General features: G+C 45.5%; 1 pseudogene; it reads right to left on the reverse strand.

The window, feature by feature from the left end:
• Positions 1-2,464: 2,464 nt before the first annotated feature.
• Positions 2,465-62,222, reverse strand: LOC123441827 (annotated as a pseudogene).
• Positions 62,223-144,179: the final 81,957 nt, after the last annotated feature.

Consider the following 144,179-nt stretch of genomic DNA (forward strand, 5'->3'; position numbering starts at 1 on the left):
TTGGTCGCCACCTTCAAAAGGAATGATTAGAGGAATCACGACGTCTTGCATTGTGCGAGGGACTGAGGAGATTATGTGGCCCTAGTAGCTTCTTGGGAGTATTGTGCCTTCACACCGCTCCAAATGGAGATTAGCATCCGCAAGAGTGTGAACTTTGGGATACATCATCATCTCTGCATGCCTCAGTTATCTGTTACCCGGGCCCTTTACTTATGCACTTTACTTTGTGATAACCATATTGTCTCATATTATATATTGCAATCACTTAGTTATTTATCTTGCTTAGCATAAGTTGTTGGTGCACATATGTAAGCCTAGTTGTCTTAGGTTTTGTGCTTGACAAATTAAACGCTAGATGTATTACGCATTTGTTCAAGCCTAAACCGTAATTAGTTTAAAGCACCTATTCAACCCCTCTTTAGGAAACCTCCAAGCCCTTTCACTCGTGTTTTATATATTAAATAAAATGAGTTCATACTAGTTAGTTGACTTATTATATATAATCCAACAAACAAACATCCACCTAATCCCCGCGTCGCTCTAGTGGGTGGCACAGGGAACCCTAGCCACCATAGGATACGACACTTCATCCCCTCCATGGCCCCTTGACACCGTCGGAGGATACATGCAGCCTAAGTTTGCACTCTGGTCGTTGGCGGATGGGTGTGCTCTTGTGGCACCTTCACCTCCGCTTAGGTTAGTGATGGCCTAGGCGATGGGTTCGAAAATAATGCCGAATCCTCTGCCGGTATGACAACTATTTAGCATGTCAAGCACACATGGCTTCGATGATGGTCTTGCAACATCCAATGATGGTTCGAGGATGCACGACTATGACAACTCATTTTTTCTCGGGCGGTTTTGGCTTCTCGCGATGGGGATAAGCGAGGAGTGACTCGATTTTAGCCTCCCCTCGGTTGTTTTAGTTGTTATCTGGCCCTCCAAGGCAATGTTGAGTTTTTCACTACGGCTTTTGCCTCCACATATGTTGTGTGGGCTCTTACTCGTCAGGAATGTTCTACCTCATGTTGACGGTGAAGACGATGGCGTGGTGGTGGCCGACTGATCATGTGATTCAGCGTCATATCTATTGGGAAAGTCATGCTCTTGGTTTTGGACGGAGCAGTTGGTGGCGTTGCCCATGGGTGCATGTTACCCTGTGGGAGGCACTAGTGCTATAGTTTTGGCCTTCCCACTCGACATGTTCCAGGGGATACCCTAGTTTCGGGTCTCCTGGGTCTTATGATAGCGGTGATATGGCTGTTATTGCCGCCGCGTTTCCTCTTGGGGGCATCGTCGGAGGGAATCATAGTCCAATTTCGTGGTTCTCGGCAGCTCGTGGGGCAACATTGATGGTCATGAGTGAGGTCGTGGTTGCGAATTTTTGTTGGTACTTGACTATTTGATGTGTATGTGGTGTTGTCTTGATCTGTTTGTTGCCACTAGTAATCTGGCACGTGCAACGCACGTATAACCATAAAAAATATACTCATTCATTCTTATTAGTAGGTATTATTAAATAAAAACCAAAAGATAACATGATAATGTATTAATATAACAGAATCCATTACATTATTGTCTATGAATCATTTTTTACACAGCCTAACCTGTATATCAGGCATTTGTCAAACATAGCTCCCGTATGCTTCTCTACAAACGCTTTGTAGGATTTTCTATCCAGGTAGTGTTTCCAAAACAAAGACGGCTCTTCACTCAAAAGATAATAAAGTTTCAAGCATCCCAAATGTCATGAGAACCAGAAATATCATCCTGCTTGACCTGATAAAAACATGTAAATCCAAAAATTGAAAAAAATATGGGGGTACTAATTAGTTTAAGAAAACATTCAAAAAGAGAGCGTACATACTCCATGCTACTAAGGCATAGTATGAAACTGCATTTCAGAAAAAAGGCATAGTATGAAAGTGTGTTCATGCTGAGCATAGATAATTTTTGTTGTTTCCTTCAACTAAGAAACCTTCAGAAAATTTTTGGCTTCTTTATTACATTTCTCTTAACACAAAGTGACAAAACTAAAAAGTCTTGTTGTTTCGCTGGTCTGCACAAATATTATAAGCATGCTCCTAGGAAACTATTTTGAAACATGAACACGATTGGAGTCCTGCTAACGGATAGTAAGCATGCACGTGCAACGCACGTCTTTAAAAAATGGGTTCATATGGTATCATAGTAAAATAATTTCTGATTTTTTTCAGACGGTACAAAATGTTATTATGTCACTCAAATTATATTTTCAAAATTGTGACATATTTGTGATCCAAGATATGAACCATTGGATAGAAATAATGAATAATATATATGGATTCACGTACTCCAAAATAATATATGGATTTAATTACACATGATCATTCAAGCTAGTTTTCTAGAGATTGTTTTGAAAATCATTATACAAAGCAGTACAAAGAATTGTATAATTTTTAACAAAACACATGATGTGCGACATTCAATACCGGAGCTGCATCTCCCGCGCCGGCTGCCCGTAGAAGTTGGTCGCCATCCAGTCCATGTTCCCCCACGGCACGATCTGCAGCACCACCACCTGCGTCGGCAGGAAGATCTGGTTCGTCCGCCCGGAGGCGTGCACCGCCAGCAGCACGTCCGCCGCGTTCACCAGTGCTGCGAACGCCGGCATGTCCGCCCCCGCCTCTGCCACCGTCACGTTGAACCCGAGCTCCTCCGCGGCGGCCGCCACCTCCTCCAGGTTCAGCAGCTTCCGCGTGCCGCCGCGTGAGATGATCAGCACCTGGGGGCGCATCCCGGGGACCTCCCCGAGCACCGACGGCCGGTCGCGCCGGAGCGCGTACGCCGATCGGATGAACCGGTCGTCGTCCACCATGGTGTAGTTGCGCGGGTTCCGGGTCGGGTGCAGTGAGATGATGAGGTCCCGGTTCCGGTACAGGCCCAGGTACCCCGCCAAGAAGCAGTGCACGCCGGCGTCGGCGTCGAAGTTGATGGGGTCGTAGCTGGAGAGCTTGCGCAGCACCGGCGTGTACTTCTGCACCCACCACGGCTTGTAGTTGGTGATCAGCAGCAGCACCTTGCCCTTGAGGTGCGACGCCGTCAGGAACAGCGGGATCAGCGCGTCCGTGTTGTCGTGGAAGAAGTTGTCCGTGTACCCGGCCACGGAGAACACCACCGCCAGCACGCGGTGCTTCTTCGTGCACTGCGGCGCGGCCGCCTAGGACGGGACCGACTTCAAGGTCACCTCCACCATGGCGGGCAGGAGGAAGTCGTCCTTGCGGGCGTATGGCCGGAGCTGCTTCTCGCCGTTCTCGTCGAAGCCGCCGGCGCCCGACGGGTTCACGAGGTACATGGTCTTCTGCTTGGGGCGGATCCGGATGTCGCCGGAGAGCTCGCACACCGACGGCCGCGCGTAGGGGAACCCATCGTCCATGCCATTCTCGTCGCAGCTCAGCTTCGCCGCCCCCTCCCCGCGAGCGGCACCCTCCGCGGCTGAATTCATTCACCAAGAAATAAAGTTGCATTACAACGCGGGCACATCTCGGTCACTCACCACGGCTTGTAGTTGGTTGGTTGAATATGTTCACCCAATTGTAATTGCTAAGTCCACCCAGCAGACGATGGATTAACAAGGGCTGTCAGATTAAGATCTGTGGGATTAATCGTGGGGTGCTGATTGGTTTTTTTTGTGGGGCGTTTTATGGGGTGTCTGTAGTGTAATTCTTGTTTGATTGTTTAATAGTAGTATAGAAGAGGTCGGAGTTGTAGGAGTGAGCTCGGGGGGATGTTGATGGTGAATTGCAGCAGGTGGGATCTGGCTCGATGATCCTTCATGACGCCAACCTTGGATATTTGTCGATCATAGCTCACCTTCGGACTTGGAGCTACCTTGCCACCGACACGTGTAACCATTTGTTTGGCATAGACTAGCACGTCTCGCATGCTATTTATGGCAAGTAATCATTGTTGGATGAATCCACTAAAGCTTGAGTCATTTGCTTGGGAAGAAGTGATGATGATGACAGTTTCCGCACAACCATGGTGGTGTTCCTTTCTTCAGCGGCTTGTGTGGGTCTTGTGGGTAGCTTGGTCGACTGGTTGTGGCCATGTTGTACATGTTTTCCATAATTAACCGGAAAATTATTTTCCTCTTACTTAAATATATTGAGTATTTTGGAATCTAGTTTCGTAAAATAAAACAAATTAGTAAACCAGCTAGCTAGGGAACTAGCAGAAATATAGGTTTCACACCCGGTTCGTTTGGGCCATTAGCCCTGGCTCACGAACCGGGACCAGAAAAGCGGGACTAATGCTAGCCCCGGTTCGGCCGCGAACCGGGGCTAATGGTCCTCCACGTGGCGGGGCTGGGAACGAGGGGGAGGGGTATTAGTCCCGATTCTTATTATGAACCGGGGCTATTGCTTCGCTGCCTTTTTTAGTACTTTTTAGGGTTTATGGTTTTGCACTAAATTGGATGGGGGCTATTTTGCTGCCCTTTTTTGTTTGCTATTTTCCAATTTATTTGTTTTGGGCACTTTTTAATTTGTGTTTTGCACTAAATTGGATGGTACATACAGAGCAATAAAGGAACAACTATATTGCACATTATCATCACAAATATATTAAACTATCTCATCTGTTGTGCTTTGTCAAAGATATTACAAAATATAGACACGAGTTACATGCACATATGCGTCTCTTTTACACTTTAACATTTCACTTCAACCGGCGGGCAATAGTATTCTCTCTCCAGATCTAGGACATGTGCATCTAAGAATCTGGCAATTTTCTCTTGAATTACTCATACGCGTTCCTGTGGTAGAAGACCGTCCCGCAACCGTTCGATCTAATTTAAAGAACGGGTCAATATATATCAATGAATATGAACACAATTGATGATAATAAAAAAAGTTGTGAGTATTGTTTATCGTACTTCAATTTTTTTGAAGTCTTGTTTTGTGCCCGTCTCATGGGTCATCTCGCGAATGAATTCGCAAACATAGTATCCACATAAATTGTTCCCCTGTTCCTGCCTCAAGCATTTTACGAGAACAGAGTTCAATCAAAAACATAATCAAGCATGAATGGTATTGAAACTAGAATAAAGAGATGCGCGGATCTAGCTAGTAGCAGTAACATCCATTTGTGTAAATATAAGCTCTTGCTTCCAAACATCCCGACACTTGGCTGTGAACCGTTTCCAAGCCCTGCCAAGAAAAGGAAATGAATAAAGGAGTTCTATATTAATTACTTGCTATCAGGAAATGAACGAAAAGTTTCTGATATAGTGCCATAATGATTGAAATTACCTCTGGAGGCATTCCTACATGTTCTCCCAATCAGTGAGGGGTTTGCGTTTCGGGTCCATGACTTTTACTAGTCCATCGTCAGGTACAATGATTAACAGAATAAAGTGGAAGCTGCGCTCGCATAACGAGTCAATTGGACACTTAACATCGAGTAAGCGAAAATAGAATGTGTCTACAAGAGAGTAACACTCACTTGAGATTGAAAGGAAATAGTATTTCCCTTTTGGTAGCGGAAAACCTTAACCCTTGTACCAAGTTATTCTCTGTCTCGCGGGGATTCAGTTCGAGAATTTCTTCATGAATGAAATATGGGTCAATGAACCCAATGTCATAGATTCGTCCTCTTTTGCATTCAAGAATCTTCATTCTGCAAAATTAATACACGGATAAGTAAGATTATACATGCAATGAACGAGCTAAGTAAGACTTAATGACACAAATTAATAATACATACAAACAATAGGCACTGATGATAGATTTTTCGAGGGTGTCTTGTTTGTGTAACTGAAATAATTCGTCGAGTTCAATCATTACCACGCCTTCTCCATGCCTGTAATGCTCGTTTTTATATGCAAAGTAGATCCAGTTTCGCTATTCAGCAGATGCTCGCATGTACCAGTTATGCAATCTTCACATTTTTGTTGGTATCTCATTGACTAACTCGGGTTTGATGAGAGGAGAAATGTGCCGGTACCGGTAGACTACTTCAACGAAGTCCTGTATATGGCTTAAGTACTAAACGATAGACATGCCATGAGCCTTGGCTGCTTCTCCGTAAAGTGCAACAAAATTTGGATCGGTATCAAATGTTTCATCATACTTCTGCTCGACCGCACCTCCGCTCGAGCACACCTCTGTATCGAAATACACTTTGAGCGGGGGCACGATTGGTTTTTCTGTTGTGTGAGCTGGGCAACTGATTTTCCGCTGGACCTACTACTCTTCAACCGCTGCTTTTTTGCCTCAGCCGACTTGAGAATAGAGCGTTCATAGTATGCATGCAACGTTGGCGGGGGTTGTGCAAGGGTATTCAGCATTTTCACGCATGCGGCGTGATCTTCTGGGGTGACCGGGAACTCTCTCTCTCTTTCGGCTTCTTCTTGTTAGCCATGTCAGCCTTCCTCTATTTATACTGGGCATCTGCCCTCTTCTTATTTTCCTCTTCACTATAGTCCCAAGGTCTCATCTCCATATTCTTATGAGGTACATTTGGGAGGGGTGACGACTTACGTTTCGGTGATCAGAACCCCTTTCTGCCGCCACTATTAGCGGTGGTAGATTTCCGCTTTTGGCTCTGATCCTCAGTGGACGGAGACGGCTGACGGGGCGGTGGAGACGGCTGATGCAGCGGTGGAGACGGCTGCGCTGGAGACTGGTGAGGCGGCAAAGATGACGGTTGCGCTGGAGACTGGTGAGACGGCGAAGACGATGGTTGCGCTAGAGACTAGTGAGGTGGAGGCAAAGAAGGATTGCTGCTCTCAGGAGTCAATGGCCTTGGCGTCCAATTTGGAAGCAAGATGTGATCCTTTGGCCATACAACGGTCTGTTTCTTGACTTGTCCAAGTTCAGTCAAATCCCTATCTTCATCTGCACGGTAGTCCAGCTTCAGCTCCTCATAATATTTCATCACTTCAACCATCGTGACGACAACGTACCCTTTTGGAACCGAAGAGCATTGTTGTCGTGGTTTTGTCACGGCATATGTCCTCATGCAAGGACTTAGGTGTGAGGCCATCACAACCATGTGGCGGCTTGAGAGGGGTTGGTCGGAATCGAGAGACACGAGTTTCTCCAGGTTCGGTCCCTCCGATGGAGGTAAAAGCCTACGTCCTGCTTGTGTTTCATTGTTGAAGATGATGATCTCGATTACAAGGGTGCGGAATCGCTACCGCTAATCTCGAGGGTGTCTACTCTGTCTATCTCTAATTGCCTGAACTTGTCATGGCTAAATCTAACTTAACTTGTCCTTCTTGAGGCGCCTACCCCTCCTTATATAGGTGGAAGAGGTAGGTTTACATGTAGAGTCCTACTAGGAGTAAGAATAGGACTAGTCTCTCTTGAATCCTAATCCGGGTCTTGTTTCCTTCTTGGAGGAGTCTTTCCTCTTCTTGGGACTTCTATGTGAGTCGGCCCTCCTGGCCTCTCTATGAGTCGCCTTATGCCAGGGTGTATGCCGGGCCTTGGGCCTTCGTTGTTTGTCTGAGTCGCCTGTGGGGTCAAGTCCGAGTCACCCGCCAAGTCACTGCTAAGTCGCAGATGAATCACCAAGTCCTTGGCGGGTCATACCTCAAGTCGGGTTACACCATGGGGTATATCCCCAACATTAGCCCCCAGGTTACCTTGAATTTATTCAACGTAAGCTCCTAAAATAAGAATAATAAATGTCGTAAGGGACCTACTTGCTCCACTGGCCGGCCTGATTTACTGAAGTGGCTCCTTGAAAATCTGGGTTTCTTCAAGTCGCCTTCAATTATCTCGTAGGTATGTGTCCTTTGCAATAAAGTATATATGCCATTGAGTCGGCCTCCAATCCTTTGGCTTGATGTAAATTTGGGGAATAAGAAATCCACATAATGTTGAATCGAGTTTCTTGCTTCGGCGGATTATGGTTGATAATGGCGGGTCATGATTGCTGGTAATACTCCGTCAAACAAGTGAACTCCAATTGAATTGATTAAATTATCGGGGATAAAGAAATCCATGTCATGTTGAACCGGTCTTTCAATGCTTCAACTAGATAAAAATATGTTGAGCCGGTGTCGCTCACAATTGACATCTTGAAAGTGCTTCTTCAATTTTTTGATATATCCATATTAATTGTAGCCCCCAAGCTCCAAGTTTAGCAGTTCATGATGACTTGGAGATTTGCAATAATATCCTTGACCATGTAGCCCCCAAGTGCCGGGTTGTCTTGCATGCAGCAGCCTCGGACTTGTAATCTTCTTATACTTATAAAGCTTTAGCTGGTGTAGCCCCCAAGGGCCGGCTCATTAGTGTGTGATGGGTCGGGTCTTCAATTTGTACCTCATGATCTGTGAAACAACTGAGTGTTCTAGCCCCCAAGTACCGGGTTGTCTTGCCTGCAGCAACTTGGGACTTTATAAATTTAGATCTGAATAGTGTATCCCCCCAAGTGCCGGGTTGATTGCTTACGGCGACTCAGGACTTCCACGTTCTTCTCCTTTGAAACTAAAATATCATATGATTTAGCCCCCAAGGGCCGGGTCATTTTGTAATAATGAGCAGGGACTTCGTAAATCTGATGTTGTATCCTTGTGCAGCAATGTGTAGCCCCCAAGGGTCGGGTCATTATAAAAATGATGAGCTGGTTCTTCCTTGAATCTATACTTGAATAAAGAGCAACCTGTAGGCCTCCAGGGCCGGCTTATCTCCTTGAAAATTGTCGGGTCTGTTGATGATGTGATGATTTGAAAGAGCAATTTGCATTAGCCCCCAAGTGTCATGGTGCATGCTTGCAGTGACATGGGACTTTCACACTTTGATATAATCTTGATCTGAATAGTGTATCCCCCAAGTGTCGGGTTGCATGCCTGCAGCGACTTGGGACTATTCCTTCCATTATAGTACAAAATCATATCCACTCTCATGATGTCTTTGTTTCTCTTCAAGAGATTTTATCATAGCATCGACGATATGATCGGTAAAGGCCTTGTTTTGGCTATAAGCGTGTGGAGAGTTTAGCATGGAGTGCATCAAGGAAATACATCCAATGAAAGAGCAACTATCATAATTGAATTCCTTGAAATCCAAAGTAGTAGTTTCATTACTATTCAAAGTTTTGATATCTTCTACTCCACTTTCAATGCTTTTAGCATCAAGATAGATGGACTCCGAATCATTGGGGCGTTTTTCAACCAAAGTGGATTCATATCCAGCCCCATCATCATTAGGTTTGACACTAGAAAACAAGGATTCAATGGGAGTCACACCAAGCACTTTAAGATCTTCGTGATTCTCATCACAGATTTCAGATTTAGCAGCCATTTTATTGTCTAAGGTAGCCTGTTTATCAGAAATCTGGCCTACCAATTTTTCAAGACGAGCAAACTGAGAATTTAGCACAAGGAATTCTTTGGCCATATCATCAACTTCTTTATTCATAAAAGCCAAAAAATAAATTTGCTCCTTTAGTTCTCTACAGAAGTAACTGTTATAATCAAACTGTGTAGACATGAAGCCTTTAACAGTAGTTTCAATCTCTTCCAACCTCGCATAGTAAGCATCAAAATCCTTTCGTTGGGCCATACAGATCTTGGCAGGCAGACAAGCGCAAAAGCGAACAGAAAGCAAGCGAGAGAAAAGGGAGAACGAAAAAGGAAAATATTTTTGTAAATTTTTATTTTTCAGAAGTGGGGGAGAGGAAAACGAGAGGCAAAAAAGTAAATGCAAGAGATGAGTTTGCGACACTTTCTTGGATAAGCTTCACCTAGAATAATCCCCGGTGCCAGAAATTGACACGTTGACGGGAGACTATTCTTCACTTGATCCTCCCCGGCAACGGCGCCAGAAATCCTTCTTGCTACCTCTTGAGCTTGCGTTGGTTTTTCCCTTGAAGAGGAAAGGGTGATGCAGCACAGTAGCAGTAAGTATTAGCATATGAATGTGTCAGATTCATACACACCTGAAAGATTAGTGTGTGCAAGCAAAGTATCAGTAGCAAGGTAGTATGATAGCAACGGTGCCAGAAACAATCTGTTGACGGCAGACTATTCCTAACTATTGTATCAATGGCGCCAGCACATTGACGGGGGATTATTCTTGAGAAGAATGCTTCCCCAGCTACGCCTCCAACATAGTTTTGCAACAAGTAGCAACGGAGTAGCAAGGAACAGCAGTAGCAACAGCAGCAAAGTAACAGCAGTAACAGCAAAGTGACAGCAGTAGCAACAGTAGCAGCAAAGTGGCCCAATCCCTTTTGTAGCAAGGGACAAGCCTAGACAAAGTAACGTAGCGAGAACCAGTAGTAAAAGACTCGTAGCGAGTGGATTGGTGATGGATGAGTATGACGGATGTAATTCATCATGTAACAGCTATAACACGGAGAGATATATAACTAGCTCCCGTTCGTCAGTCTAATGTTAGCATGTATTCCGTATGTAGTCATACGTGCTTAGGGAAAAGAACATGCATGACATCTATTGTCCATCCCTCCCGTGGAAGCGGGGTCCTAATGAAAACTACAGGATATTAAGGTTCTCCTTTTAATAAAGAACCGGACCAACGCATTAACATGCGGTGAATACATAAACTCCTCATACTATGATCATCTCTGGGAGTGGTTCCGGCTATTGTCACTGCGGGGTTGCCGGGTCATAACACATAGTAGGTGACTACAACTTGCAAGATAGGATCTAAAACACACATATATTGGCGACAACATAATAGGTTCAGATCTGAAATCATGGCACTCGGGCCCTAGTGACAAGCATTAAGCATAGCCAAGTAGTAGCAACATCAATCTAGAACATAGTGGATACTAGGGATCAATCCCCGTCAAGAACTAACTCGATTACATGATAGATCTTGTCCAACTCATCACCGTCCAGCAAGCCTACAATGATATTACTCAAGAACGATGAAGAGCATCATGGAATTGTCGATGGAGGAAGGTTGATGATGACGATGGCGACGATTTCCCCTCTCCGGAGCCCGAAACGGACTCCTGATCTGCCCTCCACATGAAGAACAGGATGTGGCGGCGCCTCCGTATGGAAAAACGCGATGAAACCTTCTCTCTGATTTTTTTTCCAGGCGAAACGGAAGATATAGAGCTTAGTTTGGGGCGGTGGTGCCACGTGGGCCTCACAAGCCCTCACGGCGCGGCCATAGGGGGCGGCCACGGCCTGTGGGCTTGTGGCCCACTAGCACGCCCGCTCCGGTGGATCTTTGTGGAGGTATTTTTCTTTTATTCCAGAAAAAATCTCCATAAATTTTCAGGACATTCCGAGAACTTTCATTTCTGCACAAAAACAACACCATGGCAATTCTGCTGAAAACAGCGTTAGTCCGGGTTAGTTCCATTCAAATCATGCAAGTTAGAGTCCAAAACAAGGGCAAAAGAATTCGGAAAAGTTGATACGACGGAGACGTATCAACTCCCCCAAGCATAAAGCCTTGCTTGTCCTCAAGCAACTCAGTTGACAAACTGAGAGAGACAAAATAAAAACTTTGACGAACTCTGTTTGATCTTGTTGTTGCAACTATGTCTAACTCACAACCAAAATTTCAGCAAGATCACAATCATCTAGGTCTCACGGTAAACTCATATCAATGGCATAATCAGCTAGCGAGCAAATAATAATAAGCCTCAAATGTCAACACTTCAATCAAAACAACATGAAGCAGTACGGATAGATGGTATCTCGCTAGCCCTTTCTGATACCGGAAAACATAAATCCAGAGCACCTTCAAAGACCAAGGGCTGACTAAACATTGTAATTCAAGGCAATGAAGATCCAGTCATAGTCACACTCAACATAGTTAAAAGCAAAGCACAAAAATGACAGAGGTGCTCTCTAAGTGGTGCTTTTGTAAGAGGAGGATGACTCAACAGGAACATAAATAGACAGGCCCTTCGCAGAGGGAAGCATTGATTTGCATAGGTGCCAGAGCTCAAGCTTTGAAAACAGAGATAATAATTTTGGGTGGCATGCTTTCATTGTCAACGCAATGACTAAGAGTTCTCAACATCTTCCATGCTACACATGCTATAGGCGGTTCCCAAACATAAATTAAAGTTTTGACTCCCCCACCACCAATCAATCACACTCCACGGCTAGCCGAATCCTCGAGTACCGTCCATACCAACATCAATCTTGGGGGATTTCTGTTTGCAATTATCTTTTTGATTTGAGTATGGAACTCGGAATTCCAATTACCGGCCCCTTTCTCGTGAATGATAGTGAATAAACACATATCGAGGATAACACGCCTAGCATGGAAGATACCAATAGCCCCCTGTCACCACATGAGCGGTTCGGGCACGCAAAACAGATTATTTCTTGAAGGTTTAGAGAGTGGCACATGCAAATTTACTTGGAACGCTAGGTAGATACCACACATAGGTAGGTATGGTGGACTCATATGGCACAACTTTGGGCTTATGGAGGTGGATGCACAAGTAGTATTCCCACTTAGTACAAGTGAAGGCTAGCAAAAGACTGGGAAACGACCAACTAGAGAGCGACATCACTCATCAAAATGCATTGAGATTAACTAACATTGAGTGCAAGCATGAGTAGGACATAAATCACCATGAACATGAACATCATAGAGGCTATATTAATTTTGTTTCAACTACATGCGTGAACATGCGCCAAGTCAAGCCACTTGAATCATTCAAAGGAGGATACCATCCTATCATACTACATCATAGTCATCTCAACATTCATGTGGGCATCCAAGACAAACCATTATAAGCTCCTAGCTAAGTAAGCATGGCGTAAGCAACTATGATCTCTAAGTTGTCATTGCAAACATGTTTCTCTCACAACAAAGCTGAATCAGGCATGATGAGCTAGTCATATTTACAAAAACAAAATAGATCAAGTTCATACCATCTTTTCGAGGCTCAGTCACTTCATCATATATCATCATTATTGCCTTTCACTTACACGACCAAACAATGTGAACAATAATAAGTGTGCTCGTGCATTGGACTAAAGCTAGAATCTGCAGGCAAACAAAAGGAGAAGACAAAGTAATATGGCTCTTTGAAAGCTAAACAGGTATGCATGCAAGAGCCACTAAACATTGTAACCATGGTCTTCTACCTTGACCCAAAGAAAAAGAAAACTATTTACAAAGGAAAGCTCCCAACAAGCAAAAGAAGAAAAGAAAATATTTTTGGGTTTTCTCAAACTAAACAGACACACGAAAAGAAAACGAGAAAAAGAAAATAAACTAGCATGGATGATATAGTGGCAAAGTGTGAACACCGGCTAACAACGTGAAAGCATACGCAAGAATGTAAAGTCGGTGAGAACACGTACTCCCCCAAGCTAAGGCTTTTGGCCTAAGTTGGTCTACTCCCAAGGATGGTCCTAGCGAAACCAAAAATCATAATCGGGGTTATACGGGAGCGCTGCAGCCACTGCCTGAATAGCTGCCTCACGGAGACGAGCAGCCTTCGCCTCCCTCTCATACTCCTCTGCCTCTCGTCTGGTTATGTAATATCTCTGTTTTACCTGAAAGTCAAAGAAAGCACGAGCAGGAAGGGTAATATGGAAAACACGCTGCTGGTTAAATATCAATCAGTATAGAAGGGATTCATCATCCCTTTCAAGGAACTAGTAGCGCGTCATAGCGACGCAGCCAAGGAAAGTTGTATGGAGCGGGGGATCTCCTTCGCGGATGGGTACTCCAAGAAAATTTGCTATGCGAGTGGTATAGATCCCACCAAAGAAGTCCCCTTCTATTGCATTCTTATTCAGCCTCCTTGATATAATAGCTCCCATGTTGAAGCTTTTGTCACCTGTCACTGCGCTCTTAAGGATACTAAGGTCGGGTGCACAGAGATGACAATGCTCAATCTTGCCATTAAAGCATCTGCCTATGAAGAGGGCTAATTAATGCAAGGCAGGAAAATGAATACTCCCCATGGTAGCTTGTGTAATGTCTCTAGTTTCTCCAACTGTAATACCAGTGCAAAAATCTGTAACCGAAGATTTAGGAGGATCATTGAGGTTGCCCCAAATAGGTATTTTGCAAATTCTACTGAAATCCTCTAAATCCATGGTATACGATTTATCGTAGAGATCAAACAGTACCGACGGCTCACGGCCAGCTGAAAATTTGAATCTATGAACAAAAGAGGCAGTGAGAGCAACATACTGTTCACATTTATCGGAGATGGATTCTTTGAGTCCGACGTTGCAAACAAATGCATTAAACTCATCTTTGAAACCTGCCTCAATCATAAATTCATCAAAAGGCCATTCACATGGTTATACCTGCGTGTCCCTAGGTTGGTAAGGATCAGGCTCCCGAATCGCAAGACGGGGACCTCTCTTGCTTGAGGAACCACCATGATAGTTTCTCCTGAAGATCTTCCTTTTCTGAATTTTTCAGTGACCCAAAGGAGAAGTGAACAAGGCTCAATTAAACTAGTAGCAACTACTCCCACAAGTGCCTAGAGGCCATATTACACATCAAAACTACTTGGGACCAGCTAGAATAAGCATGCAAAGCTCAAGAACATGGTCACCAAGACAGCAAAAATACGCAGAGTATAAGGCACTAGAGCAAATACTAATTGGACCAATGGAGGAGTCACTTACCAAGGACTAATTTCCCCAAAACAGTTTGGAGAACAGTGATTTGAGCAAAGAGATCGAAAATCCTAGCAAGAGGAGCAAGAACACGGGTTTGAGCTGCGAAACGATTTTTTTCTGGAGGTAGGAGAAGCGGATGAGAGCAAGAATGAATGGAGGGGGTGCCTGTGGGCCCCACAAGCCTGGGTGGCGCGGCGAGGGGGGGTGCCCGCGCCCCTAGGGCTTGTGGCCCCGAGACAGACTATTTGTCCCAGTATTTTTCAAATATTCCAGAAAAAATCATACTAGATTTTCACAGCATTTGGAGAACTTTTATTTTCGGGGTAATTTTCTACTGGACGCTAAAGCAGAAAATAGGGAAAACTAAACTAAACCTATCATTTTTCTTCTAAGCAACCTAAAGTGAAAGCTTGGAACATTGGTTTGTGACTCCTCGATTCATCCATCTCATGGTCATCGAAAGAAATCCGTCAATGGGGTTGATCAAATCCCCTCGACAAAACTTTCTCGAATCGCAAAAGAGAACAGAGAATTTCCGAATAGTCACTAAGTCACCTCAATGGGGTTGTGTATCTCCCCAACAAGCAAATCATACATTATCTTGACACGAGGAATAGGGTTTTCAAAGCTCCCAATAAGAATCGATGAAGTTTTTTTGATAGCATTGATACAATGTACTCGATATTGTTTCTTCGGAAAGTGCACCGTATGATCATTGTCGTTGACATGGAAATTGACATTGCCTTTGTTGCAATCTAGAACAACCCCTGCAGTGTTTAAAAAGGGTCTTACGAGGATGACATCCATGGCATCGTCCTCGGGAATATCCAAGATAACAAAGTCTGTTAAGATAGTGGTGTTAGCAACCACAACAGGCACATCCTCGCAAATGCCGATAGGGAAAGCAGTTGATTTGTCGGCCATTTGCAGAGAGATTTCAGTGGGTGTCAACTTATCCAGTTCAAGTCTACGACAAAGAGAGAGAGGCATAACACTAACACCGGCTCCAAGGTCGCGTAACGCAGTTCTAACGTAGTTGCCTTTAATGGAGCAAGGTATAGTGGGCACACCGGGATCACCTAGTTTCTTAGGAGTTCCACCCTTGAAGGTATAATTGGCAAGCATGGCGGAGATCTCAAGATCAGGTATCCTCCTCTTATTAGTCACAATATCTTTCATGTACTTAGCATACAGAGACATTTTGAGCATATCTGTGAAACGCATCTGCAGAAAGACAGGTCTGATCATCTCAACGAAGCGATCAAAATCCTCATCATCCTTTTTCTTGGATGTTTTCGGAGGAAAGGGCATGGGTTTCTGAACCCATGGCTCCCTTTCTTTACCGTGCTTCCTAGCAGTGAAGTCATTCTTATCGTATCTTTTATTCTTAGGTTGTGGGTTATCAAGATCAACAGGTTCACTCTCCACATCCTTTTCATTGCTAGGTTGAGCATCAACATGAACATCCCCATTGATATCATCATTAGGCTCATGTTCATAACCAGATTGTGTTTTAGCATCAGAGACAGAGACATCGTTTGGACTCTCAGGTGTAGCAGCAATAGGGTTGCTAGCGTGCAGGTCCCTATCATCTTTCTTCTTCTTTCTAGGAAGACTAGGTGCATCAATGCTAACTCCTTGAGACTCTTGTTCAACTCTCTTCGGATGACCCTCAGGATACAGAGGTTCCTGGGTCATTCTACCGCCTCTAGTAACGACTCTGACAGAATTTTCATTCAACTCGTTGAGCAAGTCATTATGAGCTTTAAGTACTTGTTCTACCTGAGTAGTAAGCATAGAGGCATGTTTACTGAAGAGCTTAAGATCATTGACATTTCTGTCCACACAAGCACTTAAATGACTAAGCATACGAGCATTCTTTTCCAATTGTCTGCTAACATAATCGTTGAAACTCTGTTGTTTGGCAACAAAGTTATCAAATTCATCCATGCATAAGCTAGTAGGTTTATAAAAAGGAATATCACTCTCATCAAACCTACGCAGAGAATTTACTTCTACTACCTGTATCGGGTTATCGAGACCATGGATCTCTTTGATATGTGGTAGATTTTTGACATCTTCAGATTTAATGCCTTTCTCTCACATAGATTTCTTGGCTTCTTGCATATCTTCAGGACTGAGGAATAGAATACCTCTTTTCTTCGGGGTTGGCTTAGGAGGTGGTTCGGGAATAGTCCAAGCATTCTCATTGCACAAGATGTTATTCAGCAGAATCTCAGCTTGTTCTACAGTCCGTTCCCTAAAAACACAACCAGCACAACTATCTAGGTGGTCTATGGAAGCATCGGTAAGTCCATTATAGAAGATATCAAGTATTTCATTCTTCTCAAGAGGGTGATCAGGCAAAGCATTCAGTAGCTGAACGAGCCTCCCCCAAGATTGTGGGAGACTCTCTTCTTCCGCTTGAGAAAAGTTGTATATTTCCTGCAAGGCAGCTTGCTTCTTATGGGCAGGGAAATATTTTTCAGAGAAGTAGTAGACCATATCCTGGGGGCTACGCACACAACCAGGAGCACGAGAAGTGAACCAAGTCTTAGCATTATCCTTTAGTGAGAAAGGAAACAACTTGAGGAGATAGTAGTGGCGGATCTTTTGCCCACTAGTGAATAGGGTGGCTATATCGTGCAGTTTGGTAAGATGGGCTGCAACCGTTTCAGACTCATAACCGTGAAAAGGATCAGATTCGACAAGAGTGATTAACTCAGGGTCGACAGAGAATTCATAATCCTTATCGGTCACAAAGATAGGCGAAGTGGCAAACTTCGGGTCATATTTCATCCTAGCGTTCAGACAGTTTTCTTTCCACTTGCGCAGAAGTTTCTCAACATCATAGCTATCCTTACACGCAAGAAAGTCCTCAGCTATCTCTCCCTCCATAACATAGCGCGTATCAGGCATAACAGGCAATTCAGGCATAGTAGCAGGTTCTACTTCAATAGTATCAGCAGTTTTAGAAGTATCATCACATCTAGTAGTATCTCTAGCAATATGTGCACCAAGGAATGCACCAAGTGGCAAAGCAGTATCAGGCATAGCAGGCATAGTGTCAAGCATAGCATCATCAGGCATAGTATCAAGCATAGCATCATCAGGCATAGTATCAAGCATAGCATCATCAGGCATAGTATCAAGCATAGCATCATGGACAGCAGAAGTAGCATCATCAAGCACACGCGACATATCAAGATTTCTAGTAGGAGGTCATGTCGGAATATTACTCAAAACTGAAGGTGAATCAAGTGCAGAGCTAGATGGTAGTTCCTTACCTCTCCTCGTAGTGGAAGGCAAGATTTTAGTTCTTGGATCTTTCGGATTCCTCATAGTGACCAACAGACGTCAATCCCAAGTGACTCAGACAATATAGTTGTGCTTCCCCGGCAACGGTGCCAGAAAATGGCCTTGATGACCCACAAGCGTACGGGATAACAACAGTTTTCGAGGGTAGAGTATTCGACCCAAATTTGTTGATTCGCCAAGATGGGAAGCGAAAGAAGGTTCTCAAGTATTTGCAGCTGAATGTGTCGGATTCAACCACACCTGAAAGATTAGTGTCTACAAGCAAAGTATCAGTAGCAAGGTAGTATGATAGCAATGGTGCCAGAAACGATCTGCTGACGGCAGACTATTCCTAGCTGTTGTATCAATGGCGCCAGCACGTTGACGGGGGATTATTCTTGAGAAGAATGCTTCCCCGACTACGGCTCCAACAAAGTCTTGCCACAAGTAGCAGCGGAGTAGCAAGGAACAGTAGTAGCAACAGCAGCAAAGTAACAGCAGTAACAACAAAGTGACAGCAGTAGCAACAGTAGCAGCAAAGTGGCCCAATCCCTTTTGTAGCACGGGACAAGCCTAGACAAAGTAATGTAGCGAGAACCATTAGTAAAAGACTCGTAGGTAGTGGATCGGTGATGGATGAGTATGACGGATGTGATTCATCATGTAAGAGCTATAACGTGGAGAGATATGTAACTAGATCACGTTCGTCAATCTAATATAGGCATGTATTCTGTATGTAGTCATACGTGCTTAGGGAAAAGAACTTGCATGACATCTATTGTCCATCCCTCCCATGGCAGCGGGATCCTAATGGAAACTACGGGATACTAAGGTTCTCCTTTTAATAAAGGACCGGACCAACACATTAACACGCGGTGAATACATGAACTCCTCATACTATGGTCATCTCCGGGAGTGGTTCCGGCTATTGTCACTCCGGGGTTGCTGGGTCATAACACATAGTAGGTGACTACAACTTGGAAGACAGGATCTAAAACACACATATATTGGCGACAACATAATAGGTTCAGATCTGAAATCATGGCACTCGGGCCCTAGTGACAAGCATTAAGCATACCCAAGTAGTAGCAACATCAATCTAGAACATAGTGGATACTAGGGATCAATCCCCGTCAAGAACTAACTCGATTACATGATAGATCTCATCCAACTCATCACCGTCCAGCAAGCCTACGATGAGATTACTCACGAACGATGAAGAGCATCATGGAATTGTTGATGGAGGAAGGTTGATGATGACGATGGGACGATTTCGCCTCTCTGGAGCCCGAAACGGACTCCAGATCTGCCCTCCACATGAAGAACAGGATATGGCGGCGCCTCCGTATCGCAAAACGCGATGAAACTTTCTCTCTGATTTTTTTCCAGGCAAAACGGAAGAAATAGAGCTGAGTTTCAGGGCGGTGGTGGAACGTGGGCCCCACAAGCCCTCACGGCGCAGCCATAGGGGGTGGCCGCGGCCTGTGGGCTTGTGGCCCACTGGCACGCCCCCTCCCGTGGATCTTTGAGCATGTATTTTTCTTTTATTCCAGAAAAAATCTCTGTTAATTTTCAGGACATTCCGTGAACTTTCATTTCCACAAAAAAACAACAACATGGCAATTCTGTTGAAAACAGCGTCAGTCCGGGTTAGTTCCATTCAAATCATGCAAGTTAGAGTCCAAAACAAGGGCAAAAGAGTTCGGAAAGTAGATACGACACAGACGTATCAAGTAGCAGTAAGTATTTCCCTCATCTTTGAGACCCAAGGTATCAATCCGGTAGGAGAACCAAGCCAAGTGTCCAGAGTACCTGCGCAAACACAAACGAGCTTGCACCCAACGCTATGAAGGTATTGTCAATCCCTTCAAGATTGATTGCAAAGTGAGATATGAAGGCGGAAAGTGCAACGAAGTAAAAGTGTAAGGCTGGAAATATGATGTGAAGTAGACCCGAGGGCCATAGTGTTCACTAGAAGCTTCTCTCAAAATAGCAAATATTATGGTGGGTGAACAAATTACCCTCGAGCAATTGATAGAACTGCGCAAAGTCATGACGATATCTAAGGCAATGATCATACATATAAGCATCACGTCCGAAACAAGTAGACCGATACTTTCTACATCTACTACTATTATTCCACACATCGACGACTATCCAGCATGCATCTAGTGTATTGAGTTCATGACGAATAGAGTAACGCCTTAAGCAAGATGTCATGATGTAGAGGGATAAACTCAAACCAATGATGTAAACCCCATATTTTTACCCTTGATGGAAACAACATGATGTGTGCCTCGCTACCCCTTCTGTCACTGCGTGAGGTCACCGCACGGTATGAACCCAAAACCAAGCACTTCTCCCATTGCAAGAATCATAGATCAAGTTGTCCAAACAAAACACACAACTCGAAGAGAATTACAAGGATATGAAATCATGCATATAAGAGATCAGAAGAAACTCAAATAAGATTCATAGATAATCTGATCATAAATCCACAATTCATCGGATCTTGACAAACACACCGCAAAGAAGATTACATCGGATAGATCTCCATGAAGATCATGGAGAACTTTGTATTGAAGATCCAAGAGAGAGAAGAAGCCATCTAGCTACTAGCTATGGACCCAAAGGTCTATGGTGAACTACTCACGCATCATCGGGGAGGCAATGGTGTTGATGAAGAAGCCCTCCGTATTCGAATCCCCCCTCCGGCAGGGCACCAGAACGTGCCCCAGATGGGATCTTGCGGAGAGAGAAGCTTGCGGCGGCGGAAAAGTATTTTTGTGGCTCTCTCTCGCAGTTTCGGATTTTTCGGGAATTTATAGGCGGAAGAGGTAGGGCAGACGAGCCACATAGGGGCCCACAAGTCTTCTAGGCGCCCCCCTGGTCGCGCCTAGGGGGCTTGTGGCCTCCCCTGGTGTCCGCCTTGGTTCTCACGTCCCGTGCGTATATTATGTTCCGAAAAAAATCTTTTCGGAAGTTTTATTCCGTTTGGACTCCGTTTAATATTCTCCTCTGAAAAGGGTCAAAAACAAGGAAAAAACAGGAACTGGCACTTGGCACTGAGTTAATAAGTTAGTCCCAAAAAAGATATAAAAGGCATACAAAACATCCAAAGTTTGACAAGATAATAGCATGGAACCATCAAAAATTATAGATACGTTGGAGACGTATCAACCATCCCCAAGCTTAACTCCTGCTCATCCTCGGGTAGGGAAGTGATAAATACTGAACTTTTGATGTGGAATGCTACCTAGCATAGTTGTCCTTCGTAACTTCTTTCATGTGACATGAATGTTCACATCCGTAAGATTCAAAACAATAGTTTGCTATTGACATGAAAACTATAATACTTCAAGCAAACTAGCAAGGTAATCTTGAAATTTAGAAATAACAAGGCCAAAGAAAGTTATCCCTACACAATCATATAGTCTGGCTATGCCCCATCATCCCCACGCAACTAATTTAAATCATGCACAACCCCGGTATTGGCCAAGTAATTGTTTTCGCACTCTTACTTTCTCAAACCTTTTTCAACTCTCACACAATACATGAGCGTGAGCCATGGATATAGCACTATGGTGGAATAGAGTGTGGTGGAGGTTGTGAGACAAAAAGGAGGAGATGGTCACATTGACTCGGTGTATCAAAGGGCTATGGAGATGCCCATTAATAGATGTCAATGTGAATGAGTAGGGATTGCCATACAACGGATGCACTAGAGCTATAAGTATGTGAAAGCTCAAAGGGAGAACTAGTGGGTGTGTGATACGTCTCCAACGTATCTATAATTTTTGATAGCTCCATGCTATTATCTTGTGAAACTTTGGATGTTTTGTATGCCTTTTATATCTTTTTTGGGACTAACTTATTAACTCAGTGCCAAGTGCCAGTTCTTTTTTTTCCGTGTTTTTGACCCTTTTCAGAGGAGGATTTTAAACTATGTCCAAACGTAATAAAACTTCCGAAAAGATTTTTTCCGGAACAGAAGATACGCGCTAGACTTGAGAACCAAGGCAGGGGCCAACGGGGGACCCCAAAATCCCCCTAGGCGCGACCAGGGGGGTCGCGCATAGCACGCTTGTGGGCCCCCCTGTGGCACGTCTCCCCTACCTCTTCCGCCTACAAATTCAGAAAAAATCCAAAACTGCGCGAGAGATCAACGAAAATACTTTTCCGCCGCCGCAAGCTTCAGTCTCCGCAAGATCCCATCTAGGGCACGTTCTGGTGCCCTTCCGGAGGGGTATTCGGATACGGAGGGTTCTTCATCAACACCATGACCTCTCCGATGATGCGTGAGTAGTTCACCATAGACCTTCGGGTCCATAGCTAGTAGCTAGATGGCTTCTTCTCTCTCTTGGATCTTCAATACAAAGTTCTCCATGATCTTCATGGAGATCTATCCGATGTAATCTTCTTTTGCGGTGTGTTTTTCGAGATCCGATGAATTGTGGATTTATGATAAGATTATCTATGAATCTTATTTGAGGTTCTTCTGATCTCTTATATGCATGATTTCATATCCTTGTAATTCTCTTTGAGTTGTGGGTTTTGTTTGGCCAACTTGATCTATGATTCTTGCAATGGGAGAAGTGCTTGGTTTTGGGTTCATACCGTGCGGTGACCTCACCCAGTGACAGAAGGGGTAGCGAGGCACACATCGTGTTGTTGCCATCAAGGGTAAAAATATGGGGTTTTTATCATTGGTTTGAGTTTACCCCTCTACATCATGTCATCTTGCTTAAAGCGTTACTATGTTTGTCATGAACTCAATACACTAGATGCATGTTGGATAGCGGTCGATGTCAGGAGTAATAGTAGTAGATGCAGAAAGTATCGGTCTACTTGTCTCGGACGTGATGCCTATATGTATGATCATTGCCTTAGATATCGTCATGACTTTGCGCAGTTCTATCAATTGCTCGACAGTAATTTGTTCACCCACCGTAATATTTGCTATTTTGAGAGAAGCCTCTAGTGAACACTATGGCCCCCGGGTCTACTTCACACCATATTTTCAGCCTTACTCTCACTACTAGGAAAAGGGCTATAGATGATATAGATACTAATGGCGCACCACACAAGCAGTGCGCCACTACTATATAGTAGTGGCGCACCATGTGAGGTGTGCCATTAGTGTGATGGACACTAATGGCCCACCACACACTCGGTGCGCCACTACTGTATTTTTTTCATTTTTATTTTTTTTGCAAAACTACTAATGGCGCACCAGCAACTGGTGCGCCATTAGTAACCAGGGTTACTAATGGCGCATCTGTTAGTAGTGCGCCACTACTATAAAAAAAAATTGGTTTTTTTCTTGCAAACTACTAATTGCGCACCACAGCTAGTGCGCCATTAGTAACCAGTGGTACTAATGGCGCATCTATTGGTGGTGCGCCACTACTTTTTTTTTGCAGAACTACAAATGGCGCACCAGAGGAGGTGCGCCATTAGTAACCAGGGTTACTAATGGCGCATATGTAGGTGGTGCGCCATTAGTAACCTCGGACCAGCTAGATATTTTGGACAGCCACCTACCACACTCACTTTCCCCACTTTCATTTTCTCCACCTCCTCCTCCAAGCTTGTCTCGGGTGCCTCCTCCTCCTCACCTCATTTGCATCATAGATTCACCCAAATTAAGTGGTTAAATTACCTTTTTTTGATAGGTAAGTAAGGGGAAAGCTTTTATGTTGTAGATCTACTTTTTTCTCCCTCCAACAACGTGCACATGCACTTTTTATGGCCTAGCTAGATCTACGTATGTTTGTGGTGTTGCATATGTTTGTGGTGTTGCATATATGTTTGTGTTTGCAGGTACCGGTATTTGAAATGCGATAGTTGCCAATATTTTCCCGGAATGTTGATTCATTTCCGTTTCGGCGAGAATTTGGCACTATGCATTCTTTTTTGTCCTATTTTTAGGCAAAGTAATGCCAAATTTTTTGTTGGTTCTAAAATATCGTTTTGCTCTACCCCGCAGGCGACCATAGTCCGCACGATGACCGAAGGCATCATGAATAGGTTTTTGAGCTCCGCGAAGGCCGAGATGCTTCAAAAGAACGAGACGGAGATAAGATGTCCGTGTCGAAGATGCAAGCTGAAGAGCCTTATGGACCCGGATTCCGTAAAGGTGCGGGACCACCTGCTCTTGCGTGGTTTCATGGATGGCTATCGGTGGCAAGGTGATGAAGATGATTATGAAGTCGTCCATGGGGGCCGGGAAAGAAATGAGGAAGGGCATGAGCAAGACAACCGCGGCGAGGGCGAGCGAGAAGACAAAGAATCTCCAGGACACAATCATCATGTAGAAGATGCCGGACATGATGATGAGGAAGATGCCCGAGCAAACGAAGGGCATGATCATGAAGATGAAGATGCCGGAGCAGACGACGATGGACCATCGATGGCCTGGGTGCAGGACCCTCATATTAAAGAGCTGCTTCTCAAGCAGACGGATAACGCAAGAGCTGCCGCCCGAGAGAAAGCCAAGCTGGATCAACTGGAGATAGACGCGGTTACTCCATTGTATGAATGATGCAGGCCCGAGGATACCCGCCTGAAAGTAACGCTCATGGCTCTGGAGATGAAGTTAAAACACAAAATGACCGACGCATGCTTCGACGAGAACATGTCATTCTGGCACGAACGTCTTCCCAAGGGGAACAAGTGCCCGACCAGTTTCGAGGAGGCGAAGAAAATCGTGTGTCCTCTGGATTTACGGCACGTGAAATACCATGTGTGCACAAACAATTGCATCATTTATCGGGACGAGCACGCGGAGTCTACCATATGTCCGGTGTGCGGCGTCAGTCGATACAAGAAGAGGAAGAAAGCTCCTCGAAAAGTGGTGTGGTACTTTCCGATCACTCCTCGTCTGCAACGGTATTTCGCGGACCCTAAGGTAGCAAAGCTCCTGCGTTGGCACGCGGATAGGGAGGAGAAAAAGCAAGAAGATGACGAAAATGATCCGGAGATAAATAAAAAAGACAAGATGCTGAGTCACCTTAAGGATGCGAGCCAGTGGCAAGCGTTGAACTACGAATACCTAGAATTTGGGGACGATCCAAGGAACATCGTGCTCGGCGCGAGCACCGATGGAGTCAATCCGTTTGGCAGCCAGAGAAGCACACATAGCACCTGGCCTGTGTTTGTGTGGATGTACAACCTTCCCCCCTGGTTGTGCATGAAGAGGAAGTACATTCACATGAGTATGCTAATTGAAGGGCCGAAACAACCAGGGAACGACATCAATCTATATCTGGGGCTGCCGAAAGAGGAGCTAGACACACTGTCGAAAACACCAGCCAATACGTGGGACGCCGCAGAGAAAGAATATTTCCCTATGAGAGCCGCACTGCTCACGACGGTGCACGACTATCTCGGTTACGAATATGTCGCAGGGCAGGTGGTCCACGGATTTTCTGGATGCGTCAGGTGCATGGATGACACAATGTATCGCCAGCTAGATAGAGATCCCGGGTCTTCAAAAACCGTGTTCATGGGACATCGAAGGTGCCTTCGCGATGATGACTCATGGAGAAAACGCAAGGATCTGTTCGATGGTGAAACCGAACCCCGAAAACGCCCCCTTATGAGGAGCGGAGAGGAAATATACGAGCTGTTGAAAAATTGGAAAGAGTTCCCACCGCCGGGAAAGGCGCCAGAGCCAGGAAAGAAGTGAAAGGCGCCAGAGCCGCTGCTGAAGGTATGGAAAACGAGGTCTGTTTTCTGGGACTTGCCGTACTGGAAGATCCTCCGTGTGCCTCACAGCCTTGATGTCATGCATATCCTGAAGAACGTGTGTGGGAGTCTGCTCGGTACCCTGCTCAACATGCCAGAGAGGACCAAAGATGGACCGAAAGCAAGGGCAGACTTGAAATCAATGGGCATCAGGGAGGAGCTTCACGCTAATAATGATGATGATGATGAGGCGAAGCAGGACACGGAAAGTCGTCGCAAAGGCAAAAAGTCCAAGAAGACCGGAAATGACTTCCCTCCCGCGTGCTTCACTCTAAGTCAGGAGGAGATCGATCAGTTTTTCACTTGCCTCGTAGGAGTAGAACTTGCTTACGGCTACGCAGGGAAGATAAGCAGATACCTAGACTCAGCGAAGCAGAAGTTTAGCGGGATGAAGTCTCACGACTGTCACGTGCTGATGACGCAGATACTTCCAGTTGCAATCCGTGGGATCATGGACGCGCATGTCCGTGAAACGCTATTTGTCCTATGCAACTTTTTCGACGTCATCTCTCGGAAGTCGGTTGGCGTGAGGCAACTCAGAAGGCTACAGGAAGAGATCGTGGTGATACTATGCGAGCTTGAGATGTACTTCCCGCCCGCATTCTTCGACCTTATGGTGCATATGCCGGTCCATATCGTGGAGGATATCATCCAACTCGGGCCGACGTTCCTGCACAGCATGATGTCGTTCGAAAGGATGAATGGTGTCATCAAAGGATACGTTCGCAACATGTCACGTCCAGAGGGAAGCATAGCCAGGGGCTTTCTGACCGAAGAGTGCATCTCCTACTTCACGAATTATCTCGGCATCGAGAACCCCGTTGGTCTGCCCGTCAACAGGTACCTCGGCAGGCTCGCAGGATGGGGTCACCGTGAGGGTCGCCGCGAAATGCATGTCGACTTCGAGGGTCGACTTGCCGACTTTGAAAGAGAAAACCTAGTCGCGCTACAACACATAGACGTGGTCGATCCTTGGGTCGTAGAGCACAAAACCTTTATTGAAAAGACGTACAATGACCGAGGCCAACAGAGGACGGACGGAGATATAATCAAAGAGCACAACTCATGTTTCACGCGTTGGTTCAAGCAGAAGCTTCTGTCGTACCCATTACATGAGGATTCTTCCACGGAAGAACAACTCATATTCGCCTTGTCACAGGGCGCCGAGCACAACCTGATGATGTATGAGGCATACGATACCAACGGCTACACATTCTACACCGAGGGAAAGGACATGAAGAGCGATGGTTATCAGAACTCCGGGGTAACGATGGAATCCTACACCGGTAACGACAAGGACAGATACTACGGAAGGATCGAGGAGATCTGGGAGCTGAGCTACGCTGGAGAGAAGGTCCCGATGTTCCGTGTCAGATGGGCCAAGAGCGTCATAAAAGAAGACCGGTATTTCACTACCATGCTTATACCCGAAGCCAAATCCAAGACCGCGGGCGCAAACGACACAGCGAAAAATGAGCAATGGGTACTGGCTTCCCAAGTGGACCAATGCTTCTTCATTACCGACCCGCCAAAGCCCAGTCGTGTTGTCATGAGGAGAGGCAAAAGGAAGATCATCGGAATGGATGGAGTCGCCAATGAGCAAGACTTCGACAAGTACGGCGACCCGAAGATGGAACATGACGACGATGATGAAGTACCAGCATACACCACAAGAAGAAGTAGGACCACCCTACCTAAAGGACGTTCGTTCAAGAGAAGAACTCCATTTACGAAAAATAAGGGCAAGAAGATTGTGAACAAATAGCTAGATAAGATCGATTGTATTTAAATTGTAGCCTTCATTTCTCGATTGTATTTCGACATTTTCAAATTTGATGATATTTTTTCATATTCAATATGAAAAATATTGAATATTCATGAGGACACTCGATCTCGATCCCCTCCATCTCGATCGCTATCACCCCTCGCAAGATCCCCCTCGCCGCCGAGCACCCCCCGCACCCTCCCCCGCTCCACCGCTGCCGCCGTCGGCATACTTACCACTAGAACACCTATTCACAAGATTCAACTCCTATTCATAGGCATCTACTTGCAAACATAAAAAAATACTAGGCACTAGATGTTGTTGTGAGGCACTAGATATTCATAGGCATCTAATTGCAAACATCAAAAAAAATACTAGGCATCTATTTGCAAACATCAAAAAAAAACTAGGCACTTCTCAAACCAAGGTGCAACCAGCACAAGAAAACAATGCATAGAAAAAAAGGAAAAAAAGGAGGGGGAAGAGGATTCGAACCCGCCACCTCCTGCTAGGAGGCAAAACCCACGCACCACTGTGGTGCTACTTTGGAGGTTAACAACATAGAGAAGGCGCACCTCATATACATGCGCCATTACTATATAAAAAAACATTCTAATGGCGCACCGCTCGGGGTGCGCCATTCCTAAGCCGGCTGCCCTCGCGCCCTCCTATCTTCTCCCGCGGCCTCCCCCCTACCCTCTTTCCACCACCCAGCAGCGCCCGCCGTCTCCCCCGCTCGCCGACCGCCGCCGGACCTGCTTGCTATCTTTCTTGGTTCGTGGGATTCGGCCCGGGTTCCGGCGCCGCCCGGCTCGATCCAGAGGGACGCCGCCCAGCCCAGCCCAGCGGCTGCGCCAGAGGCGTGGGGGGTCGGTTCTTTCCCCAGCAATCCGGCTTGCGCCGGCGCCTCTGGTTCTAGGTAGGTGCGTGCGTAAGCTCCTTTCCCCCACCCCTTTTCGAGCAGGGAAAAATACGCTTTACCCTGTGTTCGCCTCGTTCCTCCTTTCGGACTGAATCTGCTAATTATTCGAGAGGTCCCAACCCGTTTTTCTTGAACAAATGAATCACAATCTTGTGCAGCACCTCAAGTTTCAGACTGAATAAATTATGTTTCCCACCTGTGTTTGGAAATTTTACCCTATGCAGGCAATAGCACGTACATTTACTTACCTGCAAGCTCGTTATGCTTGTCGTTGATCAGGAACTCAACTCACTCTGCAATTCTGCCGGTGGCAAGCTGTGAAATCATAAGTGTTGTGTGCATCTTTGTAACAGAATAGTATGTTATAAGATCAATATCAACACTAGAAGTTGGACTCTGTATGTGTATTGTATGCAAATTTAAGTGATATTGCGAATCTGCTGCTTTCCTTCGGTTGTGCCTCAGATTTCACAATCATTTTGTTTACACTTCCAAGTATATTTTAGAAACTGAAAAATGAAGAGAGACACTATGGGGGTGTGGTGCACACTAGTTGTTGCTTCCACTGTATGTTGACCCTAGTGCCTGCTGACGTCATGGAAGGTAGACCACTGCTCTGTTTGCATCTTCCCGGGCCGTCGCTGCTCTGACCCTAGTGCCTGCTGACTCCATGGAGGTTTCTCTCTGCTCTCTCTCCCTCTCTTCATGCTCTGCCCTGGGTGCCATCCAATTCGCTTACCACGCGACCACATTAACCGTGGTGTGGTCTGACAAGAAAACTAAAACTTTTTTTGCATATATCTGCTCATGTGCATGTCACGGTGACTCCTGCAAATCTATCTTGTTTGACAAATTAAGCTATCTGTTTTAACTTGTTAGTCTGCCTGCTCTTGTTGTTGCCTAACTGAAGAGTACAAATGTATGAACTTGTAGTCATCTTATTAAGAGAAAAGGGAAGGATACTGATGACTTGTTGAACTCTATTTGACTGACCATATACAATATTGCTTTCTTCCACTACACAATCAACATCTGTATTTATGATATGTATGGTCAAGAAGATGTTGATGTTTTGCTAACTTTTAAGATGGTGATTCTTTCATCTTCTAGACTGATTCAAATCTGGGAAGGTTGCATTCTCAGACCAACTAATAACTCTTGAAATGATTTTTCATGTCCTCTCAAGCTGATTTTTTTTCATAGTAATGTTGGTGTGAGACCAACATCAGCTAGTACTTTGATGCAGTTTTTTACCTGTATCAGCAGCTAATATATAAGTAACAAATAAAAATGTTTTCAAAAGGTCCATATTTAACATGTTGTATTTCACTAGCCTGCCAAGATTTCTTGCAGATTTCCAAGCTTTAACACTACCTTTACGTCAACGATATACTGTTGATAACTAGCTTTGATAAAATCACATTCAAATTCACTTTTTATGTCACTCACCAGTGACAACCCAAGTTTTGAAAAGGTCGTTAAGACACGAACAAATAAAAAGGTCAAATTTGTAGAAAAATGATAAATCAAAACCTCATGTGGATCTCACCTTTTTTTTCTTATCAGTTTCATCCTTATATGACTCTGCAACATAATAAAGGTGGTTGAAGAAAGTTGTGCACACGCAAGAAAGTTGGTAGTAGTATTAGTAGTTTGAGATATTCGTTTCTGACCCCGGGCTCACCCTTCTCCGAGCTCTCCGACCATCGTGTCGTGATGATTTTGCAGGTACCCCGAGAGGCCCTTGAGTATGCCGGAATGTCGATTAACTTCCTTTCCGGCAAATTCGGGTACTCCATATGTCCTATTTTCAGCAAAGGTCATGCTGAAATTTTCCGTGAATTTTAGCATGACTTTGCTAAAAATAGGACATATGGGGTACTTGCGACTAATGCATGGGCCGGGGTATCTTAGTACTTAATTAAGTAGGATCAACTGCCCCTTTATTCTTGCTGCATTAAACCATAGGTGGCAATAGAGCCAAGTGATTAGGCCCAACTTAGAATTCTCCTTCCCTTTTCTTGATAGGGTATATTATTAGATTATACCCATATATATCAGTCAACCTAGGGTGCCTCGGCATCAATAAATCCTAAATGATGAAAACTGAACTTAGCATTTAGGGTGCCTTAGCGTCGACAAACCCTAAATTATAAAACCTTGGTTTTTAGGGTGCCTCGGTGTCGATAAAAACCTAAATAATGAAAGCTTAGGCTTTTAGGGTGCCTCGGCGACGACAAACCCTAAATGATAAAAGCTTAGCTTTTTGGATGCCTCGGTGTCGACAAACCCTAAATGATGAGACCATGATCGTGTTCCTTGACAATAACCAACTTTTTGACCAAACTTTTTTCCTATTTAGAGGGAAACATGGCCCACAACGATGAGGCCGGCGGTTCGGGCAAGCCATTCTGGGAGCTGTCCCAGGAGATGGAGGAAGAACCTCACCGCTATGAGGACGCCGCGGAAGACACCGATCCCGAGTACACAACCCCTAGTGGCTTCGGGGATGACACCACTGATGGTGCCGCCGAGGATGCCACCACTGATGATGGCAGTGCACGCACAGATGGCAGCCAATCGAAGAGGCAACGGAAGGACGGCGCCCGAACGTGCTCAGCACCGTAAAGGAGGAATTTACTGAACTGAACTCCGACGGGTATCCAACGGCGCCCAAAGAAATAGTCAAGGGGTACGCGGTTCAGCTTGGGTACATTCTCCGGAGCACAGTCTCGATCAACACCGAGAACCTAAGGCATAAGGACCGAGGGAATTTGCGCAACCTCCTCTTCACGAAGCTGCACGAACGATACAAGTTCCCCGGTGACGTCGCAAACACACGCCTCTCAAGGAATAAAGTGAACAGTACCGCCCTCACGAAGATGAGCAAGGCCCTGTCTACTTGGAGACGCGTGGTGAAGAGAATGATTGACAAAGGTGATAGTTATGAGAAGATCAAGGCGAAAAATCCTTCGATCGGCGAAGATGACTACAAGGAGTTCAAGATCAAGTGCGAGAGCAAGGCAACCGCGGAATCAAGTCAATGGGGGAAATAAATGCGGGAGTTGAACTTAGGGGTCCACCAACTCGGTCCCGGCGGTTATAGAATGGCGGAACCTATATGGGACAAGGAGGACGCGGAGCGTGCCGAGCAAGGCCTACCACCCCGCTTCGAGAAATACGGTGACAAGCAGACCAGGAACTATGTCACGGCCCGATACAAGGTGGACCCAGTAACAAAGGAGCTTACCACGGATGCGAAGACCAGGGCGCTTGAGCGTGTTCTGGTAGGGAATACACCCCACGTAATTAGCTCCATATGGTTGCATTCTAATTAATGAAGCCAAATTTCTAAATGGTTCATTCCTTCCGCAGGACACTGAAAGCAGTAGCGCGGGGTCGTCTCAGAGCTCCCATTGGGACACCAATTTAAATAGGGTGTTTAACATAATGAAAAACAACGATAAGTCCAGTAAGCCGTCGTCAGCTGGTCGTGTGGCCGGCAAAGGCTTGTCCATGAAATGGTCGTCATACTATAACGCTGGTGGGTGAAAGGAGAGAAATACCAACTTGGAAAGCCAGTCGCACGAGGTTGTAGAACTCAAGGAAAAAGTGGTGCGGATTCCGGAGATGGTCCAAGAGCTAGTGCAACACCAAGTGGGAGGGGTGATCACCGCCATTGTGCCTACCTTGATTGAGGGGCTGCAGGCGTGGATTGCGGGCGGCCAACAGGGGCCGTCCCTGATTCCCAGCTTCGCGGCCAGCAACTCGCACAACGCGCAGGCGACGCCATTGGTGTCTCCGGCGACGGCCCCATTGGTGTCTCCGGCGCCGGCCGGCACCTCGGCAGCAAGGGGCCCCTCCGTCACATGCACGCCCACCGTTGGCGGTGCCTCGACATTAGCCAAGCTCGACGCCATCACGGTAACTAAGCCTCTCTCGGCCGATGACTTCATCTCCTTGCCTTTGACTGGGCATCCCCTGAAGCCCTACATGTTTTCGCAGGGCGCCGGCACTGACGTTCCATGCACTCTCCTGCACTTCATGGGCGGCGAGTTGATCGATGTCGCCAAGGGCAGAATCGTTCAATCGGGCAACCCCATGTTCCACGGTAAACCGATGCCACCCACCACGTATAGGGTTCAACTGGTTCGGGTGCTTGCAGGCTGCGACGACTTGTTACCTCCGTTCCACCCCGCTGGGGCCGACAAAGATGATGTGATGACCCTCAGCGCCTGCTTAAGCTGGCCCTTGCTTTGGCCGAAGAGACAGATTCGTTTGGGGGTGGGGACACCACCCCATAGACAACACCGCCAGTTGTGCCGGCACCAAGCCGTGGCAAGACCGCCGCAACGCTACCGGACATGCATATGGAACAGGATCCGGACATGCATATGGCACAGGATCCGGACGACGACGATGACGACGATGGTACATTTACCAAGGTCGATAAGTACTGTGCCGAACATGGGTACGGTGAGGAATTCTTGGGGCCTCCTTCTCAAGAACCCAACACTGCAAAAGACGACCGCGATCTAGCTGGTACCACGGAGAAACCCAATTGCAACAGGCGTTGTCTGGCGTTTAGTTTTGAGGAGACGCCTCTAGCTGCCACCTTCACCGAGCCTCAGATAGCCGAGGTGCGAAATATTATCAGCCCCAACACACTCAAGAAGGTGGTCTCTGAGCAGATGAACTCGATCACATTACATCAACAGAAGAAGGGACGAAAAAGAAAGACTAACAAGGGTGCGAGCCAGCCGGCACTGAGTACGATCCATGCTCTGGACGGGCCACCTTCACCTAAGGATATCTCGAGGAGGGTGCATGTGGCGGGTAGGCTGATGCTACCGACTAATCTGCTCAATGCTGCAACCGGTGCTATGTGGAGTCTGCATGATAGTGTTCTTTGTTTGGAGAAGCGGCGTCTCTCTGAGAATAATGTGGCATACCCGGTTTTCATGGCCAAGGTGACAGAGGGCAAGGGCTTTGTCGATAGCGCCATCGGGGGTATGATCGTGCTGCGGTTTGCTGACATCTTCGCTATGTTTAACCTTCATCCGCTGCACTACACCTTCGTTCGGCTATTTTCACTCAGTATGGAGATGCGGATCATCAGAGACAAGACCCCGGACCTAGTGATAGTCGACCCCTTCTATATGCGTGCTAAGATCTTGGGCAGCGCTGGGGACCGGCAAGTCGCGAGTTCATACCTCGAAGGCGTCATTCTGGCAAACTCAGAAAAGGATAACTTCCTCGTGCCTTACTTTCCCTGGTAAGTTATCCCCTCATCGCCCCATAACATATGATTTCTTAGATTTTGATCGTCCTTTTTTTTCTAACATTCCGTGTTTTGTGCAGTGACACACGTTGCACACTCATCCTCTTAAGCCTGAAATATTCCACGGCCTCGTATTTCGACTCGGACCGTCAGTCAAAAAAAGACTACACAAATATCAAGAAAGTTCTTGATGAAGCTCTTCCCGGCTACACCATATCTGGAGGCACCTTCAGCAGGACAAGTCTCAGGCACGGCAAGCACGTGTTCACCCTCAATACGATGTTCGCCTGCGTCAAGCAGCCGCCTAGTAGTCAGAAGGATGCCTACTACGCCCTCCATCACATGCGGGCGATCATACGGGACAGTAATCACCTTCGGCTACCAAATAATCTCAAAGATTGGGCCGCACGCTTGTCGGCAATCCAGGATGCGGACATCAGACAAGAATTCTTTCGCATCCAGTCGGAGTTTGCGGAAATCATCCATCAAGATGTCCTTCGTACCTCGGGGCAGTTCTACCTCAGATCTCCGCTGTCCAATAGTGAAATAGATACAATGCTACAAATGCAGGCAGACAACGACCGCAATTTCATGACCATCACGAAAGACGGCGGCTTCATCCACGTTCCCATGAATCGCTACTAATTCATGTTGCAATATTAAACTTTAATGAACTGGTCTGTCTCTTTGGTTTGGACAGTCGTTCAACTTATATATAATCGATGCTATTTATTAGTAGGACCATGAATCGTGTTGTTATAGTTGTAATATTAAACTTTACTGAACTTGTATGTCTTTGTGAATTGGTACTAACGTTTTGTTTGGCTAGTGCATAGAGATGCCGTCATATGTCGTGTACAAGGGTAAGGTTCCCGGAGTCTACGATGACTGGGAGGAGTGTGGGAGACAGTTTCACCGATTCAGCGGTAACAGTTACAAAGGGTACACCACAAGGGTGGAGGCGGAAGTTAGATACGCACTCTATCTAGCGGGAGAGAGGAGGGAGCGTTGGAGGAACCGGATGAAGACCAGTTTCATTGCGATTATGCTCATCGTGATGACCGCAGCTCTCTTCTATGTGATGGTAGTTTAGATGGTCGATATCGACTTGTAATGTGAAGACAAACTCGCTACTCGAGGTCTCGAGACTTGTAATGTTCTAACTTTGTTCGGTATTTTAAATTCGGAGACTAATATGATGAATTGTATTCGAAGACTAATCTTCTATTGTATTTGAGAAATCTGTTGTTTATATGTTGTGCTATCTATATTCTGTGCAATAATATATTTTGTAATCTGTGCAAATATCAGAAAAAATAAAATAAATACCTAATATTCATACTAGTGGCGCATCACTCAGCACACTAGTGGCGCACTTCAAAAGCACACTAGTGCGCCATTAGTAAGCTAGAGCATATGGGTAAATATGGCCCTGGGAGGCATACTAATGGCGCACCATAAGCTATACTAATGGCGCACCAGGATCTATACTAATGGCGCACTACTTGGAGCGCCATTAGTATACCAGATACTAATGGCGCACCGTGAGCAATACTAATGGCACACTGCCTGGTGTGCCATTAGTATACCAGATACAAATGGCGCACTTGTGGTGCGCCATTAGTAAAAAAATCTAATGGCGTGATGCTAGTGGCGCACCTACAGCGCGCCATTAGTAGAGAAAATAGGTGCGCCATTAGAAAGCCTTTTCCTAGTAGTGTCTTTTACTTTGTTGCACTTTCGGCCTTCAGATCTCACTTTGCAATCAATCTTGAAGGGATTGACAACCCCTTTATAGCGTTGGGTGCAAGCTCTTTTCTGTTTGCGCAGGTACTCTGGACTTGACGCGATTCTCGTACTGGATTGATACCTTGGTTCTCAAACTGAGGGAAATACTTACTGCTCCTGTGCTGCATCACGCTTTCCTCTTCAAGGGAAAAGCCAACGCAAGCTCAAGAGGCAGCAGTGTGCATCCAACTTGCTTGCCCACGAAGACCTAGGGCAATTTTGAGGAAGCCCATCATTGGAATATACAAGCCAAGTTATATAATGAAGATTCCCACTAGCATATGGTGGTGACAAAACGAGAGGCTCTCAATTATGAACAACATGGTGCTATTATGAAGCACAAGTGTGGAAAGAGATAGTAGCATTGTCCCTTATCTCTTTTTCTCTCTCTTTTTTTGTTTGGACTCTATGGCCTCTTTCCATATCTCTCCTTTTTTTGTGGGCAACTTTGGCCTCTTTTTTTTATTTCCTCGCATGGGAGAATGCTCTAATAATGATGATCATCACACTTTTATTTACTCACAGCTCAAAGCTTAGAACGATGATGACTCTATAGGAAATGCCTCCCGAAGTGTACCGGTATGTGCAACGATCTAGCTTGGCGTATGACATTGAAACATCTCGCTAGCTATCTTACGATCATGCAATGGCAATATGAGAGTGATGACACAAGTCATGAGACGGAAAGGTGGGAGTTGCATGGCAATATATCTCGGAATGGCTATGAAAATGCCATAGTAGGTAGGTATGGTGGATGTTTTGAGGAAGACATATGGTGGGTTTGTGCACCGGCGAAAATTGTGCGGCACTAGAGAGGCTAGCAATGGTGGAAGGTGAAAGTGCATCTATACCATGGACTCACATTAGTCATGAAGAACTCACATACTTATTGCGAAATTTTTTATTAGTAATCAAAACAAATTAAGTGCTAAACGCATCCTCCTAGGGGAAGGGTTGGTAGGTGTTAACCATCGCGCGATCCGGACCGCAACACAAAGGATGACAATCAACAGATCAATTATGCTCCGACTTCCTAACATAGCGGTTCACCATACGTGCATGTTACGGGAATCACTAACTTCAACACAAGTATTTCTAGATTCACAACACCCTACTAACATAATTCTTAATATTACCAAATCCACGTCTCAAAACTAATTGAGAGGAATCAAGCTTCTCTTTCTAATCAATGCACATGAAGATGGAAGTTTTATTGTATCCTCTTTGGGAACCTATCACCTTTGGGACTACTTTCATAGCACAGGACAACTATCATGTTACGCACCGCCGTGCTCTAAAAGATCTAAGTGAAGCACATAGAGCAAAATTATCTAGCTCAAAAGATATAAGTGAAGCACATGTGAGCTAAATTGCCTAACTCAAAAGATATAAGCGAAGCTCAACGAGTATTCTAGCAAATTCACGATGCATGCATGTCTCTCTCAAAAGGTGTGCAACAAGGATGACTGTGACACTACAAAAAGAAAACACTCCTACGATACAAGACGCTCCAAGCAAAACACATATCATGTGGTGAATAAAAATATAGCTCCAAGTAACTTTACCGATGGATTGAAGACGAAAGAGGGGATGCCTTCCCGGGGCATCCCCAAGCTTCGGCTTTTTGGTGTCCTTGAATTTGGCTTGGGATGCATTGGGCGTCCCCAAGCTTGAGTTGTTTCCACTCTTTATCCCTTGTCCATGAGAACATCACCCAAAACTTGAAAACTACACAACACAAAACTTAAAACAGAAACTCGTGATATCATTAGCACAAGAAAACAAACTACCACCTCTTGAGGTACTATAGCAAACTTGATTTATATTTATATTGGTGTTAGGTTATTGTATTCTCACTTTTCCATGGCTAGTACCCCTCGATACTATCCATAGTTTCATCAAAACAAGCAACCAACAGAACAAAAACAGAATTTGTCAAAAACACACCAGTCTGTAGCAATCTGTATACTTTGTATACTTCTGGTACCTAAAAAATTCTGGAAAATTATGACAGCCTGGGCAAATGGCATATCAACAAGCAGAAAAAGAATCAACTCAAAACCTCTTTTTGGATAAAAATGAAAAATAATTACGTGAGCAAAAAGTTTCTATCTTTTTCCAGCAGTATCAAACAACCACCACCAGAACTAGTCATAAAGGTTTTGCTTTGCTCAAACACAAAAAGAAACACAAAAGACACAATCATAACAGAATTATTATGGTGTGGACGCAACAAAACAGAAAGCAAAATATAAATTCATTGGGTTGCCTCCCAACAAACGCTATTGTTTAACGCCCTTAGCTAGGCATAAGGTGATGGAATCACGTATCGTCGTCTTTGGTACTCAAACCATAAGTAGCCCTCATCATGGATTCATAAGGCAATCTTATTTTATTTCTAATAAAATTCTCCATGCCCTTTTTTAAAGGAAATTGAAATCTAATATTCCCTTCCTTCATATCGATGATAGCACCAATAATCCTTAGGAAAGGTCTACCAAGAATGGTAGGGCATGTAGGATTGCAATCGATATCAAGCACAATGAAATCCATGGGTACATAATTCCTATCTGCAATAATAAGAACATCATTTATTCTTCCCATGGGTTTCTTGACAGTAGAATCCGCAAGATGAAAATTAAGAGAACACTCTTCAATCTCATGAAAACCAAGAATATCACATAAAGACATTGGAATCGCAGAAACACTAGCACCCAAATCACACAAAGCATTGCATTCATTGTTTTTTATTTTGATTTTGATAGTAGGTTCCCACTCATCATGAAGCTTTCTAGGAATAGAAACTTCCAACTCAAGTTTCTCTTCAAGATATTTTATCATAGCATCGACGATATGATCGGTAAAGGCCTTGTTTTGGCTATAAGCGTGTGGAGAGTTTAGCATGGATTGCATCAAGGAAATACATTCAATCAAAGATCAACTATCATAATTGAATTCCTTGAAATCCAAAGTAGTAGTTTCATTACTATTCAAAGTTTTGATATCTTCTACTCCACTTTCAATGCTTTTAGCATCAAGATAGATGGACTCCGAATCATTGGGGCGTTTTTCAACCAAAGTGGATTCATATCCAGCCCCATCATCATTAGGTTTGACACTATAAAACGACGATTCAATGGGAGTCACACCAAGCACTTTAAGATCTTCGTGATTCTCATCACAAATTTCAGGTTTAGCAGTCATTTTATTGCCTAAGGTAGCCTGTTTATCAGAAATCTGGCCTACCAATTTTTCAAGACGAGCAAACTGAGAATTTAGCGCAAGGAATTCTTTGGCCATATCATCAACTTCTTTATTCATAAAATCCAAAAAACGATTTTGCTCCTTTAGTTCTCTACGGAAGTAACTATTATAATCAAACTGTGAAGACATGAAGCCTTTAACACTAGTTTCAATCTCTTCCAACCTCGCATAGTAAGCATCAAAATCCTTTGGTTGGGCCATACAGGTCTTAGCAGGCAGACAAGCGCACAAGCGAACAAAGAGCAAGCGAGAGAAAAGGGTGATCGAAAAAGGCAAATATTTTTGTAAATTTTTATTTTTCAGAAGTGGGGGAGAGGAAAACGAGAGGCACAAAAGTAAATGCAAGATATGAGTTCGCGACACTTACTTGGATAAGCTTCACCTAGAATAATCCCTGGTGCCAGAAATTGACACATTGACGGGAGACTATTCTTGACTTGAACCTCCCTGGCAACGGCGCCAGAAATCCTTCTTGCTACCTCTTGAGCTTGCGTTGGTTTTTCCCTTGAAGAGGAAAGGGTGATGCAGCACAGTAGCAGTAAGTATTTTCCTCAGTTTTAAGAACCAAGGTATCAATCCAGTAGGAGAATCAAGCCAAGTGTCTAGAGTACCTGCGCAAACACAAACGAGCTTGCACAACGCTATAAAGGGGTTGTCAATCCCTTCAAGATTGATTGCAAAGTGAGATCTGAAGGCGGAAAGTGCAACGAAGTAAAAGTGTAAGGCTGAAAATATGATGTGAAGTAGACCCGGGGGCCATAGTGTTCACTAGAGGCTTCTCTCAAAATAGCAAATATTACGGTGGGTGAACAAATTACTGTCGAGAAATTGATAGAACCGCGCAAAGTCATGACGATATCTAAGGCAATGATCATACATATAGGCATCACGTCCGAAACAAGTAGACCGATACTTTCTGCATCTACTACTATTACTCCACACATTGACCGCTATCCAGCATGCATCTAGTGTATTGAGTTCATGACGAACAGAGTAACGCCTTAAGCAAGATGACATGATGTAGGGGGATAAAATCAAACCAATGATGTAAACCCCATCTTTCTACCCTTGATGGCAACAACACGATGTGTGCCTCGCTACCCCTTCTGTCATTGGGTGAGGTCACAGCACGGTATGAACCCAAAACCAAGCACTTCTCCCATTGCAAGAATCATAGATCAAGTTGGCCAAACAATACCCACAACTCAAAAAGAATTACAAGGATATGAAATCATGCATATAAGAGATCAGAAGAAACTCAAATAAGATTCATAGATAATCTGATCATAAATCCACAATTCATCGGATCTCGACAAACACACCGCAAAGAAGATTACATCGGATAGATCTCCATGAATATCATGGAGAACATTGTATTAAAGATCCAAGAGAGAGAAGAAGCCATCTAGCTACTAGCTATGGACCCGAAGGTCTATAGTGAACTACTCATGCATCATTGGAGAGGCAATGGTGTTGATGAAGAAGCCCTCTGTATCTGAATCCCCCCTCCGGCAGGGCACCAGAACATGCCCCAGATGGGATCTTGCTGAGACAGAAGCTTGCGGCGGCGGCAAAGTATTTTCGTGGCTCTCTCTCGTAGTTCTGGATTTTTTCAGGAATTTATAGGCGGAAGAGGTAGGGCAGACGAGCCACAGGGGGCCATAAGCCTGCTAGGCTCCCCCTGGCCGCGCCTAGGGGGCTTGTGGCCTCCCCTGGTGGCCTCTGCCTTGGTTCTCACATCCCCTGCGTATCTTCTGTTTCGGAAAATATCTTTTGGGAAGTTTTATTCCGTTTGGACTCCGTTTAATATTCTCCTCTGAAAAGGGTCAAAAACACGGAAAAAATAGGAACTGGCACTTGGCACTGAGTTAATAAGTTAGTCCCAAAAAAGGTATAAAAGGCATACAAAACATCCAAAGTTTGACAAGATAATAGCATGGAACCATCAAAAATTATAGATACATTGGAGACGTATCAAATACCGACATGATATAAATGTATGATGCATGATGCAATGCAATATGATGCTTGTATATGATAGAATAATGCTGGCAACACCATAGTATGGCATCAAGTTATTTTAAATAAGCCGACTTAGTGAGTCATGGTTGTCGGCTCAGTGTGTCACGGCGGGTAGGACGAGCTCTCAAGGCTCTAGTGGTACCCAAAAAGGTTAAGTTGGCTCAGTGAATCACGGCGGCTGGCTCAGTGAGTCACGGTAGGGTAGGACGAGCTTGCCAGGCTCTAGTGCTACCCTAAATAGGGTTTTGCAACAGCCTTTGTTGTTTAGACTGGTGGATCAGGCACAAGTGAGGCTTCAGTGAAGCAGGTTCAGTGAACCCATGGTATGTCTACTTTCCATATGTCGGCTCCCGCAAGCACCCTTCATATTTTAACGGTGGGGAGTTCAGGGTCCAAAATTGGATTGACACGCCAAGAGTACATGGGATCATAGGGCGAGTCGCCGAACATACAGTCCAGTATAACCATTGTAATGCGTTAATTTTTCGCTAGCCAAGATGGTATTCAGGTTGAATTTGGTGAGTAGAAGATCCCAAGTGACCTATGATCATGGAAAAGTCGAGCATAGGATTGGAGAAGCTTACGCTCTTACTGCAAAGCGACTTGGGGACTAGTAGCCCCCAAGTAAGACGGCTTAATTCTCAAGATCATAATAGGCGCCCATGTTTGAACCGTGCAACGTGGCAACTTTGGTCCTCTTTGGCTTACGAGTACCCATGTTTGAACAAGTGCATCGTGGCGACTTATCCTGTTAGATACTCATAGCGACCATGCTTGAACGGCTTTTAAATCATCCGCCAACAAGGTCGGGCACCCATGTTTGGGTGGTCACATCATGACGACTTGACTTCTTGGGCGACTTTTAAATCTTCTCGTCAATGAGGAAGAAGCCCTCGAGACCGGCTTAATTTTCCTGTAATGGCCAGGGGTTCTTTAATTATTCACCCCGGTTGAGTCTACCGAGTCTATGCCTGTGTAGCCCCCGAGTCTTAAATCGACTCAAGGTGGCGGCTTGAGAGTTTCCATAGTTGACTTTGGCATATGCAGGTATAAGGTTTGACAGTTGATGATGGATTTTTGACCCGTGCTTAATTCTCACATAGTCCGGCTCTCGTGGTTCCTCCAAGGCCACTTTCCTTTTCCTTTGTTGCTTACTTTGAATTGCCAGCTCAATGATGGCCGACTTAATTTGTAGCTTCACCGCGGATGTTTCCTTGACAAACTCTCCTGTTACTTTTAATATGCTGAAGTAGATAGTATTGGCCAATGTGCCTATCCATTGAGCAACCCGACGTGAATGGGAGCTGATCCGTGTTTTGATGATGTTGGTGTAAGACATGAATGTCATTTTTCCTTTGCTCTAATGTTGTTGGGAGAGACGGGCCGCGGGGGCGGTTTTCACGCGTTTGTTGGGCGGCTCGTATAAGCGAGCACTGCACCGATATGTTGATGGAGAACGGTCCATGGGGACAGCGACTCACGCGCGTCTGTTGGGCAGATCGTATAAGCGAGTACTGCACCGATATGTTGATGTTGTCCGGAACGAAAGGGGGAGTTTTGTGTCCATCTGTTGGGTGGCTCGTACAGGCAAGCACTGCACCGACGGGTTAATATAATCCAGACTATGAGGGCGGCGTCTTCTGTCCGTCTTTTGGGTGGCTCGTACAGGCGAGTGATGACGAGGTGATGTATATGCTTCTCGCCCCTCGTTGGACCCCAAGTGGAAGGTGGATATGTAGTCAGCAGCAAATTTCCCTCACACAGAGACTGTAAGGTTTATCGAACTAGTAGGACTCCTAGGCTCAACAAGTAGGTGTCTTCCACCCTGGTGCTAGCAGAAGACGTGGACCTGCACACACAACAAATGACTTTGCTCCCAACGAGTACAAAGAGGTTGTCAATCTCTCCGGCCATGTAGTTTGCAAAGGATCAAAACACAAGTGGGAAGGTAATAGTGATTGCAAGGGAAAAGTAAATGAAACGGTAAATGGTTGAGGTGTAAACAATGATGGTGATATGGATCGGAGTCACATGACGTTCACTAGTGATGTGTCTCTCCCAAAAGACGATAAACAACTATGCTAGGGTAAACAAATCGCACTTGGGAAATTGACAGAATTATGATCGCACCGCAATGCTAATTATACTCCTTGATAGTTAGAGGTTCAATAGTAATGGGCAATACGCCGACAAAAGTAGAATGTTTATTCATCAGCATCTACTTACTAATCATCCACCTTGAGATATCTATCTAGAACATCTCTCCGGTATTAAGTTGCGAGCCCCACCCAAAGTGTAAAATCAAAGCAACGGACAACTGCATGAAGTAACTATGTGTAAGGTAAACAATCCTTGCAACCTTGGTCACAAGCACCCTTCTTTTCTCCCTGGTGGCAACAAGCACATCCCCTAGAATCATGTTTCTGTCACTCAAGCTAGACATCGAGGGGCCCGAACGCACAATCATGCATAACGCTCCCTCTTGGAGTTACGATCTACTACTGGGCCAAAGCAATAAAAAGCAACGGAGAACATACATGAATCACTAAGGAACATAATATAAAAGGATAATCAAATATATAACTCATGACAATCTAAACATAATATCATAATCCATCGGATCCCAACAAACCGAGCATAGCAATAGCAAGACAATTACATAGATGCCTTGATCATGTAGGGCAGCTCACAAGGACTAACCATTGAAGCACAAGATTGGAGAGAATACATCACATAGATACTGGTCATGGACTCATGGTCCAAGGGGAACTACTCACGACACATCCGGGAGGCGTCCATGGTGGTGGAGAAGCTACTGGAGGTCAATCCTCCCTCCGGCAGGGTGCCGGGAAGAGGTCTCCTAATGCTCCCGATCTCGCAATCACTACGGCGGCAGAACGATGGAGAAATTCACGATTCTAGAAATTCTACGAGGGTTTCCTCACGGATCTCTAAGTATAGGCCAAAGGAGGGCACCGAAGGAGGTGGGACCCACCCAGGCAATCTCCTGGCGTGGCCTAGGGCCTGGTCACGCTAGCAGGCCGCCTGGGAGGCCCAGGCCCACCTCTCGCCCTCCTTTGGTGATCCAGAAGCTTCTGTTTCGCTGATTTTTTATATATATTTCTGGATTTTTTCGGGCTTCGGAAAATTTGGTAAATGCCCCTGCAAAATAGACATCAGCAGACAGAAACTGGCACTGGGTGCACTGAGTTAGTACGGTAGTCCAAATATGTGTAAAATGATATAGAAGTGTAGCAAAACATGTAACAATGTCAGTCAAAAGATCATGGAACAAGGAGAAATTATAGATACATTTTGGGACGTATCAACATCCTCAAGCTTAATTTATGCTCGTCCTCGAGTAGATAATTGATAACACAATAATTTTTGTGGTGACATGCTAACACACAGATAAGAACTTCAAAGTAAAGCAAGTGAGATATGCAATTCAAGTCAAGACAATAACAAGCAAGAGTCTATATTTAGTATTGAATCTAGCAAAGTAAGAGCATAAGGGTGCCAGAGCTCTCGCTGTCCGTGACTCGAATGTCTCCAAATGGTGTTTGCGTGCAAGAAGTGGGAGATGAGTTCAGAGATAAAATATTTTTTGTTTGAGAAATCAATCTACTAAACCTCACACTTAGTCTCCTTTGGAATCTTATTTTGACTCATCTCCAGGCCACTTGTCAGGCACAAGTCAAAATGATCCTCTCCCTTCCGATGTTGAGCACTCATGCAATGGATGAGTGTAAGCAAGATATGTTGGCACTTAGGATGACAAATAGAATAATGATGCGGAAGGAAGACAAAAATGTGTGAAAGGCTCACATCAATGAGGACAACCATAGGCTAGAGAAAGCCAAATGATAGATATGATGTGAGGAGTAGGGATTGCCATTTAACGGATGCACATATGAGCTAAGGTAAGCTCTCTAATGGAAATAGTGGGGGTGCATCCAATTTGTTTGCTCATGAAGACCTAGAGCTCATTTGAGGAGGCTCGTCATTGGAATATGCAAAGCAAGTTCTATAGTGTAAGGATCTCCACATAGTTATGCATGAATGATAATCTCTATGTAGTACCAATATAGTAATGGAGTACGAGTGTGGATCTTTCAAAAGGAATAGTAGTGTTGCCACTTCTCTCTTTTTTCCTCTTTTTTTTATTTTTTTTGGCCTCTTTGGCTCTTTCTTTTTACTAGCAAAAGGGCCCATGCGTTGCAACGGGAGAAAGAAATACCACACGCTCTTAATTTATAAAAAATGGTCTATAATCTGAGAATTTGTAGTTACGACACAAATAAAGATGGTCTTATCCTACAAAAATGCAGTTTAAAATTTCACAGGTCTTCTATTTTAACAGGGCTTGCATGTAGATTTAATACGTACAAAGAATTAGTCAAGTGACCTTCAGTTTCATCTCTAATCCTGATTTTGTTGACGTGTTCATCCCCAACCCGGATGAGTACCGGTATGAAAGAAAGACGAATAATGACTTATTTATTAAGATTGCACCCTAGATAGTATTTTTATTAAACGTTTAACAGATAAAATAATATCATATTTAAATTCTACATATTTTTCTAATCAAATTCCATATATAATATGTTAAATTTGGAGTTACGGTTTAAAAGATATGAGTATTTTAAAAAAACGTTTAATATATACTACGAGTTTAATGTCATAAATAGTAAGGGCTTTTTTGTAAGATCACCTCGGTGGGTTTTCCGACGGAAACGATAGCCTCTTTATTATTAGGTAAAGATCTCTTATTTTTCATCTTTGGGATCTTTTGTTTGTCCTCTTTGGGATCTTTTCGTCACTTAAGGGCAACACTCTATATTTTACATGAATAGAAAAAAAAAATCATCACACTTTATAAGAAGTACTCAACATAAAGACAAGTGAAAACTATCATGATGTATGAAAATGTATGCCTCTGCTAGTGTAGCAGGATATGCAATGATACTAGCGCGTCATGTAGCAGTAATGAGGGCAAGGCCCGACTAGCATGTGGGTCTATGATCAAGCAAAAGCATGTATGACATGAAGATCAAGTCATGAGATGATGGATGTTACATGGCAATGTATCTCGGAAAGGCTATGGAAATGCCTTAATAGGTAGGTATGGTGGCTGTTTTGAGGAAAGATATAATGAGGCTAATGTATTACAGAGCGTATCATGTCATGGGTTTAGATGCACCGGCGGAGTTTGTACCAACTATTAATGTGAGAAAGGGCAATGCACGGTACCGAAGAGGCTAGCAAAATATGGATGGTGGAAGTGCCAACAATCGAATACTCACATCAGTCCGAAAAACTCATACATTTATTATCGGTAACTCTCTATCTAGTTAGGAAATTCACAAAGAGACAAGTACCCCGAGGAGGAATTTTTGGGGGTTTGGTTATCCTCGCGCATCCTCGACTCATGGTAACGGGAGGGTACTCTATATATTCCAACCCCTCCAGAGCTTAGCAATCAATTTAGTAGCTAGAGTTCTCAACTAATTTTTTGTTTTTGAAAAACACACGGATTTCCCAAAATGCGACACCTATCACTGAGAGGCTCAAGCTCTTGGAACCAATAGTCCAAACATTACTCAAATCAATACCTCAAAACTATTGCAAGTTACTACTATACTTAAATAGCAACCTCATTTACCTACTTATGCAAGACACACAACTCAGTGCAACAAGCCAACTCTCTAAACAAGATAAGCATGATAACTCAAGAGAGTTCCAAAATCAACCTAAATAAAAGCTATTAATAAGATAAGCATGAAAGCTAAGAGCTAAGCACGACAGTAGCTACGAAAAGATGAAGAACACACAAAAAGTATAAGCATGCAAACCTTTGTTGTGTTCTAGAGTGGAATGGGGAGTGTCTCTCTCCTAAACAACGTAGGCTAAATTCCAACTTGTTATGAACAGCAAGCAAAACTAAAACAAACTAAAAAGCAAATAGTGGGATGCTCCAAGCATAGCACATATCATATGAAGTGATAAAAATATAGTATGGGGATGGACGACCTCATGATTGTTGATAGAGAAGGGTATGCATGGGGGCATCCCCAAGCTTAGACGCTTGAGTCTGCTTGAGTATTTCTTGGGGTGCATGGGGGCATCCCCAAGCTTGAGCGTTTGACGCTCCTTTATCTTCTTTCATCATCTCTCCCATCGCAATACTTGAAAACTCCCTTCATACAAAACTCATCATAAGCTGATTAGAGTAGTTAGTTCCCTTAATAAAATAATTCAATACCTGCTATAAATAAATATTATCATGCAAAGCTACTGCTTCTCATGAATGCCAAAAGATTTTTGCAAATAAAAACAAGCTTAGGATTCGCAAAACAATGAAAACACAAAACATGGCAGAATCTGTGAAAAACAGAACAACAGGTAGTAAATAATTTATTTGGGGCACTTATGCAACTCAAATCAAAAAACTCAGAACATATGCCAGAAATACAATTATATAGAGCATGATTTTAGAAGAATTCAGATCAATAAGATGATCGGGTGATTTTTGGCTATTTTTTCGTCAAGCACACAGAATCTGTTTCTCGAAAGGATGTCACAATTTTTGAACTTTCTTGCAATCGGAGGCTATAACTTGGCTCAAAGCTTAAAAATAAAGATACAATTATGTTGCTACAGTAGTAACACACATCAAAACCACTAAGACAGAAAGGAAAAACATATTGGGTTGCCTCCCAACAAGCACTTTCTTTTATGCCTTTGAGCTAGGCATAATGCAAGAAGATCAAGTGTTATCAACTCCAAAAGAATAGCATGCCTGTGTAACAGACTCATAAGGTAACTTAATCTTATTTCTAGGGAAGTGTTCCATTCCCTTTTTATAAGGAAATTGGAATTTAATAACTTCCTCTTTCATGTCAATGATAGCACCAACGGTGCGGAGAAAAGGACGTCCCAAAATAATTGGACATGAAGGATCACATTCAATGACCATAATAAGAAAATCAACGAGCACATAATTATCATTGAAAATAATAAGTACATCATCAATTCTCCCTGAAGGTTTCTTTATGGAAGAATCAACAAGACAAACACCAAAAGAACATGGATCATAAGGTTTCCAATCAAACATATCATACATTCTTTTGGGCATAATGGAGGCAATAGCTCCAACATCACACAAAGCAAAGCAAGAGATATTATTCAATTTAATTTTGACCATAGGATCCCAACCATCTTCTAGCTTCCTAGGAATAGAAGTCTCTAGCTTGAGTTTCTCCTCCCTAGCATTGATAAGAGCATTGGTAATATGCTCGGTGAAGGCAATATTGAGTGTACTAGTGTGGGGGTCTTTAGCCATTCTTTGCAAAAAGGTGATGACTTCAGAGCGACTACAATTGTCAAAATCAAGGTTACTACCATTAATTAAAGTGGTATTAATGTCATCTAGGCTCATTCTTTTGGTAGTCTCTAAATTCATAGGACCTTCTTGTCCTATAGTTGAGGTATTAACATCACCATTAATAGGTCCACTTGGACTAGGAGTGCGATGGGTGCTAAAAGTTGTGAGATCCTCAACAACTTGTATAGTAGCAATAGTAGTGTGTGTAGGAAGGCTCTTACTTCTTTCTTTCTCTCCTTGAGTTACAATCACTTCAGGTGTGAGACATATTGGAAACTTGGGTCTCCATGGTGGTAAGTACAGTTTGGAGGTTTGAAATCTCACTATTCCGGCTCTCAAGTTGTCTTCCAATGTTTTGCAAAATAGAAGTATGTTCATCTAATTGTCTAGAGAAGACTTTGTTTTGTTCATGTTGGGTGTGCATATAATTCTTTGTGGCCTTCCCTATCTCTAAAAGTTTCTCATAACTAGGTAATCTTCTATCATTAGGAGTGTTGCTATTCCCATAGTTGTTGGATGGGAACGGTCTAGGATTGCTACCAAAATTACTACTATATGCATTGTTATTGAATTCTTCCTAGAAATAAAATTAACATCTACTTGCTCTCTTTCTTGAGCAACCAAAGAATTTAAAGGAACATCATTAGGATCAATAGGAGCTTGCTTAGTAAGTAGAGTCATGATCATGTCAACCTTATCATTAAGGGAGGAAATCTCCTCAACAGAGTTTACCTTCCTACCCGTTGGAGCTTTCTCGGTCTACCATTGAGAATAATTTGTCATCATCTCATCCAATAGTTTTGTGGCAGCACCAAGTGTAGTTGACATAAAGGTTCCTCCCGCGGCTGAGTCTAACAGATTCCGTGAGGTAAAGTTGAATCCTGCATAGAAAGTTTGGATAACCATCCAAGTAGTCAAACCATGAGTAGGGAAATTTTTAACAAGAGATTTCATACGTTCCCAAGCTTGAGAAACATGTTCATTATCCAGTTGCCTAAAATTTATAATGTTATTCCTCAACTAGATAATCTTAGCACGCGGGTAATAACTCCTAATAAAAGCATCTTTGCACTTATCCGAAGAATCTATGCTATTCCTAGGCAAATATTGTAGCCACACTTTAGCTCCTCCTCTCAAGGAGAAAGGAAAAAAGCTTAAGTTTAACAATATAACCATCTACTTCTTTATATTTTTGCATATCACAGAGCTCAACAAAATTCTTCAAGTGTAATGCGGCATCATCTCCAGCACCGGAGAATTGATCTTTCATAACAAGGTTCAGCAAAGTAGGTTTAATCTCATAGGACGTGGCTCTAGTGGCGGGAGCAGAAATAGGAGTGCACGTAAAGTCATTGTTGTTGTGACTAGTGAAGTCACACAACTTGGTGTTCTTAGTGGAACCCATAGCAGCAGGAACAAGCAAGAGGAAAGCAACTAATTCTTTTGTGGTTTTTGGTATAGGACTCGAAAGCAAAAACTAGAAAGCAAACTAAAAAGAATAAAAAGAAAAGGTAAAAGATAGTGTGCAACTCCCCTATCTTGAAGAGTGGAGTCCCCAGCAATGGCGCCGGAAATTGGCTTGATGACGAGGTGATGTATATGCTTCTCGCCCTCGTTGGACCCCAAGTGGAAGGTGGAGATGTAGTCAGCAGCAAATTTCCCTCACACAGATACTATAAGGTTTATCGAACTAGTAGGACTCCTAGGCTTAACAAGTAGGTGTCTTCCACCCTGGCGCTAGCAGAAGATGTGGACCTGCACACACAACAAATAACTTTGCTCCCAACGAGTATAGAGAGGTTGTCAATCTCTCCGGCCTTCTAGTTTTCAAAGGATCAAAACACAAGCGGGAAGGTAATAGTGATTGCAACGGAAAAGTAAATAAAACGGTAAATGGTGGAGGTGTAAACAATGATGGTGATATGGACCGGAGTCACATGACGTTCACTAGTGATGTCTCTCTCCCAAAAGACGATAAACAACTATGCTAGGGTAAACAAATCACAGTTGGGCAATTGACAGAATTATGATCGCACCGCAATGCTAATTATGCTCCTTGATAGTTAGAGGTTCAATAGTAATGGGCAATACGCCGAGATAAGTAGACCATTTATTCATCAGCATCCACTTACTAATCATCCACCTTGAGATATCTATCTAGAACATCTCTCCGGTATTAAGTTGCGAGCCCCACCCAAAGTGTAAACTCAAAGCAACGGACAACTGCATTAACAAACTATGCGTAAGGTAAACAATCCTTGCAACCTTAGTCACTAGCACCTTTGTTTTCTCCCTCGTGGCAACAAGCACATCCCCTAGTCTCATGTTTCTGTCACTCAAGCTAGACATCGAGGGGCCCGAACCCACAATCATGCATAACGCTCCCTCTTGGAGTTACGATCTACTACTTCGCCAAACCAATAAAAAGCAATGGAGAACATCCATGAATCTCTAAGTAACATAATATAAAAGGATAATAAAATATATAACTCATAACAATCTGAACATAATCTCATAATCCATCGGATCCCAACAAACCAAGCATAGCAATAGCAAGACAATTACATAGATGCCTTGATCATGTAGGGCAGCTCACAAGGACTAACCATCGAAGCACAAGATTGGAAAGAAGACATCACATAGCTACTAGTCATGGACTCATGGTCCAAGGGAAACTACTCACGACACATCTGGGAGGAGTCCATGGTGGTGGAGAAGCTCCTCGAGGTCAATCCTCCCTCGGGCAGGGTGCCGGGAAGAGGTCTCCTCACACTCCCGATCTTGCAAGCGCTGTGGCGGTGGAACGATGGAGAAATTTGCGATTCCAGAAATTCTGTGAGGGTTTCCTCACGGATCTCTAAATATAGGCCAAAGGAGGGCATCGGAGGAGGTGGGACCCACCCAGGTGAGCTCCTGGCGCGGCCTAGAGCCTGGTCGCGTCAGCAGGCCACCTGGGAGGACCCTGGCCCCCCTCTGGCCCTCCTTGGGTGATCCCGAAGCTTCTGTTTCGCTGATTTTTTATATTTTTTTTATGGATTTTTTGAGGCTTTGGAAAATTGGGTAAAAGCCCTTGCAAAATAGATATCAGCGGACAGAAACTGGCACTGGGTGCACTGAGTTAGTAGGTTAGTCCAAATATGTGTAAAATGATATAAAAGTGTAGCAAAAAATGTAACAATGTCACCCAAAAGATCATGGAACAAGCAAAAATTATAGATACGTTCGGGACGTATCAGCGAGCACTGCACCAGCGGGTTGATATAATCTAGACTGTGAGGGCAGCGTCTTGCATCCGTCTTTTGGGCGGCTCGTACAGTCGAGCACTGCAACGGCAGGTTCATATAATCTGGACCGTGAGGGCGGCGTCTTGCGTCCGTCTATTGGTCTTGAATGCGAGAGTTGTGTGGCGATTTGGCATGGACTCGAGAATCGTCCGTGGCGTTGTAAACCGCCTTGGTTGCATGGGCGTGAGAGTTGGCTGCGTCATTGTAAACTGTCTTGATTTGCGCGGATGTGAGAGTTGATCACGTCATTGTAAGCCGCCGCGGATAGTGAGTCACCCGTGGCATTGATTTGACACAAGCTTTGTACTCGCAATATAGCGCCGCTTTTGTAATGAGTAATTGTCATGCGTATAAAAATACTGTAGGCCAAAGTAATTATTCTCAAAATAATTTAAAATATACTAACAAAATAAATAGACTGGATAGTACCTGATATTTTTCTATGGGTAAACGTCGAAAGGTTCTGTCATATTTGATATAATCCAAGCCACGGGGGCGGCGGCTCACGCGCAACCATCGGGCGGCTCGAGCGAGCACGCGCGATACCGGCGTGATGATGCAGACTGGACCACTGGGGCGGAAGTTTTCACACATCCGTTGGGCGGCTCGAGCGAGCAGACGCAGCACAGGCGTGTTGAAAACTGGTGCAGATGCGAGCTGGCCACGATGTTGCACGCTGGTTTGAATGCACGAACCAGTTGCGGTGTTGTTGATGTTAACGGGGCTCCATGCGCGCAATACAATGACACCTTACTAAATAATTATCTTGTATTAGATATGTTGCAATGCAGTGTAATTGCATTTCTATAAATAATGTGTACTGAAAAATAGATAAGAAGGATAGCACCTGATAATTTGCGATGGAAATAATTGTGATGCTTTACCATGAAGCTGAAAATAGTAGTGGCGGTAGCGTTCCCAAAGAAAACATCCATAGCGGCATAAACTGGCGGGTCTGATACATCAACCCCTTTAGCCATCACAAAATCCCTTCACTTCACGTATGTACATGTATTCCGGGAGGCGAAATATCCACCACAGGAACCACATCCTCAGATTCGGATGGCACAACGAGTTGCACCATAGGGATATACATGACAACCCATGAGATTTCACAATCCTTGTGTCGGAACAATAGAGATGAGTCGTTCCTGCAACGAGTGGTGACGGGAGCAGAGGAGCGTGCAGTAGCCGTCGACGCGGGGGTGCTCAGTGGGGCGGCGCTTTTGTGGGCGTGCGGGTGGAGCTGCGCCATGGTAGGTGAGGACGCGAGGTGAGGCGGCGGCTCGGCGGCGCTGGCCTACGGCGGAGGCGGAGCCCACAATGTTTTTATCTCCTCTAGAGTAGACGCGTTGGAACTCGTGTGGATCTCGGCGACCCGCGACAGCAGTAATGGAAACTGATCACTTTCATTTGACTTGGCATCGCACTTAACACAACCTTAATTTCTCTTGATCTCGTATATTTTGCTTCGACTTCTCGCCATGATGTTGTTGTAGATCCTTCTGTACTGCCTTTTCTTCATCTGGCTAATCACGAATTTCTTGATCCTTGAAAACCTTCCTCCAAGAACACAATACCACCGTGTGACTTTCCACACGATGGGCGCCAAATGTCGTGGTTTTGTCATGACATATGTCCTCGTACAACAACTTAGGTTTGAGGCCATCGCAACCATGTGGCGACTTGAGAGGGGTTGCTCGGAATCGACAGACGCGTGTTTACCCAGGTTCGGCCCCTCCGATGGAGGTAAAAGCCTATGTCCTGCGTGTGTTTCATTGCTGAAGATGATGATATCGATTAAAAGGGTGCGGAATCGCTAACTCTAATCTCGAGCGTGTCTAATATGTCTATCTCTAATTACCTGAACTTGTCATGGCGCAATCTAACTTAACTTGTCCTTCTCGGGGCACCTTACCCCTCCTTATATAGGTGTAAGGAGTGGGTTTACCTGTAGAGTCCTACTAGGAATAAGAATAGGACTAGTCTCTCTTGAATCCTAATCCGGGTCTTGTTTCCTTCTTGGCGGAGTCTTTCCTCTTCTTCGGCCTTCTGTGTGAGCCGACCCTCCTAGCCTCTGTATGAGTCGCCTTATGCCAGGGTGTACGCCAGGCCTTGGGCCTTTGTCGTTTGTGTGATTCGCCTGCGGGGTCAAGTCTGAGTCACCCGCCAAGTCACAGCTGAGTCGTCGGTGAATCGCCAAGTCCTCGGGGGGTCATACTTCAAGTCGGGTTTCACCATGGGGTATATCCCCAACAAATGCCAAGTTGGATTATGTCTAATTGGTACGGCTATGCCGACCGCCACCGTCAACCTTAAGTTAGCAACTTTCACCTTTAGGTCACAAGGTGTCCTCTCTGTGATATCATCCACTGGGTAGCGACGAGGAGGAGCCGTTGTCAGTGCGTCATCATCACCAGCATCCTAGAGCTGCGTGGAAGCGACACTGCTTTTCCGATTCGATGCAGCTTCTATCATGAGCCGCTCAGATTGGCCTCTACCTTGTTGGATAAGTCTGTCGATTTGATCCTGTTGCAGCCGCTTTACTACTTCTTCTACATTATGCAGCCGGTCTGCAGCAGCCGCTTTCTCAGCTACCTCCTTTTCCTTTCTCCTCTAATGGATTCTATGGGGAAATTTCTTCCTTTCCTCGAAAAACGCAAGCATCCACGATGGGGAGCCTGGTAAGCCTCGTACTCGTCCTTTGTGTTCATCATTCCTAAGGGCGCGGGAGAGCTCGACATTCTCTCTATCGGGAATGAACCGTCCCTCTTCAACATCCTTTACTGCACTTCTAATGTTCTCGATGGGTAGTAGGGGGTTATCTTTGTGCCTTTGGTTATATATTGCCTTCCCTTCTGCGTCCAACATGCCCCCATGCCCGTAAAACCAGTTTCTTGACCGTTCGGTCCATGTTAAGGGCTCTTGAGTGATATTGTTAGCCAGAAATGGTGCCTCAAGTGCGTCTCACTTAGCCATGTTACCGACGTAGCCAGCAGGCCCCATAATATGGTGGTACTTCTTCATACGTGCATTCCTCTTATTTGTTGTGGACTTTTTCATGGCGTCCTCTGATTTCTTGTACGCCACAAATTTGGTCCAGTAGTCTTTTATCTTCTCATAGCCGTTATCGAAATCTCGAGTCTTATCTTCCAAGATAAAATCCTGGTGCAATCTTTACTTCCAGCCCGTGAATAGATCGACCATCTTCTTAAGAGCCCACTCCTTGACTTTTTTATCTAGCGCCTCTTTTTGCCTCTTCATTTCCTCCTCATCTGGATCCACCTCTGGCGCCGGTAGGGTGAAACAAAGCATGAACTTTCTCCAAAGATTTTCTTTGGCTACTGTGCCGACATATGAGACTCCTTCCGCCCTTGACTTAAGCCATTCTCGAGTGGTGATAGGGATGTGATCCCTAACAACAACTCCGCATGCCTTCACAAATTTCTTCTTTGCCTTTTGAGACTCTTTCGATACTATACCTCTCGCCATCATCCATCTTCTTGGTTGGGCCTCGTTTCGTCTGTACTGAAGTTGCTAGATCCGGAGGGCTAAAAGAAGAAAGAGAGTGAATATATGTATATAGATAGCAGAGGATTAATTTATTAATATATATATGCACCTCGTCGGAGTCCTCGGCTTCTCCCTCGTCGGCTTCTCCCTCATCGAAGCCGCATAGTCCTCCCTAGCCCGAGGCGTGGGCGTCTACCTCACCGGAGCTTCTACCTCCTATGTTGAGAGACTCATCTCCCTCGCCGGACTCGTTCAGAAACTGATTGGTGACATCGCCAACAATAAAATCATCCCCGCGGATGACACCATGCATTATGTCTTCCTGATATTCGTCTCTGTTGTGTATTGGATCCATAGTATCTGCAAATTAAGAACAATGCGCAAAATTAAGAAAAATAAGAAAAGGGAAATGTTTTAATTAGCTTGGGGAGAGGGAAACATTTCAGTATTGTCATTTAATGGGGGGGCTCATGACGTCCCCCTGATGTCGAAGTTATCAGGGTTATACTTTCAGGAGAGTACACTCCTTCGACGACCGTCGGGGACTCCTGCGACGACCGTCGGGGACTCCTCATCGGCGATCATCGGGAACTCTTCACCGGTGATCGTCGGGGACTCCTTTAACGACCGTCAAGTACTCCTCTTATGACTGTCGGGGTCTCCTCATCGGCGATTGTCGTGGTTTTGTCACGGAAGATATCCTCGTGATAGGACTTACAGATGGAGCCATCGCACCTTGGTGGCGACTCAAAGGGGGTGAGCGAAAGCGAGACTCAGGTTTACCCAGGTTCGGCCCCTCGAGAAGAGGTAAAAGCCTACATCCTCCTTTGTGGGGATTAATGGTGGTTTCGATTACAAGGAGGGCGTAATTCACCTGACCTAGCTCTTGGTTCTCTCTAACTCGCCTGACCTTTCCCTGGGACTTGCCTTTATATATAGGTCGAGGCCCTAGGGTTTACAAAGTCATGCCATCCTACTCTTGGTAGCTTTCCTTATCTCTAAGTCGCCGTGTTCCCCACGATCAGGAGCTTCCTTGATGTTCCATAATCGGCACGATCCCTTTGAACCGCCCTACATCTCCTGGGCCATAGAACGCATAATTAATGGTGAGTCGCCCCTTTGGTGACCCGGCCCATTAAGGGCGGGTTACCTACAGGTAACATCCCCAACATTAGGCCCCAGATTGTCGTGAATTCATTCGTGTGAATAAACTCCCATCAACTTGGGGCGACTCTCCTCATTTCCGGCCTTCTGCGAACGTTGAGCCGCCATCCGTGGTACTTAACCTGAGTCGCCATATAGTATTAAATGGCATCATCTCACCCCCTTGGTTCCAGAGCTCCAAACACTATAACCGTCAGTGGATCTTTTGCCCATAATTGCTTATCCCGAAAATCTAGGCGCCATCATCGGGATCTCTGACTTGTTGCCTCGATATCCGCCTCGACAGCCTCGTTTTCCGTTCATGTCCTTTAAATAACAAGAGAAATGGGGAAAGAAACCCAGTCAGCAACCTCCATCTCGTCTTCGTCTTCCCTGTGCTCTTCGTCTCCGAGCGCCAACACCCCGGCGTCGTCCCCAAGCTCTAGCGCCCCGATGTCGTCTCCGGCTGCTGGAGTTTTCTCCATCGACCACGACTCTCCGGGCGCCAAGGAACACGAAGCTCCGAGCATTCGTCCCCGGCGGCGATCTCCTGTTTACAGGTACACATCTTCCCCCACTTAGGGTTAGGCCAAGGACGCCATGACCGTAGCCTCCTTGCGCGCTAGCTTCATAACGCTATGAACACCTTGAACTGCTTTAGATCCGTTCCCCACTCCAGTGATTGGCTTTAGGTGGTAACAGGCTTTGGCCATTTAATCATGTCCTCCTGCCAGTTTTAACCCATGTACTGCTGACCAAAACTGTAGTTGCGTTATATGCGTAGTTCATCACCATTACTCCAGGCGATATCTTTCTATTTTAGTCCATCCATAGATCCATAATTTATCGCATGTCTGTAGAAACATGTTTATGCACCTGATGAGAATATCTCTAAGGAAAAGAACACTTCTGAGAGTCCCCATTTAGCTTTAGTCTTCATAGCGACTTCGTTTCATTACTGTAGCCATGATGCCTTCTCTTACAGTCTGAAGGGCGGGTTAGAATACCTTTTGAAGATACACATGTAGATTGCCCAAATAGCGGGCCATGTCATACATCAATCTTTGGCGGGTTACCAATTCTTGTACGAACATCGTAAGCCCACACCGGCGGGTTAGAACATCTCCTAATCTGTTACTGAGTCGCCTCGTACTCCATTTTTTTGTAGTCATGGCCATTACGAGGTGTGATTGGTTGCCAACCAAGGTCGATGATGCCACGCTTGAAAAAATCGTAAAGGCGAGTCTCCTCGACAGTCACGAAACCATTGGTTGGAGAACCGCCCCTGGCGAGTTGACCCCCAACCCCGCTCTAGGAGAAGTAGTGATCTTCACCAATTACCTTGAGCATGGGTTTAAGCCGCATGGGTCAAAGTTCTTCCGGGACGTCCTGCATTTCCTCAACCTCCATCCTTAAGATCTGGGACTCAACTCCATCAGTAACTTATGCCAGTTCCAGGTCTTCTGTGAAGTATATTTGCAGAGAGAACCCATGATCCCCTTATTCTGGAATTTCTTCCATCTGAACCGCCTGACCGAGTTCCCCAACGGTCCCAACCACGAGCTTGGAGGAGTTAACATCCAGAGACGCCGCGAACATGGATTCCCGGATGTTCTTTTGCCCAGCCATCCAAAAGGCTGGGCCGAGTCATGGTTCTACTGCCGAGACACTTCTCCACCAGGCGAGAATCCTCTCCCGGGCTTCAGAGCAGACCGCCTGCCTATGGACTTCAAATTTCCTGACAAGCTCATAGAAGAAGAAGAGTCGGAGTTTATCCCACTCTTCTCAGATTTGAAATTCCTAAACAACAAAGGGCTCATCGGGATCGACTTGTTCCGCTGCTGGATAGAATGGAACATCCTTCCCTTGAGTCGCCGCAACGGGCTGATGTATGATTACGACGACACAGTAGACCATACACAGCGCGTCAGTCGCCGTCAGCTTTTAGAGAGCGAAATCATCGGAGTCATTAAGAAACTGACCGGCGAGTCTCTCGAAGAATGCCCCAAAATTGGTCTTAAAGCCTTCTGTCATGCCAACCCGATGCCACCAGTAAGAATCCAAGCCGCCCTTTGTCTTGTCTATGTTTAACAACTTTCGTGGCTTAAGATTTGCCTCCATCCATGAGAAAGCCGATGTATTTTGGCAGAGAGGCCCCAAAACTGTCGCCCCGAAGTCCACCAAGGTGCCAACCAAGAAGAAAAAGACGGTGAGAAAAAATAAAACCGCCACAAAGGATTCATCTTTTGTTGGCGACTCACACGCAGACGAGGCACATTCTGAGGTAAGGTTTTTCCCTTGCTCCTTACCTATGTGTTCCTACTTAAGTTTACACCATACATCCTTATTTGTAGAGCGACGATGATGAGAGCAAGAATGATGCAGTCGAGGTAATTTCCATTTCTTCCGACTCACCTTCTCCTTCCCCTAGACCAGCCAGGAGGATCTGCAGAAAAGTGCCCATGTCTCACCCTCATGCTTATATGGACCCTGATTTCCTTTTGAAGAAAGCAAGATTTACCCCCTCACGCAAGACCCGTAGTCGCTCTGGCGACTTGATCACTGGACTGCCCGAGAAGACAACCAGTCGGAAATGCACCAGCGAGGTATATTCTTGTTTTATTATATCCTTTGCCGTGCGAAATATGACTCGCCACTTTGTGAATTTCAAGTCTTTGTTCTTTCAGACTTCTCCTCCCACATCTGGCGACTCGGCCGTCTCTGCTCTCCCGCTGATGATTCGTGTGCCAGGGTAAGTCTTCTTTGTTAACCCAATTTTTCTAAACAATGACATGTGCTTTTAACCTCGGTGCTTTCATCGCAGGGCACAAGCGAAGAGAAGAAAAACCGGCAACTCTCCTTCTGCTCACCGAACATCTGATGCCTTAGGCACGGGCACCTCTGTTCCTGAGACTGAAGACGAGCAAACAGCGGCTATTGACATTCCTACGGGCAATATTCCCGATGCCCGGGATGACTCGCCCATCATTTTGAAGGACACCGCTGGTCAGAGTAACCCGCCAAGCCCTCTCAAGGCGACTAACAATCCAGACGTCGTGGTTACTGGCGTTGGCTACTCCACTCCCCCAACTGGCGTGCTTTCCAAACATACTTCGAAGGCGATGCGGAACCCCTCAAACTCCCCCAATACGAGAAGCTGGAATTCGACCAGCTTTGCTCCGGCTTCACAAGTCATCTGGAGAGGGATTTTGAACTGAACAAAAGCTTGCTCCGCCTTATGAGGACCAAACACGAAGTATGTTGATGTATTTTCCTGTAACCATTAGCCTTCCACGGACCGGCTCATCTTTTGGAAGATGAGCCGGGTCTTGTATTTAGAAAAACTTCAACCTGTAGCCCCCAAGGGTCGGGTCATCTTTTGGAAGATAAGCCGGGTCTAGTATGAGAAAAATTTCAACCTGTAGCCCCCAAGGGCCAGATCATCTTTTTGGAAGATGAGCGGGGTCTTGTATGAGAAAAACTTCAACCTGTAGCCCCAATGTGGGGACCTCGACTTACTAGTCGAGAATCGCCGTGCTCAGTGATCCCAGAGATCAATGCTCACCGAACACAGATACCGAATAAAAGAGTCTTACATCCATACATACCGTTTGATACAATAAATGACCACTTAGGTCGACTCTTACATATATAGGGCCTTAAAGGCCTACACTTGAACTAAACCAATAGCGGAATTATTGGTAGAAAGCGTGAACCCATGCCATCAGCTTTAACCTACGGGCATTCTGGCTGGTAAGCATCCTAGCTCGCAAGAACGTCACCGAGTTAATCTTCGCCATATCCTGTCTTTCACACCTGGTCAATGAAATAACCAGTGGCAAGCCAATGAGTACTTTGAATGTACTCGCAAACAGCCCATGATACGAACAATGAAAGTGAAGGAAAACAATATCATGCGTCTTTAGTGTAACTCATCTAGGTGGAATGATCATGAATATGCATCAAGTTAAAGAATTACTTTTCAAGAACAGGTTACAGATATCAACATATCTGCTAAGGGTTGGACCATCCGGGTTCACCCTATATGCCAAGTCATCGGACTTGTCATAACCTCAATGTATCAGCTGAGGGCTAAACCATCCGGGTTTACCCTATATGCCGTCACCGAACTTGGTCATATTATTATAATTGTAACAACACCTTTTTAACACCACACACACTTGGTTTATGCGGAAATATCAGGACGTAGTTTAAGTAGGATTACCCAACTGTCCTTGACCGTGGACACGGCTATTCGAATAATTTACACTCCGCAGAGGTAGTACACTGGACCCACGAGATCCGGGAAACTTCCGTGTCATCCACGACTCGCGGTATATCATATATACCCGAGGTAAGTACCCCCCGATCATCATCTTTCCCCCGACGATACTAGACAAAGAGGTCCACTCGATTGGTACCCAGCCCACATGTTGTACGTCTTACGAGCACCGACTCTAGGCAGTATCAACCATGCAGGGACCAACGGTGTGCCTGGAACTCATAATAATGGCATAGTCGTCCTACCTGGCACGACCCCATCACGAGAGTGACGACAATCACTCCCGCCACTAGTAATGTGGCTCTCTGCTAGCACCGACCAGAGTAATCAACAAAGCCCCATCCCATAAAGGGGTATCATGGTCGTACTGGTAAGGTTGGGACGGTCGACATATCATAAATCTAATCCCATTTCCGAAACCATACTCACACAAAACACCGGTGCATCACTTCACCAAAAGTGACAACCAACTCATCATCACCCTCGGGCATTAGTGGCACCCGACGGGGTTTTCATAAACTCTTTGATTTAACTCATCATCATGCTCATGATAATATACTTTTACTTGTCAACAAGGTATTAGCATGACCTTCAAGGGGTAGGGTCAAGCTCAATGCAATGGTCCTTTAATTCTACTAGTCAACATGACAGTAGCATGATCCTCATAGATGGTAGGGTCAAGCTCATCATGCTTGTGCTCCAAGGAGCCAAATGAATAACATCACCTTCATGCAAGTTCTTCGAAGAAGCCTTTGGTACCATCACACCAATGATGAACCGGCATTATGATCACATGCAACGGAAAAGTACTTGTTATTCTAGCATGCATCAATTCATATGCTCAAGTCATGGTCAAAGGGATGCTTGCCTTGCTCACGTAAGTCCTCGGGGTCTTCGAGGTCTTCCGCTCCGTCTCTGAATACTCCGTCTACCGTCAACTATCGTCGGAAACAACCATAGTAAGCCACGTAGCAAGAAGAATAAAAGTGCCACAAAAATAGAAGTTTTATTTTTCTTGGACCTCTCTGGTTATAAGAAAAATACCTGAAGCTTGATTTAGGATATTTGGGTCATCAAGGATTTTTGAATGGATGGAAAGAGAAATAGGTGATCATTGAAGAAGCCAACAGAAATCATTTTGTTAAAAATGAGTGGAGGCACCCATTTAACAGAGAATGATTTTAGAAATTTTTAGGAAGTGCTTTCAGTGGATTTGGAGATGGTATGAATATTCTAGATATTTTACAATGAGGAATAAATAGCAATAGGATCTATTTATTTATTGCAACAGAGGTAAGTCACACAAAAATGTTGACCAGGGTTCTAAAAATAGAGAAGGATTTTAGAAGGCTCTGGAAGTTTGAATCACTCCAATTGGAGTTGATTTGAGGCCTATGGGATTTTTGATAGATGGGGCTAATACTATTCAGAGTTGGATTTTTAATAAAACTCCACATAAACATGTCTTGGAAAAATATGCAAAGCACAGATCTTGATAGGCCTTGCTTTTAGAAACCTGTAGAATTTTGAATCAACATTTTTTGAGTTCCAATGAATTTATGGAAAATTTTAGAAGATTGCAGATAAATGAAAAAGACCAAATGGGCCCCCAGAGTTGGCTATCATGCGCACTGGGCGCTTGGTAGGCCTCCAGGCCGGCCCAGCTGCGCTAGCTGGCCAGCAAAGTGGCCACATCGATGGCGTAGTGGAGGAAGGGCGCCTTCGGCCTTGAGGAAGAGGAGTCCAGGGGTGCGCTTCCACTTAAAGGGGTGGCCTGGTGAGGAGAGGCTGACGGTGGGCCCCGCCCGTCAGCTTCATCCCTAACCTCTCGTCGGCACAGTAGAGCAGCACGGGCATGGTTGTCGCGGGGGCGCTGTGCCTCGGGCCACCCCCTGCCCAGGTGAGAGCGCCGGCGGGCTCAGGAGGCCGCGCCGCCTCCATTCCCACCCACGGCGCCCGCGGAGAGGGGCTGCAACAGGGGAGCCAACGTGCATCTGCGGGAAGTTGATGATGCCGTTGCCCTCGGTACCTGCTGCGAGGAGGAGGGCCCGGAGGGGCTCGAGGGAGGGCGGTGTCGCGGCCTCGGGATCTCCGGCAGGGATGAAGGAGGCGAAGGGAGGCCCTGCATGCCAACCCGCAGAGGCCGGAGCTCTACCCCTTCGGCCATGGCTATGATAGGAGGAGGGGGAGGCTTGGGGAGAGAGCAGGGAGAAGGAGAGATGCTCAAGAGGTGCCCAAGGGAACGGGAGAGAGAGAGACCAGAGCCACAGGGGCTCGGGGAAGAGGGAATAAGAGGGGAGAGAGAGAGGGAAATCTCGGGAGCTCTCTGGAGCTCCCTATGCATGGATGCCACGCACCACAGAAGGGCTTTGGAGGCTAGCTGGTGATTGGGAGTTCTTGGAACGGTCAACCTACTTCGCCAAGAAACGGTCGGGAGGAAAGAAACTAGGTGCAGAGCACACGGTTTGCAGGTCAGGGTGGTGGTCTCCACGGCCACCTGTGCCCACAGGATTCGAATGACTAGCCAAAGCTGTCTGGGAGGTGGGGCATGCTATCTGGAAGGGAACTCTGGAGTTTGGCAACTAGTGATGGTGGTTTGAACTAGTTTTGACTGCTGAAAAGTTCCTAACAGCAAACTTAGAGCTGACAACTGGGGGTCTTAGGTGGGGATCCTTGGGGAGAAATTACGTCTGGCAGTGTTAGGCATGGAAGGACTACAAGACTGCAAAGTTTCAGCTCAAACATAGGAGGGTAGCTACTACTTGCTGTTCAAAGCCATGATTCAGCCATAAAACCATTTGTGGAAGTGCTGCTCATTTTCTCCACATGAGCATGCCATCTATTGGTTCCAAATGATGCTTTGGCATGGGATAGATGCTCTAGAAAGAGTTGGGAGTGATAGCTTAAGCAGAAGTAAGAGAAGAGAGGTAAAATAGTGCTTACAAGGGTGAAAATGAGAGAAACTTACAAAGGAACCTTCTCCGGTAATTGACCAGTGGCCATGGGAAAGTTACTGGAGGTAAAATATGACTATGTGAGGCTCTGGTAGAAATTTGAGCTCAAGGGTAAAAGTGGAAGGGGCAAAATAAGCCAAATTAGTGAGTGCACACAAGGTGTTTGATCTGTGGTTGGGCTACCAGATGAATTCCAATGGCTATGAAACTTAACAGGGTCAATTAATAGATGACAATAGGCTTGCACACCAAATTTGGGATTTGCTGGAGGAGTTTTCCAATGTAGACTTGAAAAACCCTAGAAAGGGGCAGAAATGGGTTTCTTCTTAGAACCTTTATCAAATAAATTCCTACAAATCCAATATTTGGTGTAGGGGCATTATTTGAGCATTAAGGCATGCACAAAAAGTTTCAGGTCAATTGGACAAACTTTATAATGTAAAGTTTGTCAAACTCAGAAATCAACAGAGAGGGTTTTGAGGGCCTTAGGACACGTTCCTCTATTCTCCTTGATGCACCACTTGGTGTGGATGCCTTATTGGAGTATTGGAACATGTCCACCAAATCTGAGCACAATCGGAGACCTTTCACCATGTAGAGTTGCTCGATTTGATTCAGTGCAGATAGGGTTTTAGAGTGATTAGGGGAGCCAAATCAACTTGGATTGAGATGAGACTTGCCAAGATCATCAATAATATCATACATGACAAGCTAGAATTTTACAAGAATTTATTGAGAATATTTCTTATAAAAATATTCCAAAAGCTTGAAATAGGCAGGAATGGTTTTGGAGGGGTTTGCCCAATATTTTGAACATGACCATGTGTTGAAACTCATAAATATAGAATAAATATATCCACTGAGTTTCCCTAAATTTTCTTAAATATTTTGAAGGCAATAAAAATAAATTTCCTTCATAGGAGACCATTTCTGGCCTCACAGAAAGGCTTTTAAATAAAATAATGAAATAACTTTTAAAATAATAATATGGTGGTTTTTCGAAGTCATTTTGACAATGGTTGTAAATAAAACAATTGGTGCAAAAAGAAACTCCCTACTTTGAGGACTTGTAGTACAAACCTCATCTGAGGGGTTTGAAAGTTTAATCCAAAGAAATGCTTTTTGGTGAAAATAATATTTGGTGAAAATATATATTTTCTCTAAACACATGGCATGATCATTAGGCAGGAGATCATGGAATGAGGAGGTGATTAGGAGGTTGGCAAGAATTAATGGGGAGCAATCACATGCATTCAAGCAAACAACAAACAATAGTCACTCCAAGCATCACAAGCATTCACAAAAAAAAATTGGTCCTAATTTGAAATAAGTTTATTAATCAGGGAAGCCAAAAACAGGATGTGACACCCCAAGGGCCGGGTCATCTTTTGGAAGATGAGCCGGGTCTTTCATGTGGTATGCCTTTTGATAAAAAAAATCACACATTAGCCCCCAAGTGTCAGGAGTATTGCTTGGAAAAATTCTGAGACTTGTCTCCCCAAATATGATGTGCAGGAGTCTATGGCACAGACTGAGTCGGCGGTAGCCGATTTAAAGAAAAATCTGGCTGGACAACAGGATGCTTACTCCGAGTTGGAGACGAAATTCCGCTTGCTGCAGGCTGATTTAGAAAAAATGAAGGCCGACCAGAAAAAATTTGAGAAGAAAGCCAAGGCCGATCAAGCCGCCATCTTGATGCGTGTTGAGCACGCAGAGGAGAAATTAGAAGCTGCCCAACAAGAGCTGACTGGCTTGAAAAAGCATGTGTCCAATATGACAGTCTCCATGTTTGGTAAGCTTTATCTTTGAACTCGTTTGACTAACCAATCTGGGATAAAAAAAACTATCAAATACTGATTCCCCTTTGCAGGCGCACGAGCTGTCAACCTTCCGGACGACTGCCTGCTTAAGTTGAGAGCCATATACACCTTTGCTGAGCAGCTATACACCGGAGGCATGCTATCGATCAAGGCAATGATGGGCAACAAGGGACCAATAATGACCATCAAGCAGATGCTTGGCCTCTTATATACGCTGCCTCCTCAAATAGAGGAGTTAAAAAGATCAGCCACCCGAAAGGGAGTGTTGAATACCCTGAGTCGGTGCTTAGCTTATGCCCCGGAGCTCAAATCCGAAGACATAGTCGCCGGCTACCCCGACCTGAAAGATGACGGGTCAGAATTCACTGAGGTGGACTGTCACCGAACCATCGTAGAATCTCGCTACGCGGCGACTCAACTGGCAGCCAGTTTGGAACTGAGCAAGTACCAAGCCGCCTATGACGAGAACAAAAAGAAGGTGACGCCTCCTGCATATGAAACTGCTAGCCTGGTTCCTAGTCGTCCCAAGAATCCATTTGATCTTGACTTGGACCTATCTCTCTTCCTTGACGATGAAGACGGGTTCATTGCCTTGTTCAAGTGTAACTGGAAGTTGGGCGACTTACGGATTGAAGGCGGGGAGAGCTCAAGACAAGGCGACTCGGCGGCGTCCTGACTCGGCCATGGATCCTTCCTTTTCTGGGGGATGATACCCGTTCTGGCCATGCGAGCCATGTAATAGTCTTGCTAGTATGTGTGTAACATGTCGTATTGTTCTTGGATGGAACCACTTGTAGTCATTGAATCTTATGCATGACTCGCTTGCAACTTTTTGGTAAACCAAGGAATGTCTCCAATTCTTTCCTGGTATTTTAAGAACAATAGTAGCCGAGTCAGTAAAGGTATGGCCAGGAATAAACCAGCACCCTGGATCATGACAAAAGATACATTAGCCCCCGGGATATGGCGAGAAATAAATCAGCCCCCGAGTTATGGCGAGAAATATGAGCCGGGGCGAGTTATAATCAAAGCCGGCTCAGAATAAAAGATTTATCGACTCAAGGAGTTTCGATAGGATAAGACGAGTTTGCAAAACTCTAGTGTTACCCTTAGGAAGCTTTTACAAAAAAGCTTTGTTATTTTAGACTGGCTGATCAGGTGCGAGTCAAGCTTCTGTGAAGCAGGTTCAATGAACCAATGGTTTCTCTATTTTCAATGTGTGACTCTGGCCAGTACCTTTTATGTTTTAACCAAGGCGAGTTCAGGGTCCAAATAGCGGATTGACTCGCCTCGAGTACATAGGTCCATGTGGCGACTTGATCAAGACATAGTCCAGTATAACCATTTGTAATGCGGTAATTTTTCGCTAGCCAAGAGGGTATTCAGGCTGAACTCAATGAGTAGAAGTCCCCAAGTGACATATGTTTAGGAAGAAACCAGGCATAGGATTACAGAAGCGTATACGCTCTTACTGCAAAATGACTTGGGGACTAGTAGCCCCCAAGTAAGCCGGTTTAATTCTCAAAACCATATAAGGCACCTATGTTTGGACCGTGCAACTTGGCAACGTTGGTCCTCTTTGGCAGTTTATCAAAGCCCAGTTTTGAAGCAAGTGCGACATGGCGACTTACGCTCTTTGACTTTGATAGCGTCCATGTTTGGGCGGCTTATAGAACAATAAAGACTCATGCTTTCAAAAGCTGAAACGGCAAAGGACCCCGAAATTCGTGGGTGCTGGCTTTATTGCTTTTATAATTCGTAGATTACAATTTTGTTAAAACTGGTAAAGAAAAAGAGGGAGCTCACGGCTCTAAGTGTAGTAAGGCCGCAGATGGTCTATGTTCCAGGGGCGAGTTGTCTAAACCTCCGTAGTTGGATGATTTGGGCGAAGATCCACCAAATAATATGAGTCGTTCGGAAGATTCTTGCTGACGACAAACAGTCCCTCCCATGGCGGTGATAACTTGTGCATACCAGTATGATCTTGAATCAAACGAAGCACTAAGTCGCCTTCTTGGAAAGCTCGGCTCTTGACCCAGCGACCATGGTAGCGTCACAAGTCCTGTTGGTAAATCGCCGACCGTGACGCGGCCAAATCTCGTTCCTCCTCCAAAGCATCCAGCGAGTCTTGTCGTGCCAGCTCGTTATCCTGCTCCATGTACGCGCCGACTCGTGGGGAATCATGCTTGATGTCACTTGGTAACACCACTTCTGTCCCATAAACCAGAAAGAAAGGAGTAAAACCCGTGGAGCGGTTTGGGGTCGTCCTGATACTCCATAGTACTGATGGCAACTCCTCGACCCAACATCCCGGTGTGCATTCCAAAGGTACCATGAGCCGAGGCTTAATCCCCCGCAATATTTCCTGATTTGACCTCTCTGCCTGTCCATTGGACTGGGGATGTGCAACCGCGGAAACATCAAGCCGGATATGCTCTCGTGAACAAAAATCATAACATACCAGGAAATATCTATTTTCACCAAATAACATCAAGCCGGATATGCAACCGCGGAAACATCAAGCCGCCTTTGGATAGATTAGTACCATTGTCAGTAATGATACTATGTGGATATCCGAACCGGAAAATTAGCGTCTTCAAGAATTTGACGGTCGTATCAGCGTCACAACTGCTAACAGCTTCTGCTTCCACCCATTTGGTAAATTTGTCAACCGCCACCAATAGATGAGTCTTTTGTTGGAAGACATTTTGAAAGGACCGACCATATCGAGCCCCCAGACTGCAAACGGCCAAGTGATAGGTATCATCCGCAATTCCTGAGCCGGTACATGCATATGGCGTCCAAACTTTTGGCAGCCATCACATCGGCGAACGATCTCCTCCGCGTCTGCGTGAGCCGTCAACCAATAAAATCCATGTCTGAAGGCTTTAGAAACCAATGATCGGGATCCAGCATGATGACCATAGTCACGCGCATGAATCTCATTGAGAATCATACATCCTTCTTCAGAAGAAACGCATCTTTGAAATACCCCTGAGGTGCTTCGTTTGTGTAACTCGCCATTGTGTATGACCATGGATTTGCACCGGCGGATAACTTGTCGAGCTAGCAAATCGTCGGCAGGCAACTCGCCTCTGGTTAGATACGCCATGTAGGGAATCGCCCAGTCTGGAGTAGCAAGAAGAGCCGCCACGAGTTGAGATTCGGGGTCTGGTACCGCTAGATCTTCCTCCGAAGGCAGTTTTACGAAAGGGTTATGTAATATATCCAAAGAGACATTGGGAGGAACCGGCTTACGCTGCGAACCAAGGAGGGAAAGAGCGTCCGCTGCTTCTTTGAGCCTTCGGTCGATGTGATCCACTTGATAGCCATTTAAATGACCCGACACATCTCACACAGCTCGTCTGTAAGCCGCCATCAGAGGGTCTCGTGAATCCCAGGTGCCAGACACCTGCTGTACCACCAGATCTAAATCGCCCAAACATCTCACCCATGTGAGGTTCATCTCCTTGGAGATTCGCGGACCATGGAGGAAAGCTTCATATTCTGCTGCATTATTGGTACATGGGAACATGAGCCGGAGGACATAGCAAAACTTGTCCCCTTGAGGCGAAGTTATCACTACGCCAGCCCCCGAGCAATCAAACTGTTTGGACCCATCGAAACAGATGGTCCAATATGTAAGGTCTCGTCTTTCCTCAGGGATTTGTAACTCGGTCCAATCATTGATGAAGTCCACGAGTGCTTGAGATTTTATAGTTCTCCGAGGCGTATACCGACCTGATGGGGTCCAAGCTCGATGGCCCATTTGGCAATCCGTCCAGTAGCCTCTCAGTTCTGTATGATGTCACCGAGGGGGGCGGAGCTGACGACCATGATCGGGTGTAACTGGAAGTAATGTTTCAACTTTCGACTCGCCATGAATACTCCAAAAACCAACTTTTGCCAATGTGGGTAGCGTTGTTTGGAGAGGGTGAGGACCTCGCTGATGAAATACACCGGTCGCTAGATGTGGTATTCTTTTCTTCTTCCTTTCGCTCGACAACTACTGCCACGCTGACTGCTTTGGAATTGGCCGCATTGTACAGGAGCATAGGTTCCTTGTCTGCAGGAGCCGCCAGCACTAGCGGGTTAGCTAATTGCCGCTTCAAGGCTTCGAAGGCTTCGTTGGCCTCGTCCGTCCATATGAAGCGATCGGTTTTCTTGAGCAGCTGGTGGAGAGGGATGGCCTTCTCCCCGAGGGGACTTATGAAACGGCTCAAGGCCGCGATTCGACCCGCCATGCGTTGTACTTGGTTAATGTTGGTTGGTTTCCCAAGTGAAGTAATTGCCTCGATCTTCTCCCGGTTGGCCTCGATGCCACGTTCTGATACCAAGAAGCCCAATAACTTCCCCACAGGGACACCAAAAACACACTTGGTAGGGTTAAGCCTCATCTGGTAAACACGCAGGTTGTCGAAGGTTTCTTTGAGATCCTCCAAGAGCGACTCCTTGCGGTGAGATCTGACCATGATGTCGTCCACGTAAGCATGGACGTTACGGCCTATCTGGCTGTGTAAGCAGTTTTGGATGCAGCGCTGGTAAGTCGCCCCCACGCTCTTGAGCCCAAACGGCATAAACACGTAACAGAAAGCTCCGAACAGGGTTATGAAGGATGTCTTCTCCTGGTCCACCACCGCCATATTTATCTAGTGGTATCCCGAATAAGTGTCCACAAAACACACACGTTCGCAACCCACCGTCGAATCAATAATTTGATCAATGCAGGGAAGGGCAAACGGACCCTTCGAGCAGGCTGTGTTAAGGTCAGTGTAATCAATGCACATGCGGAAAGTTTCGTTCTTCTTGAGCACCAGGACCGGGTTAGCCAGCCATTCTGGGTGAAAAACCTCGATGATGAACCCACCGGCAAGGAGCCGGGCTACTTCTTCTCCAAGCGCCTTATGGCTCTCTTCATTAAACATGCGAAGGTACTGCCGTACTGGCTTAACTTTAGGGTCAGTATTAAAATGGTGCTCAGCGAATTCTCTCGGTACACCCGGTATGTCAGAAGGTTTCCATGCAAAGATGTCCCGATTCTCATGGATGAATTCGATGAGCGCGCTTTCCTATTTGGGGTCGAGACCCACCCCAATAGTGAACTGCTTGGTGGAGTCGCCCGGCGTAAAATAGATAACCTTGGTATTGTCCGCTGGTTTGAACTTGAGGGGCGGCTCAGAATCGATAGTTGGCCTTTTGAGCGGCGTCATGTCCGTCGGGTCGACATGGGATTGGTGAAACTTGAGCTCCTCGGCCACGCAAGTAGATTCGGCATAAGCCGCATCTCCTTCTTCACATTCTTGGGCTATCTTCCTGTCGCCATGGACAGTGATGGGACCCTTGGGTCTGGGCATCTTGAGCTTGAGATAAACATAGCATGGGCGGGCCATGAACTTGGCGTAAGCCGGCCGTCCAAACAGCGCATGATAAGGGCTCTTGATCTTGACTACCTCGAACAAGAGGGACTTGCTCCTGTAGTTCGATTCCGTGCCAAAAGCCACACTGAGCTTAACCCGTTGATACGTCTCCAACGTATCTATAATTTTTTATGGTTTCATGCTATTATCTTGTCAAACTTTGGATGTTTTGCATGCCTTTTATACATTTTTTGGGACTAACTTATTAACTCAGTGCCAAGTGCCAGTTCCTGTTTTTTCCATGTTTTTTACCCCTTTCAGAGGTGATTTTGAAACGAAGTCCAAACGGAAGAAAATCCCAGAAAATATTTTTTCTGGAACGGAAGAAGATCGGGGAGCTTGGGAGCCAAGGCAGGGGAGCCTCACAAGCCCCCACCCCGCGGCCAGGGGGAGGCCGCGCCATCCAGGCTTGTGGGCCCCCTAAGCGTCCCCTGACCTAGGGGTTGCTCCTATAAATTCCCTAAAAATCCAAAAAGAAATCAGGAGATCATCGCAATCACTTTTCCACCGCCGCAAGCTTCTGTCTCCGCAAGATCCCATCTGGGGCACGTTTTGGTGCCCTGTCGGAGGGGGGATTCGGACACGGAGGGCTTCTTCATCAACACCATGATCTCTCTGATGATGCGTGAGTAAGTTCACAATAGACCTACGGGTCCATAGCTAGTACCTAGATGGCTTCTTCTCTCTCTTGGATCTTCAATACAAAGTTCTCCATGATCTTCATGGAGATCTATCCAATGTAATCTTATTTTGCGGTGTGTTTGTCAAGATCCCATGAATTGTGGATTTATGATCAGATTATCTATGAATCTTATTTGATTTTCTTCTGATCTCTCTTATGCATGATTTCATATCCTTGTAATTCTCTTCGAGTTGTGGGTTTTGTTTGGCCAACTATATCTATGATTCTTGCAATAGGAGAAGTGCTTTGTTTTGGGTTCATACCATGCGGTGAACTCACCGAGTGACAGAAGGGGTAGCAAGGCAAGCATCGTGTTGTTGCCATCAAGGGTAAAAAGATGGGGTTTTCATCATTGGTTTCAAATTATCCCTCTACATCATGTCATCTTGCTTAAGGCGTTACTCTGTTCGTCATGAACTCAATACACTAGATGCATGCTGGATAGCGGTCGATGTGTGGAGTAATAGTAGTAGATGCAGAAAGTATCCGTCTACTTGTCTCGTACGTGATGCCTATATGTATGATCATTGCCTTAGATATCGTCATGACTTTGCGCGGTTCTATCAATTGCTCGACAGTAATTTGTTCACCCACCGTGATATTTGCTATTTTGAGAGAAGCCTCTAGTGAACACTATGGCCCCGAGGGTCGACTCCACACCATATTTTCAGCCTGACACTTTTTACTTCGTTGCACTTTCCGCCTTCAGAACTCACTTTGCAAACAATCTTGAAGGGATTGACAACCCCTTTGAAGCGTTGGGTGCAAGCTTGTTTGTGTTTGCGCAGGTACTCTGCACTTGACGAGGCCCTCCTTCTGGATCGATACCTTGGTTCTCAAACTGAGGGAAATACTTACTGCTCCTGTGCTGCATCACCCTTTCCTCTTCAAGGGAAAAACCGACGCAAACCATAGAAGTAACAAGAAGAATTCCTAAGCGCCAGGGAAGGACTTTTGTTGCCGCAGCAGAGGAATTTCTGGTGCCGTTGTCGGGGAGGAAGATCAAGTCAAGAACTCATCCAAGTAGGTGTCGCAAACTCATCACTTGCATTTACTTTGTTTGCCAGTTGCCTCTCATTTTCCTCTCCCCCACTTCACAATTTTCCTTTTTCGTTTGCCTTTTTCGTTTGCCTTTTCCGTTCGCCTTTTTGTTGCTTTGGTTGCTTGCGTTGCTATGTGCCTTCAATATGCTTGCATCTGCACTTGCTGAAAATCTAGTGATATGGATCCTCATCCACTTACTAATCTCTTTAAGAGATCCAATTATGTTGATCCAATTGCTAGTGAGTTGAGTGCACTTGACTATCTTTATGGATTTTTTCTTGAGATGCGTGAATCTGAAAATCGTGATGATGAAATTTATGAAGTGATTCGCGAGGGCTCCTTGAATGAAAAGCATGATTGCAATGGTTTCACTATAAATCCTATTAGTGACAATCATGCTAAAAACATGCAAAACCCTAAGCTTCGGGATGCTAGTTTTGCTATGTCCACTACTTGTTGCAATGATATTTGCAATAATATTGAAAGTGGGTTTGTAGAAGTCATGACTTTAGTTGATGATAATCCCACTATTTTTGAAGAGCGTCAACTTTGCATGCATGTGGATCATGAAAAGAATATCCTTTGTGATAGCTATTTTTGTTGAATTTGATTATGATCCCACATGTAATTTCTATGAGAGAGGAAAATAATGTGGTAGAAACTTTCATGTTACCAAATTACCTCTCGTTATGTGGAGATTGCTATTGTCTCTTTCTTCTTCCTTGCATATGGCAACTATTGGTTGTCTTGACAATCTGTTTTCCTATAAAATGCCTATGCATAGGAAGTATGTTAGACTTAGATGTGATTTTCACATGCTTTATGATGCTCTCGTTGTGTATCAATTCTTGTCTTTTGTGTGAGCATCATTAAAATCCTTATGCCTAGCTAAGGGCGATAAACAATAGCGCTTGTTGGGAGGCAACCCAATGAATTTATCTTTTTATTTCTGTTTTGTTGCGTCCACGCCATCATAATTCTGTTATGATTGTGTTTTTTGTGTTTCTTTTTGTGTTTGAGCCAAGTAAAACCTTTATGACTAGTCTTGGTAATGGTTGTTTGATCGTGCTGGAAAAAGACAGAAACTTTGCGCTCACGAGATGATTTTTCAATTTTATTCAGAAAGAGCTTTCGAGTTGATTCTTTTTGCTGCTGGTTGATATGCTTTTTGCCCAGGCCGTCGTAATGTTTCAGATTTGTTGAGGTACCAGAAGTATACGAAGTATACAGATTGCTACAGACTGGTCTATTTTTGACGGATTCTGTTTTTGTTGAGTTGGTTGCTTGTTTTGATGAAACTATGGTTAGTATCGGGGGTACTAGCCATGGAAAAGTGAGAATACAGTAGCCCAACACCAATATAGATATAATTCAAGTTTGCTACAGTACCAAAAGAAGTGGGAGTTTGTTTTCTTGTACTAATGTTATCACGAGTTTCTGTTTAAGTTTTGTGTTGTGAAGTTTTCAAGTTTTGGGTGATGTTCTTGTGGACAAAGAGATAAGGAGTGGAAAGAGCTCAAGCTTGGGTATGCCCAAGGCATACCAAGCCAAATTCAAGGACACCAAAAAGCCTAAGCTTGGGGATGCCCCAGGAAGGCATCCCCTCTTTCGTCTTCAATCCATCGGTAACATTACTTGGAGCTATATTTTTATTCACCACATGATATGTGTTTTGCTTGGAGCATCTTGTATCATAGGCGTCTTTTATTTTTGTTGTGTCACAATCATCCTTGCTGCACACCTTTTTGAGAGAGAGAGAGAGACATGCACTCATCGTGATTTTTGCTAGAATGCTCATGGTGCTTCACTTATATCTTTTGAGTTAGATACTTTTGCTCTATGTGCTTCACTTATATCTTTTAGAGCACGGCGGTGCGTGATTTGGTAGTTGGCTTATGCTATGAAAGTAGTACCAAAAGTGATAGATACCTAAAGAGGATGCAAAAACCTCCATCTTCATGTGCATTGAGTAGAAAGAGAAGTTTTGATTCCTCTCAAATAGTTTTGAGACATGGATTTGGTAATATTAAGAGTTATGTTAGTAGGGTGTTGTGAATCTAGAAATACTTGTGTGAAGTTAGTGATTCCCGTAGCATGAACGTATGGTGAACCGCTATGTTAGGAAGTCGGAGCATAATTGATCTATTGATTGTCATCCTTTATGTTGAGGTCGGATCGCGCGATGGTTAACACCTACCAACCCTTCCCCTCGGAGTATGCGTTTATCACTTTGTTTCGATTACTAATAAAAACTTTCGCAACAAGTATGTGAGTTCTTCATGACTAATGTGAGCCCATGGTTTAGATGCACTTTCACCTTCCACCATTGCTAGCCTCTCTAGTGCCGCGCAAATCTCGCCGGTGCACAAACCCACCAAATTCCTTCCTCAAAACAGCCACCATATCTACCTACTATGGCATTTTCATAGCCATTCCGAGATATATTGCCATGCAACTCCCAACGTTCCGTCTCATGACTTGTGTCGTCACTCTCATATTTCCATTGCATGATCGTAAGATAGCTAGCGAGATGTTTCAACGTCATACGCCATGCTAGATCATTGCACATCCCACTACACTATCGGAGCCATTTCCTATGGAGTCATCATCATTGTGATCTTTCAGTCGTGAGTAAATAAAAGTGTGATGATCATCATTATTAGAGCATTGTCCCATGTGAGGAAATTAAAAAAAAGAGGCCAAAGAGCCCAAAAAAGAGGCCTAAGAGCCCAAATGAAAAAAAGAGAGAGAAAAAGAGAAAAGGGACAATGCTACTATCTTTTTCCACACTTGGGCTTCATGATAGCACCATGTTCTTCATGATTGAGAGCTTCTTGCTTCGTCACCACCATATGCTAGTGGGAATCTTCATTATATAACTTGGCTTGTATATTCCAATGATGGGCTTCCTCAAAATTGCCCTAGGTCTTCGTGAGCAAGCAAGTTGGATGCACACCCACTAGTTTTCCTTTTGAGCTTTCACATACTTATATCTCTCGTGCATCCTTTGTATGGCAATCCCTACTCATTCACATTGATATATGATAATGGGCATCTCCATAGCCTATTGATATGCCGAGTCAATGTGACCATCTACTCTTTTTTGTCTCACAACCACCACCACACTCTATTCCACCTATAGTGCTATATCCATGGCTCGCGCTCATGTATTGCGTGGTAGTTATAAGAAGTTTGAGAAAGTAAGAGTGCGAAAACAATTACTTGGCCAATACCGGGGTTGTGCATGATTTACATTAGTTGTGTGAGGATGATGGAGCATAGCCAGACTATATGATTTTGTAGGGATAACTTTCTTTGGCCTTGTTATTTTGAAAGTTCATGATTACTTTGCTAGTAGCTTGAAGTATTACTGTTTTCATGTCAATAGCAAACTATTGTTTTGAATCTTACGGATCTGAACATTCATGTCACGTGAAAGAAGTTGCAAAGGACAACTATGCTAGGTAATATTCCACATCAAAAATTCATTCTTTATCACTTCCCTACTCGAGGACGAGCAGGAGTTATGCTTGGGGATGCTTGATACATCTCCGACGTATCTATAATTTTTTATGGTTTCATGCTATTATCTTGTCAAACTTTGGATGTTTTGCATGCCTTTTATATATTTTTTGGGACTAACTTATTAACTCAGTGCCAAGTGCCAGTTCCTGTTTTTTCCATGTTTTTGACCTCTTTCAGAGGAGATTTTGAAACGGAGTCCAAACAGAAGAAAATCCCCGAAAAGATTTTTCTGGAACGGAAGAAGATCAGGGAGCTTGGGAACCAAGGCAGGGGAGCCCGAGGGGCCCCACAAGCCCCCACCCCGCAGCCAGGGGGAGGCCGCGCCATCCAGGCTTGTGGGCCCCCTGAGCGTCCCCTGACCTAGGGGTTGCGCCTATAAATTCCCTAAAAATCCCAAAAAAATCAGGAGATCATCGCAATCACTTTTCCGCCGCCGCAAGCTTCTGTCACCGCAAGATCCCATCTGGGGCACGTTTTGGTGCCCTGCCGGAGGGGGGATTCAGACACGGAGGGCTTCTTCATCAACACCATGACCTCTCCGATGATGCGTGAGTAAGTTCACGATAGACCTAGGAGTCCATAGCTAGTAACTAGATGGCTTGTTCTCTCTCTTGGATCTTCAATACAAAGTTCTCCATGATCTTCATGGAGATCTATACGATGTAATCTTCTTTTGCGGTCTGTTTGTTGAGATCCGATAAATTGTGGATTTATGATCAGATTATCTATGAATCTTATTTGAGTTTCTTCTGATCTCTCTTATGCATGATTTCATATCCTTGTAATTCTCTTCGAGTTGTGGGTTTTGTTTGGCCAACTAGATCTATGATTCTTGCAATGGGAGAAGTGCTTGGTTTTGGGTTCATACCGTGCGGTGACCTCACCCAGTGACAGAAGGGGTAGCGTGGCACGCATCATGTTGTTGCAATCAAGGGTAAAAAGATGGGGTTTTCATCATTGGTTTGAGATTATCCCTCTACATCATGGCATCTTGCTTAAGGCGTTACTCTGTTCGTCATGAACTCAATACACTAGATGCATATTGGATAGTGGTCGATGTGTGGAGTAATAGTAGTAGATGCAGAAAGTATCGGTCTACTTGTCTCGGACGTGATGCCTATATGTATGATCATTGCCTTAGATATCATCATGACTTTGCACGGTTCTATCAATTGCTCGATGGTAATTTGTTCACCCACCGTGATATTTGCTATTTTGAGAGAAGCCTCTAGTGAACACTATGGCCCCCAGGGTCTACTCCACACCATATTTTCAGCCTTACACTTTTTACTTCGTTGCACATTCCGCCTTCAGATCTCACTTTGCAAACAATCTTGAAGGGATTGACAACCCCTTTGAAGCGTTGGGTGCAAGCTTCTTTGTGTTTTGAGCAGGTACTCTGGACTTGACGAGGCCCTCCTTCTGGATCGATACCTTGGTTCTCAAACTAAGGGAAATACTTACTGCTCCTGTGCCGCATCACCCTTTCCTCTTCAAGGGAAAAACCGACGCAAACCAGAGAAGTAACAAGAAGAATTCCTAAGTGCCAGGGAAGGACTTTTGTTGCTGCAGCACCCGCCCAATCGGGTACGCTCACTTACCAGGGACAATACCATGGAAGACCGTGGATGACGACATCAGGTCCTTCTCGAGGAGGTTCATCCGCCGGAAGGTGTCGAAATATAGGATGTTGATGCTGCTGCCCCCGTCCATGAGGACCTTGGAGAGGGTGTATCCCCCGACTTGGGGAGCCACGACCAGGGCTAAGTCGCTAGGGTTGTCGACTCGGGGTGGATGGTCTTACCGGCTCCAAGTTATGGGTTGCTCTGACCAGTGAAGGTACCGAGGGAGCGCTGGCTCAGCTACGAAAGTTTTATGCTTCACCTTGTGATCCCATTTATAGGTGTTGGTGGTGAAAACGTGGTACTGTCCGTTATTCAACTGTTTCGGGTTATTTGGGAACCCGCCCGATCCTCCTTCCACTAGGGGTCTCCTTGCGGGGGGGGGGGGTCGTTGGAACATTTCCGGTGGGCGGTACTGCTGGTTATGAACTTGGTATTGACCGGCATTGTGCTGCGACCCGCCCTGGGCCCCTTGGTTGGGGAAACCTCCAAATGTGACATGTCGTGACCCGGATGTGTCGGGTTGCTGCTTCCACTGGCCCTACTCGCCGCCTTGGCTTCTTTTGAGCGCTTTTGCCCGAAACTCTTGCATTACGTAGCAATCCTCCCATGAGTGAGTCGCCGGTCCTTCAGCCATGGCGTGCTGCGGGCACTGGCCTTTAAGCATTTCATGGTAGTTACGTGGTTTCTTCCCACTAAAGCCCCCCTTCTTCTGACGCGGGTTTGCGTTGCCAATATTAGTATTAGCAACGAATTCCGTAGGACACTCCTGTTGCCGCTTCTTGTCATGCCCGCCATGGTGGTTATTGCCCCGGTTCTGAAACTGGGATTGGCCCTTTTGTAACTCGCCCTTGCGGGTGGCTCCAATTTTATCATCGCCCTCTCCAGGATCCTTGGTGTCATCCGACTCAGCGTACCTGGTAAGGGCGTCCATTAGCTCGCCCATGTCCTGTACCTTTCGCGTAAGTCTCCCTAGCTTCAGTACCAGAGGCTCGTAATGGCAATTTTTCTCCAGGATCAACACCGCCTGAGCCGCCGAAATGCCTTTGGATGAATGGATAACTTCCGCAACCAGCCGGGTCCAATGGTGGGCGAATTCATCCGGTCGCTGGATGCAGTGCTGTAAGTCGACGATAGTCATTGAGCGCTTGCAGGTCCCTCTGAAGTTCTTGATGAAGCGCTCCTTCAGCTCTGCCCAAGTGTTGATGGAGTTGGGCGGCAGGTTCTTCAGCCAAGTGTGCGCCGTCCCTTCGAGCATCATAGTGAAGTATTTAGCGCAGACCGCCTTGCTTACGTCAAGCATATCCATTGCGAGTTCATAGCTCTCGATCCATGACCCGGGCTCGAGGTCCGGCGAGTAGTTGGGAACCTTCCTGGGCCCTTTGATGTTCTTTGGCATGCGCTCGTTGCGCAAAGCAGGTGCGAGGCATGATACTCCAATGTGTTTGCCCCCGCCGTCCAGGGGTGCGAGTGGCGATGGTATGTAAGCTGGGTAGGCCTGACCCGCCATGGTCGTTGGCTCCATGTGCCGCGCGGCTCGTGCTTCATCCACAATATCCTCGGCTCTTGTGTCGGGCATCCTGAGCGGATCGTGTTGTGGGAGCCGCCTTCGCTCGCTGGTTACTGCGGGGAAGTCCTCGTGGCGACTTCTGGTGTGACTCGCCTGAGGCGTGGAGTGGAGCCGATCAAGGCTATGGGAATACTGCGCATGCTGAACCACGACAGTCTTCAGCATCTCGATGGCGTTTATAGCTTCTATCTCAGCCGGGGTGTTTCCGTAAATCGTAAGGGACTCCAGGTGGCGGGTCGCTGTCAGCACATTGTCGACGGGATTTGAGAAGTGACCCCGTGGCGTCTGGAATCGAGTCGCATGGGCATCCATTGACTGAGCCAGTGGCAGATTGGGCGGTGGAACCGTTCCTCCCCTCGGGGCGGTTTGTAAAGGCCGATCAGGACCCGCCCCGGGGGTGCGCGGAGTGTCAAAAAGGCGAGTTGGGTGTAAGTCGGCCGGGACGCGCCCATTGTGCCTCCTTTGATGGACAGCGTCGGACGCGCGCTGTTGTATCTCGAGCCGCCATCCTTCGGTGTTTAGCCGCTCCGTCTCTGCAGCGACCGCAGCTCGCTGTGTCTCGATCCTGGCGGCTTCTGCTTCCATGTCAGGTTGTGCCTTGGCCATCGCCTCCTTATTTTCAGATGTAATCGTGGTTGCCATGAGGCTAGTTATCTCCGCCGCCCGTTCCGTCATGGTTTGCGTTGGTGGCTTGGATGTTCCCCCGGTCTCCTTGTTGACAGTTGGATTCTGATGAGGCTGGGCCGACCCTTCCATGTAGATGGCGATTTGCCGGCGAGACCTCTCGAGGACTTCGGGATCCATTGCCAACGACAGCCCCCAGAGCTGTCCTTCCTCAAAAGGGAGGATCGACTCTGTCTCGCCCATGGATGACTCCCATCGGAATTGACGGGGGTGATCTCCTGGCCCGCCACGTCGTCTTGCGCGTTGCCTCCCTGCGTAAAACCGACGAAAACCTGGCGACTCTTGTTCTGCCGTGTAACAGGGAGGACGTACCTGGCCGGCTCGACGATGTCGGTGGAGGTGTCCGGCTCAGGAACGGGCGTCCCGATCATGCCGATGAAGATGTTGATTTTGCCGAAGGGGACTCGATAGCCAGATTGGACGGAACCGGCCTCCGATTCCCATAGCGAGTTGTCGATGTAGTACTTCCCACGGTGGCTCTTATTCATGATGCCGACCGCGTAGCTTTCTAACCCTGATAGGGCTCCCTTCGAGAACTCAACTCCACCATGCGCTAGCCCCACGGTTGCCGCCAACTGTCGTGGTTTTGTCACGGCAGATGTCCTCGTGAAAGGACTTAGAGATGGATCCATCGCACCTTGGTGGCGACTCAAAGGGGGTGAGCGAAAGCGAGACTCAGGTTTACCCAGGTTCGGCCCCTCGAGAAGAGGTAAAAGCCTACGTCCTACTTTGTGTGGATTAATGGTGGTTTCGATTACAAGGACGGCGTAACTCGCCTGACCTAGCTCTCGATTCTCTCTAACTCGCCTGACCTTACCCTTGGACTCACCTTTATATACAGGTCGAGGCCCTAGGGTTTGCAAAGTCCTGCCATCCTACTCTTGGTAGCTTTCCTTATCTCTAAGTCACCGTGTTCCCCACGATCAGAAGCTTCCTTGGGGTTCCATCATCCGCAAGATCCCTTTGAACCGCCCTACAGCTCCTAGGGCCATAGAACGCATAATTAATGGTGAGTCGCCCCTTTGGTAACCCGACCCATTAAGGGCGGGTTACCTACAGGTAACATCCCCAACAGCGATCGTTGGCGACTCCTTTGACGACCGTTGGGGACTCCGCACCGGCGATCGTCGGGGAATCTTCACGGGCGATCGTCTGGGACTCCTCTAACGACCGTCGAGGACTCCTTCGACAATCATGAGGGACTCCTCACCGGCGATTGTTGGGGACTCCTCGGACGATCGTCAGGGACTCCTCACCGGCGATCGTCGAGGAGTCCTCCAACGATCGTCGGGGACTCATCTCATCTAATCTCATTATGCAACAAAAAAGCGAGAGCACATGCAAATTTTAACATTTTTTCACTATCTAAAAAACCTAAAAGAAATTCTCTCATCTCATCTCATCTCTCTCACATTTCCACAAAACATCTCATCTCATCTTCACAAAACATCCAAGGGGGGCCTTTAGTCCCGGTTAGGGGTCCACCTATATAAACCGGGATTAAATGTCCACCTATTAAAGGTCTACCTATATAAACTGGGATTAAAGGTCCACCTATTAAAGCTCCACCTATATAAACCGGCTCTAAAGGGGGGTGATGCCGCGGCCAAATGTTTAGTCCCACCTTGCTAGTTGAGAGGATGTGAGAGTGGTTTATAAGCCCTGCTGCGCCAACCCTCTCGAGCTCCTCTTGAACGCAGGCATACGGGCCTAAACGCACTCTCTCTGCCCTGGGGTCCTACTGGGCCTTCTGCGGGCCTCATCCTGGCCCATCTAGCTTCTAGGGTTTGTACACTACTGAAATTCAGAAATTTGCCGTCCGCTTTGGCTTTGCCGTCGGTCAGCAGACGGCAAAGTAGACGGTAAAAAAATCCGGTGAAGAGGTTCTTTGCCGTCAGCTTTCCCAAAGCGGACGGCAAAGAATCTTTGCCATGAGGGGGAAGACGGCAAATTAACTGGGACGACAAAGGGTGCAACGTCCCCGTTAAATGTTAACGGCAGGCCTCCTCCCTTTGTCGTCTGCCTCCCCTCCTTTGCCATGTGGGGGCAGACGGCAAAGAGGGGAGAGCGAGGGGGCAGATTCCCGCCTTTGCCGTCTGCCTCCCCCCCTTTGCCATGTGGGGGCAGACGGCAAAGAGGGGAGAGAGAGGGGGCAGATTCCCCCCTTTGTCGTGTGCCTACCCCTCTTTGCCATGCGGGGGCAGACGGCAAAGAGGGGAACCAGCCCCTTTTTTATTTATTTTTTGTTATATCCAGCATTTTTAACAATAATCAGGATATATATATATATATATATATATATATATATATATATATTTGACATAAATCAATTTCTTTCCGTACTCATAACCATATTAAAATAACCTCTTATGTCCAGCTTTCAAGTTGCATCCACGTGCATACAAAGTTTCATATATTACACCAGTTTCATCCACGTGCATACAAAGTTTCATATATTCATATACTACAATAGTTTCAATACAACCCATGGTACAAGAAATCATCTTCAAGCATTCCATCAATATTTTCCAAGCTTCCCGTGAAGTGAAGGTAATCCACAAAATGACAAATAAGAAAGTTAGAAGAATAATACTAGATGAAGTAGTGTATATATAGGTTATTTCGGAGAGAAATTAGCTAAGTATAGACCATTTAGGAGCTAACTAAGCTAATTATGTCATTTAGGTGGAACCCTAGCTAACTGTAGGTCGTTTCGGAGCTAACTTGGGTAAAATAGGTCATTCCGGAGCAAACTATGCTTATTAAGCCATTTTTGATTTAGCTAGGCTAATTATAGGCCATTTAATACCTAAGTTAGGGGGAATAGGTCATGTTGCAGCTATGTAAGCCTTATTATGTCATTTACGAGAGAACTTAGCTAACTACAGGTCATGTTTTAGTAAATAGACCATTTAGGAGCTAACTAAGCTAATTATGTCATTTAGATGGATAATTAGCCAATTTAGGCTTTGTTGGATGAGTCTAAGCTACGTAGAATAAGAGAAAGAGAAGAAGAAGTAAAAGAAGGAGGAGGAGGAGGAGGAGGAGAAGGAGAAGGAAGAGGAGAACAAGAAGAAAAGAAGAAGGAGAAGGAGAAGGAGGAAGAAGAAGGAGAAGGAGGAGCTCCTTCTCCTTCTTCTCCTCCTTCTCCTCCTTCTTATTATCCTCCTCCCTCTCCTTCTTCTTCTTCTCCTCTTCTTCTTCTTCCTTCCTTTCATTTTTGCTCTTTATTCTCCTCTCGTCCCCTTCTTCGGGCTAAATTGGCTAAGAATGCCTTTTTGGAGCTAATTATGTCATTTAGGAGAGAACTTAGCTAAGTATAGGTCATGTTTTATTAAATAGACCATTTAGGAGCTAACTAAGCTAATTATGTCACTTAGATGGATAATTAGCCAATTTAGGCTTTGTTGGATGAGTCTAAGCTACATAGAATAAGAGAAAGATAAGAAGAAGTAAAAGAAGGAGGAGGAGGAGGAGAAGGAGAAGGAAGAGGGGAAGAAGAAGAAAAGAAGAAGGAGAAGGAGAAGGAGGAAGAAGGAGGAAGAAGAAGGAGAAGGAGGAGCTCCTTCTCCTTCTTCTCCTCCTTCTCCTCCTTCTTCTTATCCTCCTCCTTCTCATTCTTCTTCTTCTCCTCTTCTTCTTCTTCCTTCCTTTCATTTTTCCTCTTTCTTCTCCTCTCGTCCCCTTCTTCGGGCTAAATTGGCTAAGAATGCCTTTTTGGAGCTAATTATGTCATTTAGGAGAGAACTTAGCTAAGTATAGGTCATTTTTTTATTAAAAAGACCATTTAGGAGCTAACTAAGCTAATTATGTCATTTAGATGGATAATTAGCCAATTTAGGCTTTGTTGGATGAGTCTAAGCTACGTAGAATAAGAGAAAGAGAAGAAGTAAAAGAAGGAGGAGGAGGAGGAGGAGGAGGAGGAGAAGGAGAAGGAAGAGGAGAAGAACAAGAAAAGGAGAAGGAGAAGGAGGAGGAGGAAGAAGGAGGAAGAAGAAGGAGAAGGAGTCCTTCTCCTCCTTCTCCTCCTTCTTCTTATCATCCTCCCTCTCCTTCTTCTTATTCCTTCCTTTCATTTTTCCTCTTTCTTCTCCTCTCGTCCCCTTCTTCGGGCTAAATTGGCTAAGAATGCCTTTTTAGAGCTAATTATGTCATTTAGGAGAGAACTTAGCTAAGTATAGGTCATTTTTTATTAAATAGACCATTTAGGAGCTAACTAAGCTAATTATGTCATTTAGATGTATAATTAGCCAATTTAGGCTTTGTTGGATGAGTCTAAGCTACATAGAATAAGAGAAATAAAAGAAGTAAAACAAGGAGGAGGAGGAGGAGGAGGTGAAGGAGAAGGAAGAGGAGAAGAAGAAGAAAAGTAGAAGGAGAAGGAGAAGGAGGAAGAAGGAGGAAGAAGAAGGAGAAGGAGGAGCTCCTTCTCCTTCTTCTCCTCCTTCTCCTCCTTATTCTTATCCTCCTCCCTCTCCTTCTTCTTCTTCTCCTCTTCTTCTTCTTCCTTCCTTTCATTTTTCCTCTTTCTTCTCCTCTCGTCCCCTTCTTCGGGCTAAATTGGCTAAGAATGCCTTTTTGGAGCTAATTATGTCATTTAGGAGAGAACTTAGCTAAGTATAGGTCATTTTTTATTAAATAGACCATTTAGGAGCTAACTAAGCTAATTATGTCATTTAGATGTATAATTGGCCAATTTAGGCTTTGTTGGATGAGTCTAAGCTACGTAGAATAAGAGAAAGAGAAGAAGAAGTAAAAGAAGGAGTAGGAGGAGGAGGAGGAGGAGGAGGAGAAGGAGAAGGAAGAGGAGAAGAAGAAGAAAAGTAGAAGGAGAAGGAGAAGGAGGAAGAAGGAGGAAGAAGAAGGAGAAGGAGGAGCTCCTTCTCCTTCTTCTCCTCCTTCTCCTCCTTCTTCTTATCCTCCTCCCTCTCCTTCTTCTTCTTCTCCTCTTCTTCTTCTTCCTTCCTTTCATTTTTCCTCTTTGTTCTCCTCTCGTCCCCTTCTTCGGTCTAAATTGGCTAAGAATGCCTTTTTGGAGCTAATTATGTCATTTAGGAGAGAACTTAGCTAAGTATAGGTCATTTTTTATTAAATAGACCATTTAGGAGCTAACTAAGCTAATTATGTCATTTAGATGGATAATTAACCAATTTAGGCTTTGTTGGATGAGTCTAAGCTACGTAGAATAAGAGAAAGAGAAGAAGAAGTAAAAGAAGGAGGAGGAGGAGGAGGAGAAGGAGAAGGAAGAGGAGAAGAAGAAGAAAAGGAGAAGGAGAAGGAGGAGGAGGAAGAAGGAGGAAGAAGAAGGAGAAGGAGGAGCTCCTTCTCCTTCTTCTCCTCCTTCTCCTCCTTCTTCTTATCATCCTCCCTCTCCTTCTTCTTCTTCTCCTCTTCTTCTTCTTCCTTCCTTTCATTTTTCCTCTTTCTTCTCCTCTCGTCCCCTTCTTCAGGCTAAATTGGCTAAGAATGCCTTTTTGGAGCTAATTATGTCATTTAGGAGAGAACTTAGCTAAGTATAGGTCATTTTTTATTAAATAGACCATTTAGGAGCTAACTAAGCTAATTATGTCATTTAGATGGAGAATTATCCAATTTCGGCTTTGTTGGATGAGTCTAAGCTACGTAGAATAAGAGAAACAGAAGAAGAAGTAAAAGAAGGAGGAGGAGGAGGAGAAGGAGAAGGAAGAGGAGAAGAAGAAGAAAAGGAGAAGGAGAAGGAGAAGGAGAAAGAAGGAGGAAGAAGAAGGAGAAGGAGGAGCTCCTTCTCCTTCTTCTCCTCCTTCTCCTCCTTCTTCTTATCCTCCTCCCTCTCCTTCTTCTTCTTCTCCTCTTCTTCTTCTTCCTTCCTTTCATTTTTCCTCTTTCTTCTCCTCTCGTCCCCTTCTTTTGGCTAAATTGGCTAAGAATGCCTTTTTGGAGCTAATTATTTCATTTAGGAGAGAACTTAGCTAAGTATAGGTCATTTTTTATTAAATAGACCATTTAGGAGCTAACTAAGCTAATTATGTCATCTAGCTATCTTTTATTAAAACACTAGAAATAACATACCTAAGTTAGGGTCAACCACGGTGGCTCTGGCTTGTTTCACCTGGAGAAGGCTCGATTGTAGAAGGGTCGTGCGATGCGTTTCGGGACATATTCTGCACCAAACATCGTTTGCAATGTGTAGTTAGCATGAGGACACACTTAAGATCACTCCACTTAAATGAAACTCACCGTCCACGCCACCTTAACGACTAGCATCGGCGGAGGGACTTGGCCGTTCTTCTCGCACATAGACTGTACATTTGGTTTCGACAAGTCAAAGTTTTTATTTATTAATGAAACAGACATTCAAATGCAAGATTTGAAATAACATGAAGAAGAAACTTACCATGAAGAGCTCGTATATGGCCCTGGTAGACGCATCATTCCGTGCCCTCTCCGCCTCCACCAATGCAGTCGTCCTCTCCTCCGGCTCCCTAATTTCCTTATCCTTCTCCGCCATAGCCGCATGCATTGCCTCTCTCTCTTTCTGAATAGCAGCCTACAACACAACTCATTGTTAGCATATTGGTTCCAACGCACAACATAATGCGGAAAGATATTTGAGTCCATTAAACTAACCTCGATGGCGAGCTCGACTGGCCGTGCGCGACGTGTTATCTCTGGACGAGAGCTCATTTGGCGTGCCTTTATCTGCCGAAGAGAGCTAGGACAATGTATAAGGCCGTCTCCAATGGTGATCGAGCCATGGGGCCTCCCGTTGCCAGCTATCATCACCAGTTCTGGATCAATAGGCCCCTCGCTCGGGTTAAAGTCCTCCCCTTTCCTCGCCTTCCCGTGATCTCTGTACTTCACGAGCTTGTCGTGGGAGGAGATGTTGGTGAAGTTTTCTGGATGCTCGAGGTCAGACTCAGAGAATGCCTTGATCTTCTTGTACGAGGCAGTATGGGCCATCGCATACAGGTCATACATCTGTGGCGCCTCCGTCTTATTGTGACGCGCCTAAAAGAGAGAGAGAGAGGAAAGTTGTATTGGTAAAGGGCTCAAGATAACATTAAGAATGAATTGCATGAGGCATGAAGCAAACCACATACCCAATTCTCGCCAAATTGGATTAAGTTGACGCTCCCTTGATGGTGTGGCACGCCAACCATTTTGCCACGCCTCTCCTTGGCGTTGTTGTGGCTGGCCTCCCACGTTTCGGAGCACCACTGATCCACCAAGGCCTCCCAACAATCTATCTTATCCACACACCATCTCGGGGGCACCTCAGTTAATAAAGAGAAATTTGAGCGCGTCAGAACCAAATCAAGGAAACTAACTACAAAGCATTAATAATATGTAATTACCTTCATGTAATGCTCCTTCTCCATCTTAGCATCACGGCACTTTGCCTTGTCAAGCCTAATACGCCGCGTGGCATAGTAGTCTCGAACAGCCTGCACCCGAGCCTCGTGCCGAAAGTTTTGAAGTAGGCGGATACATTCGGTTTCGATAACCTTTGCCGCGTCCTCCTCGTATCCCTCCTCACACATGTAGTAGGTCTGCAAACGAGACAACACTGATTAGTACAATAAATAGCTATGGTTGATTTATAATTGTGTGAAAGAGAAATTACCCAGAACTTTCGGATCACCATGTCCGCCCTCGTGTCACACAAAACACCGTCGATCTCCACCTCCGGCGGGGCCGGGGCACCCAAGTAGTGCTCCCAGGTCATTCCTACCTCTCGCTCCCGACCGGGCAACGTAACAAACCCTGGAAAGTTTTGACGGCAAAGAACACCAAGGACGTTGTTGGGCTTGCGGACACCCTTGGCAACAATCCAACCCCTACAGTATGACAAATTAAAGCCAAAACATTAGATATTTGAGAAAACGCGAAGGCAAAAGCTTAAATAAGAGTAAATTAACTTACTTGTCCCCATTTGGCCTAATCGACCACCTCTGCTCGGCGGTCGCTGGCACGAGCAGGAGCCCCGAACTACCATGCTGGTAGACGGTAGCCCCCTCACCCAGCTCCTCGTCGCTACCAGCATGGCCACTTGCCTCAGGCCAGGTATCCCACTGGGTCTCTTGGGACGTACCCTCATCCCTGCTTTGCTCCGGAGTCGCCTGGAAGGAAGCCTCTGGGACAGGAGTCTCGTGGGTCGAAGGCTCGTCCACCTGAGGCTCGTCGACCCGAGGCTCGTGAACCGGAGACCGTGTAGCCTCCACCTCAGACGAATCCACCCTAGAAGTCCTGTGCTCAGGTGAATCAGCTTGGGGTGGTGGCGGAGACCGTGTAGCCCTACCTCTCCCGCGGCCACGTGTACCTTTAGTACAACATAAATACCAACATGAGTAATAAAATGTATATAAATACCAATATGCATACAACATGAGTACAACATAAATACCAACATGAATACAACGTGTACCTTTAGTGCCTCTCAGCTTCGCGGGGGGTCGACCTCCTCTCACGGGGGGCGCTCCTTGCAAAGTAGAGAGAAACACTCTCCGAAGAGGCGAGGCAGGAATGGAAGTACCCATCCCATCACCCGCCGACGAAGAAGCAGCCGCGGGGTGCTTTCGACCCTTTCCCACCATCTTTCAACACCTGTCATGACAAAGAGTAAATGAAATTAGTACAACATAAATACAAACAGGAGTAATAAAATGTATATAATTTAAGTGTATCATCGACATAAATACCAACATGACTAACAAAAATCGAATACCTAACATAAAACCTCAAAATTTATATATAGTACAATAGTTGAATACCTGACATGAACTGATAACAATCGTCCTCGTCTATATATGCTTCGAGGTCAATAAATGCATCATGATCATGACTATCATCAATAAATGCATCATCATCATCACTATCACGAAGAACATGTGGAAGGCCACCATTATGTAATCGGTCAAGAAGTGACAGGTCATCCGCAGCAGTAACCTCTTCTTCTTCCAGCTCTTCCTGTTCGGGCTCAGGGGTTAAGACAGATTCATTGTCGCTGTCTACTTCAAGGTTCTGGGGTGAAGTAGATCGGTTCTTGAAACGTTTCTTAGACATACGTGTTTCTTGGAAGAATTCTCCTTCATATGTGTCTGGGTTAATGTGAGGTTCGTAATACTCTTCATTGAGGGTAGGTGGTCTAAAATGTGGTGGCACTTCATAAACGACATCCCAACCTTCGAGATTTCGATCGGTTTGACAGGCCCACGGTAGATAGAAAACTTGTGTCACCTGTTGAGCCGTAATATAGACATCGGGAACATCTAAGTGGGTGTTTTGGTTGATTTCGACTAGTCCTATATGTTCATGAGTCCTTCTAGTCTCCCTCGGCTCAAACCAATAACATTTGAAGACTACGACGGTCGGTGGGTTTTCACCATAGAATAGAAGTTCATAAATTGCTTCAACTCTTCCATAATACTCGGTGTCTCCTTCGCCGATAGCAGAGACAGAACAATTTGTAGTCTTTAGGCCGGGCATAGATAGCTCTTTGCCAAAGGTACGAAAGTGATACCCGTTGATGTTGTATTTGTCAAATGAACGGACCTTATAGTAAAAACCATTAGCGACTTGTCTCAACTCGGCGTCCATAGACTCTGCATTAGCCTACAAGTTTAATACGAAAGAATGGATGCATTAGCCGCAAATTAGACCAATAAATCAAATGGGCCCTTAATGGTAATAAATTACCCTTTGTTTGAACCAAGAGATGAAACCGGGATAGTCGCCTCCATGCTTTGCGAGAAGCTCATACTCTTCGACGGAATCCTTTTCGATGACCGCTCCATCCGAGAATTCGGCGACGTATCGACTATATCAAATATCCGGGAATAAGAGTAGTTCAAAGCAATTAGAAGTTGCGGAACAATAAATTACCGAGAACTTACTCGATGTACGGCCGCACTTCTGTTAGGTTGGTGAAGATATACAATGAAATGGTCCGCCATTCTTCGACATCCAACGATTTCCCTTTCGAAGCACCGGATGGTCCGAGCTTACCTTTGAATAGGCTGAGGTTCGATCGAACTTTTTCTCGATCGCCATCACTGTACCGAGGCTTAGGGTTATGAAAATGATGATTTTTGGCTTCGTAGTGTGCTGTCACGAAGTTTGCCGCCTCCTCAGTAATGAATGCCTCGGCCATCGATGCTTCAATTCTACGTTTATTTTCACACTTAGCTCGAAGCGTCTTCTGCAACCTCTCAGTTGAGTAGCACCATCGATTTTGAACGGGCCCCCCCATTATTGCCTCGGTCGGGAGATGCAAAATCAAATGTTGCATTGGATTAAAGATGCCCGGTGGAAAGATCTTTTCTAATTTGCAAATCAACTCCAGCGCCAACTCTTCCATTTCATCTAGCACGCCAGGCGATAGTTCTTTCGCACAAAGAGAACGGAAGAAATAGCTCAGCTCTACCAGTACTAGCCATTCATCCTCAGGGATAAAGCCACGCAACATCACCGGCATTACCCGCTCAATCCATATGTGCCAATCATGACTCTTGAGCCCAAATATTTTCAATTTCTCAAGACTCGCTCCCCTCTTTAGATTCGCAGCATACCCATCGGGGAACATCAACCGCATTTTCACCCACAATAGCATTTCCCTCATAGCTGGCCTTTAAAGATTGAACCATGCCTTTGGCTTCGCTATGCTTTGCTTTCCTTTCTGTTGTCGCAAGTTTTGCAATGGTCTATCACATAGAGCCTCCGGGTCGATTCTAGCCTTAGGATTATCTTTTGACTTCCCCTCTATGCCGAACAACGTACCAAAAATGGCCTCCGCAATATTCTTTATAGTGTGCATCACGTCAATGTTGTGTGGGCAAAGGAGGTCTTCGAAGTAAGGGAGATCCCATAAGCATGACTCGTGAGTCCAGGCGTGTTCCGTATTATACCCTTTGAAGTATCCTGGACGCAAAGGATCAGGCTCGAGAGCGTTTAACTGATCAAGGGTCTGTTGGCCTGTCAACGCACCTGGTGCAGTGTTTTTGACAACTCTACCTTTGATGAAATTCTTCTTGTCTTTTCTGAACTTATGGTCAGGATCCAGGAATTGTCTATGCATGTCGAAGCAAGAATACTTGCAACCAGCCTGCAGCCAACGGAACTGAAGAGCTGCCTTGCATGTGGTGCACGGGAACCTTCCATGCACACATCAGCCAGCGAATAGCGCAAACGCCGGATAATCATGCGTCGAGTACATGTACCACACATGCATTTTGAAATTTGTTTCGGTAGCCGCGTCGTAGGTCTTGATCCCATTATCCCAGGCTTCTTGCAACTCATCCTTAAGCGGCTGCATGTACACATTCATATTTTTCCTCGGATAGTTGGGCCCTGGAATTATCAACGTCAGGAATATGTTCTTTCTTTTCATAATCTCTCCGGGTGGCAAATTTAGTGGAATGACAAATACAGGCCAATAACTGTATAGTGTTGCCGTCATACCATACACATTGAACCCATCCGTGCTGATGGAAACTCTAGGTTGCCTTGGATCTTCCGATTTATCCTTATGTAATGCATCGAAGTGCCTCCACGCAAAACCATCTGAAGTGTGTACCAGCATCTTGTTCCCATCCGCATCTAGTTCGGTTCTTTTGCCCAATTTGTGCCATGTCATCTGTCTGGCCGTCTCTTCGACCATGAAAAGACGTTGAAGTCTTGGTACGATTGGCAGATATCGAAGAACACTAATGGGGATTTTGGTCTGATTCTTCTCACCCATGCCGTTGTCTACCACAATATACTTGGAAGAATTGCAAATGGGGCAATAGTTCAAGGCCGCATACTCAAGCCTAAATAAGGCACATCCATTCTCACAGGCATGTATCTTCTCATAGGGCATCTTAAGTACACGGAGGATTTTCTCTGACTGGTACAGGTTTGCAAGCAGTACATGGCATTTGGGTAGAAAGGGTCCAAATATCGTCATCATCGCGTCGTAGCATTCTCTGACTAGGTTGAATTGAGCCTTCAGAGCCATTAATTGTGCGATGGCATCCAGCTGACAAAGCTCAGTCTGCTCATGGAGAGGACGTTTTGAAGACTCCAGCATTTCATAGAAGGCCTTTGCAGATTCCTCCATCTCATCGTCCGAATCACGAGCATCATCAAAGTCTTGCACCATGTCTTCAATCCCGGTACCATGCTCGTCGGTGCGACGACGAATCACCTCAGCTCTGGCACGTTGGTCATACTCACCATGAAAAGTCCACACCGAATAATTAGGCGTAAAACCCCACTTCTGCAGGTGTTTACCCATTTCAAACTGTGTCTGCTTTTTCCAGTTGTCGTAGTTGGGACAGGGGCACCATGTTTTATGCTGGCCATTTGCAAATGCGGCTCTCACAATCCCACTGGTTTTTGTTAACCATTCATGGGTCATGTCTTTCTGACTAGGGTGACCAGTGTACATCCAAGCACGATCACTCATGTTGCCTAGCTACCTATGGGGGCACAAGAAATAAATATATAATTCATCATCTATATTCATACACTAATCAAGTTTGTCAGTTTTATTACGCCCATGCAACCTACACGCTAATAGGTAAAGATAGGTCCTAATCCCACCCGAGTATGTGTAGACTGGGTTCGTTTTCCCATGCTCTGCTCCAGATGCGACGCAGAATTTCGGCAGCACCTCCCCGCTGTTCTCCAGATACACGTCTCGGCAATACACAGAGAGGATGTGTACCCGGAGAAAAACAGGGGAGGCACTGACGAAATTCCGCATCGGATCCGGAGCACAGTATACGGGAAAACAAACCCAATCTACACATACTCGGGCTGTCCATGGATAATGTTGGACAATTCGAAAGGATGGCGGTTATAAATATGCAAAGAAATGCATATTTACAGATGTCGCCCTTTCGAACGGGAGACGCATACTGGTCACGCATACTCATGATTGAAGAAACCTATAGCTAGCAAGTTTCATCGGCACGAAGACCGGGACAGAGCAAATTAAGGGGGTAGGAGGAGAAGTCATTTGTGCTCACCAACAAACGCAAGGGCGGAGCTCGTCCAATGCACGTGGAGGTCGTCGAACAACTGCACATTGAAATTCACCCGATCAACACAAATACGATGTTTTTATAACTAACATAATCGGAAAATATGTGACCTAACTCATAATTTAAAAAATTATGACCCCGTGGGCCTCTAGAAGGCCGAAAAGCACCTTCTCGTTCAACAGAAGGCAGAAGAGGTGTCGGGGTCGGGGCTTAGTGGCGTCGGGAGTCAGTGCCGTCGAGGGTCGGTGATGTCGGTGGTCGGGAGTCGGGTTAAATGCGTCGATGGTCGGGGGTCAGTGTCATCGGGGGTCGAGGGTCACTAGCGTCGGGGGTTGGGGTCTTTTTGATCAACAAGAGGCCAAAGAGGTGTCGGGGGCCCGGGGTTGGGGGTTAGTGGCGTCGGGGGTCGGGGGTAGGGGGTCGGGGGTCGAGGGTCAGTGGCGTCGGGGGTCGGGGTCGGGGGTCGGGAGTCGGGGGTTGGAGGTCGGGGGTCGGGGGTTAGTGGTGTCGGGCGTCAGGAGTTGGGGGTCGGGGGTCAGTGGTGTCAGGCGTCGGGGGTCGGGGGTCGGGAGTCGGGTGTCAGTGGCATCGAGGGTCGGGGGTCGAGGGTCGGGGGTTGGTGGCGTCGGGCGTCGAGGGTTGGTGGCATCGGGCGTCGGGGGTCGAGAGTCGGGGGTCAGTGGTGTTGGGTGTCGAGGGTCGGGAGTCGGGTGTCAATGGCGTCAGAGGTAGGGGGTCGAGGGTCGGGGGTTGGTGGCGTCGGGCGCCGGTGGTCGGGGGCCGCGGGTCGGGGGTCAGGGTCCTCTTCTTTCTTCTTCTCCTCTCTCCTCTTTTTCTTCTTCTTCTTCTTCTTCTTCTTCTTCTTGATCATCTTATTATTGTTATTATTATTCTTTTTTCTCCTCCTCCTCCTCCTCCTCTTCTTCTTCTTCTTCTTTCTTTTATCTTTCTCCTCCTCTCCTCTTTCTTCTTCTTCTTCTTCTTCTTCTTCTTCTTCTTCTTCTTCTTTCTTTTATCTTTCTCCTCCTCTCCTCTTTCTTCTTCTTCTTCTTCTTCTTCTTCTTCTTCTTCTTCTTCTTCTTTCTTTTATCTTTCTCCTCCTCTCCTCTTTCTTCTTCTTCTTCTTCTTCTTCTTCTTTCTTCTTCTAGTTGATTATTCTCTTATTTTCTTCTAAGTTTGACTAGATAAAGCATGTAGAGTAGGAGCATAACATACAATTCAGCGCAAACATACATGTTTATATCACAATAGAACCTCAAAAGGCTAAGATCTAAGAGGTGCAAAAAAAACTACATCAATGCTTCATGCATGAGGTTTATGTCAACACCTCCTATCTTCAGACCAAAAGCTTAACATGCAACTTCTGTCAAAAATGCACATTTACTTCAAATGCAAATCTATCATTTCTTTTTTGGGGCCCATACCCTTCTTCATCTATCATTTCTTTTTTCTATCTATTTTTTTTCTTTTCTATCTACTTTTTCTACTTAATAAACTAACTATCTAATTTAACATAAACACAGAAGAAGAAAAAACTAACTATCCAATTTAACAGAAAAAACACAAAATAAACTAACTATCTAAATTAACTATCTAATTTAAAAGAAAAAACAAGAAAAAAAGAAAAAAAGAAAAAAAAACTTACCTGCGTAGGGGCAGTGGGCGGCCGGGGCGGAGGGCAGTGGGAGGAGGGGAGGGCTAGCTCTGGCCCTGGGCGGCGGGGAGGAGGTGCGGGGGGAGGAGGGGAGGGCGACCTCCGGCCGCACGGTGGTGGTGGGCCGGAGCGGCTCCGGTGATGGCGGCGGCGGCACTCGGGTGGGCAGGGCACGGGAAGGAGGGGCGCGTGGAGGACGGGCGCGGGGAGGAGTTGCGCGGGGAGGAGGGGAGGGCGAGCTCCGGCGAGCTCCGATGGTGGTGGCGGCGGCGCTAGAGTGGGCAGTGCGTGGGGAGGAGTTGCGCTGGGGTGCGTGGGCAGTGCGCGAGTTGGCCGTTAGGGGAGCGGGGGGTGGGGGCTGGGCGCTGTTAGGGGGAGCTCCTTTGTTGTCTGCAAAGGCTGGGAGGCAGACGGCAAAGGGGTGGGTGGGGTGGGGCGCGAGTTGGCCGTTAGGGTGGCGCCCCTTTGCCGTCCGCTTTTATGGCCTTTGCCATGCGTCAGCAGACGACAAAGAGGTGGCAGACGGCAAATAAAACCTTTGCCATCAGCAACCTCTTTGCCGTCCGCTTTGTACCAACTGACGGCAAAGAGCATCTTTGCCATGCGTCAGCAAACGGCAAAGGCACGGCAGACGGTAAATTTATCAATTCTAGTAGTGGTAGTCGTATGCATCTCGTGATGGCCTAGTAGGTGCCATTTTCTATTTATTTTTACTTTAATAATTTTTATTCCCAGTTTATATTTTATTTTCTTTGTTATTAAAGATTTTTTTCTCTCTTTTATTTTAGTTTTCTATTAAATATTTTAACAAGAAAACTTTATGAAAATTCTTTTGAGTTGATATTTTTTTATTCTTTTTAGTTAATGTTTTACTTGATTATTTTCAACAAATAAACACTTCAATAATTTTAGTTGATTCTTTTTACTTCATGCTTCAGTTGATTCTTTTTACTTCATTATTTTTGCTATTAGTTTATTCTTTGAGCAAATGACCGTGAAATTGAAAAGCACTACAAATGGGCTTTGAAAACTTTATGAAAAATTCTTTCAAGTTGATATTTTTTGGATTCTTTTCATTTAATGTTTTACTTGATTCTTTTGAAAAAATAAACACTTTGATAATTTTAGTTGATTCTTTTTAGTTCATTCTTTTTAGTTAATGTTTTAGTTGATTCTTTTTACTTCATTCTTTTTTCTATTGGTTTATTCTTTGAGCTAATTGACCCTGAAATTGAAAAGCACTACAAATGGGCTCTGAAAACTATATGAAAATTCTTTTGAGTTGATATTGTTTTGATTCTTTTTAGTTAATGTTTTACTTGATTCGTTTTAACAAATAAACACTTTTATAATTTTAGTTCATTCTTTTTAGTTCACTCTTTTTAGTTAATGTTTTAGTTTATTCTTTTTAGTTGATTCTTTTTGCTATTAGTTTATTATTTGAGCTAATGGACCGTGAAATTGAAAAGCACTACAAATGGGCTCTGAAACGGTTGAAAGCTGGCGTAGTTGTTTAGGGTTTAGTTCTCATAGTTGTTTTAGTTCTCGTAGTTCTTTTAGTTCTCGTACTCATAGTTGTTTTAGTTCTCGTAGTTGGTACATCTTTCACAAAAAACGTCGTTTTTCCACTAATAAAAGGAAAAGTGTATTTTCTTTAGAACCAAGTGGTACCAAGTTTTATACATTAGTACACATCACATAAAGCTTAATACATTAGTACACATCACATAAAGTTTAATACATTACATAGATTTCTATTTCGATCCCTTGCCTCGATTCCCATGATGTTTCTTTTCCCTGAAAGAACTATGTGATGCTTTGGCTCATCGTCCGATGTATTCATTTGCTTTTTTTTCTTTTTTCGGTCTGGAGGACATGTCTTTCACGTAGAAAACCTGAGCCACATCATTGGCTAGGACGAATGGCTCGTCTCTGTAACCAACATTCTTTAGATCAACTGTTTTTATTCCGTACAACTGGTCTACCTTTACCCCTTGTCCATTCATGTTCACCCAACTACACCAGAACAAAGGGACCTTAAAAGTAGGTCCATAGTCAAGCTCCCATATCTCCTCTATGTAACCATACTATGTGTCCTTTTTCCCATTCTCGTCTGTTGCATCATACCGGACACCAGTGTTTTGGTTGGTGCTCTTTTTATCTTGGGCGGTTGTGTAAAATGTAGTCATGTTTATCTCATACCCTTGGAAATGTAATACAGTCGAAGAAGGTGACGCGGCCAACAAGTAGAGTTGATCTCCAGCAGTGTTATCATTCATGAGACATGCTCGCAACCAACTTCCCAAAGTATCCATGTGTTTTTCTTCAATCGAGGAGTCGGCCTTCCCCGGGAACTCGGAGCGTACAAAATTCTTGTGTTCCTCGATATACGAAGCCACGAAGGTGGAAATTTTTAGAACTGTCTAGTGTGCTTGAGTGAAAGAATGCATGTCCCTACATATCACTGCTTTCTTTCCTAGTGTGCCTATTCCACTCACTCTCCCCTCATGCCGCGATTCAGGAACACCAATCGTCTTAAGGTCAGGAAGAGAGTCTACACAGAACCCAATGACCTCCTCTGTTCCATAGCCCTTTGAGATGCTTCCTTCTGCCCTAGCATGGTTATGAACATATTTCTTTAAGACTCACATGAACCTCTCGAAGGGGAACATATTGTTTTAGAAATACAGGACCGAGAATGGAAATCTCGTCGACTAGGTGAACCAGGAGACGCGTCATAATATTGAAGAAGGATGGGGGGAACACCAACTCAAAACTGACAAGACATTGGACCACATCCCTCTGTAGCCTTTCCAGACGTTCTCGATCGATTACCTTCTGAGATATTGCATTGAGGAATGCACATAGCTTCACAATGGGTAATCGAATATTTTCTGGTAGAAGCCCCCTCAATGCAATCGGAAGAAACTGCGTCATAATCACATGGCAATCATGAGACTTCAGGTTCCGGAATTTTTTCTCTGCCATATTTATTATTCCCTTTATATTAGACGAGAAGCCAGCGGGGACCTTGATACTGTGCAGGCATTCAAGAAAGATTTCCTTCTGTGCTTTGGTAAGAGCGTAGCTGCTTAAGTATTGACGCCCTTTATCAGTCTTCTTGTCGTATGGGTATTTCATAAGTTGATGCTCCTCCCGTGCTTCTGGTGTATCTTTTGTCTTTCCATACACGCCCAGGAAGCCTAGCAGGTTCACGCAAAGATTCTTCGTCACATGCATCACATCGATTGAAGACCGGACCTCTAGGTATTCCCAATAGGGTAGCTCCCATAATAAAGATTTCTTTTTCCATATGGGCACGTGTCTGGTAACGACGTCTTTCGGAACAGATTGACCGCCAGGACCCTTTCCAAATATTACTATTTGATCCAAATCCTTGACCATAGCCAATACCTCGTCACCAGTAGGAAGGTTAGGCTTCTTCCGGTGATCCGCCTCACCGTTGAAATGCTTGCCTTTCTTTCTTACGGGATGATTGGTCGGAATAAATTGACGACACCCCAAGTAGACAACCTTCTTAGTTTTTTCCAAATATGTACTTTTAGTCTTATCTAAACAGTGTGTGCATGCATTGTATCCCTTGTTTGATTGTACTGAAATGTTACGAAGAGCAGGCCAATCATTGATGGTTACAAACAGCAATGCTCGTAGGTCAAATTCTCGATGTTTGTGCTCATCCCACACAAGTACACCTGGTTTGGCCCACAACTGCAAAAGTTCATCAACTAATGGCATTAGGTACACATCAATGTCATTATCGGGTTGCCTTGGTCCTTCGATGAGCATTGGCATCATAATGAACTTCCGCTTCACGCACAACCAAGGAGGAAGGTTGTAGATACATAGAGTCACGGGCCAGGTGTTGTGACTGCAGCTCTGCTCCCCAAAAGGATTCATGTCGTTTGTACTTAGACCAAGCCATAAGTTCCTCACGTCACATGCAAAGTCCGGGTACTTTCTCTTGATTTTTCTCCACTGCGACCCATTGGCGAGGTGTCTCAACTTCCCGTCTTTCTTACGCTCTTCTTTGTGCCATCGCAACAACCTGGCATGCTCATTGTTTCTAAATTGATGTTTCAACCGTGGTATTATAGGAGCCTACCACATAACCTTAGCAGGAACCTTCTTCATGGGGGGCTCGTCATCGCTCTCAACATCACTAGGGTCATCTTGTTTGATCTTGTACCGATATGCAGTGCATACTGGGCATTTATCCATATTCTCGTACTTCTCACCACGGTAGAGGATGCACTCATTAATGCATGCATGTATCTTTTGCACATCTAATCCAAGAGGGCATATAGCCTTCTTTGCTTCGTATGTACTCTCGGGCAATTCGTTATCCTTTGGAAGCTTCGGCTTCAATATTTTCAGTAACTTATCAAATCCCTTGTCACATAAACCAGTTTTTGCCTTCCATTTCAACAATTCCAGTGTGGTACCGAGCTTTGTGCTGCCATCTTCGCAATTTGGGTACAACAACTTTTTATGATCCTTTAGCATGGCCTCCAACTTCAGCTTCTCCTTGTTTGTATGGCATTCTTTATTTGCATCAGAAATGACCCGACCAAGACCATCAGCGGGCTCATCTGATACTGGTTGTTCTTCACCTCCTTCTTCTTCATTGTTTTCCATTGCAGTATCACCGTATTCTTCAGTGAACATAGGATAGTTGTCATCATCATCTTCTTATTCATTGTCTTCCATCCTAACCCCTCTTTCTCTGTACATGGTCCACCAATAATATCTGGGCATGAAACCTCTCCGAAGCATGTGGCCTTGAATGATTTTCGAGCTAGAGTACTCCGTGATGTTTCGACAGTCAACACATGGACAAGGCATAAAATTATCTACTTTGTTTGCCTCAGCCATATCGATAAATTTATGCAAGCCTGCAATAAATCCGGAACCGCGTCATTCACCGTACATCCATCGCTTCCGTGCATCGATCTGCATCATACATGAATAGTGCAATGCCCACCGTACATGGACACATGCAATATTTTTGTATCAATTACAGATGAAAAGGATAAGGTTGCTAACCTCGGTCGAGAGTACCATTTTGTGTGAACTTAAGTGTGACTCGGGCATTAGTCCCGGTTTGTAATGTACTCTGAAGTGCGTGAGTCACCGTACATCCATTGGTGGTTCATCTGTATTATGACACTAAGTATATCAAAAAACCTTTCCAGAACATCCACTACTGGAATTCAGTTATTTGCCATCAGCCTCTTCTTTGTCGTCTGCTGGCTTATGGCAAAGACCCTATTTGCCGTCAGTCACCAAAAAACGGACGACAAAGAGCAGACTGATGGCAAAGATACTCTTTGCCATCAGTCTTGTCTTTGTCGTCTGCTGGCGCACGGCAAAGAGCAGGAGGGCACACGGCAAAGAGCACGGGGCGGCCCACCACACACCCCTCCCACCCCATAAAGGCCGCCCTCTTTGTCGTCTGCCTTACACCTCTTTGTCGTCGGGGGCGGACGGCAAAGAGAGGGCCCCCCAAACGGTCGTCTCCCCCACCCCACGCCCCCCTCTCTCCGACAAATCCAGCCCTCGCCCCCTCTCTCTGTCTCTCTCACCCCTCTCTCTGCGAGCGCCGCCTCCCCTCTGCCCGCCCCAGCGCCGTCGCCACCACCACTTGAGCCGCTCCAGTCCACCACCCCCGCCCATGGCTGGAGCTCCCCGCGCCCCTCCTCCCCGCGCCGCCACCACCACCATCGGAGCTGCTCCGACCCACCACCGCTGCCCACGGTCGGAGCTCGACCTCCCCTCCTCCCCGCCCCCTCCTTCCCGCGCCCCTCCTCCCCGCGCCACCGGAGCTGCCCTCCCCTCCTCCCCGCATCGTGGAGCTCGCCCTCCACCACCACCGGCCCGGCCCCCCCCCCCCCCCCGCCCCGGCCACCCACCGCCCCGGCTACCCACTGCCCTCCTCTCCAGTTCAAGCTAATAGGTGAGTTTCTTTTTTGTTATTTGATTAGATTTAGTTATTGATTTAGTTATTCGATTTAGTGGTAGTTTAGTTAGTTGATTTAGTTAAATAGTAGATTTAGTCCTAGGTTTAGTTAAATAGTGCTAGGTTATTTGTTATTTGTTAATTTAGATGTAGTTTCTATTTTGTTAATTAGTGGTAGATTCTTTTTTAGTTAATGATTGGTAGATTCTGTTTTTGTTATTTTTTTGCTGTTTAGTGCTATATAGGTTTAGCGATAGGTTTAGTGAAAGGTTTAGTGCTAGGTTTAGTTACATAGTCATAATTGAAATAAGTAGAAAAAAGATGAAGAATAAAAGAAGAATAAGTAGATAAGGGAAGAAGAATAAGAAGAAGAGGAGGAGGAGGAGGAGGATAAGAAGAAGAAGAGCAAAGCGGAGAAGAATAAAGAAGACGAAAAAGGAAAAGAAGGAAGAAGAAGAAGAAGAAGAAGAAGAGGGAAATGGAAAAGAAGGAAGAAGAAGAAGAAGAAGAAGAAGAAGAAGAAAAGGAAGGAAGGAAGAAGAAGAAGAAGAAGAAGAAGAAGAAGAAGAAAAGGAAGAGGAGGAAAAAAAGAAGATGAAGAAGAAGAAAATGACACCCTGACACCCCGACATGATGCCCGAAACCCCGACACGACATCCTAATGACACCCTGGCAGAAAACTCCGCGCAGCTGTTAATACACCGCCCCCGACGCCACTGACCCCCAACCCCCGACCTCCGACACCTCTTCGACCTCTTATTGACCGAAAAGTCCCCCAACCATCGACCCCCGACGCCACTATCCCTGGACCCCCGACGACACTGACCCCCGACCACCGACGCCACTAACCCCCGAACCCCGATGCCACCGACACCCGACACCACCGACCCTCGACAGCACTGACTCCCGACGCCACTAACCCCCAACCCCCGACAACTCTTCTGCCTTCGGTTGAACGAGAAGGTGCTTTTCGGCCTTCCACAAGCCGACGGGGTCATAGTTTTGTAACTTGTGAGTTAGGTCACATATTTTCCAATTATGTTTTAAAAACATCATATTTGTGTTGATCTTGTGAATTTCAATGTGCGGTTGTTCGACGACCTCCACGTGCATTCGACGAGCTCCGCCCATGCGTCTGTTGGTGAGCACAAATGACTTCTCCTCCTACCCCCTTAATCTGCTCTGTTTCGGTCTTCGTGCCGATCAAACTTGCTAGCTATAGGTTTCTTCAATCATGAGTATGCGTGACCAGTATGCGTCTCCCATTCGAAAGGGTGACATCTATAAATATGCATGTCTTTGCATATTTATAACCGCCATCCTTTCGAATTGTCCAACGTTATCCATGGACAGCTCGAGTATGTGTAGATTGGGTTCGTTTTCCCGTATGCTGTGCTCCGGATCCGATGCGGAATTTCGTCAGTGCCTCCCTATTGTTCTTCGGGTACACATCCTCTCTGCCTATTGCCGAGACGTGTATCAGGAGAACAGCGGGGACGTGCTGCCGAAATTCTGCATCGCATCTGAAGCAGAGCATGGGAAAACGAACGTAATCTACACATACTCGGGTGGGATTAGGACCTATCTTTACCGATTAGCGTGTAGGTTGCATGGACGTAATAAAACTGACAAACTTGATTAGAGGATAAATATAGATGGTGAATTATGTATTCATTTCTTGTGCGCCCATAGGTAGCTAGTCAACATGAGTGATTGTGCTTGGATGTACACTGGTCACCCTAGTAAAAAAGACATGACCAATGAATGGTTAACAAAAACCAGGGGGTTTGTGAGAGCCGCATTTGCAAATGGCCAGCAAAAAACATGGTGCCCCTGTCCCAACTGCGACAACTGGAAAAAGCAGACAGAGTTTGAAATGGGTAAACACCTGCAAAAGTGGGTTTTTACGCCTAATTATACGGTGTGGACTTTTCATGGTGAGTTTGACCAACGTGCCAGAGCTGAGGTGATTCGTCATCGCACCGACGAGCATGGTACCGGAATCAAAGACATGGTGCAAGACTTTGATGATGCTCGGGATTCGGACGATGAGATGGAGGAATCTGGAAAGGCCTTCTATGAAATGTTGGAGTCTTCAAAACGTCCTCTCCACGAGCAGACTGAGCTTTGTCAGCTGGATGCCATCGCACAAGTAATGGCTTTGAAGGCTCAATTCAACCTAGGCAGAGAATGCTACGACGCGATGATGACAATATTTGCACGCTTTCTACCCAAAGGCCATGTACTGCTTGCAAACATGTACTAGTCAGAGAAATTCCTCTGTGTACTTAAGATACCCTATGAGATGATACATGCCTCTGAGAATGGATGTGCCTTATTTAGGATTGAGTATGCGGCCTTGAACTATTGCCCCATTTGCAATTCTTCCAGGTATATTGTGGTAGACAACGGTATGGGTGAGAAGAATCAGACCAAAATCCCCATTAGTGTTCTTCGGTATCTGCCAATCGTACCAAGACTTCAACGTCTTTTCATGGTCGAAGATACGGCCAGACAGATGACATGGCACAAATTGGGCAAAAGAACCAAACTAGATGCGGATGGGAACAAGATACTTGTACACACTTCCGACGGTTTTGCATGGAGGCACTTCAATGCATTACATAAGGATAAATCGGAAGATCCAAGGCATCCTAGGGTTGCCATCAGCACAGATGGGTTCAATGTGTATGGTATGACGGCAGCATAATACAGTTGTTGGCCTATATTTGTCATTCCACTCAATTTCCCACCTGGAGAGATTATGAAAAGAAAGAACATTTTCCTGACGTTGATAATTCCAGGGCCCAACTATCCGGGAAAGAATATGAATGTGTACATGCAGCCGCTTAAGGATGAGTTGCAAGAAGCCTGGGATAATGGGATCAAGACCTACGACGCCGCTACCAAAACAAATTTCAAAATGCATGTGTGGTACATGTACTCGACGCATGATTATCTGGCGTTTGCGCTATTCGCTGACTGGTGTGTGCATGGAAGGTTCCCGTGCATTACATGCAAGGCAGCTCTTCAGTTCCGTTGGCTGCAGGCTGGTCGCAAGTTTTCTTGCTTCGACATGCATAGACAATTCCTGGATCCTGACCATAAGTTCAAAAAAGACAAGAAGAACTTCATCAAAGGTAGAGTTGTCAAAAACACTGCACCAGCTGCATTGACAGGCCAACAGACCCTTGATCAGTTAAACGCTCTCGAGCCTGATCCTTCGTGTCCAGGATACTTCAAAGGGTATAATACGGAACAATCCTGGACTCACAAGTCATGCTTATGGGATATGCCTTACTTCAAAGACCTCCTTTGCCCACACAACATCGACGTGATGCACACTGAAAAGAATATTGCGGAGGCCATTTTTGGTACATTGTTCGGCATAGAGGGGAAGTCAAAAGATAATCCTAAGTCTAGAATCGACCTGGAGGCTCTATGTGATAGACCGTTACAAAACTTGCGACAACAGAAAGGAAAGCCAAGCATAGCGAAGCCAAAGGCATGGTTCAATCTTGAAAGGCCACCTATGAGGGAAATGCTATTGTTGGTGAAAATGCGGTTGATGTTCCCCGATGGGTATGCTGCGAATCTAAAGAGGGGTGCGAGTCTTGAGAAATTGAAAATATTTGGTCTCAAGAGTCATGATTGGCACATATGGATTGAGCGGGTAATGCCGGTGATGTTGCGTGGCTTTATCCCTGAGGAGGAATGGCTAGTACTGGCAGAGCTGAGCTATTTCTTTCGTTCTCTTTGTGCGAAAGAACTATCGCCTGGCGTGCTAGATTAAATGGAAGAGTTGGCGGCGGAGTTGATCTGCAAATTAGAAAAGATCTTTCCACCGGGCTTCTTTAATCCAGTGCAGCATTTGATTTTGCATCTCCCGACTGAGGCAAGATTGGGGGGCCGTTCAAAATCGATGGTGCTACTCAACTGAGAGGATGCAGAAGACGCTTCGAGCTAAGTGTAAAAATAAACATAGAATTGAAGCATCGATGGCCGAGGCATTCATTACTGAGGAGGCGGCAAACTTCGTGACAGCACACTACGAAGCCAACGATCATCATTTCCATAACCCGAAGCCTCGGTACAATGATGGCGATCCAAAAAAAGGTCGATCCAACCTCAGCCTATTCAAAGGCAAGCTCGCACCATCCGGTGCTTCGAAAGGGAAATAGTTGGTTGTCGAAGAATGGCGGACAATTTCATTGTATATCTTCACCTACCTAACAGAAGTGTGGCCGTACATCGAGTAAGTTCTCGGTAAATTATTGTTCCACAACTTCTAATTCCTTTCAACTACTCTTATTCCCGGATATTTGATATAGTCGATACGTCGCCAAATTCTCTGATGGAGAGGTCATCGAAAAGGATTCCATCAAAGAGTATGAGCTTCTTGCAAAGCATGGAGGCGACTATCCCGGTTTCATCTCTTGGTTCAAACAAAGGGTAATTAATTACCATTAATGGCCCATTTGATTTCTTGGTCTAATTTGCGGCTAATGCATCCATTCTTTCGTATTAAACTTGTTGGCTGATGCAGAGTCTATGGACGCCGAGTTGAGACAAGTCGCTAATGGTTTTGACTATAAGATCCGTTCATTTGACAAATACAAAATCAACGAGTATCACTTTCGTACCTTTGGCAAAGAGCTATATATGCCCGACCTAAATACTATAAATTGTTCTGTCTCTGCTATCGGCGAAGGAGGCACCGAGTATTATGGAAGAGTTGAAGCAATTTATGAACTTCTATTATATGTTGAAAACCCACCGACCGTCGTAGTCTTCAAATGAAATTGCTTTGAGCCAAGGGAGACTAGAAGGACTCATGAACATATAGGACTAGTTGAAATAAACCAAAACACCCACTTAGATGTTCCCGATGTCTATATTACGGCTCAACAGGCGACATAAGTTTTCTATCTACCGTGGGCCTGCCAAATTGAACCAAATCTCAAAGGTTGGGATGTCGTTTATGAAGTGCCACCACACTGTAGACCACCTACCCTCAATGAAGAGGATTAGGAACGTCACATTAACCCAGACACATATGAAGGAGAATTCTTCCAAGAAACACGTATGTCCAAGAAACGTTTCAAGAACCGCTCTACTTCACCCCAGAACATTGAAGTAGACAGCGATAGTGAATCCGTCTTAACCCCTGAGCCTGAACAGGAAGAGCCAGAAGAAGAAGAGGTTACTGCTGCAGATGACTTGTTGCTACGGCAACAAAAGTTCTTTCCCTGCAATGGTGCCAGAAATCCTTCTGTCGTCTCTTGAACTTGCGTTGGTTTTTCCCTTGAAGAGGAAAGGGCGATGTAGCACAGGAGCAGTAAGTATTTCCCTCAGTTTGAGAACCAAGGTATCAATCCAGTAGGATAATCTTGTCAAGTCCAGAGTACCTGCACAAGCACAAAGAGCTTGCACCCAACGCTATAAAGGGGTTGTCAATCCCTTCAAGATTGATTGCAAAGTGAGATCTGAAAGCGGAAAGTGCAACGAAGAAAAAAGTGTAAGGCTGAAAATATGGTGTGGAGTAGACCCGGGGGCCATAGTGTTCACTAGAGGCTTCTCTAAAAATAGCAAATATCATGGTGGGTGAACAAATTACTGTCGAGCAATTGATAGAACCGAGCAAAGTCATGACGATATCTAAGGCAATGATCATACATATAGGCATCACGTCTGAGACAAGTAGACCGATACTTTCTACATCTACTACTATTACTCCACACATCGACCGCTATCCAGCATGCATCTAGTGTATTGAGTTCATGACGAACAGAGTAACGCCTTAAGCAAGATGACATGATGTAGAGGGGTAATCTCAAACCAATGATGACAACCCCATCTTTTTACCCTTGATGGCAACAACATGATGCGTGCCTCGCTACCCCTTCTGTCACTGGGTGAGATCACCGCACAGTATGAACCCCAAACCAAGAACTTCTCCCATTGCAAGAATCATAGATCTAGTTGGCCAAACAAAACCCACAACTCGAAGAGAATTACAAGGATATGAAATCATGCATAAGAGAGATCAGAAGAAACTCAAATAAAATTCACAGATAATCTGATAATAAATCCACAATTCATCGGATCTCGACAAACACACCGCAAAAGAAGATTACATCGGATAGATCTCCATGAAAATCATGGAGAACTTTGTACTGAAGATCCAAGAGAGAGAAGAAGCCATCTAGCTACTAGCTATGGACCCGTAGGTCTATGGTGAACTACTCACGCATCATCGAAGAGGTCATGGTGTTGATGAAGAAGCCCTCCGTATCCAAATCCCCCTTCGGCAGGGCACGAGAACATGCCCCAGATGGGATCTTGCGGAGACAGAAGCTTGCGGCGGCGGAAAAGTACTTTCGATGATCTCTTGATTTTTCTGGGATTTTAGGGAATTTATAGGCGAAAGTACTAGGGCAGAGGTGGCCCATGGAGCGCAGAAGACAGGGAGGCGCGGGCCCCCCTGGCCGCGGCTAGGGGGCTTGTGGGGTCCCTGTAGGCCCCCTGCCCTGATTCTCAAGCTTCTCGATCTTTTTCTGTTTCGGAAAAATATTTTTGGCAGTTTCGTTCCGTTTGGACTCCGTTCAAAATCGTCCTCTGAAAGGGGTAAAAACATGAAAAAAAAACAGGAACTCGCACTTGGCACTTAGTTAATAAGTTAGTCCCAAAAAATATATAAAAGGCATACAAAACATCCAAAGTTTGACAAGATAATAGCATGAAACCATCAAAAATTATAGATACTTGGAGACGTATCAAGCATCCCCAAGCTTAACTCCCGCTCGTCCTCGAGTAGGGAAGTGATAAAGACTGAATTTTTGATGTGGAATGCTACCTAGCATAGTTGTCCTTTGCAACTTCTTTCATGTGACAAGAATGTTCAGATCCGTAAGATTCAAAACAATAGTTTGCTATTGACATGAAAACGATAATAATTCAAGCAAACTTGCAAGGTAATCATGAACTTTCAAAATAACAAGGCCAAGGAAAGTTATCCCTACAAAATCATATAGTCTGGCTATGCTCCATCATCCTCACACAACTAATATAAATCATGAACAACCCCGGTATTGGCCAAGTAATTGTTTTCGCGCTCTTACTTTCTCAAACCTTTTATAACTATCGCGCAATACATGAGCATGAGCCATGGATATAGCACTATAGGTGGAATAGAGTGTGGTGGTGGTTGTGAGACAAAAAGGTGGAGATGGTCACATTGACTCGGCGTATCAAAGGGCTATGGAGATGCTCATTAATAGATATCAATGTGAATGAGTAGGGATTGCCATACAAGGGATGCACGAGAGCTGTAAGTATGTGAAAGCTCAAAAGGAGAACTAGTGGGTGTGCATCCAACTTGCTTGCTCACGAAGACTTAGGGCAATTTGAGGAAGCCCATCATTGGAATATACAAGCCAAGTTATATAATGAAGATTCCCACTAGCATATGGTAGTGACAAATCAAGAAGCTCTCAATCATGAAGAACATGGTGCTATTATGAAGCACAAGTGTGGAAAAAGATAGTAGCATTGTCCCTTCTCTCTTTTTCTCTCTTTTTCTCTCTTTTTTTATTTTATTTTTTATTTGGGATCTTGGGCCTCTTTTTTCTCTTTTTTTTGTATGGGCTCTTTGGCCTTTTTTTTTATTTCCTCACATGGGACAATGCTCTAATAATGATGATCATCACACTTTTATTTACTCACAGCTCAAAGCTTAGATCGATGATGACTCTATAGGAAATGCCTCCGGCAGTATACCGGGATGTGCAACGATCTAGCTTGGCGTATGACGTTGAAACATCTCGCTAGCTATCTTACGATCATGCAATGGCAATATGAGAGTGACGGCACAAGTCATGAGACGGAATGGTGGGAGTTGCATGGCAATATATCTCGGAATGGCTATGAAAATGCCATAGTAGGTAGGTATGGTGTCTGTTTTGAGGAAGGCATATGGTGGGTTTGTGTACCGGCGAGAATTGCACGGCACTAGAGAGGCTAGCAATGGTGGAAGGTGAAAGTGCCTCTATACCATGGACTCACATTAGTCATGAAGAACTCACATACTTGTTGCGGAAGTTTTTATTAGTAATCGAAACAAAGTGCTAAACGCATACTCCTAGGGGAAGGGTTGGTAGGTGTTAACCATCGCGCGATCACGACCTCAACACAAGGGATGACAATCAATAGATCAATTATGCTCCGACTTCCTAACATAGCGGTTCACCATACGTGCATGCTACGGGAATCACTAACTTCAACAGAAGTATTTCTAGATTCACAACACCCTACTAGCATAACTCTTAATATTACCAAATCCATGTCTCAAAACTAATTGAGAGGAATCAAAACTTCTCTTTCTACTCAATGCACATGAAGATGCAGGTTTTTGTATCCTCTATGGGTACCTATCACCTTTGGGACGACTTTCATAGAATAAGTCAACTACCAAGTCATGCACCGCCGTGCTCTAAAAGATATAAGTGAAGCACATGGAGCAAAATTATCTAGCTCAAAAAGATTTAAGTGAAGCACTATGAGCATTCTAGCAAAATCACGATGAGTGCATGTCTCTCTCTAAAGGTGTGCAGCAAGTATGATTGTTACACAACATAGAGAAAAGAATCCTACGATACAAGATGCTCCAAGCAAAACACATATCATGTGGTGAATAAAAATATAACTCCAAGTAATGTTACCGATGGATTGAAGACGAAAGAGGGGATGCCTTCCCGGGGCATCCCCAAGCATAGGCTTTTTGGTGTCCTTGAATTTGGCTTGGGATGCCTTGGGCATCCCCAAGCTTGAGCTATTTCCACTCCTTATCTCTTTGTCCATGAGAACATCACCCAAAACTTGAAAACTTCACAACACAAAACTTAAACAGAAACTCGTGATAGCATTAGCACAAGAAAACAAACTACCATCTCTTTTCGTACTGTAGAAAACTTGAATTCTATCTATATTGGTGTTGGGGTACTGTATTCTCACTTTTCAATGGCTAGTAACCCCCTGATACTATCCATAGTTTCATCAAAACAAGCAACCAACTCAACAAAAACAGAATCTGTCAAAAACAGACCAGTGTGTAGCAATCTGTATACTTCGTATACTTCTGGTACCTCAAATTTTTGAAAAATTATGCCTGTCTAGGCAAAAGGCATATCAACCAGCAGCAAAAATAATCAACTCAAAAGCTCTTTCTGAATAAAAATGAAAAATCATCTCATGAGCGAAAAGTTTCTGTCTTTTTCCAGCAGGATTAAACAACCCTCACAAAGACTAGTCATAAAGGTTTTGCTTGGCTCAAACACAAAAAAAACACAGAAAACACAATCATAACAGAACTATGATGGTGTGGACGCATCAAAACAGAAAGAAAAAGATAAATTCATTGGGTTTCCTCCCAACAAGCGCTATTGTTTAACGCCCTTAGCTAGGCATAAGGCGATAGAATCACGTATCGTCGTCTTTGGTGCTCAAACCATAAGTGGCTCTCATCATGGATTCATAAGGCAATCTTATTTTCTTTCTAGGAAAGTGTTCCATGCCTTTCTTTAAAGGAAATTTAAATCTAATATTCCCTTCCTTCATATCGATGATAGCACCGATAGTCCTTAGGAAAGGTCTACCAAGAATAATAGGGCATGCAGGATTGCAATCAATGTCAAGCACAATGAAATCCACGGGTACATAGTTCCTATTTGCAATAATAAGAACATTATTTATCCCTCACATGGGTTTCTTGACAGTAGAATCCGCAAGATGCAAATTAAGAGAACACTCTTCAATCTCATTGATGGGGTTATAATCCCAGGGTAGGGTCATAGGCTTGCCCTATAGGTCCTACCCCAGGACTACCCTTCGTAAGGGACAAGGCCCTTAGTCAGTTCCGACTGAATTAAGGACTTCCCATCATCTAGTCGGTGACGATTCCTCCATCATCCAGTCGGAGATGAGCATTCGGAGCGTATCAAGCTTACCGACTGGATTCCACTTTGTACATCGTAACCCTCCTGGAGGGCAACGGTCATACGTTTTCATGTACCATTATTATCCTTTAAGGCATACGTTACTTGTAACGTAGGCATTTATTCGCCACTACACCACCACTGTGCACCGAACCGTTGTGAAGGGCAGCGTACTCTTTATAAGCCACCCTTTCCCACTGGTGTAGGGGTTAGCATTTCACTGTAATCCATATTCCACTCGACATCAAGCTCCCAAGAGCACTGAGACGTAGGGCTTTTACCTCCACCGTAGAGGGTCCTGAACTCATACAACCTCGCTGTAGCTAAGGCTCTTCCCATCCTTTCGTACCCTACACATCTACTGTCAGACTTATACCAACGACAGTTGGCGCCCACCTTGGGGCAGGCGTCTAAGCGACTTCCGGCGAGTTTGCGACTACATCCTTTCGTCATGTCGTTCGGTGGAGATTTGTGCATGGGTCGTGAGATCCTCTTTGGCGCACTCTCCTTCATTGTCGACGATTCGGCATGGCTTCGGGATGCGCCTCTCGACGTCGAGGCGCTCCCCAGTCGCGGGGCTACGCACTTCCGTGCCGGCGCCCGCGGCATCCTTCTTCTCCAGCAGTCGGCTCCGGTGTCGATCTTCGCCCCCGTCACGCGGTGCAACAAGCGGTCTCGCCGTCCGCGGCTCCAGCGTTTGGTGCAACACGCCCAGGTGCGCCAGAACGCGTCTTCTCAAGTGGCGGTCCTCGAGTCGGTTGTGGTTGCGCCGCCGTCCCAGCGCACGGACTCAGTTCCGACTGAGTTGCCTTCCGAGTACTTGGGTCGCGGGCCTGCAGCCGAAGTTCACATGGCCAATTCCCATGAAAGTCCCTGCCAAACCGGTCGGAACAAGCACGAGGTCGGCGAGACGTCCGGTGCTCGCCGTCAGCCCCGCCGTTCTGCCAGTCGACGCACTCGTCAGAGCAACGTGGAGGTGTTCCGCACACCCGTCCTCAACTTGGCTGCCGCCGCCAAGATAGCCGATTCCCTCCAGCCGACTGATTCAGAGGCTGGCAGAGGGATTGAGCAGATCCGTGCCCTGTTGCAGACGGTGCAACAGTAGAATTCGGCGGTCTCCCCGTCGCACAACAGGATCCACAACGGTTATGTTCATGTGAACACGCATCGGTCAGTTTTTAGCCCCAATTCTCATCAGCGACACAGAGGAGGCAACCGTTCCATTAATCCCGAAAGATCATCGCCGTTCACGCACCCCTCTGCGGGATGGGCCCTACGGGCCCCGGCATCATGATGATCGGCGTTCTGTCGGTGACACTTATGATCCAAGGCCCGACGCAAGAGGATACATCGCCCAGAGGAAGGTCGACAGGAGCCAAGCCCACCGTGATGGTCATGATAGAGACCGTCCGAGTGGAAGCAGGACCATCGTCTCTGGTCCCGAGTGTTTCAGTCGGGCCATCCGTTTGGCTGACATCCCTCCCAAGTTCCGATTCGCGACGGGGATCAGCAAGTTTACAGGAGAATCCAAGCCAGAAACGTGGCTGGACGACTACCGATTGGCAGTCCAGATCGGTGGCGAAGATGACCAGGTCGCCATGAAACATCTCCCCCTGATGCTCGACGGCTCGGCACGGGCGTGGCTGAACGAGTTAGCCCCTTCAAGCATCTACAGCTGGGCAGATCTGGCCCGAGTCTTCATCGGGACCTTCGAAGGGACGTGCAAACGCCCTGCTGGTCTCGTGGAGCTCCAGCACTGTGTCCAGAAGCAGAATGAGACCCTACGCGACTTTATCCAGCGTTGGACAACCCTCTACCACACGATGGAGAACGTCACAGAGAACCAAGCAGTCTGCGCTTTCAAGGCAAGCGTGCGGTACAGGGATCTGTACCTGAAGTTCGGTCGGACAGGTGACATCTCCATGAGCAAGATGATGGAGATAGCAGCACGCTATGCCAATGGCGAAGAAGAGGATCGCATTCGTAGCGGCAAGCACAAAGCAGTCACCGATGGGGATGGGAACAGCACTCGGAAGCAGAAGCAGAAAGCACCGTCCACTCCGCAGGCAGAGGCCGCAGCCGTTACCGATGCCAAGTTCAAGGGCAAGGGGAAGGCTCAGTTCACCCCTAAGAAGAAGCAGTTCGGAAACCACATCTTGGATCATCCATGTCCAATCCACACGAAGATGGATGAAGAAGGCAACGCCATATTTCCGAAGCATACCACTCGGCAATGTCGCCTCCTGATCCAAGGGTTCGGCGAAGGGCAGCCGAGTGAAAAGGACAATGAACAGGATGAGGAGGACAAGGAGGATCCGTTCCCCCAAGTCCATGCAACACTAATGATTTTTGCTGACGTGGAAAGCAAGAGTCGACTGAAGCTGGTGAACAGGGAGGTGAACATGGCCACCCCAACCAACCCCACGTTCCTCAAATGGTCTCAGACTGCGATCACCTTTGACCAGTCGGATCATCCAGCACACGTGCCCACCCCAGGGAGGCAGGCTCTGGTCGTCGACCCGGTGGTGGAAGAAGTCCGATTGCGCAAAGTCCTCATGGACGGTGGCAACGGCTTGAACATCATGTACGCTGACACTCTCAAGGGGATGGGCATTCCGATGTCCAAACTTAGCGAGAGCAGCATGCAGTTCCACGAAGTCGTCCCTGGAGGAAAGGCCAAGTCACTCGGCCAAATCGCGTTGGATGTCGTCTTAGGCTCCAACAAGAACTTCCGCAAGGAAAAGCTGACATTCGAGGTGGTGGACTTCCAGAGTGCATACCACGCGATTCTTGGCCGTCCGGCGTATGCGCGTTTCATGGCCCGCCCATGTTACATATACCTGAAGCTGAAGATGCCAGGTCCCAAAGGTGTGATCACAGTCACAGGCAATCGGCAGCGGGCCGAAGAGTGTCTGCAGCAGGGTTCGAGGATCGCGGATCAGCAGATGGCTGTCCTCGAGCTCGACGAGTACAATAAGACAGCCGACCCCGCTGCCTTGATGCGTTCGAAGAAGCCAGCTTCGGAGTCCGCATTCCAGTCGGCGGGAGAAACGAAGAAGGTCAGCATCCACCCGACGGACGACACCGCTGCCCCGACGAACATCTCCACCACCCTCGATCCAAAATAGGAAGCCGAGCTCATCCAATTCCTCCTTGAGAACTGGGACATTTTCGCATGGAAGCCCGCTGACATGCCAGGTGTACCCAGGGAGTTGGCTGAGCACCGACTGCATGTGGATCCTGCTGCTCAGCCTGTCCGAGAACGCCTGCGTCAGTCCGCCACGCACAAGAGGAAGGCAATCGGAGAAGAGGTGTCTAAGCTCTTGGCAGCCAACTTCATTCGCGAGGTACACCACTCCGAGTGGCTCGCCAATGTTGTCATGGTGCCCAAGAAGGACAAGTCTCTCCGAATGTGCATCGACTTCAAGCATCTCAATAAGGTCTGCCCGAAAGACCATTTCCCGCTCCCCCCGCATTGATCAAATTGTCGATTCGACTGCGGGTTGCGAGCGTTTGTCATTTCTTGATGCCTACTTGGTCTATCATCAGATCCGTCTGTATGGCCCCGATGAATTAAAAACAGCCTTCATCACCCCATTCGGGTGCTTCTGCTACATCACTATGCCATTCGGTTTGAAGAATGCAGGAGCAACTTTTATGCGCATGATCCAAAAATGCCTCCTTGACCAGATAGGTCGAAATGTGGAGGCGTATATGGATGATATCATAGTCAAGTCACGCAAAGGTTCTGACCTATTGACTGACTTGGCAGAAACATTCGCCAACCTTCGAAGGTACAATATCAAGCTCAACCCAGCCAAGTGTTCATTCGGTGTTCCCAGCGGAAAGTTACTCGGTTTCTTCATTTCCGAACGAGGGATCGATGTCAACCCCGAAAAGATCGGGACCATCGTCCGAATGGAGCGGCCGGTTAGAATACACGATGTTCAAAGGCTCACATGTTGCCTAGCGGCTTTGAGCAGGTTTATCAGTCGACTCGGTGAGAAGGCGCTACCCCTGTACCGAGTCATGAAGAAATCAGATACATTCGAGTGGACAGACGAAGCCCAAATCGCATTCGACGACCTCAAAGTCCTACTTTCCACCCAGCCGGTTCTTACTGCTCCGCTCAGTAAAGAACCCCTTCTTCTGTACATCGCGGCTACAAATCAAGTCGTCAGCACTGTTCTCACAGTCGAACGCGAAGAAGAAGGCAAAGCATACAAGGTTCAGCGGCCAGTGTATTATGTCTCCGAAGTCCTGACTCCTTCCAAGCAGAGGTATCCCCACTATCAAAAACTTATTTACGGGATTTACATGACTGCGAAGAAGGTGGCTCATTATTTCCAAGACCACTCGGTGTCTGTCGTTTCTGATGCTCCGTTGTCGGAAATCCTCCACAATCGGGACGCATCAGGCCGAGTGGCGAAGTGGGCAATGGAGATGTTATACTTCGACATCAAGTTCGAGGCCAAGAAGGCTATAAAGTCTCAAGCTCTGGCTGACTTCATAGCAGAATGGGTAGAACATCAGCAACCGACTCACATCTACTCGGCTCATTGGACAATGTTCTTCGATGGGTCCAAGATGTTGAATGGCTCCGGCGCTGGCGTTGTGATCATATCGCCAAAGGGTGAAAAGCTCAAATATGTGTTGCAGATACATTTTGATTTGTCCAACAACGAGGCAGAGTATGAAGCTCTCCTTTATGGATTGCACATGGCCATCGCACTCGGCTTCCGTCGCCTGATGGTCTATGGCGATTCAGATTTGGTGGTTAATCAAGTGATGAAGGAGTCGGACGTAAGGAACCCCACCATGACTACCTACTGCAACACGGTGAGGAAGCTCGAGAAAAAGTTTGAAGGTCTGGAACTCCACCATGTTCCGCGACTGAAAAACCAAGCAGCTGATGAATTGGCGAAACTTGGATCCACTTGGAGACCAGTCCCGAGTGATGTATGCCTCGAGCACCTACACCTTCCCTCAGTTAAAGAAGATCCCTTCACAGAGGAACCAGTACAAGCAAAGAGCTCGACAGATCCGACTGAAGTCGAGGTCCCCGCTGTGGTTGATCTGATCATGGAGATTCTTGCTATCATCCCCGATTGGACTGTGTCGTTCATTGCGTACATCCTGAGGCAAGAATTACCAGAAGACGAAGTCCAAGCCAGACAGATCGTCCGCAGGTCGAAGTCGTTCACCGTCATTGATGGCCAGTTGTACAAAGAAAGTGTTTCAGGCGTCCTTCAACGATGCATCTCCCCTGAGGAGGGACGGCTAATCCTGGAAGAAATTCACTCGGGAACCTGCGGTCATCATGCCTCCTCAAGGGCAATCGTCGCCAAAGCATTCAGAGATGGCTTCTTCTGGTTGCAAGAGAATGAAATGGCGAAGGATATGGTCGACCGATGTGAAGGCTGACAGTTCTACTCGAACAAGTCCCACAAGACAACATCTGCGTTGAAGACAATCCCTCTTGTTTGGCCGTTTGCAGTATGGGGATTAGATACAGTCGGTCCATTCAGAACTGGCCAAGGAGGATTCACTCATCTGTTGGTGGCAATCGACAAGTTCACCAAGTGGATTGAAGCCAAACCCATCAAGAAGCTCGACGCCCTTACGGCCATCAAGTTTGTCAGGGACATCATCTCCAGATTCGGGGTACCGCACAGCATAATCACTGACAATGGCACAAACTTTGACTCGGACAGATTCAAAGGTTTCTGTACAGGCCAAGGTATCCGAGTGGATTTTGCATCTGTGGCGCATCCACAAACAAACGGGCAAGCAGAGCGGGCGAATGGACTTATTCTACAAGGGTTGAAGCCTCGACTCCTGCGAGAAGTAGGACATGCTGCCGGCGCATGGGTCATCGAGCTGCCTTCGGTGCTGTGGGGTCTCCGCACAACCCCAAATAGATCTACAGGGCGATCCCCGTTCTTCCTCGTTTACGGAGCAGAGGCGGTCCTTCCGAGTGACTTGCTTCACAACGCTCCACGAGTCGAACTCTTCTCCGAAGCCGAAGCAGAGCAAGCCAGGCAAGATGGAGTGGATTTTCTAGAAGAAGAACGCGAGATGGCACTGACTCGCTCAACCATTTATCAACAAGATCTGCGGCGATTTCACGCGCGGCACGTCAGGAGTCGTACATTCCAAGCAGGCGACCTGGTGCTCCGAGTGGATCAGCAGAGACCTCACAAGTTGGCTCCCGCCTGGGAAAGACCCTTCATCATCTCCAAGGTGCTGAACAACGGTGCATATCGACTATACAACCTCGACAGGGAAACGGACGAGCCACGAGCATGGAACGGAGATCTCCTCAAGAGCTTCTACATGTGACCGTCGACTGAAGCAATGTAAAGAACAAGTATCGCTGAAGTAATACAAAGCAGATTGAGTTTTTGCAGATTCAAAATTCTTCCGCGTTGGCAGACTCCGGTCTTAAAAAAAACTTTCTTCGAGTGTGCACTGAACATCGCACTCGGGGACTTAGCTGCGATCCAGAATCGCCTAAGAACAAACCTTCTCCGAGTGTGCACTAAACGTCACACTCGGAGACTTAGCTGCGATCCAGAATCGCCTAAGTACAAACTTTCTCCGAGTGTGCACTAAACGTCGCACTCGGGGACTTAGCTGCGATCCAGAATCGCCTAAGTACAAACTTTCTCCGAGTATGCACTAAACGTCGCACTCGGGGACTTAGCTGCGATCCAGAATCGCCTAAGTACAAACTTTCTCCGAGTGTGCACTAAACGTCGCACTCGGGGACTTAGCTGCGATCCAGAATCGCCTAAGTACAAACTTTCTCCGAGTGTGCACTAAACATCGCACTCGGGTACTTAGCTGCGATCGAGAATCGCCTAAGTACAAACTTTCTCCAAGTGTGCACTAAACGTCACACTCGGGGACTTAGCTGTGATCTAGAATCGCCTAAGTACAAACTTTCTCCGAGTGTGCTCTAAACGTCACACTCGGGGACTTAGCTGCGATCCAAAATCGCCTAAGTACAAACTTTCTCCGAGTGTGCTCTAAACGTCACACTCGGGGACTTAGCTGCGATCCAGAATCACCTAAGTACAAACTCTCTCCGAGTGTGCACTACATGCCGCACTCGGGGACTTAGCTGTGATCTAGAATCGCCTAAGTAAAAAGCTTCCTTCGAGTGTATCCTCGATATCCACTCGGAGGCTTAGCAGACCCTCATCGAGGCTCATGTGGATGTCAAGACAACTAACAACTACATGAGTATCAACTCGCTCGGAGTGCGCACGAGATGCCGCACTCGGGGACTTAGCTGTGATCCAGAATCGCCTAAGTAAAAAGCTTCCTTCGAGTGTATCCTCGATATCCACTCGGAGGCTTAGCAAACCCTCATCGAGGCTCATGTGGATGTCAAGACAACTCACAACTACATGAGTACCAACTTGCTCCGAGTGTGCACAAGATGCCGCACTCGGGGACTTAGCTCCGATCCAGAATCGCCTAAGTAAAAAAGCTTCCTTCGAGTGTATCCTCGATATCCACTCGGAGGCTTAGCAAACCCTCATCGAGGCTCATGTGGATGTCAAGACAACTGACAACTACATGAGTACCAACTCGCTCCGAGTGCGCACGAGATGCCGCACTCAGGGACTTAGCTGCGATCCAAAATTGCCTAAGTAAAAAAGCTTCCTTCGAGTGTATCCTCGAGATCCACTCGGAGGTTTAGCAGAACCTCATCGAGACTCATGTGGATGTCAAGACAACTGACAACTACAGGAGCATCAACTCGCTACGAGTGCGCATGAGATGCCGCACTTGGAGACCTACCTGCGATCCAGAATCACCTAAGTAAAAAGATTCATTCGAGTGTATCCTCGCGATCCACTCGGAGGCTTAGCAGACCCTCATTGAGGCTCATGCAGATGTCAAGACAACTGACAACTACATGCTCCGCATGTTTGCCACTGGCTTCACCAAGAAACGCCAAACAGAAACCACGAGCCAAAATTGTGTCAAGAATTTTTTGGGGAAGGAAGAGCAAAATATTCGATTCGAATTCAAAGTTGGTTCAACGATAGTCGGTTCGGTGTAGATCAAGCTTATCCACACCGAACCACGAATGTGACGGCCAACAGCAGTGGCCAAAGTTTGATACAAATACCACTCGGCATACCGAGGTTAAGTTTTTTAAGCGTCGTCAGGACTAGCACTGGGACTGGCAGGCTCCACAAACGTGTCAAGGTCGATCCCGTCTGCGATGCGAGTGGCGGTCTCAAGGAAGGTCTCCATGAAATATTCGAATCGAAGCTTCTTGGTGTTGGTGACCTGCAACGCCTTCAGCTTCTCTTCGCGAGCTTCCTTGCAGTGCACTCGGACCAGCGAAAGCGCCACGTCCGCCCCACAGCGAGCAGCAGACTTCTTCCACGCCTGCACTTGGTTCGGGACGTCCTCCAGCCGAGTCATCAACCCTTCTATCTCCCGCCGGGACTCGTCTTCGGGCTACAGCTCCTTCTCGATTCGGCCGATGACTTCTCTCAGGCGGCTGATGAATGGTCCCACTCTGCCAAGGCGAATGTGCGCTCGGAGCATGTCTCGATTGGCGTCGTTGCCGAGTGGAACGTTCGGAATAACCGACCGCTCAATGTCAGCTGCTTCAGCCTCAGCGTCCATACAAAAATCTGCAAAGACAAGATGAGCAGAGAGTAAGCGCAGCATAAAATACAAAGTCAAGAAGCCCTCGAAAAAACAAAACTTACCACTGAGAAGCGCAATCATCTTCCTTGCCCAGTCACTGACATACTTCTCCTGTGATATGCACCGACTGTTCATCACCTTCATCTGTCCCATCAGCTCGGTTCTTTGTTTGCCCATTCTCTCAATTTCGGCCACCAATGCCTTATTTGTCTCACGGGACTCCTCCAAGGACTTCTCTCGTTCAGCAAGAGCACCCTTCACGCCAGCTAAGTCATGCACAGCTGCCTCTAGTTGCGCAGCAACCTGAGTCTTTTCAATCTTCAGAGCGTTGTACGCTGATCCCATCTCGCAAGTCTTCTGCAAATAAGCGCGAAGAGAAGATCAGACAAATTCAACAAGGAAAAGAATAAAACCTCAAAGTTCTTCAGACCCCTGCCGACGCAAGCAGTCGACAGCGGTCTCGGGGACTACACCCAGTGGGTTCACTAAGAGTGACCCCACTCGCATGAAGCTCAAACAAGTCTGCCCTATTGAGCTACATAACAAAAAACAAGCCTATGAGGCTACTACTACCCGACCTGAGTAAAATTACTCTCGGGGACTACTTCCAGTAGGTGCACTCGGAATGCACCCACCGGCACCATTCGGACAGATTAGTTTTCATCAGATCAAGTCAAAGACAATGTATATAAAGACAACTGCCGGTGCAAGCACTCGACAGAAGTCTCGGGGACTACACCCACTGGGTTCACTCAGAGTGAACCCACTGCAAAATAATCCTACTGTCTCTGAGTATATCGCTTAACCCCAGTGGGTTACAAGAGAAAAGCAAATACTTATTAGCGCACTTACTTGGATATCGTCCCGGAGCTCCAAGCTTCTCTTGTACAAAGATTCGATAGAGTCGTACGCCCCCTTCGCATCACCGGCCATCAACTCCACCTGCACCATAGCCTCCTTGGCGGCTCCCACTCGATCTTCCGGGAGATGTCGGGCGTCATACTGGACAGTCGACGGGCCCGGCACCACGGGAGACTCCTTGGGCATCCCAAGTCCTACTCCAGTCGGTTCAGCCGCGATGGGCACCGTATAAGTCGACGGCATCGTCTCGGTTGGCGGCGCGTCCATGGCGGGAGTGGTAGCAGATGGAACGACCTCAAGGACAGGCACCGAAGCTTGCCCGAACCCCTTCTGGTCGTCCTCCTCCAGATGAATCACCTTTGAAGGAAGCCCGACTGAGTGACGTGAGACCACAGAAAAAAGGGCAAGATCAAAGACAGAATTCGTGAAACAATAATTTAAGCTCTCGGAGTCGTCGCGACGTACCTTGCTGGGATGTGGCAACGTTGTCCGTATCCATGGGATCGTCTTCCTGGCGTGGCGGAGAAGTGGCGGAGGTAGCAGCTTGGTCGAGTAAAATCCACTCGACCAATAAACATGAGTTCAATCAAATACTGAAAGAAGATAGGAGAACAAGACACTTACGCTGAGGCAATGGGAACGGCGATCCTCATCAGAGGCAAAGCCTTTCGAGGCTTGGATCCACTCGGTTTGGCCACCTTGGAAGGTTGGACCGCGGGCTCAGCAGCAGCGTCCCTGGTCCTCTTTGTGCTCCGAGCACTCGGAACCATGGGAGTTGCTGCCAAGGCGCTCGGAACCACAGGAGGAGCTGGCGGGGCACTCGGGGCCGCTGGAGGAGCCGACGGAGTCACGGGAGCTGGCGGGGCACTCGGGGCCGCTGGAGGAGCCGACGGAGTCACGGGTTCGTGACGGCGCTTGGTTCGAGGCTCTGGTGGTGGGGGTGGCGAGCTCTGCTCCCCATCTTCCCCCTCCTCTTCTTCGGACTCCTCCTCCGTCTCCCCACTGTCGGAGACGTACTCGGCGCTCTCCACGTTGCCCTCCTGGCTGCCTTCCTCTTCCTCAGCCGGATTCCCATTCGAGACGGGAGAAAACCAGTTAGTCCACGCCTGCATGAGATACAGTCCACAACGTCAGACGTCAGACAGTGATGCAAGAAAAAGCGATAAATCTAAGAGAATTTTAAGCACTTGACAAGATATACACACCTCATTCGGAGGAGGGTTGTCAGCGCAGAAGGGCTTCACTCGCCGGGTTCCTCTGGGGTTATCACAGGCTCCTATGATGCTGCGGACCCACGCCGTCACGACCTCCCTGGTCACGCATTCGGGGTGAGTCCGAGTGGAGTCCGCAGGCCCCATGTAGTGCCACATGGCGTGGTGTCGAGCTTGCAAAGGTTGGATGCGCCGACCTAGAAAAATCTCCAGCAGATCCGTGCCGGTGACTCCCTTCCAGACGACATCTATCAGCGCGTCGACCAGAGGCTGAATCTGGATCTTCTCCATCTTTGTGAGCGCAAGCTGCCTGGGTGGAGCCGGTCGGTCTAGGCTAAAAGGTGGCAGTCCAGTCGCAGCATTCGGGGAAGCAACGTCCTGGCAGTAGAACCAAGTCGACTGCCAGTTCCTAACGGACTCGGACAACTGGAGAGCGGGATAGCTACTTTTGGTTTTCTTTTGGAAGCCTAAGCCTCCACAGAGCTGGAGGATATGAGTTTTGTCGTCCGACTGGCTAAGTCTTTTGACAGTTTGGGATCTAGTAGAGAAGATGTACTTAAAGAGCCCCCAATGGGGAGGACAACCGATAAAGCACTCGCAAAGCACGACGAAGGCAGAAAGATGAGCTATTGCGTTGGGAGGAAAATGGTGGAGCTGCGCCCCGAAGTGGTTCATGATACCTCTGAAGAAGGGATGAGGAGGCAGAGAGAAGCCTCGGTACACGTGACTGAGTAGCAAGACGCGCTCCCCCTCCTGGGGCGCTGGCTCCGTCTCGCCCTCCGTCGGCAGCCTCCACGACTTGTTCTCGATCATACCTTGCTCCACCAGCTCCAGCATGTCTTCCTTCGTCACCGTGGAGGGGAGGAAATCCCCCTGGATCTAACCCGCCGGCAGAGCACGCTGTCGCCGCTGAGCAGGAGCCGTCGCCTTCTTCTTCTTCTTCTGCGACTCGAGCTTGCTCGTCTGCCCCTTCGTCATGGTGGAGACTGCAGATCCGCAGGGGAGGAGAGGAAGGAGGAGGCGTGGAGTGCGCAGGGAGCTACGGGAGAAGCGGGGCGAGTGCGAGTAATCAGGAGAGCACAACGAGAAACCCTCGCCGGGGAGGTTTAAATAAGGTTCCGACTGGGTCACTAGCAGGTGGCCCCGAAATCTTATCCCCCGACCGGCTGATGCGATATTACTGGAGAAGATGAAGGCGCGGTAATCGAGGCGGCAGAAACTACTCGATGACGATGTCGTCACCCCCGTTGAGCGCACGGCAACCGAAATTTGAGGATCCCAGAAAATCCACCACTGTTAGTTGACCGGTCACGTCAAAAGATTCTGCAGAAGCACTCAGTCTCTGACGGTTCGTTTCACAGACAAATCCACTCGGATCACTGGCCAAGAGGATAAAATGGATCGAGGCAAGAAACGCCAAAGTCGCATCCATACCAGTCGGATCCGTACTCCAAGCATCGCCTCGCCGTTCCAACCCTGATCCATTCGAGGACTAATGATGGGGTTATAGTCCCAGGGTAGGGTCATAGGCCTGCCCTATAGGTCCTACCCCAGGACTACCCTTCGTAAGGGACAAGGCCCTTAGTCAGTTCCGACTGAATTAAGGACTTCTGATCATCCAGTCGGTGACGATTCCTCCATCATCCAGTCGGAGATGAGCATTCGGAGCGTATCAAGCTTACCGGCTGGATTCCACTCTGTACATCGTAACCCCCCTGGAGGGCAATGGTCATACGTTTTCATGTACCATTATTAGCCTTTAAGGCATACGTTACCTGTAACGTAGGCATTTATTCGCCACTACACCACCCCTGTGCACTGAACTATTGTGAAGGGTAGCGCACTCTTTATAAGCCGCCCTTTCCCATTGGTGTAGGGGTTAGCATTTCACTGTAATCCATATTCCACTCGACATCAAGCTCCTAAGAGCACTGAGACGTAGGGCTTTTACCTCCACCATAGAGGGGCCTGAACTCATACAACCTCGTTGTAGCTAAGGCTCTACCCATCCTTTCGTACCCTACACATCTACTGTCAGACTTATACCCACGACACTCATTAAAACCCAAAACATCACATAAAGACTTTGGAATCGTGGAAACACTAGCACCCAAATCACACAAAGCATTGAATTAATAGTTTTTGATTTTGATTTTGATAGTATGTTCCCACTCATCATGAAGCTTTCTAGGGATGGAGACTTCCAATTCAAGTTTCTCTTCAAGAGATTTTATCATAGCTTCGACGATATGATCGGTAAAGGCCTTGTTTTGGCTATAAGCGTGTGGAGAGTTTAGCATGGATTGCATCAAGGAAATGCATTCAATCAAGGAGCAACTATCATAATTGAATTCCTTGAAATCCAAAGTAGTAATTTCATTACTACTCAAAGTTTTAATATCTTCTACTCCACTTTCAATGCTTTTAGCATCAAGATAGATGGACTCCGAATCATTGGGGCGCTTTGCAACCAAAGTGGATTCATATCCAGCCCCATCATCATTAGGTTTGACACAAGAAAACAAAGATTCAATGGGAGTCACACCAAGCACTTTAAGATCTGCGTGATTCTTATCACGAGAACACACATTTTTAAGCCATTCATGTCTAACACGAATTTGGGCGGTTCTTTCTTTGCTCTCAATCATGGAAACACGCATAGCTTTCAAAGTTTCATCCATATTGATCTTGGGAGGAGCACATCTAACTTTCAAAGCATCAATATCACTAGACATTCCATCAACGCTCTTAGCCAAATCGTCAATTTTGAGTAGTTTTTCCTCTATGGACGCATTGAAAATCTTTTGCGAGTTGATAAACTTTTTGATATTACTCTCTAGATGAGAGGGTAATCTATTGTAATTTCCATGAGTATTGTTGTAGGAGTTGCCAAAGTTATTAGAGGAGTTACTAGGAAAAGGCCTAGGAACATGGTTTCCTCTAAAAGCATTGTTGTTGCCAAAATTATTCCTACCAACAAAATTAACGTCCAAGCTAGCGTTGCTACTCTCAATCAAGGAAGACAACGGCATATCATTAGGATCTAAAGGAGCACTTCTACTAGCAACCAAATTCATTAACTCATCCATCTTAGCAATCAACGCGTTAATTTCTTCTATAGCGTGTACCTTCTTACTAGTAGGTGACCTTTCAGTGTGCCAGTGAGAGTAGTTCGTCATGATATTGTCTAGAAGTTTTGTGGCTTCTCCTAACATGATTTCCATAAACGTTCCACCTGAGGCGGAGTCCAAGATATTTCTAGAAGCGAAATTCAAGCCAGCGTAGAAGATTTGTATAATCATCCAAAGACTCAAGCCATGAGCGGGACAATTTCTAATCATCAATTTCATTCTCTCCCAAGATTGTGCAACATGTTCATGCTCAAGTTTATTGAAATTCATGATATCATTACGGAGATAGATAATCTTAGCCGGTGGAAAATACTTGGATATATAAGCATCTTTGCACTTATCCCAAGAATCGATACTATTTTTAGGCAAAGACGAAAACCAAGTTTTTGCGCGATCTCGCAACGAGAAAGGAAAAAAGCTTCAATTTAATCACATCATTATCCACATATTTCTTCTTTTGCATATCGCAAAGCTCAATGAAAGTATTAAGATGGGATGCGGCATCTTCACTAGGAAGGCCGGAGAATTGCTCTTTCATAACAAGATTCAGCAAAGTGGCATTGATTTCGTATGACTCCGCACTAGTGGCGCGAGCAATCGGAGTACTAATAAAATCATTATTATTTGTATTCAAGAAGTCACAAAGTTTGGTGTTTTCATTCATGGTGACTTCGGCAGGCAAGCAAGCACACAAGCAAACAAAGAGCAGGCGAGACAAAAGGGCGAACGAAAAAGGCAAATTCTAAAGTGGGGTAGAGGAAAACGAGAGGCAACTGCAAAACAAAGTAAATGCAAGAGATGAGTTTGCGACACTTACTTGGATGAGTTATTGACTTGATCCTCCCCGGCAACGGCGCCAGAAATTCTTCTGTTGCGGCAACAAAAGTTCTTTCTCAGCAATGGTGCCAGAAATCCTTCTGTCATCTCTTGAGCTTGCGTTGGTTTTTCCCTTGAAGAGGAAAGGGCGATGCAGCACAGGAGCAGTAAGTATGTCCCTTAGTTTGAGAACCAAGGTATCAATCCAGTAGGAGAATCTCGTCAAGTCCAGAGTACCTGCACAAACACAAAGAGCTTGCACCCAACGCTATAAAGGGGTTGTCAATCCCTTCAAGATTGATTTCAAAGTGAGATCTGAAGGCGGAAAGTGCAACGAAGAAAAAAGTGTAAGGATGAAAATATGGTGTGGAGTAGACCCGGGGGCCATAGTATTCACTAGAGGCTTCTCTCAAAATAGCAAATATTACGGTGGGTGAACAAATTACTGTCGAGCAATTGATAGAACCGCGCAAAGTCATGATGATATTTAAGGCAATGATCATACATATAGGCATCACATCCGAGACAAGTAGACCGATACTTTCTGCATCTACTACTATTACTCCACACATCGACCGCTATCCAGCATGCATCTAGTGTATTGAGTTCATGAAGAACAGAGTGACGCCTTAATCAAGATGACATGATGTAGAGGGATAATCTTAAACCAATGATGAAAACCCCATCTTTTTACTCTTGATGGCAACAACACGATGCGTGCCTCGCTACCCCTTTTGTCACTGGGTGAGGTCACCGCACGGTATGAACACAAAACTAAGCACTTCTCCCATTGCAAGAATCATAGATCTAGTTGGCCAAACAAAACCCACAACTCGAAGAGAATTACAAGGATATGAAATCATGCATAAGAAAGATCAGAAGAAACTCAAATAAGATTCATAGATAATCTGATCATAAATCCACAATTCATCAGATCTTGACAAACACACCGCAAAAGAAGATTACATCGGATAGATGTCCATGAAGATCATGGAGAACTTTGTATTGAAGATCCAAGAGAGAGAAGACGCCATCTAGCTACTAGCTATGGACCCGTAGGTCTACGGTGAACTACTCACGCATCATCGGAGATGTCATGGTGTTGATGAAGAAGCCCTCCGTATCCGAATCCCCCCTCCCACACAGCACCAGAATGTGCCCCAGATGGGATCTTGCAGAGACACAAGCTTGCGGCGGCGGAAAAGTACTTTCGATGTTCTCTTGATTTTTTTCTAGGATTTTAGGGAATTTATAGTCGAAAGTCCTAGGGCAGAGGTGGCCCAGGGAGCCCACAAGCCAAGGAGGCGCGGGCGCCCCTGGCCACGGCTAGGGGGCTTGTGGGGTCCCTGCAGGCCCCCTGCCCTGATTCTCACGCTTCCCGATCTTTTTCTGTTTCGGAAAAAATCTTTTTTGCAGTTTCGTTCCATTTGGACTCCGTTCAAAATCCTCCTCTGAAAGGGGTCAAAAACATGGAAAAAACAGGAACTGGCACTTGGCACTGAGTTAATAAGTTAGTCCCAAAAAAAATATAAAAGGCATACAAAACATCCAAAGTTAGACAAGATAATAGCATGAAACCATTAAAAATTGTAGATACGTTGGAGACGTATCACCTGTCACTTCTTGACGATTACATAAGGGTGGCCTTCCACATGTTCTTCCTGATAGTGATGATGATGATGCATTTATTGATGATAGTGATGATCATGATGCATTTATTGACCCCGAAGCATATATAGACGAGCACGATTGTTATTAGTTCATGTCAGGTATTCAACTATTACTATATATAAATTTTGAGTTCATGTTAGGTATTCAATTTTTATTAGTCATGTTGGTATTTATGACGATGATACACTTGAATTATATACATTTCATTACTCATGTTGGTACTTATGTTGTACTAATTTCATTTACTCTTTTTCATGACAGGTGTTGAAAGATGGTGGGAAAGGGTCAAAGCACTCCGCGGTTCCTTCTTCATCGGCGGGTGTTGGGATGGGTACTTCCATTCATGCCTCGCCTCTTCGGAGAGCGTTTCTCTCTACTCTGCATGGAGTGGCCGCTTCTTCGACTCTCGCGGCCCCCGTGAGAGGAGGTCGACCCCCTGCAAAGCCGAGAGGTATTAATGGTATTACTCTGGTTGGTATTTATGTTGTACTCATGTTGGTATTTATGTTGTAGGCATGTTGGTATTTATATACATTTTATTACTCATGTTGGTATTTATGTTGTACTAAAGGTACACGTGGCCGCGGGAGAGGTAGGGCGGTGGCTACCACACCTTCCTCGCCGCCACCCTAAGTTGATTCACCTGAGCACAGGACTTCTAGGGTGGATTCGTCTAAGGTGGAGGCTACACGGTCTCCGGTTCACGAGCCTCAGGTCGACGAGCCTTCGACCCATGAGACTCGTGTCCCAGAGGCTTCATTCCAGGCGACTCCGGAGCAAAGCAGGGATGAGGGTACGTCCCCAGAGACCCAGTGGGATATATGGGCTGAGCCAAGTGGCCATGCTGATAGCGACGAGGAGCTGGGTGAGGGGGCTACCGTCTACCAGCGTGGTATTTCGGGGCCCCTGCTCGTGCCGGCGACCTGCGAGCAGAGGTGGTCGATTAAGCCAAATGGGGACAAGTAAGTTAATTAACTCTTATTTAACCTTTCGCCTTCATGTTTTCTCAAATATCTAATGTTTTGGCTTTAATTTGTCATACTGCAGGGGTTGGATTATTGCCAAGGGTGTCCGCAAGCCCAACAGCGTCATTGGTTTGCTTTGCCGTCAAAACTTACCGGGGTTTGTTACGTTGCCCGGTCGGGAGCGAGAGGTAGGAATGACCTGGGAGCACTACTTGGGTGCCCCGGCCCCGTCGGAGGTGGAGATCGACGGTGTTTTCTGCCACACGAGGGACGACATGGTGATCCGACAGTTCTGGGTAATTTCTCCTTTACACAATTATAAATCAACCATAGCTAGTTATTGTACTAATCGGTGTTGTCTCGTTTGCAGACCTACTACAGGTGTGAGGAGGGATACGAAGAGGACGCGGCAAAGGTTATCTAAACCGAATGTCGCCGCCTACTTCAAAACTTTTGGCACGAGGCTCGGGTGCAGGTTGTTCGAGACTACTATGCCTTGCGGAGTATTATGAAGGATAAGGCGAAGTGTCGCAATTCTAAGATGGAGAAGGAGCATTACATGAAGGTAATTACATATTATTAAGGCTTTGTAGTTAGTTTCCTTGATTTGGTTCTTACGCGCTCAAATTTATCTGTATTAACTTAGGTGCCCCCGAGATGGTGTGTGGATAAGATGGATTGTTGGGAGGCCTTGGTGGATCAGTGGTGCTCCGAAACGTGGGAGGCCAGCCACAACAACGCCAAGGAGAGGCGTGGCAAAATGGTTGGTGTGCCACACCATCAAGGGAGCGTCAACTTAATCCAATTTGGCGAGAACTGGGTATGTGGTTTGCTTCATGCCTCATGCAATTCATTCTTAATGCTATCTTGAGCCCTTTACTAATACAATTTTCCTCTCTCTCTCTCTTTTAGGCGCGTCACAATAAGACGGAGGTGCCATAGAAGTACGACCTGTATGCGATGGCCCATACTGCCTCGTACAAGAAGGTCAAGGCATTCTCTGAGTCTGACCTCGAGTATCCAGAAAACTTCACGAACATCTCCTCCCACCATAAGCTCGTGAAGTAGAGAGATCACGGGAAGGCGAGGAAAGGGGAGGACATTAACCCGAGTGAGGGGCCTATTGATCCAGAGATGGTGATGATAGCTGGCAACGGGAGGCCCCATGGCTCGATCACCATTGGAGACGGCCTTATACGTTGTCCTAGCACTCTGCGGCAGATAAAGGCACGCCAAACGAGCTCATGTCCTGAGATAAGACCTCATCCACGGCCAGTCGAGCTCGCCATCGAGGTTAGGTTAATGGACTCAACTATCTTTCCGCATTATGTTGTGCGTTGGAACCAATATGATTACAATGCTAACAATGAGTAGTGTTGGAGGCTGCTATTCTGAAAGAGAGAGAGGCAATGCAGGCAGTTTTGGCGGAGAAGGATAAGGAGATGAAGGAGGTGGAGGAGAGGACAACTGCATTGGTGGAGGCGGAGAGGGCACGGAATGATGCGTCTAACAGGGCCATATACGAGCTCTTTGTGGTAAGTTTCTTCTTCATATTATTTGAAATCTTGCATTTTAATGTCCGTTTCATTAATAACTAAAAAGTTTGACTTGTCGAAACAAAATGTATAGTCTATGTGCGAGAAGACTGGCCAAGTCCCTCCGGAGATGCCACTCATTAACATGGCGGGGACGGTGAGTTTCATTTCAATGCAGTGATCTTAAGAGTGTCATCATGCTAATGACACATTGCAAACGATGTTTGGTGCATAATATCTCCCGAAACGCATCGCACGACCCTTCTACAGTGGAGCCCTCTCCAGGGCAGCCTTCTCCAGGTGAAACAAGCCAGAGCCACCGTGCTTCACCACCGTGATGACGATAATGGTATGTTATCCTCCTTCTTCTTCTCTCCTCCTTCTTTTCCTTCTTCTTCTCCTTCTTTTCTTCTTCTTCTCCTCTTCCTTCTCCTCCTCCTTCTTCTTTTTCTTCTCCTTCTTCTTCTCTTCTTGCTTCTTCTCTTTCTTCTTCTACGTAGTTTATTTTCCCCAACATAGACATACTTAGCTAATTGTCCTCCAAAATGACATAATTAGCTTAGTTAGGTAAAAATATCATAAGAACCTTTGTTAGCTCATTAAAATGACTAATTTAGCTCCAAAATGACATAATAAGCTCATAATGCCTATTTAATAAAAATGACCTATACTTACCTAATTATCCTCCAAAATGACATAATTAGCTCCAAAAAGGCATAATTAGCTAATTTATCTCGAAGAACAGGGCAAGAGGAGAAGAAAGAGGAAAAATTAAAAGAAGCAAGAAGAAGAGAAGAAGAAGAGAAGAAGAAGGAGAAGCACAAGAAGGAGAAGGAGCTAGCCCTCCTTCTTCTTCTCTCCTCCTTCTTTTCCTTCTTCTTTTCTTCTTCTTCTCCTCTTCCTTCTCCTTCTCCTTCTCCTCCTCCTCCTCCTTCTTCTTCTTTTTCTTCTCCTTCTTGTTCTCTTCTTGCTTCTTCTCTTTCTTCTTGTACGTAGCTTATTTTCCCCAGCATAGACATACTTAGCTAATTGTCGTCCAAAATGACATAATTAGCTTAGTTAGGTAAAAACATCATAAGAACCTTGGTTAGCTCATTAAAATGATTAATTTAGCTCCAAAATGACATAATAAGCTCATAATGTCCTATTTAATAAAAAATGACCTATACTTACCTAATTATCCTCCAAAATGACATAATTAGCTCCAAAAAGGCATAATTAGCTAATATAGCTCGAAGAAGAGGACAAGAGGAGAAGAAAGAGGAAAAATGAAAAGAAGGAAGAAGAAGAAGAGAAGAAGAAGGAGAAGGAGAAGAAGGAGAAGGAGCTAGCCCTCCTTCTTCTTCTCTCCTTCTTCTTTTCCTTCTTCTTCTCCTTCTTCTTTTCTTCTTCTTCTCCTCTTCCTTATCCTTATCCTTCTCCTTCTCCTCCTCCTCCTCCTTCTTCTTTTACTTCTCCTTCTTCTTCTCTTCTTGCTTCTTCTCTTTCTCTTCTTCTACGTAGCTTAGACTCATCCAACAAAGACTAAATTGGCTAATTATCCTACAAAATGACATACTTAGCTTAGTTAGGTGAAAACATCATAAGAACCTCGGTTAGCTCATTAAAATGACTAATTTAGCTCCAAAATGAAATAATAAGCTCAAAATGGCATAAGAACCTTGGTTAGCTCATGAATATTATATACTTAGCTCGGCTTCCACCTAAATGACATAATTAGCCAATTTAGCTCCAAAATGCCTTAATAATCATAGTTGGCTCCAAAATGACATATTTTACCCAAGTTAGCTCTAGAGTGGCCTATACTTAGCTTGGCTTCCACCTAAATGACATAATTAGCTTAGTTAGCTCCAAAATGGCCTATTTAATAAAAAAATGACCTATACTTAGCTAATTATCCTCCAAAATGACATGATTAGCTCCAAAACGGCATAATTAGCTAATTTAGCCACATGAAGAGGACAAGAGGAGAAGAAAGAGGAAAAATGAAAACAAGGAAGAAGAATAAGAAGATAAGAAGAAGAGAAGGGAAGGAGAAGGAGGAAGAAGAAGGAGAAGGAGCTCTCCTCCTTCTCCTTCTTCTCCTCCTTCTTCTCCTTCTTCTTGTCCTTCTTCTTTTCTTCTTCTTCTCCTCTTCCTTCTCCATCTCCTCCTCCTTCTCCTCCTCCTCCTCCTTATTCCTTTTCTGCTCCTTCTTCTTCTCTTCTTGCTTCTTCTCTTTCTTCTCCTACGTAGCTTATTTTCCCCAACAAAGACATACTTAGCTAATTATCCTCCAAAATGACATAATTAGCTTAGTTAGGTAAAAACATCATAAGAACCTTGGTTAGCTCATTAAAATTACTAATTTAGCTCCAAAATGACATGATAAGGTCAAAATGGATTAATAATCATAGTTGGCTACAAAATGACATATTTTATCCAAGTTAGCTCTAGAATGACCTATACTTAGCTAAGTTCTCTCCTAAATGACATAATAATGCTATGTAGCTGCAATATGACCTATTCCACCTAACTTAGATATTAAATGGCCTATACTTAGCTAAGTTCTCTCCGAAATAACCTATACTTCTCGTCTTCATCTAGTATTCTTCTTCTACTTTCTTATTTGTCATTTTGCATATTACATTCACTTCACGGGAAGCTTGGATTATATTGATGGGATGCTTGAATATGATTTCTTGTACCATGGCTTCACGGAAGCTTGTATTGAAACTATTGTAGTATATGGATATATATGAAACTTTGTATGCATGGATGAAACTGGTGTAATATATTGTTTGGTACGGATGCAACTTGCATAATATGTATGTATTATGGATGAAAGTTCTTTTAATATGGTTATGAGTACGGAAACAAATTTATTTCTGTCAAATATATATATATATATCCTGATTATTGTGAAAATTGCTGGATATAATAGAAAATAAAATAAACAGGGGTTGTTTTGAGCCTTTGTCGTCCGCCCATCAACGGCAAAGGCCATAGGGCAGACGGTAAAGGGGGGAGGGATGACGGCAAAGGTGGGAGGGGCTGGGTGCAAAGGTGGAGGGAGAGAGGGACTGGTGCCCCCTTTGCCGCCGGCCTCAAACATGGCTGACGGCAAAGAGAGGAGGGCTGACGGCAAAGGGGGGAGGGCTGACGACAAAGGTGGGAGGGAGAGAGGGGCTAGGTTCCCCCCTTTGCCGTCGGCCTCAAACATGGCTGATGGCAAAGAGGGTAGGGAAGACGACAAAGAGGAGAAGCCTGCCGTTAGCACTTGACAGGAGCGTCTGTGGATCTGTCGTCCCATTTTATTTGTCGGCTGCCCCCTCATGGCAAAGATCCTTGGTCGTCCACCTTACAAAAGCGGACGAAAAATAACCTCTTCACCGGATATTTTTTGCCGTCTAGTTTGCCGTCAGCTAACGGACGGCAAAGCATTTCCCGTCGGGTGTTCCCCCCCCCCTTTGCCGTCAGCCATGGCAGACGGCAAATTCTCAGATTCCTGTAGTGATCACGAATAGAGAAATGACCAAATTAATATTAGTTCATCATCACATTAAAACCAAAGTACAGTATTGATCAAATGTTATTATTGCAAAAATAAATACATAAAGTTCTCTCATAAAATAACATACAACTATGTATAACATTTAAATGCAACAACAAATGCGATCAAAATCGCAATTAAGGTAACAATAGACCCAATAGCATAATGATACCAAGCCTCTTTATCAATGGCATATTTTCTAATATTCCTAATCTTCAAGCGCATTGCATCCATCTTCAACCGCATTGCATCCATCTTGACCTTGTGATCATAGACGACATCGGAACATGCAACTTCAGTTCCATATTCTTCACCTCAATTATTTTTAACTTTTTCTTCAAGTAATTGTTTTGTTTTTCAACTAAAATTAACCTCTCGACAAGAGGGTAGGTTGGGATTTTTGGTTCACATACATCCTAGATAAAAACATCCATGCCATGTTGGTTGTCATAAACACTAAATGAAACAAATAGTAATAAAAGAAAATATACCACGTCCGAATCATAGGCCGGGCGATGGCCGACGTGGACGGATACCAAAACCATCGCACTATATAATAACAAAAAATAATAAAAGTGAGTAATTTAGACAAGTATCTATCTAAATCATAAAAGTAAGAATTTTTTCTTTGAAAAAGAAGATAAGAACAAGAGGCTCACCACGGTGGTGCTGGCGACGAGATCGGCGCGGGCGATCGACTATGGGGAGGACGGGCATGGGACGGCACCCTACACATGTGCAGACTCTAAGAAGTTAATTTGAGCTCAAATTTTGCATCTAAATCAAAAGAACTCCCACATACACTCCTACACTAAAACCCACAAACCACTCTACTTCTAGAGCATTTGAAATGAGCTAAACTAGCACTAAGAGATGAAAGGATGAAGTAGCTAACCTTTTAGAACACTTGTGTAGTTGGTGCACCGCCAAACCTAGACAAATATTAAGGAAAATGAAGATTGGAGGTCGAGCTTGGAGAGGAGAAAGCTTAAGTGTGGCTCGGGCATTTCATCGAACACCTCATGTGCATGCATAGAAGGATAGCAACAAGAGCATGGCATGCACACCTCGGCCAAAAGACAGAGGAGAGGGTGGGCAGGGCGAGGGTATATATAGGCATCTCTTCGGTCCCGGTTGTTGGCCAGAATCGGGACAAAAGACTAACCATTAGTCCCGGTTTCAGCCCCCAACCGGGACTAATGCTCCGCGGCACGCCATGTGTCAGTCGCTGGATTTTTAGTCCCGGTTTTTGACACGAACCGTGACTAATGCATCGAACCGAACCGGAACTATTGCCCCGTGAGGCCCTGGTAGCTTGAACCGGGACCAATGTATGGCATTGGTCTCGGTTTTACTTGGACCCGAGGCTAATGGGATTTGGGGCTCCGACCAAAAGCCTCATTTTCTACTAGTGGGGCAACTATTCTGATTTACTCCAAAATGCAATTCCATATTATTTCTTCTGAAGACCTAGTGTGCATCAAATTTTCTGACAAGCTAGGTTGGATTGAAGCATAACAAGAATATTTACGGCAATAGTGACAGTGCCACCGAGATTGAACAATATTCTTCCACGTCAGCACAAATAGATAGGATTTGATCAGGACTCATGCTATCAAAGGATCTAATAAATTAATGCAACTCCAGCGAGGACATTATATAAAAACCTGTGAGGTCAAATAATGTGCAAGTAGATGATGTTAGAAAAGATTGTGTCTAGACTACCTGCACTATCTTTTGTAAGAATCATGCCAAGGAGTGGAGTACATCTTGTCACACAAAAAACACGAGATGGCTGCTAATTAATCAGCTAGCTAGCTTGAATTTGGTAGTAGTAAACATGAGAATCTTTTGAGTCGTGCTGGAGCGCCCGTCCCTCTCAAACTCCTTAAAGGAGACAACATCTACCCCGCATCGCCTCATCATGCCCATTGTGTTCCCCTTATCCAAGTTAATTTAGTAGGGGGAGTTAGTGAAGCATTAGATTATAAATAATGCATCCACGCCGTGCATGCCCCCTAGTATTTTATTCTCCATCTCCACGTCCCATTTCGGTGTCAATTGCGGCTAGCTGGTTGCGTTCATTAACCGCTTCTTGCATATTATCTAATAATAATAAAAGAACTAAAGCTGCTAAGCTAGCTCTCCTATCATGCCTTTCAAGTAGTATGGGTGAATGCATTCCATGTTGACACGTGTTCAATTTTTTTAGTTCACTATTATATTTTTTCCTTTTAAATTTATTTTTAATATTACTTAATAGACTACAATATTATATTTATTATATATATATATATATATATATATTTATCCCTATAAAAGCACGCACGTGCATCTTATTCAATAACTTTTGAGATATTAAGTGGACACAGTATCACAACACGCGTCCTAGTATTTAAAGAAAACGTCTCCTTTCACTAAACGAATATCACCAGAAAGTCTTAAATAAATTTGAAATAAAATGCAAACACAAGTAACAACACAGTACAATATAGATGCTCACATAATTCACTACTATGCACGCACGCACATGCACCCTACCTCTGTAACGTTATCTAGAGGGCCTAAAATAAATCTAAGAAAATGAAAGCACGAGTGCTAACATAATACAATACAAATTTACATTCATCCATATAAACGCACACACGCACACCCTATCCCTATAACATTGTGAGTAACGCCTAAACTAGCTCTCCTACCATGTCTTTCAAGTAGTTTGGGTAAATGCATTTCATGTTGACACGCGTTTAATTTTTTTTAGTTCACTATTATATGTTTCTTTTGTATTTGCTTTCGATATCATTTAATACAATACAACACATATTACGTATTCACACACATACTCATTCCTATAAAAGCATGCACGTGCACCCTATTTTAGAACTTTCGAGATATTGAGCCGACACAATGCCAGAGGAGTCGTCTTAGTAGTTGACGAGATCGTCTTCTTTCACTAAACGTATATCATCAAACGAGTGTGAAATAAATTCAGAAAAATGCAAGCGCGAGTGCCAACACGGTACAACATAGATGCTCGCATACACTCACCCCTATGCACACACGCTCACACCTCCTACCCCTATAACGCAATCTAGAGAGCTTGAAATAAGTCTACGAAAATGCAAGCACGAGTATTAACACAATACAATAGAAATGCTTAGTTACACTCATCCATATGAATACATACACCCATACCCTATCCCTATAACATTATGATGACTTGTGAGTACTAAAAAAGTGTAGCATTCATTTTATTATTCTACCTTTAATATAAAATTAAGTTAATTATTGTGTGATACCTAGCAACCTTTTTTTCAGCAGACCGTTTTCAAACTTTGACTATCTTCATAGGAACAACTTTGGTTGGAATATTGAAAATATATAGCTAAGTGTTTGTTTTTCAACAAAGGGTGTTTTATTTACTCAAAATGAAGCATCAATTGGATACAAACACAATGAACACACATCCGGATCTGCATAGGTAGGATGCACACACAGAAAAAAAAAAGGCCAGCAAATAGCAAAGTCATATAGGACCAAAGTTATGTCCAAGCGAGAGGAAAACACCGAAGTGATCAAATCTGCAATTGATAAAAATACAACAATGATCATATCCACATTAATCATCTTATAACACAACAAGGACATCGAAATTCTTCAACAACAACGTCTTCAGTAAAGGAGCATCATTCGAGCATTTCAGTCACCAGATCCAACCACCAAAGGCTAGAATCATGGTTTGGTATGAGCATATTTGGGCAATGCTATCAACAACGTAACGACAAAAAAACATCGCTAATGCCCGGTATAACGAGCTCAGGCCAAGTCTAGGCTTTCACCCCGGAGCTCGAGACTGGGTACTTGGGAAACACTACCATCGAAGTCAATCATGTGTTGTTGCCACCACTTTCCCGCGGTCCTAGCAGCTACATGTGCTAGAAAATCGATCGTTGTTGCTCCAACATCATATCCTCTGCTTCAAGTCGTCATCCATCTCACCGTCGAGGTAACCACCAGATCTGGATAGAGGAACCTTCGTAAAGACCTTTTGATGGCCCCACAATCTGCGGCAAGGCAGCCACCGCAAACTTGAGTGGTTAGTACATGGAACAACACCGACGATGAAGCACAACACCATCGACTACCATCTCATCGAAGATAGACCTGCCCAGAATCGTCGACCAAGGGGATGACATGAACGGATCATGAGCATGCACGGTAGATTATTCTGTGGCGTCACCGCCCACCGAGTTGCAACATCCACGTCGAATCCATCTGGGCTCCCCATGGCAGCGGCAAGTTCAATAAGCCACACGCCTACTAGAGAGGATATGGCAACTCCGGGACCATGGATGTAAGCAATGGGCTGGTGGCACCAAGGTGAGGCAGCATATGTACTCGCAACCACAATCTGACACGGGGCTTACCCCGGCGGCCTCCAACGACAACGGTGATGTGGGAGTAATGGAGGCGAAGGATATGAGCGGCAGCAGTTGTGGATTTCAGAATGGGGAAGTGTTCCTAACCATAGGTGAAATATTTTTTGATACCTTTCGATATATTACCTAAGTTATATTGCTGGTGGTGGGCACTGCTTCGGGGGAAACCCTAAGATCTGACTTTCCAGATCGGGCGATGGCGGTACTGCGGTGTAGTTTCTCTCTTGGGAGCATCGTTTGTGGAGCAGCGCTGGATGACAAAGGCAGGAGATGGAGAGGCTTCGTCTGGCCCGAAGATTTGGTGGAACTATCTATTGTAAATATGCCCTAGAGGCAATGATAAAATAGTTACTATTATATTTTATGTTTCAAGATAATCGTTTATTATCCATGCTATAATTGTATTGAATGAAAGCATAGATACATGTGTGGATATATAGACAAAACAATGTCCCTGGTAAGCCTCTAGTTGACTAGCTAGTTGATCAAGGATGGTTAAGGTTTTCTGACCATATGCAAGGTGTTGTCGCTTGATAACTGGATCACATCATTAGGAGAATGGTGTGATGGACAAGACCCAAATATAAACGTAGCATGTGATCGTGTCATTTTGTTGCTATTGTTTTCTACGTGTCAAGTGTTCATTCCTATGACCATGAGATCATGTAACTCACTGACACCGAAGGAATACCTTGTGTGTATCAAACGTCACAATATTACTGGGCGGCTATAAAGGTGATCTACAGGTATCTCCGAAGGTGTCCGTTGAGTTAGCATGGATCAAGACTGGGATTTGTCACTCCGTGTGACGGAGAGGTATCTCGTGGCCCACTCGGTAATACAACATCACATATAAGCCTTGCAAGCAATGTGACTCAAGTGTAAGTCACGGGATCTTGTATTACGGAACGAGTAAAGAGACTTGCCGGTAACGAGATTGAAATAGGTATAGAGATACCGACGTTCAAATCTCGGGCAAGTAACATACCGAAGGACAAAGGGAATGTTGTACGGGATTATATGAATCCTTGGCACAAAGGTTCAACCAATAAGATCTTCGTATGTAGGATCCAATATGGACATCCAGGTGCCGCTATTGGATATTGACCGAGGAGTGTCTCGGGTCATGTCTGCATAGTTCTCGAACCCGCAGGGTGTGCACACTTAAGGTTCGGTGACGTTTTAGTATAGTTGAGTTATAGGTGTTGGTGACCGAAGGTTGTTCGGAGTCCCGGATAAGAACAGGGACATTACGAGGGTTTCCGGAATGGTCCGGAAACAAAGATTGATATATAGGATGGTTTCATTTGGTCACCGGAAAGATTTCGGGCATTACCGGGAGTGTACCGGGAGTGACGAATGGATTCCGGATTTTCACCAAGAGGGGCCCACCCACCCGGGAGTGATCCCAATAGCACTAGGGTGGCGCACCAGCCCTTATTGGGCCGGTGAGGCCAGCCCAAGTGGGCTATGGCGCCACAAGGAGAAAAAACCAAAGGAAAGAAAAAAAGGAAAGAGGGAGGTGGGAAGGAAGGAGTGGACTCCTCCTTCCCCAAACCGAACTGGGGTGGGAGTCCACCTCCTCCTCTCGGTCGACGCCCTTGGGGCTCCCTTGAGCCCCAAGGCTAGCCCCTCCCCTCCTCCTATATATATTGGTGGTTGTAGGGCTTTTCAGACACAACTTTGTCACATGCAACTCAAACCTATACCACATAGTTCTTCCTCTAGATCGGATTTCTGCGGAGCTCGGGCGGAGCCCTACAGGAATAGATCATCACCATCACCGGTGCGTCGTCACGCTGCCGGAGAACTCATCTACTTCCCCGTCTCTCTTGCTGAATCAAGAAGGCGGAGATCGTCATCGAGCTGTATGTGTGTTGAACGCGGAGGTGCCGTCCGTTCGATGCTAGATCGGGACGGGTCGTGGGACGACGGCGATTTGAATCACAAAGTTGTACCACTACATCAACCGCGTTTCTTAACGCTTCCCTCTTAGCGATCTACAAGGGTATGTGGATCCGATCTCCCTCTCGTAGATGAACATCACCATGATAGGTCTTCGTGTGCCTAGGAAATTTTTTGTTTCCCATGCAACGTTCCCCAACACTATCAAGTCATGTCTGGCCGACACGTGCTACGCTGAGTCATGCCTGGTTGGTATGTGCTACGCACGACAGTTCTTCCAGAATATTCGTGTCTGGGCGAATGAGCGTAGGGCGGTGGCGTTGTTTGGCGTCGTGGCGGCGCCGATCATCTTGCACAGAGCTTTCGGTGGAGATGTCAAGTCATGCGTGGCCGACAGGTGCTACGCTATGTCATGCGTGGTCGACAGGTGCTACGCACGACAGATCTTCCAGAATCTTCGCGTCTGGACTGACGAGCCGTGGTGGCGTCGACGGATGGACGGACTGGCAAAGATGATACAGATCTCTCTCCTGAAGATGGGTTAGCGGCCTAATGATGATGACGGCATCTAAAACGTGTGCATGTGGTGTAGCTTTAGGTCTGCTGCACCGACTGTGGGTTCCGATATGTTATGTGCATGTATCGGTGACGGCACCGGTTTTACATATGGGGAGTGAGAGCACTCCACATTATCGAGTTTTGTAAGTGTGAGTGGTGGCTTCGGATGGTTTGATGTATGTTCTTGTTAGACCTATGTTGAATAATTTAAAAATGGTCGTATGCATCGATTGATGTACAGGACGGGGGTTTGAACCTCCTTTTAAAAAAAACCTAAGTTAAATTGGTTTGTACATTATCAAATGACAGCTCGCTTACTCACTGCCTTTTTTATAAGAAAAACAAGTTAGCTATGCACACGAACTTTTTTTTTTTTTGCGCAGAAGCTATGCACACGAACTTCACGACGAGCGCGGGGTGCCGCCGCTCCTCCGCCTGCCAGTACTTTTCTAAGTGACACACACGTATACTTGTAGCTAGTCTGACGAAATTACTGGAAGTTTGGAGATGCTTGGTTCTGACGACTTGTGGAAAATGAATGTTGCAATACGCGTCGCCGTACTTTAGCTAGCACAGTTTGACATGTTGTGGTCGGTGATGTGATGTGCCTGTCCAGCAAGGCAGCAAGTGTCGAAGGAGATAGGCGTGCGACACGACAGGCAAAGCGTGCTCTCGAAGGGGGATAGTGCATGTGGAAAGTGAGGCGCCTTCGTAAAGAGTCAAGGCAAGAATCCGATTATAATTTAATCAGCAATTCTCCAGACACCACTTGTGAAACTCGCTAGATTTCAGCAGCCTAGTCGCCTAGATACATATACTACCCTGTTTGCATAGCGGCTGCATTTAATTATCACTAGATCAACGTCACATCACGATCATTTTCTTACTGGCTTAGTTACCTAATTATAATTTCAAAGGAAAAGTTACCTAATTATTGCCTTTTCCCCCTTTTCTTTTATGCTTCTGGCTGACCAACTCCTCCTTTTGTTTGTCTCCCATTTCTTTCCGGTCACCTTCAAGATGCCTCACGGAAGAAGGCTAATAAATTTAAACTATAGTTTACATGGAAGCTTATGGCCATGGATTAGCCATGTCGCCTCCTAAGACTTTTGCCTTCGCAAATCATGACTAGCACTAAGTTAACAATGGCTTCCCAACCACATCAGTCACCATATATGTAAAGCCCACTCGTTGTTGCACTAATGTCAAATCACGACAGCATTTGGATCTCTTTTTTCTGCGGGGTGTCACCATTTGGATCTTAACTGGCACACTTGACAAAGGCATATATATATTTTATAAAATGTGTTATTAAGAGTGAGATAAAATAGAAAAATTGAGAAACTGTCCGCTGACTTGAAACAGAAGAAAAGCTTTGAGTCATGCAGACAAGGTTTTTTTCTTTTGAAGAAAAGGAGCTTACTTGTTACAGGTTAGTTAACCATGAATTAATTAAAGGAAATCTACGCTAGGCTGTCCGCTGCCCGTAGTAGATATTACTATAATTTAGTATCATGTATATGATACTAGTGTATAATACAATCTCTGAAATGCATAATATCATATATTAGGATGGTCAATGGTCATAAGAAAAGTATCATAGGTAGTATCATCATATGTCAACTAGGCAATTTTACTGAGGTGACACACTATTAAATGACAAAAGATATGATTGAAAACATGATATCATACCATATCATATTAAAATCGTGTACTAGGATATGTCATGCATGACAATAAAGGAGGTCACTATGATACTTACAATACTAAGCTGTGATATTATGCGTTGAAGATAATATCAGGCACTCGTGTCATATGACTCTTTCCATTGTGACCAATCTTAGTATCCTAGATGGCCTTATTTATTGTCATGCATGAAATATAGTATCATAATATTTATTATAATATGGTATCATGATATGATACTGAAAGGATCGGTGTGTTCTAGAGGGTGTGGGTGAACACGGACCTACCAATTTTTAGCTTTTCTTAACAAATTAGGTTAAGCAACAAATAGGTTGTCTAGATATGCAACTAGGTGAACAACCTATATGATACTAATAACAACAACAATGCAAGCAAGGAAAGGATACACAACAAGTAAAACTTGCACAAAGTAAATGTAAGAAATAATCACACGTGGAACCGGTGAAGACAAGGATGCTTTACCGAAGTTCCTTCCCTTTGAGGGGAAGTGCGTCTCCGTTGGAGTGGTGTGAAGACACCATGCTCCCCAAAAAGCCACTAGGGCCACTGTATTCTTCTCACGCCCTCACACAATGCGAGATATCATGATTCCACTAGTGGTGCCTTTGAAGGCAGCGACTGAACCTTTACAAACAAGGTTGGGGCAATCTCCATAACTTAATTGAAGGCTCCCAACACCACCACGAAGCTACACTACAATGAATCTGGCTCCGAGGTGACCACTATTGTCTAGGGTGCTCAAACACCCAAGAGTAACAAAATCCACACAAGAAAGTATGGGGGAATCAATTTTCCTTTGGTGAAAGTGTTGATCTAGATCTCCTCCTTCAGCCCCTAGCAAATCAACAAGTTTGAGTGACTAGAGAGATATCGGGCAAGAAAGCTTGAAGGGCATTAATGGAGGAGAGAGAGAGGTGTAGGGAGGTAGGTGAAAAAACCACCCCCTTTTATAGTTCCCCCCAAATCCAACCGTTATAGCAGTTTTTACACCGCAGCTGTACAACCGCTATGCACCGGTACAACCGGTACACCCGGGTAACCTGCAGAAAATCATAGCGAGAGGTACAACCGGTGGAGCAGGCGGTAGTACCGATTGAGAAAACAACCAGAAGAACCTCTCAACCACCGCTCAACAATCACTTGAAACCAGAGAGGTGTCACCCTCGAGTGGTAGTAGAGACGAGGTTGCACCGGTGCAACCGCCTAGACCAAGCACGTGTGGTGACTAAGTCCCAAGCGGTAAACTGTTGTGGACATCAATAGTAGCTCTCAACATGAGTTGACCAGAACAACAGGCCACTACCACCCAAGTACCACTCCAGAACAGAACCTAGTCCGGTGGCAGGGCCGTACTAGGCCGGAACAACCGCCCGAAGCAACCTTCCTAGGGCTGGATAGAATATAGGCGGTACAACCGTCCGGAGGCATCAGTAAAACCGCTAGCAACCACTTGAGAGCAGCAACCCCTAAGGCGATAGTTGCTCCGCATGTGTCGGTCCAAGCAATACAATCGCTAGGACCATCACTACAACCGCTTACGAGTAAAAACCACTGCTTGGTTAGCGATTGAGGACCTCTCTCTCAATGAACGGAAGGATATGCGGTGGTGACAAAGGATGTGTACGTGCATTGAGCCACCCAATACCTTCTGATCTGAATTGTATCTTAATAGTGCGGTTTCCTATGACAAAGAAATAAACACGTAGAGAACATGTCTTTGTTCCTTTCCGTCCAGAGGGAATGCCTAATTGTCTTCCATCAAACACAGAGTACCTGAAGAACTTGGAACACAATTAGATCACAAAGAGGGTGCTTGGATACGTTTTAGTCCCATGACTAAAAGTAATGAGACTAAAACTTGCTAGCCTCACCCATGCTTGGATCCAAATACTAAAGAGACTAAAATCAAGTTAATGAGCATTTATTATCCTCCAAACCCTCCAATCCAGAACTTGCATGAAGAGTTAAATGAGGAGAGAAAGTACTAATGCACATTTTAGTAGGGGTACCCCTGACTAAAAGATTTTAGCCTCAAGACTAGTTTTAGCCTCTCTTTAGTCAGGGATGCTTGGAACTTTAGCCTCTTAAAGAGACTAGTTTTAGTCAGACTAGTTTTAGTCTCTTGGATCCAAACACCCTCAAAGTGAGTTGTCATCATCACCAAAACACTAAGGCGGGAACTGCCCTAGCACATACTCAACTCTCTCTTTATTGATTTAATTTTGTGTCACCTTATCAAAATTGTCTAGTTGGCATGCGTGATACTAGATATGATACTCCTACTGCGTTTGGTCCATTTCTCCCTCTTGATCTCAACCTACGCGGCTCTCTACTTGTGACAGTTCATGTAAAGATGCCTCTTGCACGCATCTATAAGTTTTATAGGTTTATTCTTTTTAATGTTTTATAGCTTATCAAAACTTTCGCTTTCCTGGGAGACGCGTGCAAACATAGACCCCCTCGGCAACCTCCATATCCGTGGATAGAACGCAAACTAAGAGATGTCGTCCAGGAAAATGGGCAACAAAGGACATACAGTTAAAGGGGCAAAGATGCATGAATCAGAGTGGTGACATGGGCCCTGGCGGTGCTACAATACTCAACCTGGATGGACTAGTACAAAGGAAAGCCTACTGTTTTTCCTTCAATGGACCAGTCTTGTCTTAACCACTCACTCTTGTAGCTATGGAATGGCCGGACCATGACCCATTTGGTATAGTTCCACGAGTGGGCTAGGCTAAACTGGCCTATATCATTTCTCCCAAAAGAGTAAAGAAGTAATTAAAGCGATGTCGTAGCCCATACTGCCATATAGCATACGTGTTTTTAAACTCGTTGCCGGATTATGTGAGGACCTCACAAAACATTATCTAGGATTATTGGTAGGGCGCAAGAAAAGGGAAAATACGTACCATTGGATATGTTGGGACATGAAGTTGAGA

Source organism: Hordeum vulgare, chromosome 3H (genome assembly GCF_904849725.1).
Source record: "Hordeum vulgare subsp. vulgare chromosome 3H, MorexV3_pseudomolecules_assembly, whole genome shotgun sequence".
NCBI lineage: Eukaryota > Viridiplantae > Streptophyta > Magnoliopsida > Poales > Poaceae > Hordeum > Hordeum vulgare.